At 35.1% G+C, this 144,179-nt stretch overlaps 5 protein-coding genes across 8 annotated transcripts; 4 read left to right on the top strand and 1 right to left on the bottom strand.

Annotated features, from left to right (window-relative positions):
- Positions 1-23,680: 23,680 nt before the first annotated feature.
- On the top strand, positions 23,681-30,202 carry LOC127850197 (trophoblast glycoprotein-like). Its single transcript, XM_052383039.1, has one exon. The coding sequence runs from the start codon at positions 23,851-23,853 to the stop codon at positions 25,057-25,059; it is 1,209 nt and encodes a 402-aa protein (XP_052238999.1). The 5' UTR covers positions 23,681-23,850; the 3' UTR covers positions 25,060-30,202.
- A 6,229-nt stretch (positions 30,203-36,431) lies between these two features.
- LOC127850196 (uncharacterized) lies at positions 36,432-78,075 on the top strand. Of its 3 annotated transcripts, none has more exons than XM_052383036.1 (24): positions 36,432-36,573; positions 38,316-38,406; positions 39,386-39,476; positions 40,650-40,913; positions 43,058-43,169; positions 45,778-46,531; positions 47,021-47,407; positions 50,290-50,464; positions 52,618-52,734; positions 54,567-54,686; positions 55,496-55,588; positions 57,423-57,532; positions 58,242-58,344; positions 59,170-59,240; positions 63,742-63,966; positions 64,492-64,644; positions 66,122-66,175; positions 67,043-67,150; positions 67,830-67,932; positions 68,957-69,126; positions 69,540-69,850; positions 70,689-71,302; positions 73,321-73,496; positions 76,449-78,075. In XM_052383036.1, exons 2-24 carry the CDS (start codon positions 38,332-38,334, stop codon positions 76,974-76,976), a joined length of 4,914 nt encoding a protein of 1,637 aa, XP_052238996.1. In that variant the 5' UTR covers positions 36,432-36,573; positions 38,316-38,331; the 3' UTR covers positions 76,977-78,075. The 3 variants fall into 3 exon arrangements, with proteins under 3 accessions (XP_052238996.1, XP_052238998.1, XP_052238997.1); XM_052383037.1 differs by lacking the exon at positions 36,432-36,573 and adding an exon at positions 36,660-36,762; XM_052383038.1 differs by lacking the exon at positions 64,492-64,644.
- A 3,947-nt stretch (positions 78,076-82,022) lies between these two features.
- LOC127850501 (uncharacterized) lies at positions 82,023-87,510 on the top strand. 2 transcript variants are annotated; one of them, XM_052383589.1, is made up of 6 exons: positions 82,023-82,174; positions 82,775-82,860; positions 84,325-84,523; positions 85,350-85,421; positions 85,683-85,766; positions 86,002-87,510. In XM_052383589.1, exons 3-6 carry the CDS (start codon positions 84,338-84,340, stop codon positions 87,160-87,162), a joined length of 1,503 nt encoding a protein of 500 aa, XP_052239549.1. In that variant the 5' UTR covers positions 82,023-82,174; positions 82,775-82,860; positions 84,325-84,337; the 3' UTR covers positions 87,163-87,510. The 2 variants fall into 2 exon arrangements, with proteins under 2 accessions (XP_052239549.1, XP_052239548.1); XM_052383588.1 differs by having other exon boundaries at positions 82,743-82,860.
- A 3,927-nt stretch (positions 87,511-91,437) lies between these two features.
- On the bottom strand, positions 91,438-91,977 carry LOC127849788 (trophoblast glycoprotein-like). Its single transcript, XM_052382539.1, has one exon. The coding sequence runs from the start codon at positions 91,975-91,977 to the stop codon at positions 91,438-91,440; it is 540 nt and encodes a 179-aa protein (XP_052238499.1).
- Positions 91,978-94,659: 2,682 nt separating this feature from the next.
- On the top strand, positions 94,660-106,876 carry LOC127850502 (uncharacterized). The gene is made up of 14 exons (XM_052383590.1): positions 94,660-94,804; positions 95,136-95,223; positions 95,468-95,662; positions 95,777-95,902; positions 96,167-96,362; positions 97,001-97,072; positions 97,307-97,384; positions 97,565-102,100; positions 102,951-103,053; positions 103,324-103,494; positions 104,071-104,266; positions 104,776-104,847; positions 105,176-105,253; positions 105,478-106,876. Exons 2-8 carry the CDS (start codon positions 95,138-95,140, stop codon positions 97,961-97,963), a joined length of 1,152 nt encoding a protein of 383 aa, XP_052239550.1. The 5' UTR covers positions 94,660-94,804; positions 95,136-95,137; the 3' UTR covers positions 97,964-102,100; positions 102,951-103,053; positions 103,324-103,494; positions 104,071-104,266; positions 104,776-104,847; positions 105,176-105,253; positions 105,478-106,876.
- The last annotated feature ends 37,303 nt before the right edge of the window (positions 106,877-144,179 follow it).

Genomic DNA, 144,179 nt, shown 5'->3' with positions numbered 1-144,179 from the left:
CGAAAGTATCCAAATTAAAACTTGTCATGTGACAAAGCGACAATGGCGTCAAAATTGTGAATTTCAGGCTGATGAGAGTTATTTTCATCTATTGTAAGATATACATTTAAAAAATGTGAACCTTAAAAAAATATGCCCTGATGCATTAATTTATATTCATTCACCAATATATGTAGAAATGTATCCAAGAAAATGAACTGTCTTTGATTTATAGCGTGACATAAATATGTTACGACTCTGGTTGACTTTCGATATGGGATTTGCTTCAGCGTACAGGTCTGTCAATACTATATGAACTGTACGTACTGTACTGTACGAAGTTTCTTTAGCTACGATCAATGTAACAAGGCAAGCTATGTCACAATCTGGTTAAAACTTAAGCATCACCAAAATAATGATTCAGAAAAACGAATACCTGGGATTACTCGAAATCTGCGATAACTCGAGCATCCACGTCAGACCTGTATGACCTGGAGTAATCGCAGTTTTACTGTATATCCATAAACAGCTACCAATTCACACGTAAAATTTCAAATTAATGATGTTTAGAAACTTATCACACCTTTAAACTGGAATCCGGGTTCTTTCGCCCTAATTTTAGTTCGCCCTTATTCCCATTCACCCTAAATCCTGTTCGCCCTAATTAAATTTTATTATCAAAGCAGGGAAGCAATAAATAAAACGAAACTTGCTTTATTTCAACAGTTTATTGTTATACTACCGGTAACCATTTATTTATGTAAAAATATAGATACATGACACAAATACACGTACTGCACCAGAAAAAAAGCACTGAACAAATTTAACATGTGTTTAAGCGATCGGCTACTGAGTCACTAACGTTTTGTATTTCAATATTAATAAACAACAAAATTTATGAAAGTAACTTACCATCCATGTAAACTTTAGGCGTTCTAATTTTTCTTTTATCCATTCTGACAAATGAAAAATCGAAATCTACGTTGACCAGCAAATCACGAAAAATAAGGCTGCGATATATTTCTCAAGTCGATTTAACCGCCAATAAGTTTGTTGACAAAATTATTTTAAACGAAAATCTTTCAGATACAATGTCTATGTCGTATGCTGCAAGTTCATAGGAAAATGTTCAACTAAAATATACAACGCTAAAATGTAACTCATAGCTATTTTTTGATATTTTATTTGCGCGTGTTTGTGTAAAATAAATCCTTGTAAATGCATAAAAGCAATACTAACATTTTCGTCTGTTTGAATTCTAATAATTGGCTGAGCCGACCTTCAATCAGCGAGGTGTAACCGCTGGTACCCGGTTATTTCATGACTCTGCTTGCCGAAACCAGCAAATCAAAGAACCATTCGCATGTAACAACAACAATAACGATCGAGTTATCATTCAGACAAAACTAGTTGTGTGGGTGAAGAAAAATACATATATTTAGTACTATTAGCCAGTTATCAAACATAAGATGGATTGTGGAAACGAATTGGGCAAAGGTAAGATCTTGGAGTAATTATTGTTTTCGGATAAATATTTTCGGACATCGATCTCGGCATGGATTTGCACATTATTAAAATGGCATAAGGAAATTCGATATTTCTGTATTGTCGAATGAGAAAATTAACATGGTTACAAAAGCTATGTGTAGCTTTTGACCGATGGCATTCAACCTGTAAATCTAATTTAATTTCAGTATAAGTTTGAATTTTGATGAGATAATTAATCATTATATCTATATAAGCATTGTTCCATGCATGGCATGCAATAATAATGCATAACTTTTTGTTATGTGTGTGCATGACACTGCCTGATTGCTTAAAATATTGGTTTGAAATATAGGTTAAATTTTAAATTGACATGACATCCTAATTGATGGTAATTTAAGAAGTCATAGTACAATGGGAACTTATCAGTTTGTGCTAGGAGTTGTCGTACCGTAGTGGAGACTTCTTACCACAACTGAATATACTGCATACATTCTGTTAGCATGCTCGATATATTTGCCTGGTGTTTATTATGTATATACATTTCCATTTTGCAGAGGAAAAGATCATGCATGTCAACATAAGAAATCAAGTTCGTCCCAAGTCTTACAAAAGAAGAGTGAAAAAAGCTCAAGGGTCCAATGTGGATGAGAAAACATATGATCACATTTCTCACAACACAGAAAAAACATTAGACCAACAAGCAAAATTTACTACATTTTCTGTGAACACTGATTCTAAAATGCACACAGAAATTGACATTGCTGGAACTGCAGCCTCTTGTACTTCATCAGACTTAAATGTCAATCTTAAAGTGAAAACAGAGTCTTCAATCAATACTCATAATCTTTTTATTGAAACAGAAGCTGATGAATTTCAAAATTCAGTGAACAACCATTCAGATGATGATGGAAATAAGAAGTTAGGAGATAACACTTCAGAAACTGATGGTGTGATGAATAGTCCTGATGACAGTCTTGTTAATAGATTGATCGATGAATTACATCACGCAACTGAAAGTTTAGATTCCGAAGTAAATAGTGATGTCGAAACTGAGGAAACCGAATTACTAAATCAACCTCTGGGTCCCGGACACACACTGACACTAAAATCAAGCATTCTCATTATATGGATGTATACCATTGCTCATTGTTTAACATCAAGTCAGTTAGATGATCTACTGACACTTATTAATTTGCATTTAACGGTTTCCCATCCAGTATTCAAAAGTGTTCATAGATTCAAAAAGGCTTTAAACAAAGACTTTTCAACAGCTGGATTAAAAAAACATTTTTATTGTTTAGGATGTGACCAGACATGTAATGAAAATGAAAATGTTTGTTCGAATCCCTTATGCAATCAAAATTTAACTATGAAAAACAGAGCTCATTTTATTGAACTAGACATCATCACTCAACTGAAAAACTTGTGTCAGAGAAATGACTTTCTGGATGGGATCAAAAACCCCTCAAGGAGAAAGAAAAAGAAAGCTGGAAATATTGAGGATATATATGATGGTGATCAGTATAGGAAACTTTTTCCTGACAGTACCCAGTCATTTACAAATTTGTCATTTGTATTTAATACAGATGGAGTGCCGATTTTCAAATCTTCAAACACTTCTATTTGGCCAATTTTCCTGATGGTTAATGAGTTGCCCTTTAGAATGAGAACAAACCGAGAGTTCATGCTGCTAGCTGGTTTGTGGTGTGGTCCAACCAAACCAATTATGAATTCCTTTTTAACTCCAATGATGGATTCATTGAATATCCTAAAAGATGGTGTTCAATTTCACAATCTGCACATTAGAGGATTTCTGCACTGTATGTCTTGTGATCTTCCTGCAATGAGTGCAGTGCTAAATATGATGTCACATACTGGAGAATATTCATGTGCTACCAGTCAGGAGTCAATCACAGAACAGCAAAAGGAGGTAATGTCAGAATATTTCCCTACAGCCAAGAAAACCCCACTGGACCAGAAAGGAAACATGAAGAGGTTTTTTCTGATTCTAGACGAGCTATGAATGCAACTGTCAAGCATGTAAATGGAATAAAGGGACCATCTGTGTTAATGTTTTGTCCACTATTTGATTGTGTTACAAGTGTGGCAAAGGATTATATGCACCTTATCAATTAAGGACTTAATAAAATGTTCATGAAACTATGGTTTAGTTCTGGAAACTCACAGGAGACTTTTTCTATTCATAAAGATGTTAAGATAGTTGATGACAGGTTGTCTAAAATCAAAGTGCCTCATTTTATAACTAGGACGCCTAGAGCAATTTCTGAACATATAAAATTTTGGAAAGCATCAGAACATAGGGCATGGTTTTTTATTATTCAATTCCATGTTTACAAGGTGTTTTGCAAATGAAATACCTTTATCACTACTATGCACTAGTACAAGGTATTTTTCTTTTAAACCAATCAAGTATTTCACTTAAGGATATAGAACAGGCAGAAAGATTATTACAGTATTTTGTTTTCATGCTACCATATTTATATAGTGAAAAATGTTTGACCCTTAATGCTCATTCTTTGCTTCATCTGCCTGCAATGGTTAAAGAACTTGGTCCATTATGGACATATGTCGGACCGTATTTGGTACAAAAACGAATATGTACAAGTTTGTACCATATTCGGCCGAATATGGTACAACTGTCTAATTGTACCATATACGTATCTGCAGTTTTGGGGTAAAATGCCTGACCGAATATGGTACAAACTTGTACCATATTCGGATGAAAAATGTACCACATTCGTTCCGAATATGATACACACTCATCATCGTAATCATCATCATCATCATCATCGTTATCTCATCATCATCATCATCATCATCATCATCGTTATCTCATCATCATCATCATCATCATCATCATCATCATCACATCAATTTTCAACACCCCAATGATCATCATCGTTGTTATCTTTACCAACACCACCATCATCATCACCATCAAAACCAACATCATCATATCCATTATCATGATCGTAATGGTGATCACAAAAGTTTTTTTTGTGATGATAATGACAGCGATGTTTTCGGTCGATAATGAGGATGTTGTGATGATGATGACGACGATGAGAATATCATCATCATCATCGGCCAATAAACATCGCCATCATCATCATCACAAATATTTTGTTATCATCATCATCATTATCATCATCGTCGGCCGATAAACATCGCCGTCATCATCATCTAAAAACTTATCATCATCATTATAACCATCATCATCGTCCGATAAACATCGCTGTCATCATCATCCCAAAACGTTTGTTATCATCATCATCATCATCATTATCATCATCATCATCATCATCACCACAATCATCAAACCCCAATCATCATAACCACTGTCATCATCATCACCACCACCATCATCATCACAATTTTTTTACCATCATCATCATCACAAATGTTTTGTCATCATCATCATCACATATTCATTTTACATTTTGTATTTTATAATTTGTTTCATTCAAGAGATTCAACAAACTTGTACTTTTTTCATTTATTGGTATACTGACAGGATTTTTCAAAGTAATATTGAAGAACATAGAACAGCATTTAAATTTTAATCCAACTGTAGCATTTTGACAAGACATAATACACATATATACATTCATTTTAGTAGCAGCCAAAATATCCCAAATGTGCTTCGTAAAAAGTTACCAGTAAATGAGCAAATGACAACAAATTTCCGGTAGAAGAACATAATCATCAATCACAAAAATAACATAACAGGTTTCCAAACACCGATATACATGTATATTTCACCTGTAATGTCTGTACATGACATCTATGATATCATACCAACCGATTCCACTAACACGCAAACGCAGCCATGCGTTTGCCCATTTTGGCCCCTTGATGATTTCTTTTATTGCCGAAATAAGACCGCTGTTTCTGCCCGCTCTTGTTAATAGGAAACGAACGCTAACAGGATTTCTGTTACTAGTATCTAGTCCAATATCCGGCCGAATGTAAATTCTAGGTGTTTGCAAACTCATTGACCTTATTAAATCTCTAAAGGGTTTGCCGACCTTCGCCAACACAAACTGGATTGACGGGTTTGATTGTATGCAGAACTTAAAAATTTCAACTTGAATGTGAAGTGGTAACATCAGAAATGGAAAAGTCGTTCGCTTCTGTGCCCTCCTATTGTTTATCATATCTTGAAGCTCTTTCAGGGCTGAACACACAGAGACGTCACCGTTGTCGCCAGAGTCACCGTTGTCGCCGGAGTCACCGTTGTCGCCAGACGCAGCGTTGTCGCCGGAGTCACCGTTGTCGCCGGAGTCACCGTTGTCGCTGGAGTCACCGTTGTCGCCGGAGTCACCGTTGTCGCAAGAGTCACCGTTGTCGCCAGACGCAGCGTTGTCGCCAGATGCAGTGTTGTCGCCAGACGCAGCGTTGTCGCCGGAGTCACCGTTGTCGCCAGACGCAGCGTTGTCGCCGGAGTCACCGTTGTCGCCGGAGTCACCGTTGTCGCTGGAGTCACCGTTGTCGCCGGAGTCACCGTTGTCGCAAGAGTCACCGTTGTCGCCAGACGCAGCGTTGTCGCCAGATGCAGTGTTGTCGCCAGACGCAGCGGTGTCGCCGGAGTCACCGTTGTCGCCAGAGTCACCGTTGTCGCTGGAGTCACCGTTGTCGCCGGAGTCACCGTTGTCGCAAGAGTCACCGTTGTCGCCAGACGCAGCGTTGTCGCCAGATGCAGTGTTGTCGCCAGACGCAGCGGTGTCGCCGGAGTCACCGTTGTCGCCAGAGTCACCGTTGTCGCCAGACGCAGCGTTGTCGCCTGACGCAGCGTTGTCGCCAGACGCAGCGCTGTCGCCAGAGTCACCGTTGTCATACGACTGTTCTAAGCGTGATATTATGTCCTTGTACACGCGTTGATTGATACGGATACTAACGTAATGCATGCCAAATCCTTCTGGGAAATACCCCAATGCAATTGTTCCAACATCACCATCGAACTTTCCATCTGCTGACACAATTGATGAGTGTTCTAGTCCTCGGGTAGAAACTACCAGGCACTGCAAATTATATTCTCTCATAAGTGCAATGAGCGTGAGGTTGTCGCCGTATGTCCCATTCTTAGACATATTCTTAACGTATTCATCAAATGTTTCATCATAGACAAAAGTTTCATAGAAATATCTGTTTTCTACAATGTGATGGACTGCTTCCTTACGTAAAGCATCTACGTCTTTGTATATACCAATTTTACCAAGTTGATGCGATATAGCAGCAAATTGACAATTTCCATCCGGATTTGGGTCCATGGCAATATTCACCCCATCCAACAACTGCAGATTTTCATGGTGTGTTAAAACATGATAGTACTTAGTTCTGTGACTTTGTTTCTCTGAGCGGTTCTGTTTTAATGAATGTTTTTTAATTTTTCGTTGTTTTTCTAACGCAACAGTTAGGCTAGTCATGTTTTCGACCCCAACCGATTTGCTTACGAATCCAAGTTCGGGTTTGTTCGGTACTTGAAATGACACGATATAAACACCATTTCGTTTTACTTTTTCTACCTTGCCTTCGATAACATATCTTTTGGTTGGCACCCTGGATTTTCGAAAGGGATAGCGAATTAATACTGTCTCTCCTACTTTGTACTTGCTTGGGGAAGTTGCGTTTTTCAACAGCGACCTGTAAGTCTTTTTATTTGCTCGCCGTATGGTTTTCTTTATTTCACGAGAACTATGACGTTCTTTGGTAAAAACATGACTTCTTCCGTAGTAGGCTTCAAAGGGCGTGAGACCCCCAAGAACTCGTTTGAAACTTGTGTTTATGGCATAGGCTAAATCTTGAAGCCCTTCGACCCAGTTAAATCCACGTTTACTTTTTGTTGCAAATAGAATCTTGGCCTTTATAACACTGTTTGACCTTTCACACTTGCCCTGTGATTGAGGATGATACGGCCTACTATTGATCATTTTGATGTTGTACTTGTTCAACAAAAGTTTCATACTAGGGCCTTTAAATTCCAGTCCGTTGTCACATTGGATGATGTCAGGGGCAAGGTTAACCATCAACACGTCCTCTAATGCCTTTGCAACTTCACGCGAACTCTTCGTTTTCAGGGGTTTTGGCATAACGTACCTAGAATAAACGTCCACGACTTGTAGAATATAACTGTATGTGGACCCCTTGTAGCTAACACTTTGATTTTTCATGTTAATTATGTCAATCTGCCATCTTTTGCCTGGTTCCTCTTCTGTAATTGTCTTTGGCTTTGGCTTGTTTGTAAATCTCGGATACTTCTCATGGTAATACTTGCTATTGTACAGTATTTCAAGGATAGCTTGTTCCGAGAACCCCGTGTAATTTACTTTCAGTTTGTTGTAAATAACCCTTGCTCCACATCCTTTGTTTTCCATGAACATCTTCTCAACAAATCTAGGAAGATCTTCTTTCACAAGGACTTGCTTTCCGCCACACAATAAAGAACCCCGGTCACCAAGCTCGAAGTCCTTACGTTTTCTAATCATGGCCAAACAATTATTCTCTTCAGGTGTCCGTTTCTTCACAGGGACATCGAACGATCCGTTTAAACATCTGACAATAATGTCGTACTTCGACCTGGGCAAGCACCCTAATTGCTTCCTTTTTCTCCTAATTGCTTCCTTCATCTGAAATAATATAATAAGTTATTATACATTTATACGTCATTAGTTAATAGAGCTTGTATTGAACACCGCGTGTCGAAAACGAATGTCTCACGACATGAGCTGAGCTAAAATCACTCGTCTGATAGCTCCGCTAAAATTTACAATCCGAACTTCCGGGCAATATGCGCAATGAAAGTAGCAAGTACTTCATGTAAAGTTTCATTGAAATCCAACCGAATTCAAATTCAGGGGAAAAATAGCGGGCAAACTTATGGCGGTCAACGGACAAACGGTCTGTAGAAACCAATGCTACGTGGATGGAAGGGATATAAAGAAGGGGCCCTGGGGGCCTAGGTCGCTCACCAGAAGTCACGACTAGGCAGGGTTCGAAGGTCAAAGACCTATAAACTCCATAAAATTTAAAATGTTCAAATCTACAGATTACAGGAGCTCGATCTGATTTTGGTGGAAAATACACTTTCGAAAAAATGACTGTAGCTTAAATATTTTAGCAGTTTAGGAGTTACGCACCCGGAAGGAATGCCACGGACAATTGGATAGACGGACGGACAACTGCAAATGCACTCTGAGGGGGGGGGGGGGGGCATAAAACATAAAAATCAATGCATGTTAAAACATCAATGCATATTAAGACAACTGAAAATTAAAATTATGTACAGTACTTACTGTCAAGAATTCTTATGAAGTTTGAAGAAAGTTTGGATTTCAATTCTTTCTAGTCGAAAATCACAACTTTTCTTGCCGACCGCCAAGTCAAATATGGTTACTGACTTCTGAGTAAGACTCGTGTGCAAAATTCCCGCCTTTTTAAAGCGGCACGTTATCAAAGAAAAAATCGGAAACTTCAAAGCTTTGTCGGCTTCTCAGCAATATGACGTCGGAACGACAAATCAACTTTACAAAGTAATGTTTAGGAATACAGTCACACCTGTCTAAAGCAGCCAGTCAAACATCCTTATTTTTGGAGAGATATATTCATTTAAAAGAGCTCAAAATCTCTTAAATCGGATTTTGGTGAAAATACACTTTCGAAAAAAAAGTTTTAAAAATTTGAAAATTGCTATTAATGATCTCCACGAAAGTATCTGGCCCGCCCGGGAATCGAACCCAGGCCGCCTGCGTGCCAATCTGACGCGCAACCGACTGAGCTAGCCGGCGAAACAATTACACAACCAGCAAAATCCATGTAAAGTGTGGTTAGGTTAGCTGTTTCTGTTACTGCTAGTTACGACGACGACGACGACGACGACGACGATGATGATGATGATGATGATGATGATGATGATGATGATGATGATGATGATGATGATACTTTTGTCACTTCCAATATTAGGTTAATACAATGTATTTGAGTTTGAAAAAAAGTTTACACATCGGCAGACTATTTCATTTATTAAGAAATACATAATTTATGTACCATATACGTAGGCCATTTTCATTTTTATGAGTTTTTTTGGTATGTACCAAATACGTTTTGGCGAGCATAGAAAAACTTATTCCAACCGAATATGGTACAATGTTTGTACCATATTCGGTCGAAAATTGTACCATCTTCGGTCCGAGTATGGTACATTTGTACCATATTCGGCCGAATATGGTACAAATGTACCATATTCGTTTTTGTACCAAATACGGTCCGACAGAGCCCTATTCGAGGTTACACACCAAATATTAAACCCTTGACCCGTGCGGTTTCATAGAAAATGTTTTAATTTTGATGCGGACCGGAACGACTTGAGCCACGTTAAAAGGTTCACCCGAAGATCTTTCATGTAAAGTTTCGTTAAAGACTGCATTTCTGTTTAGGGGGAGATCTCATGTGGATGAAACGTTCACGCACGATTTACGTCTGAAGACTGTCGACGCACGAAGAACGACTGACAAAAGGCGGCCCTAAGAGCTCACACTCTGCATTGCATCTTTAATGGTGTCCGTTAATCGTTGGGACCAGTTCTGTTTAAAAGATATTCCACATTAATATTCGCGCCAATACTACCGTTTTTTTTCCGCGGTAGCGCTTATGACCTCACGCTTTAGCAAATGTATCATACATTTATTAAGTGAGTAGGTTTAATATGTTTTGTTGTTGTTTTTTATATACTATTTCTGCATGTTTATAAAAATCTGACAATGTAGTGCGATTTAGTCTTGATTAATTTTCCAAAAGGTACAAAAACATACCATTGAAGCAGATTTCATAAGGATAGGTAAAGTTATAGAATCGTAAAATTTCAAACACCCTATTGATTATTTTTCCTGTGTTAAAAGCAAAATAAACTCTTATATATGCGAAATTAAAAAAATAGTTGCTTGCAGAATATATCAGTCAGAAAACAATTGGTTGTGGTCTATAAAGGTGCCTCTGAGTGAAGTATCACAGTTACATCAACATATGGCTATTTAACTTCACATATTTTATTATTTGTACGTGAAATGTTATCAAACAATGTGCACAATTTACATACTTTCCACTCATCAACGCACACGTAATTATGAAATTAAAACACTATACCCATTCAATTAAAAAAATTCAGAAACCGCAATTAGGCATTATTAAAGAATGTTTAACACAGGTATGCATAACTAAGAACGTTTAACTAATTTATGTATAACTAAGGTATGAGTAACAAAGAAATATATTATAACTCATGTATGTATAACTAATGTATGTAAAAATAAGTGATGTTAACCTAAGGTATATATAATGGAGGTGTGTATAGCTAAGGTGTGTATAACTAAGGTATATATACCTAAGGTATATATAACTAAGGTATGTGTAACTAAGGTATGTATAGCTAAGGTATGTATAACTTAGGTATGTATAGCAAATGTATGTATGACTAAGGTATGTATAGCAAATGTATGTATGACTAAGGTATGTATAGCAAATGTATGTATAACTAAGGTATGTATAGCTGAGGTATGTATGACTAAGGTATGTATAGCAAATGTATGTATAACTAAGGTATGTATAGCTGAGGTATGTATAACTAAGGTATGTATAGCAAATTAATGTATGTATGACTAAGGTATGTATTGCAAATGTATGTATGGCTATGGTATGTATAGCTGAGGTATGTTTAACTAAGGTATGTATAGCAAATGTATGTATGACTTAGGTATGTATAGCTGAGGTATGTATAACTTAGGTATGTATAGCAAATGTATGTATTACTAAGGTATGTATAGCTGAGGTATGTATAACTTAGGTTTGTATAGCAAATGTATGTATGACTAAGGTATGTATAGCAAATGTATGTATGACTTAGGTATGTATAGCAAATGTATGTATAACTAAGGTATGTATAGCAAATGTATGTATAACTTAGGTATGTATAGCAAATGTATGTATGCCTAAGGTATGTATAGCAAATGTATGTTTAACTTAGGTATGTATAGCAAATGTATGTATAACTTAGGTATGTATAGCAAATGTATGTATGACTAAGGTATGTATAGCTGAGGTATGTATTACTTAGGTATGTATAGCAAATGTATGTATGGCTAAGGTATGTATAGCTGAGATATGTATGACTAAGGTATGTATAGCAAATGTATGTATGACTAAGGTATGTATAGCAAATGTATATATGACTAAGGTATGTATAGCAAATGTATGTATGACTAAGGTATGTATAGCAAATGTATGTATGACTAAGGTATGTATAGCAAATGTATGTATAACTTAGGTATGTATAGCAAATGTATGTATAACTAAGGTATGTATAGCTGAGGTATGTATAACTTAGGTATGTATAGGAAATGTATGTATGACTAAGGTATGTATAGCTGAGGTATGTATAACTTAGGTATGTATAGCTAATGTATGTATGACTAAGGTATGTATAGCAAATGTATGTATAACTAAGGTACGTATAGCAAATGTATGTATAACTTAGGTATGTATAGCAAATGTATGTTTAACTAAGGTGTGTATAGCTGAGGTATGTATGACTAAGGTATGTATAGCTGAGGTATGTATAACTTAGGTATGTATAGCTGAGGTATGTATAACTTAGGTATGTATAGCAAATGTATGTATAACTTAGGTATGTATAGCAAATGTATGTATGACTAAGGTATGTATAGCTTAGGTATGTATGACTAAGGTATGTATAGCTAAGGTATGTATGACTAAGGTATGTATAGCTGAGGTATGTATAACTTAGGTATGTATAGCAAATGTATGTATAACTAAGGTATGTATAGCTGAGGTATGTATAACTAAGGTATGTATAGCTGAGGTATGTATAACTTAGGTATGTATAGCAAATGTATGTATAACTAAGGTATGTATAGCTTAGGTATGTATAACTAAGGTATGTATAGCTGAGGTATGTATAACTAAGGTATGTATAGCAAATGTATGTATGACTAAGGTATGTATAGCTGAGGTATGTATAACTAAGGTATGTATAACTAAGGTATGTATAGCTGAGGTATGTATAACTTAGGTATGTATAGCAAATGTATGTATAACTAAGGTATGTATAGCTGAGGTATGTATAACTAAGGTATGTATAGCTGAGGTATGTATAACTTTGGTATGTATAGCAAATGTATGTATGACTAAGGTATGTAAAGCAAATGTATGTATAACTAAGGTATGTATAGCAAAGGTATGTATAACTAAGGTATGTATAGCAAATGTATGTATAACTAAGGTATGTATAGCTGAGGTATGTATGATTAAGGTATGTATAGCTGAGGTATGTATAACTTAGGTATGTATAGCTGAGGTATGTATAACTAAGGTATGTATAGCTGAGGTATGTATAACTTAGGTATTTATAGCAAATGTATGAATAACTAAGGTATGTATAGCAAATGTATGTATGACTAAGGTATGTATAGCAAATGTATGTATGACTAAGGTATGTATAGCAAATGTATGTATAACTTAGGTATGTATAGCAAATGTATGTATGACTAAGGTATGTATAGCTGAGGTATGTATAACTTAGGTATGTATAGCAAATGTATGTATGACTAAGGTATGTATAGCAAATGTATGTATAACTAAGGTATGTATAGCAAATGTATGTATAACTTAGGTATGTATAGCAAATGTATATATGACTAAGGTATGTATAGCTGAGGTATGTATAACTTAGGTATGTATAGCTGAGGTATGTATAACTTAGGTATGTATAGCAAATGTATGTATAACTAAGGTATGTATAGCAAATGTATGTATAACTAAGGTATGCATAGCAAATGTATGTATAACTAAGGTATGTATAGCAAATGTATGTATAACTAAGGTATGTATAGCTGATAGAGCTGTAACGATTCGGTTCGATACATCGAGAAACCGGTTCAACGCCGCCGATTCGATTTCGATACCAAAACGGCCAATTTCTATTCGATTCACTGCAATCCCGATTTATCCGCATTTTAAACCTTACTTTTCAAATCTGTCGTCTAAACTTTCTTGTCATTTATATTACGTCTTGTGATTGGTCAGTAGCAGATATGGCATCCAATGAATAAATGAATAACATGATGAGCATTACATCAGCCGGTAAAATGGCTTCTTCAATCGCGCTGAAAGACGCACCGTCGAAATTAAAATCAAAAGTATGGGAACATTTCGGGTTTCGCGAAGGTTCTGATGAAAAGGCAACTGTCAAAACGTGTTTTTGGCGTAAGCTTCACTATAAGCACTACAAATTTGAGGCAACATTTAAAGAGAAAACACCCGGTTGATATTTCAGATGTGATACATTGTGCATTTTATGTTATTTAAGAATAACTCAACAGGAAGTTTTGTTCAATAAATTTTCTTCTTATAAAACAGTGTTGCGTTTCTAAATTTTAAATTGTATTTAAACAAATTAAACACTTTAAATGTACAACATAATAAGTTAATAACAAATACCAAACATATTAATTCTTGCCCTGGACGAAACCAAAAATGAAATAGTTAGCAAATTAGCAGCAAATAGTTTAATTTGAATCGAATCGAAAATAATCCAATCGGACCATTTGGTATCGAAATCGAATCAAATCGAATGATGGATGAATCGTTACAGCGATTATAAATTAATGTAAATTTTGTAAATTGACTACTTCATCACATTTGAGTGCGTTTTTAATTTAAAAAAAGTTGTCTAATAGTGTCTTGATGGATTTCACCGTTCGTCTTTGTAACATAAGAACACTTAACATGTATTATACAAAAAAAGTAAACGGAAAAAGACCGAGCTATCTTCATGTTTTGGAGTTGATAGTGGGGAAAAACAACATATATGAGCCTGATTAAGATTCGTTGACCTTAACCTTTTAGTAAATTAAGCATTTGAATTAAAGAACACAAATCATCGTTTCAAGAAAAAGTATTATCTTATATTTATTTTGTGAATGATCATAATGTATGCAAATATTGCTGTCAATGGATTATTTTGATAATGTTGAACATTAATTTATTGGTTTTATTGAGTATTAAACATTTTTGGTATATATCGTACAATATGGTCTATTCATTTTGGTGACTTCTTAATTGAGTTGATCACTTATATATATATAAACAAACTACATCTTATTTCTTGTAAAATGTGTTTATATTCTGTAGATTTTGGCCTTCGTATGTTCGATGAAAAATAAATTAAATATTACAAATAACATTATCTATCAAATGTACGTCATGTGATAATGTCATTGCGGTACGACTGTTAATTTATACATCCTCCATTGGCACCACCCCCTAAGCAATGGCTCCATCTTTTTTTGGAAAAATGCAAAATTATCCACTACGTCGGCAAGAAGACAATATTTTTGTGCATGAAGCATCTAATGTATGCTGTACGCAATCGTTTGATGCCGTTAGCGATTTAATTTGGTGGACATTTTCATACAGGAAAAACTAATCGAAATGCTTTTTAAAAATCCACCATGCCACAACTTATAAAGATTCTCACGTTTTTAAATGGGTTGAGAATGTATGTTTATGTTCATTTTAGGATGAATTTATCTTCGCTGAATCGCACTACATTGTCCGATTAAAAAAATACTGCGATATATGTTGAAAAAACACACATATATAACCAAATCTCCATGTAAAACTATCCATGAAATGTAAAAACATCCTGGCCTGAGCGCCACCTCGGAAGTTGTATTGGCTCATTTATTAATGCATCTCAAAAAGAGGTGGCGCGCTTGATTAACGGCCGTGGTAACGCTTCATCAATTTAAAGCGTTTCCATTACGGAAACGAATGTTTTCATCGTAAATGGTATTTTAATGTATTACATTATTACTATATTTGCCAGGTTAGCATTGGCGAGCTATAACCTTCTCATGTAAGCGTGAGGTCAAATCCAAATTGAGGCACAATCATAACAATCCTTTCTGTCAGTCAATACATGTTTTCTCAATAATTAACTGAAAAGAGACAATGAGCAGTGTCGGACCGTATTTGGTACAAAAACGAATATGGTACATTTGTACCATATTCGACCGAATATGGTACAAATGTACCATACTCGGACCGAAGATGGTACAATTTTCGACCGAATATGGTACAAACATTGTACCATATTCGGTTGGAATAAGTTTTTCTATGCTCGCCAAAACGTATTTGGTACATACCAAAAAAACTCATAAAAATGAAAATGGCCTACGTATATGGTACATAAATTATGTATTTCTTAATAAATGAAATAGTCTGCCGATGTGTAAACTTTTTTTCAAACTCAAATACATTGTATTAACCTAATATTGGAAGTGACAAAAGTATCATCATCATCATCATCATCATCATCATCATCATCATCATCGTCGTCGTCGTCGTCGTCGTCGTCGTCGTAACTAGCAGTAACAGAAACAGCTAACCACACTTTACATGGATTTTGCTGGTTGTGTAACTGTTTCGCCGGCTAGCTCAGTCGGTTGCGCGTCAGATTGGCACGCAGGCGGCCTGGGTTCGATTCCCGGGCGGGCCAGATACTTTCGTGGAGATCATTAATAGCAATTTTCAAATTTTTAAAACTTTTTTTTTCGAAAGTGTATTTTCACCAAAATCCGATTTAAGAGATTTTGAGCTCTTTTAAATGAATATATCTCTCCAAAAATAAGGATGTTTGACTGGCTGCTTTAGACAGGTGTGACTGTATTCCTAAACATTACTTTGTAAAGTTGATTTGTCGTTCCGACGTCATATTGCTGAGAAGCCGACAAAGCTTTGAAGTTTCCGATTTTTTCTTTGATAACGTGCCGCTTTAAAAAGGCGGGAATTTTGCACACGAGTCTTACTCAGAAGTCAGTAACCATATTTGACTTGGCGGTCGGCAAGAAAAGTTGTGATTTTCGACTAGAAAGAATTGAAATCCAAACTTTCTTCCAACTTCAAAAGAATTCTTGACAGTAAGTACTGTACATTATTTTAATTTTCAGTTGTCTTAATATGCATTGATGTTTTATCATGCATTGATTTTTATGTTTTATGCCCCCCCCCCCTCAGAGTGCATTTGCAGTTGTCCGTCCGTCTATCCAATTGTCCGTGGCATTCCTTCCGGGTGCGTAACTCCTAAACTGCTAAAATATTTAAGCTACAGTCATTTTTTCGAAAGTGTATTTTCCACCAAAATCAGATCGAGCTCCTGTAATCTGTAGATTTGAACATTTTAAATTTTATGGAGTTTATAGGTCTTTGACCTTCGAACCCTGCCTAGTCGTGACTTCCGGTGAGCGACCTAGGCCCCCAGGGCCCCTTCTTTATATCCCTTCCATCCACGTAGCATTGGTTTCTACAGACCGTTTGTCCGTTGACCGCCATAAGTTTGCCCGCTATTTTTCCCCTGAATTTGAATTCGGTTGGATTTCAATGAAACTTTACATGAAGTACTTGCTACTTTCATTGCGCATATTGCCCGGAAGTTCGGATTGTAAATTTTAGCGGAGCTATCAGACGAGTGATTTTAGCTCAGCTCATGTCGTGAGACATTCGTTTTCGACACGCGGTGTTCAATACAAGCTCTATTAACTAATGAAGTATAAATGTATAATAACTTATTATATTATTTCAGATGAAGGAAGCAATTAGGAGAAAAAGGAAGCAATTAGGGTGCTTGCCCAGGTCGAAGTACGACATTATTGTCAGATGTTTAAACGGATCGTTCGATGTCCCTGTGAAGAAACGGACACCTGAAGAGAATAATTGTTTGGCCATGATTAGAAAACGTAAGGACTTCGAGCTTGGTGACCGGGGTTCTTTATTGTGTGGCGGAAAGCAAGTCCTTGTGAAAGAAGATCTTCCTAGATTTGTTGAGAAGATGTTCACGGAAAACAAAGGATGTGGAGCAAGGGTTATTTACAACAAACTGAAAGTAAATTACACGGGGTTCTCGGAACAAGCTATCCTTGAAATACTGTACAATAGCAAGTATTACCATGAGAAGTATCCGAGATTTACAAACAAGCCAAAGCCAAAGACAATTACAGAAGAGGAACCAGGCAAAAGATGGCAGATTGACATAATTAACATGAAAAATCAAAGTGTTAGCTACAAGGGGTCCACATACAGTTATATTCTACAAGTCGTGGACGTTTATTCTAGGTACGTTATGCCAAAACCCCTGAAAACGAAGAGTTCGCGTGAAGTTGCAAAGGCATTAGAGGACGTGTTGATGGTTAACCTTGCCCCTGACATCATCCAATGTGACAACGGACTGGAATTTAAAGGCCCTAGTATGAAACTTTTGTTGAACAAGTACAACATCAAAATGATCAATAGTAGGCCGTATCATCCTCAATCACAGGGCAAGTGTGAAAGGTCAAACAGTGTTATAAAGGCCAAGATTCTATTTGCAACAAAAAGTAAACGTGGATTTAACTGGGTCGAAGGGCTTCAAGATTTAGCCTATGCCATAAACACAAGTTTCAAACGAGTTCTTGGGGGTCTCACGCCCTTTGAAGCCTACTACGGAAGAAGTCATGTTTTTACCAAAGAACGTCATAGTTCTCGTGAAATAAAGAAAACCATACGGCGAGCAAATAAAAAGGCTTACAGGTCGCTGTTGAAAAACGCAACTTCCCCAAGCAAGTACAAAGTAGGAGAGACAGTATTAATTCGCTATCCCTTTCGAAAATCCAGGGTGCCAACCAAAAGATATGTTATCGAAGGCAAGGTAGAAAAAGTAAAACGAAATGGTGTTTATATCGTGTCATTTTAAGTACCGAACAAACCCGAACTTGGATTCGTAAGCAAATCGGTTGGGGTCGAAAACATGACTAGCCTAACTGTTGCGTTAGAGAAACAACGAAAAATTAAAAAACATTCATTAAAACAGAACCGCTCAGAGAAACAAAATCACAGAACTAAGTACTATCATGTTTTAACACACCATGAAAATCTGCAGTTGTTGGATGGGGTGAATATTGCCATGGACCCAAATCCGGATGGAAATTGTCAATTTGCTGCTATATCGCATCAACTTGGTAAAATTGGTATATACAAAGACGTAGATGCTTTACGTAAGGAAGCAGTCCATCACATTGTAGAAAACAGATATTTCTATGAAACTTTTGTCTATGATGAAACATTTGATGAATACGTTAAGAATATGTCTAAGAATGGGACATACGGCGACAACCTCACGCTCATTGCACTTATGAGAGAATATAATTTGCAGTGCCTGGTAGTTTCTACCCGAGGACTAGAACACTCATCAATTGTGTCAGCAGATGGAAAGTTCGATGGTGATGTTGGAACAATTGCATTGGGGTATTTCCCAGAAGGATTTGGCATGCATTACGTTAGTATCCGTATCAATCAACGCGTGTACAAGGACATAATATCACGCTTAGAACAGTCGTATGACAACGGTGACTCTGGCGACAGCGCTGCGTCTGGCGACAACGCTGCGTCAGGCGACAACGCTGCGTCTGGCGACAACGGTGACTCTGGCGACAACGGTGACTCCAGCGACACCGCTGCGTCTGGCGACAACACTGCATCTGGCGACAACGCTGCGTCTGGCGACAACGGTGACTCTTGCGACAACGGTGACTCCGGCGACAACGGTGACTCCAGCGACAACGGTGACTCTGGCGACAACGGTGACTCCGGCGACACCGCTGCGTCTGGCGACAACACTGCATCTGGCGACAACGCTGCGTCTGGCGACAACGGTGACTCTTGCGACAACGGTGACTCCGGCGACAACGGTGACTCCAGCGACAACGGTGACTCCGGCGACAACGGTGACTCCGGCGACAACGCTGCGTCTGGCGACAACGGTGACTCCGGCGACAACGCTGCGTCTGGCGACAACACTGCATCTGGCGACAACGCTGCGTCTGGCGACAACGGTGACTCTTGCGACAACGGTGACTCCGGCGACAACGGTGACTCCAGCGACAACGGTGACTCCGGCGACAACGGTGACTCCGGCGACAACGCTGCGTCTGGCGACAACGGTGACTCCGGCGACAACGGTGACTCTGGCGACAACGGTGACGTCTCTGTGTGTTCAGCCCTGAAAGAGCTTCAAGATATGATAAACAATAGGAGGGCACAGAAGCGAACGACTTTTCCATTTCTGATGTTACCACTTCACATTCAAGTTGAAATTTTTAAGTTCTGCATACAATCAAACCCGTCAATCCAGTTTGTGTTGGCGAAGGTCGGCAAACCCTTTAGAGATTTAATAAGGTCAATGAGTTTGCAAACACCTAGAATTTACATTCGGCCGGATATTGGACTAGATACTAGTAACAGAAATCCTGTTAGCGTTCGTTTCCTATTAACAAGAGCGGGCAGAAACAGCGGTCTTATTTCGGCAATAAAAGAAATCATCAAGGGGCCAAAATGGGCAAACGCATGGCTGCGTTTGCGTGTTAGTGGAATCGGTTGGTATGATATCATAGATGTCATGTACAGACATTACAGGTGAAATATACATGTATATCGGTGTTTGGAAACCTGTTATGTTATTTTTGTGATTGATGATTATGTTCTTCTACCGGAAATTTGTTGTCATTTGCTCATTTACTGGTAACTTTTTACGAAGCACATTTGGGATATTTTGGCTGCTACTAAAATGAATGTATATATGTATATTATGTCTTGTCAAAATGCTACAGTTGGATTAAAATTTAAATGCTGTTCTATGTTCTTCAATATTACTTTGAAAAATCCTGTCCCTATACCAATAAATGAAAAAAGTACAAGTTTGTTGAATCTCTTGAATGAAACAAATTATAAAATACAAAATGTAAAATGAATATGTGATGATGATGATGACAAAACATTTGTGATGATGATGATGGTAAAAAAATTGTGATGATGATGGTGGTGGTGATGATGATGACAGTGGTTATGATGATTGGGGTTTGATGATTGTGGTGATGATGATGATGATGATGATAATGATGATGATGATGATGATAACAAACGTTTTGGGATGATGATGACAGCGATGTTTATCGGACGATGATGATGGTTATAATGATGATGATAAGTTTTTAGATGATGATGACGGCGATGTTTATCGGCCGACGATGATGATAATGATGATGATGATAACAAAATATTTGTGATGATGATGATGGCGATGTTTATTGGCCGATGATGATGATGATATTCTCATCGTCGTCATCATCATCACAACATCCTCATTATCGACCGAAAACATCGCTGTCATTATCATCACAAAAAAAACTTTTGTGATCACCATTACGATCATGATAATGGATATGATGATGTTGGTTTTGATGGTGATGATGATGGTGGTGTTGGTAAAGATAACAACGATGATGATCATTGGGGTGTTGATAATTGATGTGATGATGATGATGATGATGATGATGATGATGATGATGATGATGATGAGATAACGATGATGATGATGATGATGATGATGATGAGATAACGATGATGATGATGATGATGATTACGATGATGAGTGTGTATCATATTCGGAACGAATGTGGTACATTTTTCATCCGAATATGGTACAAGTTTGTACCATATTCGGTCAGGCATTTTACCCCAAAACTGCAGATACGTATATGGTACAATTAGACAGTTGTACCATATTCGGCCGAATATGGTACAAACTTGTACATATTCGTTTTTGTACCAAATACGGTCCGACAGGGCTCGTATACTAAATTTGTTCAAATCGTGAACATCGGGCTAAAACTGGCCCCGCATGGTTAACAGTATATCGACTCATATTGTAAATAACTAAAAAATCTTCTTGTCTGAAACAACAAGGGTGGTGCGGTGGTCGAGTGGTAACACTCTGGTCTACCATTCCAGATGTCCCCGGTTCAATTCCCGGCCAGGGCACTGGACATTTCAAAAATGCTTCATGTGTTTCCCACCCAACTAGAGATGTACTGGTATGAAACCCAGGTAATTCTCGCGTGTATCGGTGCTATACACTGAGCACGTAAAAGAACCAAGGGATCTATTCGCAAAGAGCTAGGTTATCGCACTGATTCCTTGTATCCCAATACTGTCTCTTCTGCTTGCTGTCTCTTCAGCAAAAACCAAAGGACCCCATTAAAAATAAGTGCTTGCACTTTCATGGGTTATCCTTGACTGCAAGGTCAAAAGAAATACATACATACAAGGAACAGGGGTCCTCTCCTAAGTTTGTTCAAATTTTGCCTCTAAGGTCAAATAAACACCCGCTCCAGCGGTCACATGATTGTTAAAGAATTGAATGTTAATAAATTTTGAAATCCCTTTCTCTTAAACAAACATTCCCAAAGCGTTGATATTTGTTATGCAACATCAAATAAAGGCCATGTACAAAGTGTATTCGAATCATGCCCCATGGGATCAAACCTGTCCACTCCCAATTACACAGATGGGCGATCTAGGACAATTTTAGCAATATTGAATGTGAATGGGCTGTGCTCTGTGAAAAAGGGGTTTGATGCACGTGCGTAAAGTGTCGTCCCAGAGTAGCCTGTGCAGTCTGCATAGGCTAATCAGGGACGACACTTTCCGCGTTTATTATATTTTCTGTTTAAAGAAAGTCTCTTTTTAGCTAAAATCCAGTTTATGCGGAAAGTGTCGTCCCAGATTAGCCTGTGCGGACTGCACAGGCTAATCTGGGACGACACTTAACGCACATGCATTAAACCCCCTTTTCACAGAGCACGGCTCAGATGTATATCAATTTTTAATATATTACAATGCTATAATATGTCTTGTCATGTGGTTGTTGTTGTAAAGTGTTGTAAGCATGGGTTTTGGGGTCTAATTAACATTTAGAAATAAAGCTACACTATTGACACTTTCAACATATGTGATATAATTAATTTATTATATGTGATAAAACGAGTTTTGTTTAAATATCTGTATAGTTCATCAGCTACTAGATTATATCATCTCTGCAAAATCCACTTATTTCAGCCCCGTATACAGGGTTTTGAAAAGAGGGGTGCGAATTTTCCCATCAACGATTGTTATTGAGCAACAAAGTGGCGAAGGGGGTAGGTGCGGGAGAGGCTGTTCCCCTCCAGCAATCGGGGGGTTTGGAGGTCCTCCCCCTAGAAAATGTGGAAAATGAAACGTAAAATCCTGGTGACTTTTTATCTGTATTTAGAGACTGAAGTTATTGAGCATTTTAACTGAAATTGCACTTTCATTGAACATACTCGGTGACTGCGAACGCACCCAACGCACCCGCCCCCTGGCTACGGGTATGTATTTAAAGGGGCCTTTTCACAGATTTTTGCATGTTTTGAAGTTTGTCATTAAATGCTTTATATTGATAAATGTAAACATTGGATATAAAAAGCTCCAGTAAACATCAAGAATAAAATTAAAAATAGAAAAAAGGTAACCTTCCGCAGGACTCGAACCACTGACCCCTGGAGTCCTGAAGTAAAAAGTCTACGACGTAGACCACTCGGATATCCTTCCGAATGCTTTGCAAGATGTATTTTATACTTTATATAAGCAATCCTCGTAGTTTCACAAAATATAACGACAACAACAGAACTCTCCAACGTATTAATTCGTTTCGCGTTGCAACGCTTTATAATTTTCGGGTTTTTAAATCGTAAAAAGATGCATATAATGGCTATTTTAGAGCCTGGTAAATGTTCAGTATTACTGTTTCCTATCAAATATCAGAACTAAAACGACAATGTGCGAATCTGAAACAACTTTTTTCAATTTTGTCAATTTACCCAAACGTGAAAAGGCCCCTTTAATTTTTATGTATTGTGTATTATTTTTTGTTTCACACTAGTAACTGTAAAGTTTATGTGTTCTAAAACTTTGATCTGTTCTGTCCACATTCAGTGGAGTATTTAACGTATTCAGCACAGCGTAAATACGAGAACAAGGTGCATCGTTCTGCATTCTAGTCCTCAGTTATGAATTTCATGATAATACGTTGACAGTGGTTAACATGGGAGATTAGTGTGATGAATAAGCAAAATAATTAGACTTAAGTTACTTCCCTTGGGGTCGTTAAAGCGGTTAGTCATTACAAGTATGATTTAAAGAAAAAAAATGGTACAAAGATGAGCTATGTCAGCACTTTAAATATCAGAACAAATACATAGTCCGTGTATGTTCGTCTTTAAAGGATAATTTATTGTTGTTGTTTGTATATAAACACTGTTCTTTAATCGTTAAATTACAGTGCGTTCTAAAAATAACTTACCTGTTTGTCTTCGCAGTCATTCAAGCGTGAATTCACTAGTTCGTACACTGTGTCTACTTGATATTGAACAAACAATGCATAGCCCATAAACATCAGGTAAAATGGCGAGTGTCAGTGGATTTACGTTCAGTAAAACTTGGATGTTGTCTGTGATTTATTTGTTGTGTATTTGGTTCACGAGAGTTCGATTGGAATCATTTACTTGTAAAGGTCATTTTGACAAGTGCCTTTGTTCAACTACGACTGTTGAATGTCATGGAGAAACTCAGTTGAAAGGAGATAACATTATAGATCTGTATAAAGACATCAGCGATGACTGTGAACGTATCGTCATTACCGGGTCAAATCTGACTGAAATGCAGCCCAACTTCTTTGGATCATGTGCGGGTGCTCCAGATTTGATTCTAAAAAAACTTACGTACGTGGATCTGTCACACAATAATATACAGAGGGTCAACGGAAAAGCGTTTCACTGCGTCCCCAATCTGGACACGCTGATTATGAGCGATAATCAATGGCAGATCGACAAGCATGACAATGAAATCGGGTACTTCAACAAGTTACCCTACTTAAAACACCTTGACTTGCGTAATTCTTTTGAAGATGGCACAGATGGGTCAATTTATTTCTATAAGCTGGCTCATATTTTTAATGACACAGACATGTTTGAGTTGGACACATTAGATCTTTCGTACAATGAATTCATCGTTCTTTCGGAAGACTCTGCGAACACGCTGTGTGAGCTTACGAAACTAAAGACGTTGAATTTCTCCCATAACCTATTCAACGAGCCCGCCATGCCAACAAAACCAGACTGCTTCCATGAACTGGAGACCCTCGATCTCTCTCACAATAGCATCCAGTACCTGACTCCAGAGTTCATGAAAGAGGTGGACGATGTACATAAACTTAACGGGAAACTGAAGAACGTTTTCATCCACGAAAATCCATTCGAATGCGATTGTGGCCTGCAAGGAACATGGCAGTGGTTGAAGGACACCAAAGCCCCTGTCAACAAGGAACAGCTATTCTGTTCGTCTTCATACCAATCTATGTACAACGGAAAGCGTGTGATAGATCTGGAGCTCGGTGATCTAGTTTGCCAGAAGGCGGTTGTTCAGTCCTATGTCGCAGTTAAGGTTGTTACTACCATTATCTTCCTGGTGTTGGGTGTGAGTGTGCTCGCATTCGCATTTGTACACCGCGACAAGATTCGACTCATCGCACGACGCTGGAAAAAAAGAATCCCTGCTATGAGATTTCGGTCCCATATACGATATAGTTCCGTACAGGAAGTTGCAACGATATAACGGTATATAACATTGAAAGCCGAGGTAGTTATTGAATCCTGTAGATGTGTACTTTTTTTATAAAAGTTTACGCTTTCAAATGCTGTAATAAAAAAACGGACTATATGTAAAAACGAAACACTCAAATCAGATTATTTGCGTGTCCCGTTCTATTGTCCAAATTAATAAAGAAAATTGTCCGTAACATAAACGACAAACCTTTACGGACGGCACTTTAAAAGTTTGTTCGAATATGTGACTTTCAACGTCAAATTTATTTGATTTCACATGGAGAAAGTATAACTTTAACACGCTGAAGTTGTTAACATTCTGACTGCATGTTAGTTGATAATATTTATTTTGATCGTTCAATTAACTTAAAGGCTCAAAACATCTGTTGCACTGCTACTAAAAGTTGACATTCGGTTGTCATAACAACTAGTTGATATAGTGCAGCCTTTAGCGCTGTTTTAGCATTCAGTGTGATATATGTGATGGCGGTATAGTTGACTACACTTAGAATAGTAATTATATGGTGTAGATTTTTGGCTTCATCTAAAGGTCTTCTGAAATTTAATTTAAACATGATCATTCAAAAACGGAACTTACAAATTAAAATTTTGCCATGTATTAACGTGTACACGTATGTACAATCTTTAAGGAAAATGTGCAACTCGGTAAATTAAATTCGGCATCCTTGAACATAATCCACAGTCATTTAAATAAGATATTTGTGGAAACGATATTGGTCATTAAAAAGGTCGCCCAATACGAGCGCCCACCTATTGCATAGAAATGCTACATCCTTGATACGCAGATATATGTATCAATTAAACGTTACGGCCACGTTATGGTACAGTTTAAACTTTCAGATGGAACAGTATCGCTTACTGCTAATCGCAATCCTGCTGCCATGTTATTGTAAGCTACGTGTATAAGTTACACTTATTCATCGCGATTTCCATTTCCAAATCAACAATTATCCACAATGGTCTTTTCGGTTGACATCGATCCAACAGCAAATTAAAAAAAAAAACCCAGATCGATCCGATATAACATTAATTTAAATTGGATTTATACCTGAAATTTAAAGTGTGTTCACAAAGTAATATAATTACGTGTTGAGAAGGAAAACACGCACCGTCTATTAGTGAGAATGTTCAACCAGTAATAAACGTGTCGTTTTCGCTGCATGACAAACAATTGCTTTTAATAATTTTCATACGTTACGATTTTATTATCTGGAAAAGTAAATAACACCAGGCACCAATAGTCACCAAATGGTTTGTATATTATGATATATTATGAATTCACCAACACACACATTTTCGTATTGTAGTCGTGGTTTAGTGTGTTGAAACATCAACGAAATTGGTTACTATTTGTATAGATTCTCCCCACAACGGTTTTACGAAAAGTCTCATTTACATTGAATTAACAAGTTTCATGCATACGCTTCAATGACTCTGTATAGGTCTGTTGTAATCTCCGAGTTGTGCAGTATTACGCAGCATCATTTAAACGAACAGCAAGATGTGTTTATTAAGCTTTGAACAGGTCGGTTTCACTAAAATTAATTTTAACGTAAGCATACGCAGAGCTAGATCCTACATTTTGTATGTTAGAGTATGTACGCGTACACATTAGAACATTTAATCGTTATTTTTTCATTTTTGTGGACAGTTTAACATAGAGAAATTTAACATGTAAAGTAAACCATCAAACCGACATTGCTTAAGGTGTATTCCCACACAAAGTTTGTGTTGTGTCAGGTTTTATTTTGTTGACTTTGGAGGTCAATAAAAAGTCGTTGGCTATCTAAACGAAATTCGAAACCCGTTCGCAAATAGGAGTATTAAAGCGCTGCAGCGTTGAATTTGTACTCTAAAATCAACGTATAACTGCATTTGGCCATCGACGGTATTCCCCTTTACCCCCTAGTTGTAAACGTGTGTCAGAAAATGCATATCCAATCTTTTCGATGAAATGCTTATACATGTATTTGGTTTATTGATAAAATCGTTCAGACCTAAACCTTTTAAATAGCTTTCATAAAAACTTGACACACGTTTTACGTTTCAAATAACCACTTTTTAATACATGTAGTTTTTTTTTAAATAGAATAATGAGAATACTGTTTGAATGTTCAGTTGGCCTACTGTATCTTGTAAGTGTATGTTGGCGATTTATGTCTTATTGAAGCATTTAACAAATAGATTGTATGCTGTTCTGAAATGCAATATATTTATACACATCTTCAGACAAGTTACTGTATATGTAAATGACATTTAATATGTACGACTATGTCACGAAAAACCACATTATATTTCTTAGATGTAAATCAAATTAATTTCTACAATATATTTTATTTTATGCGTTTATGCAAAAGATTTTTGTTTATCTTTAGACGTGTTCTTTGTGTGTGTTTTAAGTTAGTTCATGTGTTGTAATTACTTATTTGTTATATAATTTTATATTGTTAATATGTTATATATGCTTTATTTTTTGTAAATACTGCATTCTTTTAGACGTTTTCATTTAAATGAGTATTTTCATGGATAAAGTAAGATGAGTTTTGTAGTATAAAAACCTAGGTAAGTACCATATTCTTGCATTTTATGGCTCTTTGTAAAGAAATGTATTCGGAAATGATTTCATAAATATTTGTTTATTTAAATTGGTGCTAAACATCTTAGCAACTTTTGTATTTAAATGCAACCGCTACATACGGATGTTTTGTTGTATTGGTTACGTAATGACTTAACAATGTCGCCAAATTCGTATATATTAGTATCTCTAATATTGTTATGCACACTCATTATTTTTCATTCCTGAATGTTAGTGTTCAATTTAATGTATTTACAGAAACATCTGAAAAATACAAGTTAAAAATATGTTTTTGTCTTCACTCCATATAATAGACATGTAGAAATTTCATTGGAATGCACATTTATCTGTCGTTTACACAATTATTGTTCATGGGTTGTTCATGCTTGTTTAAAGGTTAAACATTTGCAAAAGAGCTCTCAGTAATTCGTGTGATATTTGATAAATTTAAACAAGTCATTGGAGAACGCTATAGCGTGAGAATTTATAAACTGTTTGAAGTGACTTGCTTGTTTCCCTGCTAAGTCTATATACACATGCATGCTTATGCAATTGCATTAACACCTTTGTAAACTATTAATGGAAACTATTACATCGATTTTTATTACTAATCATAAAATGATCGTGTTTTAAAGAGAAGTTAAGTTCATTAAAATGCCAGTAATTCAATCATGAATTTGTTTTCTGCATAATACAAAGCAAATTAAAATGAATCGCGCCTTGCGAAAATGGGTCTTATACCTTATGGGCAGCGTAGCCCCAGATTATCCTGTGCTATCGCGCCGTCTGCTCAAGAGCAGGGTAGCTCCTGGCTCGACTGTGCTTATTCGTAGGCTGGTCTGGCGCACCGCTGGTCGCATATGGTATAAGACACATTTTCGCATGACACGGTTCAAATCATTTGAAATTGGACCCAATTAATAGATCGTTAAGGGTTTATATACGTGTATGAATTAAGTGCCTTATGTATAAAATCTGTATATAAAAGTGTATGCACTACTATATCTTTGTAGCTTTAATTTGTTTACACATTATACACATGCATATGCGTTGAATTTGTATTGCTTTTGTAACATCAGTTGTTGTTTTTTAACAAGAAGTATACCATAACATAAATGTAACTGCAATTCAAGTATGCATTATTTGCATCCCATTCACATTTTACGGTCCATCAAAAAAGTCAACAATTGCCACGATGTGTGCGACTAACCTCACAGTTGCATCAACTGACGCCAGACGGTCTAAGACAACCGGCTCTGACATCATTTTGTAATTATATATTTGACAATTTCAGTTACACTGGTTTCGTGGTAGAAAATACAACTTTTCTTACTTATTGATTTTATATCTATTACATTACGATACTTCTTGTATGAGCACTTGCATGTGAACATAATACGCTTTATTCTATAATCTTTTCGGAAATGAGTCACCTGCATGTTAACTCTTTCAGCGCTGAAACCGAATTTTGAAGGCCTTTGCAAACAGTTTGGATCCAGATGAGATGCCACAAAACGTGGCGTCTCATCAGGATCCAAACTGTTTACTTTTCGGATAGTATTCTTTGACAAAAATCGAAGAAAATGATAATTAAGAAATTTAGCAGACGACATTTTAGCAGACGACACATTTCCCAGCATGCAAAGGGTTAACTCAGTATAAACGAATCTGTATTTCTAGACGCACTCGCATGAAATAAATGTGTAAATAATTAAGGCGGTTGTGGTGTTTATTTAAATTAGCCTTACTTGAAGATGATACATCTCTCAGTGGTAGACGGATATGTTAGATTATGTGCCCTTTTGCATTACAAACAATTTGTGTTGAGACTGTATAGGTGGTTTGTAGTCATACAATTAGATCGCACAAAACAAGTTATTCACATAGTGAAAACTTGTATACCTTACTATTACAAATGTTCCAGCACTTAATTAGATCATACATTCTTCAATTACCTTTTAGTTAAGATTATGCGTTCTACTAATATTACTTTTCAGTTGTAAGTAGTATATTAATATTATAGCGGTGCAATCGATTTTACATCTGACATTTTTTTTATTAAATTTTCCAATTAGATGTTTTATAAGTAAAAAATTGATTCGTTCTATTACAGAACCGAACTAATGCACATTTTTTCTGCATTATACCAAACGTATGTTAAGTTGTCGTTACATGTATATGAATCAGTTGTGCTATTTAATCTCATAATTTTGAAGTTCATATATATTGACCTCCTCAAAAAGCTTTACAGTGAAATTTACCTGTCGTCTTTCAGGAGGCTGTTTAATCGAAATATTGTGTTTGTAAGGAAAACTTTGTATTCTTTGATGAAATATGAGTAAAATATGTGTTCTATGGAAAAAGGGACGTTAATAACGTAAGTGTATATTTTAATTTTCTTAAATGTTCATTGACTGTCATATAGTGTCTTTGCTATAACACACTTTTCATTCCATTAAATCTAAACATGTTATGCCGTTTTACCAAATACATATTCTCACGCGATACATTATAATGTATATTGCTAGAATATCTTGAATAAAGTTTTAGCTTGAAACTATTCTTGTCATTTTATGCAGCGGACAATATTGTGTAAAAAAATCCTGCTTGTGAACATTTACATTGGTCACTAAACTTGTTTTAAATACGGATACAAATAGTTGTCAACTTGAACTTCCGCTCATAAATACGAGGTACGATTTCAAAACATCTGAAACGACCTAAGTCCACGCGGTTATGTATTGTTGTCACCTTAAGTTTCGTTAATCATGTCGTCAGTATACGGGCATTCATGTCCAACACGTGCACACAAGTAAAAAGTTGGTTGTACCTCGGAATAAGTTGAGTTTCCAAAAAGGACAATAGTAATACAATCTCCGAAAATTCACTTTCGTATTACTTTTAGTAAAGCTCATATATACGTGAACAAGACAATCCAAACATTACGTTGAGAGCATTTAGTGAATATTGTAAATTGGAGTTCTAAACAACGTGTGTTTATCCATTTTGTAAACCGTTGGCGTTATTTAATGTGTTAAATTAATGTTATGTCTTTCAACCTAGTCATGGTTTGACTTAGAGTCAGCAAAGAGTCAGCGGAGAAGCGGTTCACAAACCGCATTGTGAAGCACGCTTATCGCTTCTGATTTTCCTAGAACTACAACTAACCCATCATGCCATCGTCATCGCCGCTTTAGGAAAATGATGTGCGATTTTACTTACTTATTCAGGCCCATGTGATAAATGAAAAAAAATGCAACTATTTGTAGCCTTACACACCTGTGAATTACAATTGATCTTTTAGCGCATCCCACATGCAAGGGAAATTCATATTCACCAGTAATTAAACAATTATTTTGAACGCCTTAATTAAAATGCAACTTTGATAAAAAAAAATATCAGACAATTAAAACTACATAGGGATTTAGTTTGTGCGAGCATCATTTATCAAGAGACGATTCTGGTGAGGAGCATCTGGATCATATGGGCCGTGCTCTGTGACAAAGGGGTTTAATGAACGTGCGTAAAATATCATCTCAGATTAGCATGTGCAGTCCGCACAGGCTAATTAGGGTCGACACTTTCCGCTTTTATGATATTTTTCGTTTCAAGAAAGTCTCTTCTTAGTAAAAATCAAGTTTATGCGGAAAGTATCGTCCCTGATTAGCCTGTGTGGATTACACAAGCTAATCTAGGACGACACTTTACGAACATGCATTAAACCCCTTTCTCACAGAGCACGGCTCAATATCTGGTATACATAATGAACTGCAATTGGGTTTAACACGTCGTGCTTGTTAGCAGGTAAGGTGAAATGTGAGATCGGCCAGCAATCGCTGTATTGTGAATGCATCTCTTAATCACGAAAATGCCACTAAATGCATACATGTGTTTATAGACAGCTAGACAGTTTATAAACATGGATGTTTATAAACAGCTAGATTGAGAGGTTGCGGTAAGGTATAGACGATATACTAACAGCCATGCCGTCGGGGCGTTTCGGGCTCGATTCCTCTCTGGTAGCGTTCTCAGGATACTCGTACGATTTCATCTGTGGAAACAGCCTCAATTTATTATATGCTTTCCGGTGGTTTATAGAGAAATATCAGTGAATTAAAACTGATAAATTCACTGTTTCAAACAATGAAAATCATCTGTGAAATGACGTCATTTTTTGACGAAATGACGTCATTTTCCCAGCGAAATTGTTTAGTAAAACGCTTTAACAATGTATATAAACTGTGAAAAAAAGAATAAAATAAAAAAAAAAAGTTGGATCCGGTGGAATATCGATTTTAATTCACTCGTGATCATAGAAAATATATATTTTCACTCGTGGCTGCGCCACTCGTGAAAATGCGCCACTCGTGAAAAAATATATTTTCTATGATCACTCGTGAATTAAAACCGATAATCCACAGAATCCAGCAACTATCCTCTATATAGTCGAAATATGCGTAATGGCCTCGATTCAATCAAGCTATAATAAGTATGGTTTACTTAGCAGCTATATGTAGGCTTGAGATCTATACTCAAATGCACTTTCAACGGAACACTTATATGTTAATAGTTTATCAATTACCGGTTTTATCAACTGACTTCGTCAACAATTGGAAAATGAACAAAAGTGCATATATATTTTGAAATAAAGGTATTAAATATAAGTTTCTAAGATATAAAATTAAAAACTAGTTTTACATTTAATAGTCGCAAATCCACCGCATGAAATGTTTGAAATGCACGTATAATAAACCGCATAATAGTTATCGTATCTACAAATTTTATTACGTGAGAGCATATTATTTGTGTCCGTACTTGGAGTATTATGAATTTATTTCTTCGTCATCGAAACATATGGTATGTTCATATTTGATTAAGACACACTTTTCTTTCCGCACATTCAAAAAGCACTGCTACATCCGCATCATGCAAAAATTGGTCTTATGGTATATGCGGCCAGCATAGCTCAAGCCCAGCCTGCGCACTTGCACATTCATGTCAAGGGCGCTTTCCGCTATAAACAATCCACGCAAGGTGTCGTGGTATCTCCTGGACTGGAGCTACGCTGACAGCAAATTGCATAAGACCCCTTTTCGCACGACAATGATCTCAAAACCTCTTGTATATGGGACATAAAACAACGATACTTTCCGATACAAAATTGAAGCAACAAGCAAATTTGTTGAATTGATATCCCCCGCCATAATACTTCTGGACACAAAAGTATTCTGGACGGATGGACAAGGCCAATGTGCATCATCCTCTTATCAATATGTATACTCATACCAAGTTTCAATGAAATCCGTCAAAGCACTTCCAATATATGGCTTCGGACACAAAAAAGCATTCTTTCAAGATACAAAGGGCCATAACTCCCTTATTATCCGATGGTGTACAATGCCATTTGGCGTGCATCATTCTCTTATCCATATATATACTCATACCAAGTTCGATGAAATCCGCCAAAGCACTTCCAAGATATAGCTGCGGACACAAAAGTGCCGGACGGACGGACGAAAAGACGGACAACGCCAAACAATATCCCACCGCCTATGGCGGGGGATAATAAAGTGTCATTTATCGCCTAGTCTGGCTTGCAGGAAAAAATTTCATACAGACTGGCCGCGTAAGGCACACGTATGTGGCTAGATAATTAAACGATTATCCTTCTATCATGGACATTCCTTCTTCATCTGACTATAAATTGACCAAGCACTGAACCTCAAAGTCTTGGGGTGGAATTAACCGGTACTGTGTAATTGTAACCGGGCCGAATTGTGTGTCTATGTTTCGCATGATCATGCAGAGAGTAGTCCGCATGTGCCTACTCTGAACAGTTCTACATCAAAAACTACAACGACGCGATGCCAATGTTCCGAGGGATTATGCTCAAATCAGCCTATGGAAATAGTCGAATGTATTCATTCGGGTCCGCTGGCGATATGAAAATGTCATTTAAGGTCAAAAGCAGGTTTAAGCAACTACGCAGAAAAAAGATTGCCTTAGAATAGCATTTTAGTGTATCGTAAATACAGGAAGTTAACAGTACAAGAAAATGGAGGACCGCATGCCGTAAATTAGTGTAAATGAAACTGATACTTGTAAATTTGCGCTTTGGTGTTGGGTTGTTAAAAGTGTATTTTACAATCTTGTTTAAATTGTACTTCGTTTAAAACTGTAAATGCGAAACATCGCGATATCAGTTGTGTTTGTATACATCATATTGCAAAACACAAAAGCATTATATTACATCGCAAAATGCACACGAATTCAAATCGCACATATTCCTGAAGCAATCATAAACGCGATGGTGACTGGTTAAGAAATTGTTAACGTAATTATAACTCAATTATGACGTTTATTATTTATATTTTGATTTTGTATCAAAAGAGTATCGCGACACATATTTATTTTGTAATACAGCGTGTACAAAGTGGCGTAGCCAAAGATATACTTGAGCCGAGGTAGCCTAGTCATGGCCTTTTTCTTAAAGCCTCCCCTGTCACCCCATGGAAATGTTTACCTTGAACGTCTGAGGTGCGTTTATGAGGCCACACTGTAAGGTTTTACACGTAAGTACCTGATTCAGGTATTTAAGTATCATCAATAATTGTTTCAATCCGCTCTATCGTAATAGACTGGGAATCTTCCCATGTGGCGATCTATCCTGCACACATGTCAAGTAAGATAACGGGGAAACGTGTACGACAGAAGAAACGACAATGGGATTTTTTCAGTGACCACTGTTAATCCCATAACAAACTGACAAGGGGTTTAAATCTAATGCGAAGAATGATAAGTTGGTTTAGTTAAGTAGGTATCAAAACTGTGATCCCAATTGTTAAGTGCGTTACTACCAGACAAGGGTAGAAACACATTGGCGAGCCCTTGTTATAATCCCATCAAACTGACTGTATTATAAAGTTGACTGCTGACGCTGTATCATAACTATGCTAATACGTCGATAATTTTGTCAGAGCTCGTTGCCATTGTTTTAAAAAATTATTTTAAGTTAATATATTTTTAGGGGTTCGATTACGATCAATACTTAATTAATTAATGTTAAGCAAGTTTATTCATAAGGTTTATGCTCCTTCGGAGGTCAATGTAATGTTTTATCGTGGCATAATTTGACGTTTGTTTAATTTAGTTTAACCATATAATGTGGCTCGATTGCATCGAAAGCCTCAGGCTTATTGACACGCTCTCGAGTCCGTTTACCAGTAATTGGTGTTTTTTAGGGAGATCTAAAGAATGAACCCGTGACCTCCCGATCGTTAGGCGGACACCATAGTCACTGCGCCACATCTTCTTCTTCTTCTTTTATAATAATGGCTATGTTCAATACTGATACATTATGGCCATGCGTGTGGGGTTAAGAAGAAATAGATTGATAGGTTTCCCGAGTTACTCAATCCACTCAGGAAAATCCTATCAACAGTGATAAAAAAGGTGCAAAACCTAACACCTTAAGCCCTTAAGACTTAAATATATACATATACAACTGTGCATGTGGTGAGAATATTAGTCGAATTAAAAACAGGATAAAAGCAGAATCATGTGATCTAAGGAAGGAACACTGATGTAGACAGCACTGATTTAAATCCAGGGATCGTATCAGCGCGGACTACATAAGGAGTGTGTTCCATTGTACAACTGTTCTTGGAAAGAAAGAAAATTTGTGGTAATCAGCTGTACTTGGTGGTATTTGGTATGCCATATGATGGTGATGGCGTGAGTGTCTTATGTATTGAGTGAGATAGTGATGGGGATTGACATCAACATGATTATATACTATTTTATAGAACAAAATAAGTCTAGCTTGTTGTCTTCTTGATTGCAAGGTATTCCAATTCAAATCCTTAATTATATTTGTGACCGTGCCCGTTGTCTTGCTGTAATTATTCGTTACAAATCTGGCGGCTTGACGCTGAACATTTTCAATTTTATCAATATCTTTCTGGTGGTAAGGGTCCCACACACTAGAGCAATATTCCAATGATGGTCTAACAATGCTGTTATATGCCGCTGCCTTAGTTTCCATTTTAGAAGAATGAATGTTTCGTTTTAAGAATCCTAAGCTCTGGCTTGCTTTACTACTAATTTTATTTACGTGAGGTGACCAGTTTAAAGTTGAGCTTACTTCAACACCAAGATAAGTGGCTTGGTTTACAACAGACAGAGGTTGATTGTGAAGAGTGTAGGCTGTTTTTAATGGTTTACGGTTTCTCGTAACATGCATGATATGACATTTTTCTATGTTAAAAGACATCTTCCATTTCAGCTCCTACAATGATAGACTATCTAGATCTCTCTGAAACTGAATAGTGTCAGCCAAAGTTTTTTTATGGATCTGTACATGACACAGTCATCCGAAAATAGACGGACGTTTTACTCAGTCGTTTTATTTAATACAAAATGGCTCGAAAGAGATCAATATTTGTAATACACGGAACTTATTATTCATGTTGTTTGTGTGTTTTCAGATCAATTGTTGAAAACAGGAAGTGTCATCAGCAAAAAGGTGTATTTCACTTGTTATTACAGCAAATTTCAATAACCTCAAGTTCCTCAATTACATTCATGTTCTTCTTAAATCAACGTGTGCAATTTTAGCCGATGCATAAGAAATGAAATCATGTAGATACATCCATTAGTGAATTATCAGCATTAAACCAATATCAGCTTTGCCATTAAACGAGTGAAATGTTCTGTGAATGCGTATAGAAAATATTTAATTTCAAGTGAGAAGTGTTCAAGTTACAAAGTTTTCCAATTGGTGCAGGGTAACCACGAAAATAAAACCATTCGTAATCGTAACGCCGTTCTAAAAATAGAATGAAAATTTGTCGCCATTTTAGCAATTGAAGAAATGCGCTTTTTTGTGCCTTCATTCACTTAAAACTTAATTATCATCTTCAACACTTGGTATGTATATTTGAAAATGGCCAATGTGTTTCAAAAAACTAAACTAATGAATGCATGTTTTCTTTCAATCTTCAAAACTGAAGATACAAAAATCGAACGTGTATTTTGACCTTCATTAGGGAGAATATTTAAGAAGCTCTTCAAAAGAAGAGCGTCTGCCAATTCAAACGTTTATTATGAAGTTCCAAAGTATATATCTGAATTTTCTCATAAATCGTTGTAATTGATATGTCTGGGTCGTAAATTTAATGATAAATGTATTTGGGTGTGGCCGTAAATTCTGAATTTTTCAGTCGTAAACAAAGCTAGGCTACACTGCACTTATCAATAATTTCCGTTATGACAACATAAGAAGTGCATGCACAAACGTTAACGTTTTTGGAGAGAGAATCAGAGATATGGGGCCTTTGGGGGGTTATAATGTTACCCAGCCAGAAAAATCCCAGACCGCCATGGGGATCGAACCCGGGACCTCCCGGTTCCAAATCAGGCAGACACTCTACCGCGTCGCTAGAAAAAGCTAGCTCATATAGCAAGGCAGTATAAGTTCTCCTTATACCGAACCCTGCTACATACACCCCCTCCAATTCTGAAATTCTTCCACGAATTTCCTATTGCCATGACATCTGTGGGACGTCTGACACACATGGTGGGTTTTTTACGTTGGGCGCTAATGTAACCCAGCCAGAAAAATCCCCGACCGCCATGGGGATCGAACCCGGGACCTCCCGGTTCCAAATCAGGCAGACACTCTACCGCGTCGCTATAAAAGCTAGCTCATAGAGCAAGGCAGTATAAGTTCTCCTTATACCGAACCTTGCTACATACACCCCCTCTAATTATGAAATTCTTCCACGAATTTCATATTGCCATGACATCTGTGGGACGTCTGACACACATGGTGGGTTTTTTACGTTGGGCGCCAATGTAACCCAGCCAGAAAAATCCCCGACCGCCATGGGGATCGAACCCGGGACCTCCCGGTTCCAAATCAGGCAGACACTCTACCGCGTCGCTATAAAAGCTAGCACATATAGCAAGGCAGTATAAGTTCTCCTTATACCGAACCCTGCTACAATAATACAAAAATAACTATTCCGACGTCAACTTGGGTAGTTGCAATAATCCAACTCCCAGCTATTGACCATCCGGGTCCTATGAGCTGTACGTATGTACTCTTAAAAGCTCAGAGCGTTCAAGAGACAAGAAGAACTATCAACTGGGGTAGACAAATGTGTCCAGTGCTGAACTCAAACCCATGAACAATGCCAAGGACGGTGGTGTATAAGTCTCAGTGGTGTTGTGGATGAGGTGTCCGCCTAGGGATCAGTTCATGGGTTCGCTCCCTACTGGGGAAGTGTTCTCATTATCTCCACCATAGACACCAAACAAAGTACTGGTTCTTCCCAGGCAATGGAGTGGACAGTGTCCATATCTGTATGTAATAGAACAACCACCATGATTCTGGTTAACGTCCAAAAACTAAGTCTAAATTTTAATAAGGGTGTATGAAATTAATGAATGCAACTTGATTAAATAATATACCAATGTTATTTAATCACATAATTCAATGTTAAACCCTGCACAAATTGAATAAAACAAATGAAATGTATACATCTGTCCAGAGTTTGTTTTAACGTGATTGATAGGATGTTGACCTCCTTCTATGCCTGTCCAGAAAATCTTCACCATTCAATGGCAATAAGCCGGTTTTCTATCTCCCATCCTACTTTGTATTTCAGGCACTGACAATTTATCATGCCACCAAAGGGCAGTGCAAGAAAGAAGGTGGCTGAGACCAGGTCCTCTGTTCAGGAAACTGCCTCTACCAAGGTGAGTTCCTCAAATTGGTCAATTTAGATTAAACACAGACACACTAATTTGGTGCTTACACTCAAAAATTAATTTTTTCCAGCAAGGTCCTGAAATACATGTAGCTATTTAATTGCAAAAAATGAAATGTGGGGCAAAAATTTGTCCTTTAACGTTTTATTTTGCAGATAAGGATGAACTTATCAATAAGATTATAATTATACATGTATATGAGGTTTTTACTCCATTTTTAAGCGTTATTACTTTGTTTTCCACAAATGGGATGTCTACTTCTCAAAATTTTGAGGTTGCAAAGTGATTTGATAATAATCACAAACTCACAGTGTCACAAAGTTGATTGAAGCTGAACAAGAATTTCCAATATGTAGAATTTATCATTAAATTCATTATTAGATTGCATTCAATCATCAACTGTATACGTATATATGTATGCTGTTTCTTATTTCCACAAGAGTAATAATTTTAGTATGAAAACAATGAATTTTAAGTAAAATAGTTTGTGTCTCAAAAAATAAGAAAACGTCCCAAAATTGTCATGAGCTTTGAGACATTTGTACATTTTGATACCTCGCCAGGAAACTGCACTCAGAAAACAATTTTCTGGCATACATTTTTTTCCATTCAAAGTTTTGTGCCAGAATAGCCTGTGTAGTAATCACAGGCTAAATAGGAACTTTTTTTTCTTTAAAGAAAGTCTCTTTTAAACAAAAATCTATTTAAGGTGTAAATTTAACTGTGTAAAGTGTTGTCTCTGAAAAGGCCTGATAAGCCTGTGAGGACTGCACTTTACGCTAATGCATTTAGCCCCGTTTTCTCAGAATGAGAATCATATGTGCACAGAAGGCTGGTTGTTATCTAATTGAGTTATTTCTCCAAGACTTACACGGTCATAACAAGAGTGTGTTCATGTTGTTCATTGTGTAAAATATCTGCCAGTTCTTATTAGTCAAATAAGTGATATATCTCATGTCAAATCCAGATTTCTAGATCCCTTGGGACAAAAGCTAGCAGTTCTGCAGTAGAAGGAGAAATAAGAGATGTTATGCAGAATGAAGAAGTCCAAGGCACAGGTGCATATGAACTAACAAATTATTGTATCGTTTTATGATACACAGCATCAGGATTTACTTCAAAACTAGTTATTGTGTCAGAATTTTAAAACAGACACAAATAAAAACAGTTCAGAGCAGTTTTTTTCTTGAAGATACTCTTTTTATTCTGTGTTTCGATTATCAGAAAACAATGAAGTGTCATATATCTTGTAATATAGTAAGTTAACTATTTTCTTTTTTATTTTTAATGACATTTTTGTTGAATTCAATATGAAGTCATAATATGAACAGGGAAAATTTAATACACTACATTTGTAATTCAAGGCAATATGAGCAAATAACTTTTAGCCAAAACAATGTTTGCAATAAGAACCAAGCTCTGAACAAATAGATCCTGATGCACGTCCTTAGGGTGTCTAATAGATCCTTATTCACTTCCTTAGGGTGTCTAATAGATCCTAATGCACTTCCTTAGGGTGTCTTCCCAGATTAGCCTTTGTAGTCTACTAGTCTGATTGCAGGATAATTTCTGCACATGCATGAAGCCCAGTATATTTAAAGCGCAGCTTTTATGCATATTTTATTCATAATCCAAAAATAATACTACCTTTTTCAAATGATCAATATGTGGAGGGTATGGTACTTAAGAATGTTAGTGTTGTGATCCATTCTGAACTAATATACATTGTAACTTCAGAAGCACTTAAAAATAGCATGTATATATTGTCCTCTTAGAAAGTGATGTAGAGAGATTTTTATGCCCTTGTATTGAACGATCAGGGTATATTGTTTTTGGCCTGTCTGTCATTGTATGTGTGTGTCTGTCCCAAAACTTTAACCTTGGTCATAACTTTTGCAATATTGAAGATAGCAACTTGATATTTGGCATGCATGTGCATCTCATGGAGCTGCACATTTTGCGTGGTGAAAGGTCAAGGTCATCCTTCAAGGTCAAAGGTAAAATGTATGGCTTCAAAGCAGGGCAGTAGGGGGCATTGTGTTTTACAAACACAGCTCTTGTTTCTTTAAAATTTAATTACAGCAAATTGTTTCATTCATGCTGTATAATTCTGTTACAGTTTATAGCTTACAAATATGTTTTGATATTTATATACATGTACCATGAAAAGTAACTAATTTACTGACAGATAAATTAAACTAAGTGAACTGAAAACATTGTTTCCAATTCAGAAAACGTAATTTCAAGCCCTAAGAATTCCAACAAACGACAGTCAACTAGCATTTCAGAGACTCGGGTCATTAAAATGCCACGAATATTGAAATCTCCGCCAACTGTTGGGGAAACTCGTTTGTCCATGTCTAAGAAACTTGCTGAAGAAGTAAGTAAGGAAGACGTCACATCACCCAGACGCAGTGCAAGAGCAGTGGTTCCAAACAGCCGTTACAAGGATATGGTGGACCCTACAACAAAGGCAGTTGGAAAACAGATGCCAGGTATTGAAATTAAGGTGGAAACGATGTACTGGTATATGATGACAGAAGAGTTTTGAGTAGTATATCGTAATATACAGTATTTAAGTATATTCGGTATGAGATCACATTCTTAAAGGGACTGTCAACCACGACGACGAAGAAAAACATAGTTGTAAAATACCGTATTATAATACAATTATTAGTTTATTTTGATTACAATATAACGACTGGTATATTACATTACTTGAAAAAACATTCATATTTTCAGTATATTCGGTAATAAAATTTTGCGATGTGAAATCAAAAGTACATCGCGAAAATAGTTGACATAACGATATACACACTATAAATAACGCAAGAAGATTGATAATTTTATATATAAAATATATACAATTCACTATGCATGCACAATTTGCATTCCTGGGTTTACCACGTGACGATGATGATCAATATACTGGCGTTATTTATAGTTAACTGGTAGTTACCTGGTAGACATACCCAGTAAAACTTATTACCGAATATACTGAAAATACGACAACTTAACAACCTTTTTCAAGCAATGTAATATACCAGTCGTGATATTTAATCAAATATAAATTAATAATTGTAAAAAATACGGTATTTTACAACTTTTCTTTTCTTCATCATCGTGGTTGACAGTCCCTTTAAAAGTGCAACTTTGTATTTGTTTAACAAAAAAAACAACTATTAAGAAAAAAAAATATGTATAAAACAAATTATAAATGATTACATTTAATTTGAAAGTGCACATATTTTAACACAAATACATGTACAAATTTAAATAAACTACACATGTAATTAGACCAGTTATGGAAACTTCCAAGTATTGAATTGTCAAAGCACTGAATACATCATATAGTCCAACCCCTCTCTTAATAATGTCACTTTAATAAGCACTTTTTAATTTGCAATTGAAAATGAAAATCCAATTACTGGCAATAGTTTAATTGGTTTTATTCTATTTATTTAAGCCCGATTGCATTGAAAGCGCAGGTTATTAAAACACTCAAGTATTTTTCCTGGGCTAAGATCAAGTACTTTGTGTCTTTTTGGATTTTTGGACACAATGGGGATGGAACCTGTGACCTCTTGGTTGCTAGGCAGACACCTTATCCATAAAAACACGCCAACCTTAATATATGACAATAAACTTAAGCTTGTTATGTGATTCACAACCTGTTCACATACCTTGTATTGGCAAAGATCTCTGCGGAAGGAAATTGAAGAAAAAACAACCTCTTTATGTGTATAATAAACAGTTACATTATAACAAGTTGTATAAAGTTAAAGTTATTGCAATTGCCTGTTATTCGGAAACCATATGTCAGGTTGCAAAGAAATGCTGTAAAAGGAAAATATTGTTTGAGGGAGATGACTTTTGTTTGGGGTTCTGTACTGGAGTGTTTGTGCTTATTTGTACATAAGTGCTCTGTTAGACTGCAACAATAATGTGCAAATCGTATAAATTGATTAATAACTGTCAGATTAAGTTAACACCTCTGTATGTATTTTCTAGAGGATCAGTCAACTTTGGTCTCTTGAACATCAAGATCTCCATTCACTTTTACATTTATGTCAATGTTAGTAATTCTATAACCATTAATTTACTTTTTTTATTAATTGCCCGCATCTAGATTATGATAGACAGGTTGCAAAAAACCTGTATGAATTTATGTCCGTGTAAATCCAATATGCTTCATTTAAATGTGGTTTCAATAAAAAGGGGATTGGTTTTGGCTCTCATTTTTTCTCTAAACCATTTCTCACATGTTTAACGGAAAAACAAAAATGGTGGCGCCCATCACACTGCTTGTTTATTTTTGATTGTAAGGCATTATTGAATATAGATGTACACAAGAAACTCAGTTTGTATCCAGGTATTGATAGGAAGGGTTTATATATTCTTGTATTGGTAAATGACGTAATGTCAACACAACATAACAATATAACATATGAGCACTGAAGTATAACAGGTCTGTTAATAACACTGCTTTGTGACATGGACCTTGTCATCCGCTTTATAGTGGACTTACAGTAGCAATGATACAATTGCCAGAAATAAAATGAAATAAATTGTTGAATATTGTTTACAATTTGACTTATTCATACAAAACAAGTGTTATATTTATAAATATTTCATCCAGGATCCAAGAAGCGAAATGGTGTACAGCACATGAAAGGATTGGGGTCTGTTATGTACACAGCCAGCAAGATACAGGGGCCTGACAGTCACATACTGGAAACTGTCAATCAGAAGTAAGGCATTAAAAACGGACATTTACTGATGCAGAAGCTGTAATCTCAAAGTAAAATCACAAAAGTATTGTTTTTCCCCTATTACTGAGGGTGTCACAGGAGTGGAATAATCTTGGCACACATGTTAACCATCTCCCACTCAGAAGTAGGGCTGTAACGATACATTCCAATATTCGAATTGCTCGAATACGGCTGTGGACGAATCGTATTTATTATTGGCCACCTCCTGAAAGGAATATTTGACGAATAGAAACAACGTGGTTTCGAATTTGAAAGTTTGATCATCTCATCTTACCTTACAAATGAAGGTTCATACAATAAACCCCTATATTTAAATATTCCTCTCCTTATTCCGGCGTTTTTCATCATGTTTATCCCACCCACTATGTTGTACAGTGAGATTATCAACAAAAAAGGAGGGCACCGGTGGAATATTTGAGTTGTGGTCAGTATTTATGGAGTAATGAAAACTATTTCTTATTCAATACTTTTTCTATTGTCTCACTGTTTTTATTCAATATATCAAATATATATATGTCTGATAGGTGACATTGAAATATCATCACACCACCTATCTGGCATATGCTCATTAAAAAAATGTGAATGGATACTGTCACTCATGTGTCAACTGTTGACTCTTAATTGTTCAACTCAAGGATTTTATTAGTACTAGTCATGTTTTCAAAACTGTGTTCAAAGTTTAAGCAGTTCTAGTCAGTGTTTTGTGATTTCAAAGTGTTATATTTCATATTTTCTGTATGCACTTATACTCAATTAATCAAATTGACAAATACTCATAGTTTCATACTATATAATGTCATGTCAAGTTGTCAATATAACTTTTGTTCATTGAAATTCATATTCGCGAATAAATATTCGTATTCGCCACCCTGTATTCGTGATACATATTGTATTCGTCACCTAGTGTATTCATTACAGCCCTACTCAGAAGCAAAGTAAAAATGAATGTGTGCAATCAGCATAGAACCAGAATAGCCTCCGAGTAGCTCGCAGTCTGGTCAGGTTTTATGCTGTTTGCTGCTCATCAGTATCTAAGGGTTGGAATTGAAGCCTTTAAAACTTGAATCTAGTAAGAAAGGTGTTTAATTTAATTAATTTTTTTAAGGGACTACAAATTCGTAAAAATTCATACATGTGCATCAAAGTGGTAAAGGGTTAACCCAGGGGCACCTTGTATATGAGCATTACTCTGTAAAAATGGGGCTTAATGCATGTGTCCATAGTGTGATCCCAGATTAGCCTGTTCAGTCTGCACAGGCTCATCAGGACGACTCTTTGAAGATAAGAGACTTCCTTTAAAACAAAAAATACAGTAAAAGCATTTATTTTATGCTTTCCGGTGGTTTAAAGAGAAATATCAGTGAATAAAACTGATAATTTCACTGTTTCAAACAGTGAAAATTATCAGTGAAAATTATCGATAATTTTCACTGTTTACTGTTAAATGACGTCATTTTTTAACGAAATGACGTAATTATCCCAGCGAAATTCTTTAGTTAAACTCTTTAACAATGTATATAAACGGTGACATAAAGCATAAAATAAAAAGAAAATTTGTTGGTTTCGGTGGAATATCGATTTTAATTCACTCGTGATCATAGAAAATATTTTTTTTCACTCGTAACTTTCTATGATCACTCGTGAATTAAAATCGATAATCCACCGAATCCAACAAATATCCTCTATATCATCCATTTCTAACTCTTTTGTGAATATTTATTTTGATTGTTATGTAAACAAATGGTGTATGCTGTTCATATGGATTCGGCTGTTAGGTTTTAAGTTTCAAGCTCATGTTGGGCAAGAAGTGCTCAAGGGTAAAATGAGCTATTTTGATCAGTCTGTGTCCGGCAATGTGTGTTGTGTGTCATCAACTTATAGTTTCTTACCTCCATAGAGGCAACATGTTTCACTTAATATTGATGAAACTTGGTCAGAATTTTCACCTTGACAATATCTGGGCTATGTATGAATCTGGGATAGTTGTGTCCAAAGAATAGGTCACCATGTGAAATCTAAAAAAAAAATCTTGTTACCGCTGGAGCATCCACATTAAGGTCTCTATCTAAATGAAACTTTAATATAATCAAAATAATTGTGTTGCAAATATTTGAGCAGTGAAGTGAAGGTCACCAAGTCATGTCTAAAATAATTAGTGTAAGTGAATCTCAGGTGAGCCCTTTAGGGCTTATCATTCTCTTCATAATGCAAAATATGACATTTTTTGTACTACATGTATGCTGGACAACTGCTCGGTTTTCTTATCAAAGTTTATTACAAGAACAATTATTTATTTATGCATCTATATATTTAATTACCTCAAATACCTTTTTTACCGGTACATTTGAGCCTAGGTCAGGGAAAACTTGGGTAAATGCATGTGTTGAGAGTGTCATCTTAGATAAGCCTGTGCAGTTTGCACAGGCAGTGCTTACTCTACCAGTTGCCAAATTAGCCAATGCCTACAAATTCACCTACTTGACTTAAGAAACTGTCAGGCTATCAGGGACAACAATGTACGCACATGCATTAAGTCCAGCTTTCCCTGAACAAGGCTCATCTGTAGTTGTTTTTCTCTCAATTTAAGGTCGCCAGTCTGTGAGATACTTGAAGAAGTAGTTACTGAGGAAACAAATATTGATCAAGATGCTCAGACACAGCTCATGGAACAATCAGAAAATATGGTGCAATTTAACCCCTCGGAATCCGAGCAATTACAAACAGATTTTGTACTAAAAGGAACACGTTCTGCTCTAGTTCAGCCTAAGAAAATCATAGAGAGCATTGAATCTGGGCAGTTTGATGGTCAGGGGCGAACAACAAGAAAAGGGTTACAACACACTATAACTGTGAAACAAGTAGCTTCTCTGGAATCCATGAAACCCATTCCGTCAAGAAGTGCTGCAACTGATAGTGCTGAGGACTTTGTTATGCCATCTGAGGAGAATGAGGATCTTCTAAAAGTTAGCAAACATGCAGGTAAAGAAATAGTATATCAGCAAGTTAACAAGAAAGGCACGACCATCATTACCATTTCAAAAGATGAGAAACTTGTTCAGAAAAGAGTAGCACCTGTTTTACATTCTTCATTAGATAAAAGAGCTGAAAGTAAAATTTTCATTGGAAGGTGTCAGGAAGAGTTTGTTCCTAAACCATCAATTGTTTCTGAGAAAACTTTGGTTGTTTCACCATCCCAATCCCCCACAGTCCCTATTAAGCAGGACACAGTTGTCAATGCAGCTGTCAGGAGGAAAACCCCAGCTATTTTGTCTGCAAAGATCATAACCAGGGGCAAGCCAGCTGATTGCAGTGTCAGCAACTCAAACCACAGGGCCATTCAGGTATGTGTTAATAAAAAGAGTCATCCCAGATTAGCATATGCAGTCATCACAACACATTTTTCGTTTAAAGCCTGCGAAACATTAATTACAAAACCTCTCATACAATTGTAAATAAAATTAATATTAAGCCTTTTGTTTGCTAGTTGACCAAAAGATAGTACTTCAATTTTTTTTTATTGTTTTCATATTTCAACTTAAGTAAACCATTGCATTTTAAAGTGGCTATACATTCCAAACATGAATTGAACTAATTGTTTGATAGCTGTTTAAAAATTTTACAATTAATTCTGAGCTAACTCCACAATTATCTTGTGTGCCATTGAATAATTTCTTACATGTTACAGCTTTTTGTGATTTAATCTATTATAAAGCCACCTAAAGTAGCTTAACCAATTAAAACACCTGCTGCAAAATCAGATCACTTGTTTCTAGTCTCAAAAAGCATTTGTTGCTTTGCAATAGTATAAGAAGTATGTTTTCTGTTAAAAGGTTATACGAGTTGAAAACATAAAGAAAGATGAGACATTAAAGAAGTCAGTGGGACTTCACAAAGACCAAGAAGCTGCCATACCAAACAGTGATGCAGTTCATTTTGTGAATTCCTCGAAATCTGTCACAAATCCTGCCGCAAGCACTGGACAAATTACAGAATCTGAACAAACCGCAACCACACCAAGTGAATTAGCATGTAACGAAACGCAATTGCAGGAGTCCACGGAACAAGCACCACCATTACCAAGCGAATCAGAGCCAGACCAAGTCCAAATGCTAGATTCCAGCGTATCCAAGGTGGGAGTGGAAGATGGAGATGCTGTCATTCCGGAGTCTCAGACTCGCCTCCAGCCCATACAGACTGACGTGAGCTCTCTCTGTGAGGTATGTTGAAGCCTAGCTCTGGGAAAATAGGATGTAATGCTTTTGGTAAAGTAATCCCAGATTATCGCGCAGTCCACACATGCTCATTAGTGATGACACTTTCCAGTTTTGTAGAATATTTCGTTTAAATGAAGGCTCTTCTAAGAAAAAATCAAGTTTAAGCAGAAATTTGGTCATTTGTATATTTAAAATAGTTTTGTTATACCTGATATGATTTAATCTTACTTGACCTAAAATGATATAATGTCCACCATATTATTCAACTTTGTAAGAAGTTTTGACAGACCATTCCTAAGGCACCCATTCAGCGATTTTTTTTCCCATTTGGGAAAAGTACTGGTACCAGCCCAATCGGGAAATAGTGCATGAAAAAACCCTGAAATTGGGAAAATTTGCGTCATGAAATCTTCATATTGGGTAATTGGTGTATTTGATTTTTTGCTCCCAAATACTTTGAAATTTAAATTGATCACTACATGTTGTCAAGTTGTCAATATTATATTTACTTAGGTTGAAGCCATAGAGCTGCATTGGGAAACTTACTAGATTGGGAATTTTTTTGACAGCTATTGGGAAATTTGTAGTTTTTTTCCTTATTGGGAAAGTGCCATTTACTGGTACTTTATAAAGAAGGAAAATAAACGCTACCATTACATATAATATGACTTGAGCATGACCTATTATAATAATATTTGGATGAATTTTAATTAGCAATACTGCATTAAGAGGTGATTAAGTGTTTATCAAATACAAAGTTTTGTCTTATTTATTTTCATTGTGACCTTGATGTTTACATATACCGGTAATCACGAATGACTAACAAACCCTCATTAAAAGTAATGATGACAAGCAAATTCGTTGAATTGATATCCCCCGCCAATATGCTTTTGGACACAAAAGTGTTATATTTGACACTCAAAAAAGCATTTTTTTCAAGATACAAAGGGCCATAACTCCGTAATTAACAGATGGTGTACAATGCCATTTGGCGTGCATCATCCTGTTATCCATATATATACTCATACCAAGTTTTAATGAAATCAGCTAAAGCACTTCCAAGATATGGCTCCAGACACACACAGAAAGCATTTTTTCAAGATAAAAAGGGCCATAACTCCGTGATTAACAGATGGTGTACAATGCCATTTGGCGTGCATCATCCTGTTATCCATATATATACTCATACCAAGTTTGAATGAAATCCACGAAAGCACTTCCAAGATATGGCTCCGGACAGAAAAACGGAAGGACGGACAACGCCAAAACAATATCCCTCCGCCTATGGCAGGGGATAACAAGCCAGGGATAAAAATAAGAGGTTGCCTGTCGGCCAGGGGCAAATAGAGCTAGACCTGGGCAAAGCAATTTCAAAATTTGGTAGTCCCATCAGGCAACTAATTTTTAGCTCGGCTGTTTTCGGAGAAAACCCGAGGTATTGTCATAGCCAGCTCGCCGTCCGCGTTGTGCTAAAACCATAACATTTTGTTAAGGTTTTGAACATTGGCTCTTAAATCAAAGTGCTTCAACCTAAAACTTTGAAACTTCATATGTAGCTGCACCTTGATGAGTTCTACATGCCACACCCATTTTTGGGTCTCTAGGTCAAAGGTCAAGGTCACTGTGACCTCTAAAAAAAAAGTTCTGACAAGCTTTCTTTTATTCATTATTCAAAACTGCACCCACAGCCGAGCGTGGCACCCATTATGCAGTGCTCTTGTTTTAGAGAAGTGTTAAATATGTCACACGTTTTATCTGTTAAAAAACAACAATCAAGCTCATAAAAGGGGCACACTGCTAGGAGACATGCCCGCAACGCTATATTGTTGTCTTAATTTGTTTTCTTAAAAGTGAGTTTTATGTAAATTTAAAGTGTACTTGGTTCTTGGCATTGTTTTATTTTCACGAGCAACCAAAATTCCAAAGAAAGTTACACATCTGGGCAATCTACTGTGAAAAGTGATAAACCCTTTCTCCATCAGAAGTGAAAATGGCTATGTGCAAACAGCATTAAACCAGAACAGCCTGCGAGTAATTTACATTCTGTTTAGGTTTTGATGCTATTTGCTGTTATCAGTATCTAAAGGCTGGAAATAAAGCCTTTAAATCTTGAATCTAGTAAGAAAGGTCTTTAATCAAATTTAACTTTCCAAGAATCTTCTAATGCATCAAAATACGTAATTACTCAAAGTTTTCGGACACTTTAGTTTTGGGACACCCCCGTTTTAGCAAAAATAATTATTTTTCTTGACTCTATATTTTGGACATACGGGTTTTCGCCCATAATTAATGATTCCAATTTTTTGTGCAGTATATATAACAGCGTTCTTTAACAAGATTACTGCCCTGTTTTCGCTTGTCTGGGACCCGTCAATCATGGTGTTTTACAACCGGATTAAGGTCATAAAACCTGACAAAGAATGCCCTGAGGGCGATAGACCATAACAATTGCATTATTGGGTAAATTACCACGTATACTGGTAATAAAAAATGGTTTCACCCAATAGCAATTGAAATGATATCGTATTTTGGGAGCAGTATGGTTGGTTTTGTGTAATGTTTTATATACCATTTCAAGTGAGAGATAGCAAATAAGTGAAGTTGTTTTTTATTTAAAGCAGAGAAAGGAGATTACAACACAATACAATTATTTCACATTAATTAATTGGTTTTATTTCAATGTAATAATTGACAAACAAGCATAACATATATGTCTCTTAATTTTTGGACACTCATACTTTTTGAATATTTTTTGTAAATTTTCGGACACAAATTTTATTTTTTATTTTTAAGTGTTCGAAAACTTAGAGTCATTACGGTATCTTAGTTGTAAAGGGTTAATATCACATCAAGCCCTGAGTTACAGTTCTTGGTATATCTTTCAGGTCGTGGAGTTCAAGGGTAAGCTGACCTCTAGGATGACCCCCAAGCCATCCAAGTCAGTGGTGGAGTTTGTGATGCTGAATGACCAGATCATCCGTATCAGCAAGCCAGCTGTGAACAAGTTTGGACGTATTGACCACTCACAGAAGACCGGGGCTGGGGACGGGGCAGTCACTTGTATGTATGGTTGGGGTCTTTTCCATAACTCTTTACAACTCAGATGCCGTTTTTGACGCATTTGTACTCAATTAAAAATTCAAATAAAATTAAACACCTTTTTTTAATAGATTCAAGTTCTAAATACTTCATTTTTATCTTAAAGATACTTTTAGTAGCAAACTGCATATAACCTGAACAGAGTGTGAGTTGTATAAAGCAATTTTACTTTCTTGTGAGCAGGAAAGAGTTTACTTATGCATGTTGCTTTGTTTACAACTTTTGAAAGAGTTTTTGTGTTTGTTTTTCAGAAACACATCCAAAAATGTTAGAAGAAGACCATTATTGCTATTGAATTGTCTTATTTAAATTAAAAAGTCACATGTTGTTTTATTTCACAATGAAAACAATCTCTAAAAAATTTAGACATATGGTATTTTGATTTATTAAGGTAGCGCACCTCTAATGGGCACATATCCAAATATAATTTAATTAATTATTTTCCTAATCAGCATCATTTCACTGAACTACATGCAAATTTGTAGGTAGGCTTTCCATGCTTTAAAAAAAAAAAAAAAACGATTTTTTCAAAACCATTATCCAGTTTATTTTCTCCCCTGGGGTATATAAAAGTTCCATAATTCATTCAAATTTCTAAATATGGGCATGCAGTTGGTGTGTACAGATGCAGTAAAGGTGTTTAAAGTTTAAACAAGATGAGATAAGTATTCTTTTACAAACATTTATTTTTTACAAATTTTTATCTATGGAATATCGCAATTAAATGTAAGTGATTTCAGCCAAGTAAAAATTGGGTCGGTTAAAAACAAAGTGTCATAAAATTCAAAATACAATGTAGTATCATTTAAGTTATATTTTAAACTTAGTTTTTATAGAAACACTATTTACAGTAAAAATACCAAGAAATAGACAGATTTACCGTTTACATTTTGAAATAAAAATAAAAATTCAACAGGCATCATTCGTATTTTCAGCAGTAAATTACCCAATTTAGCCATAACGTTGTTTTAATTTTAAAAATTGAAGGATGTGCATACAATTTTCAACATATTTAACAATAAACATAGCTTATATGCTATATTAAATCAAATTATGTTAAAAAAGAAATAAAACGCGTCGCAAAAAGTATGCGATGTCAGCAGGATTCGAACCTGCACGGAAAGATCCCAAAAGATTTCTAGTCCATCGCCTTAACCATGGCCACGACAACTTCACATCAGTACAACCTTAAATTAGATATCCATAAGTAAACAGGTAAAAAGGCTCGTAGATCTTTGAAGAAATGGCGAAATCGTATTTTTCAGATGATAATTGGATCAAAGTCAATATTTATAGTGAAAATAATGTATTCTAAATGAATTAGGTAAACATATATCAAAATTCGAAGTTTGAAAAAAATAAAATGCATCTCCCGAAAATAACCGATCATTGAAGATCGGCAACGATCGTAAAATAAATCGCGGGAAATCATAAGAGGTGTGCTACCTTAAGTGAGTCCTTATAAAAATAATGAAAATGCAGATATGATGTAGGACACCATTTGGGAAAGGGGCCCGGACCTTCGGTATTCGAAAAAATCACGGTGATTTTACTAACATTGGGAAATTAGTGTTGTTGTTGTGCTTACAAATTCTTCTTTATTGAAAATGAAAGTGTTTTCAATATTGTATTTACTAATTTTCAACTTATAGAAGTGGAATGGGAGATGATTTAAATATTTAGATCTATAAAACTTTGTATATATTTTTTTGTGAAACTTCAATTGAAAATTTTTTGGTCCCACTTAGGAAAAATATTTTAAAAAATAATAAATTTGGAACAATGCAGAATACTGGCCCCTAATTTAAACAAAAAATCCATTGCTGTGTTGGCTATAAAGTCAAAGTTTTGCAGTCTCATAAGTGGATAGCTTAGTTCATGACCAGTCTGTGCAAATGCACAGGATAGTCTGGAACTACGCTGGCCCCATATACCATAAGACCCATTTATGCATGATGAGGGCCATATTCTTACATGTCAAGGTGTAATAGCAGGTCTAGTATGTGTATTTAGTCCAGGGACAAACACTCAGACGCCAGTAAGCAGCCCTTATGCTGGGGCAATGGTTGAGCCGGACTGTTAGATCCATACTGTTACATATTGTATATTTTCAGGTCCAGGTGACATTGGTACAATTATAGCTGGTCTGGATGATGTTCTTACTCCAGTGTCTAAGGTTCAGGACCCAGAGAGCAGCAATCCAGAGGGCAAGGACATGAATAAGGCTGCCAGTAGGAGTCTTTTTGGTATCTTTTGATGAAATATGTCTTGTTTTGGAAAACATGGGTATGTTGCATGTGGGTAAATTGTCTGTCCAGATTAGCCTGTCAGGGCTCGAAATTAACACTCGCACACTCGCAAAATGTGAGTGAAAAATACCGATTGCGAGTTTAGATTTAAGCCACTAGTAATTTTTTGCGAGTAAGGAAATAGTGAAAAAAAAACACAGTAATATTGCTAAATGCGTTTGACGTCCTAAAGCTAAACCGTAGGTCATAGAACGTCCTAATACCCGTATGCGGAAGCGCGCACCTTGTATGTAGACGGGTATACTTATAGTACAGATACGAGGATGGTATTGGTACAAAGAACGTGAAACAGTCGACTAATTCACACGTGTTCATTGAACTTGAACAGACATGGCGTCGAAGAGAAAAATAACTAGTTTCTTTTTGCCCACAGACGGAAATAACAATACGAAAGATAAAGCAAAGTTAACTGTTGAATTAAAAAAACGATATTTAATTATGTTTCCAGCAAAATTTGCGAGAATGTTTTTGATTTTGCGAGTTGGAATTAAAGCTGCTTGCAATGTTTTGCAAGTAGAAAAAAAAGTTAAATTCGAGCCCTGCCTGTGCAGCCAGCAAATGATCCAATATTATCACTAGAATGGTCTGACTGGTACCTTTTCAGATCTTAGAATTTTTTTAAAGGAACTATCTTTTTTAAAGAAAATACATTATAGATTGTAAAAAAACACACAAGAAAACAAGGGCAGTGTTAACAATCTTTATTTTACAGATATTTGTAAATGGACTTTCACAGATTTAGACATTTTTATGCCCCTGGATCGAAAGATCGGGGGTATATTGTTTTTGGCCGGTCTGTCTGTCATTCATTCATTGTGTGTGTCCCAAAACTTTAACCTTGGTTCAAGTTTTGCATTAACTTTTGCATTATTAAAATAAGCAACTTGATATTTCATTATTTGGCATGCATGTGTATCTCATGGAGCTGCACATTTTGAGTGGTGAAAGGTAAAGGTCAATGTCATCCTTTAAGGTCAAAGGTCAAATATATGGCTTCAAAGCGGCGTAATAGAGGGTATTGTGTTTCTGACAATTACATCTCTTGTTTGAAGTATGTTAATAAATAACTTAAATTTATCTATTATAATATCAAGAAAAGAATATAAGAGAGAAAAACAATCCAGGGTGGGGCTAGCACCTACACCACACTGCAATTCAGATTGTTTTATAGTTGCATGCATTTTTTACTTGATATCAGTAGGGCAAGTGTTCCAACTAATTCAACACAAACAGCATAATTTTTTTTAATTATTTTTTTTTATAGTTTCCGCAATTTAAAATTACAATTTGTTAATGTCTAAACTGTATTTTCAGTATCAATCTACCACATTAATGTTATTTTGCTCCCTGATTGACATTGTTTGTTTATTATTTAAATCTGTGACCAAAGTGGTCTTATATTGTATCCTTCTATCATGCCAAGTGTTAGACTAAGAAATTCTGTACATTTAGTAAATGACCTGATAATATCATAAGAAAGGTCTAACAATTACATCCTGTCCCTTATGAGGAGCATCACTTGTATCTTTTGGGATTCCACATTTTTACTTGCATAATCCATATTTTACTATTGTCTGCTTAGGCAGTTGGAAACCTCTTTTTGCATAGTTTTATTGTTTTTAAGGAATGTTAATAATAATACTGATACATTAGTTTAATTTTTTATTTTAATTAAAATATCAGCAAAAAAATGAGTTGATTCAATTAAAAGATATGTGTCGCTGTTTGTTACACTGCATTATGATTTCCTTCAGGTTTCCATGGTTACGTAACACATACTGGTAAGTCTGGCAGCCAAGAACTGGTGGAGATTTCCCATGATGCCTTCACAAAGGAAGTCTATGGAGATGGATACACACTAGACCCAGAGACAGGTGAAAGTTTGTTCAGTTTGTTTTGCTGCATTTAAACACTCTTTTGAATGGAGGTCCCTTGGTGTGAGGTCAAGGTCATGATTGTAGGTCAGAGGTTGAAAATAATAAACAGAAATTAATTTTTCCTTTTTGCTTAACAATAGTGGCCTTAATTTTGGTAAACATGAATAAAATATTTAAGTATATACCAAAGAAATGGCACCCTTTCATTTCTGAAAAGTAATGCAAGAACCCTGGTAAATACAATGCTTTCTGCAGCTCCTGTTTGGTTTCTTTTAAAGACTGATAAACAAAGAAATTCTTCATAATTATGAATTGTCCACCTGAATTATACACATAAGAAAATATTTTTATTATTTTTTTAAAAATAATTTACTTTTCTATGCTTGCGTGGCAGGTATTAAGGATTGCAATTGTTTGTCCGTATGCACGTCCTTCTGTACATACTAATGTATGTCTTGAAGCTTGTGTTTTGAACTCCTCTTTAACCACTGGGTGGATCTCGCTTAAACTTACGCATTTGAATGACCTTAAGATGTAGATGATCGTAACAAAAGGTGTCCACTGGCAGCACATATGTTTACACTGCATCTTTAATCAGTAACATATTTCACACGAAATTACATGCTACAGGAAATTGGCATATACTGCTGTGACCTATTAAGGATAGTGTGCCATGTACAATACAAAAGATATCTGACAATCCATCAATAACATCAAAACTGATTTGCACTTGAGTTCACTAATACTTTTTCCAAGTTGAGAACCAGTAAATGTTATTAAATGATAATTTCTTCTTACATTTTCAGGCACTGTCGTAGCGGTTGATGCCAGTTCAAATATAGAGGCCGATACTGTTGACACAGGAACAGACATTGGGGCTAGTGGAAAGTTGCAAAGAGGTATACTTAAAACTTTTTCTTGGAAAACTGGGCTTAATGCATGTGCATAAAGTGTTGTCCCATTTTTAGCTCGACTATTATATATGAAATATATATAGTGGAGCTATCCTACTCACCCCGGTTTCGGCGTTAGCGTTTACGGTAGCGTTAGCGTGCAAATGTTAAAGTTTTCGTACTACCCCAAATATTTTCTTTGTCCCTTGACATATTGCTTTCATATTTTGCATACTTGTTAACCAACATGACCCCAACCTATAATCAAGAGCAGACAACTCTATCAAGCATTATGTCATAATTATGGCCCCTGTTCCACTAAGAATATGCAGCAAATGTTAAAGTTTTCGTACTACCCCATTTATTTTTATTATCCCTTTACATATTGCTTTTATATTTTGCATACTTGTTAACCAACATCACCCCAACCTATAAACAAGAGCAGACAACTCTATCAAGCATTTTGTCATAATTATTGCCCCTTTTATACTTAGAATATGCATATTATTGATAAATTTATGTTAAAGTTTGCGTACTACCCCAAATATTTCCTATATCCTTTGACATATTGCTTTTATATGTTGCATACTTGTTTACCAACATGACCCCAACCTATAAAGCATTTTGACATAATTATGGCCCCTTTTACACTTAGATAACTGAACATTTTGCTTAAATTGCCATAACTTCTTTATTTATGATCACATTTTATTATTACTTTTACAAAACAACACTTACCTGAATACCACAATGGATTCCACCCAAACAATACCCCACGCCTCTACCAGAATCCCTTCCCCCCCCAACCTCACCCCCCATCATCTTATAAATTACCACACCCAACATGACACCCCCCTCTCAACCCCCCACCCCCCCTACCCCCCCCCCCCAACCCCCCCCCAATTTTTTTAACCAGGTTTTCCGAAGGAAAAAACTGGTTATTAGATTGGCGAATGCGGGCGGGCTGGCTGGCTGGCGGGCGGGCGGAACGAGCTTGTCCGGGCCATAACTATGTCGTTCATTGTCATATTTTAAAATCATTTGGCACATTTGTTCACCATCATCGGACAGTGTGTCGCGCGAAATAATTACGTCGATATCTCCAAGGTCAAGGTCACACTTTGAGTTCAAAGGTCAAAATTGGCAATAAATGAGCTTGTCTGGGCCATAACTATGTCATTCATTGTGAGATTTTACAATTATTTGGCACATTTGTTCACCATCATGGGACGGTGTGTCGCACGAAAGAATCACGTCAATATCTCCAATGTCAAGGTCACCACAACTTAAAATAGATTTATTTTGAAACAAACTTACAAAGGGGGTTAATTTTGTTTGTTCATTTCAAAAGTTCAGTTTGAGTTGTCTCCCTTAATCAGATTTTTTTTCACAATGAAAACCTGGTTTTGTGACAATTTTGTCCCTTGTTTAAACATCATCTTATAAATTACCACACCCCACATTATACCCCCCTCTCACCCCCACCCCCCCTACCACCCCCCACAATTTTTTTTTTAAACATCATCTAATAATGCAACAAAGTAAAGGGGGAAACACTGAATTCACATGGCATGTCTTTCTGTTTCCCTGTCTGTATCCCTCAGTTTTTCTCTCAGCCTGTTACACATTTTCTGACAAAGTTTTCCAACACTTTAAATATACAACTATGCATTTCTAAAAGAAAATTATACAGTATTATTAAAATTTGCAACATATAACAATATAACGAAATGCAGGTGGTTGTTCTTCACTTCTGTGACAAGCTCTAGTAAAGAGCTGCTTAACAAAGAAAATGTGAGACCATATACGGCATCTGAGTTGCTTTATTATTCTTTACCAGATGCAAGTAACCAGGGCAGCCATTCTGCAGAAACTATTGGCATCAGTGCAGGGGACTTGGACCCACAGATGACTGAGGACTGCTCTGTCAATGAGAGACCTTCGTTCCAGGTGAAATACATAGGAGGAACCCTCTGGGAAAACAGGGCCTAATGCATGTCTGTGAAGTGGGAAAACAGGGCCTAATGCATGTCTGTGAAGTGGGAAAACAGGGCCTAATGCATGTCTGTAAAGTGTTGTCTCAGATTGGCCTGTGCAGGGTTCACATGCTAATCAGAGACAATATATTTGCCTAAACTGGATTTTACCTACGAAGAAACTTCCTTTAGAAAAAACATAGCAGCAAAGGGGAAAGTATTTTTCCTGATCAGCCCATGAAGACTGCACAGTCTAATCTTGGAGGACACTGTACGCACATGCATTAAGCCCCATTTTTGTAGAGAGAGACCCAACTTTGCAGTTTTCTATGCATTAAAAACAGTAAAAAGGTCTAATAATGATTTGTTCATATCAACAATAATTTGAAACAATTATTACAGTGCTTTGGAAGGGTTATTAAAATTGAGTACACTGATGGTTGACACAATGATCACTTTCATAAAATCTATAATAGCTAATAATCAGATATATAAATCACATTAGCAAATTGATGGCAATTAGTCATGTTGGATAAAAAAAAGTTCATCCTAACTCTTTCAATTTTTGTTTAATATACATGCAATTTCTCTGAAAACTGAAGAATAAAAAAACTTTGTCTTTCGCATGGAAGATCACATTGCTTGACATTACATTCAGTGAAAGCTCTTGCTCTCTTCTACAGGAGCCCATTATTATGGATACAGACGGTTTTTATGTCTGCTTAGACTGCAACTTCAAATCGATGGAGATGGATGACTGGATTCAGCACAGAAGGAAACATCAAGGTATTCAGTGGCAAACAAGCCGTACTCTGGTAAGACTGGGCTTCTTGCATGTACATAAAGTGTCGTCCAAGGTAAACTGTGGAGTCTACACTGGTCAATAAGAACAACACTTTCTGCTTCTATGCTATTTTTTGTTCAAATAAAGTCTCTTTAAAGCAAAAAACCAGTTTTGGCAGAAAGTGCCGTCCATGTGTAGACTGCACAGGCTTACATGTATCTGTGACAACACTTTCCGCAAATGCATTAAGATCAGTTTTCCAAGAATGCATAGCAACTGCTATTATTTGTTACATAACTGGTTAGTTATTGTAAAAACCTGCGGTTTGCCATAAATGTACATTCCGTTTTAATTGTGTAATATTACATAGGATGTGGAATGTGTTGTTTTTTCCACAAAATTTTGTGTAAAGGCATACCCACATCATTTACTGAGAACTGAAAAATTGGAAGTTGATCATTAAACATTATAACTTGAATTGAAACGCATAGTTCAGCTTGAATCAAAGATTTTACTTTCAGTTATATATGAGGAATGAAATTGTACATAGGTTCAACATGTTTACCTTATTGCCCAGAAGCAAAGTGGAAGTTTGCTAAAAGCAACCAGCATAAAACTAGAACAGGCTGTGAGTAACTTGAAGGCTGTTCAGGTTTTATGCTGTTTGCTGCTCATCTTTATCTCAGGGTTGTGAATGAATCCTTTAAAACTTGAATTTATTTTATTTAGAAAGGTGTTTAATTTCATAAAAACTTCTAAGGTACTACAAACATATAAACATGGTTACCTGAGCATGTAAGTCACATTTTAATGCCATTTGTTTGCAGAAGGTGCAGATACTGTGGTCACATCAAGTAGGGAAAGTACTACAGTTGGGTCAAGTGTCATCAGGAGTGAGGTAGGGTGGCATTTTAGCATAGTTCTGGAAAAACTGGGCTTAATGCATGTATGAAGTGTCAATCTGGATTAGTCTGTGCAGTCAACGCACGCTAATAAGGAATGACACTATAGGCTTAAACAAGTTTTTCATTAAGAAGAGACTTTCTTTTAACAAAAAATTCCATAAAAGCGGATTTAATTGAAACTTGGTATGAGTATATATATGGATGAGAGGATGATGCACGCCAAATGGCATTGTACACTATCTGTTAATAACAGAGTTATGGCCCTATGTATCTTGAAAAAAAGCCTTTTTAATATAAGCTTAGAGCTTTATTTCCATTTACACATGAGCCAGAGCCATGAAACTTGCCATATTTGTTCTCAATCATCTGGGGGTGCTTCACATTCAACACCCATAATCCTAGGGGCTAAGGTCAAGGTCACACATTGAGGTCAAAGGTCACAAATTTAATGAATTATTCATTATTTAGTCGTTCCTTTACTATGCATCTAGGGATTCTGTAATAACTGTCCACAATTGTTCTCTATTATCTAGCTGAGTGTCAAATATAAGATCCAGGTTGCTAGGGACATGGTCATAGTGAAACACAAATGTTCAAAATCACACATTTTGATTAAATATGACTTATTTGGTAAGGATTCCACCATAATAAAAGGGATTCTCAAAATGTCCTGATGTAATTGTTCTCAATTATCAGGCAGTGCAAGACCTATGTGTTTTTGACCAAAGACAAGGTCACACATCAAAGGTCACACATGTTTATATATATTTATCATTTAGCCATTATTTCACTATGTTTCAGTGGATTCTGTAATAACCTTCAATAATTCTGCTCCATCTTTCTCCTTGCTGTGTGTCATATGTAAGATTCATGTCAAGGGTTAAGGTCAAGGTTCATGCCCGGGTTAAGGTCAATATCACACATAATACTTCATTTAAGGTCATATGATCCACATCAAGGGTCAAGGTTACACAAATGCTTCATGTAAGGTTGTACGCTAAACCCCTAAACTGATCAGCATTTTTTCCAGCATTATGTATACATCTTTGTTATTAGAAATTACAGGTAAAAGATTTTATGCTTCAACACGGGAGAGCATATAGTCGCTGACGTGTCTGTCCTTCCTTCTCTCATAATTTTATCTGGAAGAGGATATCGTTTTGGCGTTGTCCATCTGTCCTTTTATCTGAATGAGATTGTTTTGGCGTTGTGCATCTGTCCAGAAAACTTTTGTGTCCAGAAGCATATTGTAGAACTGCTTTTGTGCATTTGAATGAAACTTGTTTGTAAATTTCATTTATAAATAAAATATATGCATAAAATGTTATGTTTTAAGTTTTTGATTTTCCCAGATTCTAATGATACACACATTAAGCCTTGTTTCCCCAGATCCAGGCTCATACTTAAACTGTTCACTGGTGCATTTTCAGGGAGTGGAAGTTCTGTGGGTCCATGTTCACCAATCATTCTTAATTTCTTGTTCATTTAGACTAATTACTCCCCCCATCTCGCCAAAGGCGGAGGTATATAGAATTGGCGTTGTCTGTCAGTCCGTTTGTCAGTCCGTCACAATTTTTGCGGGGGATATCAATTCAATGAATTGCTTGTTACACTTAAATTAAAAGGAAATAAAAATACCTAGTTTAAACATTTTATTTAATAAATATTTTTAGTGTTGGTGTTTGCTTATTTTTTACTTTATACTACGCAAAATCTAATTTTAATGGAGGTGTAATTTAAGTGCACTTCCTATTCCCTGCTTATAGGCAGATTTATGACAACCACAAATATTGTCTTATTTTACCCTTTATCAAGTTCTCTGCAGGATTCACATTGGTCAAACAATCAAACATTAAATGATGCCTGTAATAATGTTCAGCTTTTTCATTTAATTAACTTAAAAATTGTATTATATACATATTTAAAGTATTCTGTTTTTAGTTTTCAAGCAGAAAAAGATCTTTATGGGTTATTTTATTTTCGGTAAATTTTATATTTCTAATTAATGAAATCAACATTGGAAATGCTTTTTCAAATATATATTTTTATGTATTTTGACAATTTATTGTTATTCTTTTTGAGATCGCAAACATTGGAAACAAATGTTAACTTATATTATATCACTTATTCCTCATGGAAAGCGTTGGAGTTTTAAGATTTAATTCTATAAACAAAATCTGAATTTATTACCCTCATGTGGAGCGGTAGTTTTAAGACAGTATTCAATGAACAAAAAGATGTCAGTTTGACAGGATGTGATAACAAAATTCAGTACCTACTTCGTATTATTCAACTCGCATTACATGATGACCCTTTAGAATAAGGAGCCTTATCCAATATCAAGAGGTGTACATGTTTATTGAAATAAACAAACAGTGATAATAATGCATTCCATTGGCATTTTCGCCAAATTTGGCGTTTTATTAAAAAATCAATGCATATTAGGATCAATTTCTTTTTCTGAATTTCCTTTGGGGAAATTTAAGACAGTGGTTATGTCTCCAACTGAAAGTCCTTGAACTTTGTTCTGTGCAAATTTTAAACATGAGTTCACAGTGACTAGAAATACAAATAACATACATAAGTGTCTCTAGGTATTTAGAAATTTATTGTGTTTTAAATCCACTTAGCACAACATGGTCATGCTGAGCTTTTGTGATCGCCTTTTGTCTGTCGTGTGTGGTTAAAATTTATCTTGTTAAGACTTGAGAGGCCACTCATCAAACTTGGTCAGAACAAGTGCCCTAATGATACCTTGGATGAGTTCGAAAACGGTTCCAGTTGTTGAAAAACATGAATACCATGGGGCATGGCAATTTTTTCACATTTATTGTCAAAACTTCTTTAAACTTAGTCAGAACATTTGTTCTAATGTTAAGTTCTAATGATATCTTGGAGTTAATTGCTGCCAGTGGGGGGGGGTCATTTTACTTAAATTGCTTTGGTAATACATGAAACTTGGTCAGATAATTTGTTCTAATGATATCCGGGATTAGTTTGAAAATGGTGCAGGTACATTGAAAAACATGGCCATCCGAGGGCAGGGTATTTTTCCCTTAAATAAACTCTCTAGCGGTCACTTTCTAAGTCCAGTATTCATGAATCAACTCACACTTTCAGAATAGTTTAGTTCCTTTGGAAATTGGGTCTCAGGGCCCATGACCCTTTTGTTAGTCCATACGTGTCCACATGTGTGGTATTGGTTGCAGATTCCCTGATATGTCTAAAGACTGATGTTTAGTTTTCACACAGTCCTTAATAATACATAACTTGTTTTATTCCTTGACATAACAGTGAAGTACAATATCAAAAGACACACTAGGATATATTTAATATCCACAGATTAAAGAACTTGATAATTTTAAAATACATACTTTTATTTTAAGGTTTCCGGTGGTTTATAGAGAAATATCAATAAATTAAAACTGATAATTTCACTGTTTCAAACAGTGAAAATTATCGATAATTTTCACTGTTTACTGTGAGATGACATCATTTTTTGACAAAATGACGTTATTATCCCAGCGAAATTCTTTAGTTAAACTCTTAAACAATGTATATAAACGGTGAAAAAAACATAAAATAAAAGAAAATTTGTTGAAATCAATGGAATATCAATTTTAATTCACTCGTGATCATAGAAAAAATATATTTTATATTATCACTTGTGAATTAAAATCGATAATCCACTGAATCCAACAAATATCCTTTTATATATAAAAATATAAGTACTCTTAAAAAATACTTTTCCAGAGATAATCATGGCTCTAAAAATTATTAACCATATTAGCTGTTATCTGCTTCCTTGAAGGTTTCCCGCAAGCAGTTTCATAAACATGGCTCATTATTTGAGTCTCACTGTGGGAAAATGAGGCTGAATTCATGTTCATAAAGCTTCAACCAAGATTAGCCTGTACAGTCAGCACTACAATCAGAGATGATACTTTCACTTGTTGGATTTTCGTTTGAAGGAAGTTTCTTCTAAAGAAAAATCCAGTCTAGGCAGGCAAAGTTACGAGCAAACATCATTAAGCCCGATTTTCCCAGGGTGCATCTCATTCTGTGATCTGTACAGGGTATGGATCAATGTGGCAACATGACTGGCACACAAGGGGTGGATATGAAGCCTTTAACACTTTATTCTATTAAGAAGAGTCTTTAATTTAATTGCATTTTGGACTAAAAAAAGGCCAAAATTCAAATCTTAGAGTAAAGGCTTACCCTAAGGGTTTTTGTGATCTGTACATTGTATCACTAGTTCTGTGATCTGTAAAGGGTATTGCTCATTCTGTGATCTGCACAGGGTATTGCTCATTTATCTATTCTGGTATGGCTCATTCTGTGATCTGTTTAGGGTATGGTTCATTCTGTGATCTGTACATTGCATGGCTCATTCTTTGATCTGTTCAGGATATTGTTTATTCTTTAATCTTGACATTGCATAGTTGATTTTTTGATCTGTTCAGGATATTGTTCATTCTTTGATCTGTACAGGGTATGGATGACAGTGATAACGTGATCTGCATACAAGGCCTGGACCCCAGCCAGCTGGGAGACAATGCACGCATAACTGTGGAGAAGATGGCAAGTGGGGGCGAGGCCTTCATCCTACATATTGACCCCTCAGGGGAGACCACTCATGTGCAAGCTGGTATGCAGGCAGGGGAGAGCACTGGGCCTGGGATTTCTACTGTACATGAAGTGGTGAAAGTCATGCCTGTACGTGTTGTAGGGTAGTTGTACTTGTATATTTATATATGACACACTCTTGGGGAAAACAGGGCTTAATGCAAGTGTGTTAAGTGTCGTCTCAGATTAGACATCTGCACGGGCTACTCAGGGACAACACTTCCTGCCTGGACTGGATTTAAAAAAAACCACTTCCATTAAACAAAAAAGTCCATAAAAGTGTAAAGTGTCTTCCCTGATTAGCCTGTGTACATGCATTAAACCCTAATTTCCCTGAGTGCGGCTCATATTGGTGTAACATATTTGTGGTCATACACGATCATAATACATGGTCTTTTAGGTAGATGAAAACTAAAATATCAGATTATGCAGAATTCAGTAGCTTCAATCTTTTAGATAGATGTAAATTAGCTCAAGAAGTCATATTGTGGTATTACTTTGTTTGGGTACTGGCCAGTGTTACTGGCTAACTGCCGCTAACAAAACATTAGATGAAACCTTGTTAACATAACAAAAGATAAAAGGTTGAAGTAATTCATAGCTTTGCTTTTTTAGTCCAGGGTATCAGTTCCCCCTGTGCGTACCCTGTCCAATGTGAAGATCACCCCTGTGCAGGCCTACAAGAGGAACGAGACTGAGGTTACCAAGGCAACAAGCACAACAACACAGACAGAGGACAGTGATACTGACAGTGAGGATCCTATAGAGGTTTGTTAGTGGGGGTACTCGGTTGTTACCTATATTTGCTCTAAGCCTGCAATTAACATTGTATAGTGTTTTATCCAGGGCATAACGGCACTGTGCGGAGTCTGTTTTTGTCTGCTACCGTGCCCATTGAAAGGCCATTTAGTTCCTCCTTACTTTTACAAATTGCTAATATTGTTCTTTCTTCATGGGCGCCTTTGTGTTTACTTTTGATTGGATACCATTTTGTGACAAACTGATAAGATCAGTTGCCTTTTCATAGCAAATCGGCGCCATTTCCTTTTGTATGAACAAATTTGTCTTCTATCAGGTGTTTTTATTGCCCTTATAAGCCTTTACTGGGTCCTTTTTTTCTCATTTTGTGTCGCCAGATCGTCAGTTCATCAGTATGTCTGTGCGTCAGTCACAAACACTTTGGGGCTATTATCTCAGAAACTTTATAAGATTTCAACATGAAACTTCATCAGGGATTAGATATAATTTAGGGGAAGTTGGGGGATATCAGTTATACGAACTTGCTTGTTGTCAATTTCTCTCGTGTTCTGAGAAAACTGGGCATTTGCGTAAAGTGTCCTCCCACATTAGCTTGTGCAGTCTGCACTGGCTTATCAGGGACGACACTTTCCGCTTTTATGGTATTTTTTGTTTAAAGGAAGTCCCTTTTTACCAAAAATCTATTTTAAGCGGAAAGTGTCGTCCCTGATTAGCCTGTGCGGACTGCACAGGCTAATCTGAGACGAGGCTTTACACACATGCATTATGCCCAGTTTTCTCAGAATAACTCCACACATATATTGGACAGATAAGTACATATGGTGGGGCAGTATGAGATCCACAGGAATGAGAATCTTTATGTGGGTTTCCATGTGTAGGTGTCCCCAAAATACTAAGAATACTGTCAAACTCTTATTTACGTAAAATGCAAGATATTTAAGCCTACCAGTAAAAACCTGGCTTTAAGTTATGATAGCCAGTGACTTACATTTATTATAAACAAATAACTTCTTCGAACATTTCTGTATCATAATAATCATTTGACATTCTTGTCGTTCTTTTTAACATCATATCCATGTCATATTTGGATATCTTTTAGACTAAATGTGCATATCAAGATGCATACTGCATTATTCAGTGAAATTACTTTACCAACTGAATCTTCAGTCAGCAAAATAAGTCTGTATTTCATTGCATGTGAGTGGAGCCTCGCTGTGGGACAATGAGGCTTTATTCATTTGCATAAAGTGTTTTACAATATTACTCTGTGCAGTCTTCAACGGCTACTCAGGGATGACACTTTCCGTTTGTATGGTATATTTCATTAACAAAGTATCTTGTAAAACAAAATCCAGTCTAGGTGGAAAGTTATGTCCATGGTAAGCCTGTGTAGATTGCAGAGGCTTATATTGGATAACACTTAAGGCATATGCATTAAACCTTGTTTTCCCAGAACCAGTTTGTGTGTACTGTTTGCTTTGTATAGGTTGACCTGTCTGAAGCAGCAGATGATTTTCCAACCGTCAAACGTGGCAGACAGGTCAGTCAGAAGTTGTTATTTTAGGGACTGTACTACCAAAATAACTTGTATTACTGCCAACGTTTGTTGTTGAACATTTATGAAACTACATTTACATGTGATATTTTCTTTCGAAGATAGTGTATAAGTTATTCATGATGAAAATGTTTTAGTTATTCATTAAGATGCTGTATAAGTTATTCATGAAGATGCTGTATAAGTTTTTTATGAAGAAAGTGAAACAAGAAGTTATTCATTTGAAATATGTGCCATCTTTTAAAATTTGAATGAAAAATCTTAAAAGACAATTATTTATACTCGAAATGCACATGGATTTACTCTGAAAGTCTTCAAATTCAACTATTACTATTTTTCTCTCTAAATCACCCTACCCTCTGTAATATGTTTACATATCCATTATTGAGAAGAAGTCTTATCTGATAAGGCTATTGGTTACATAATTATCCCCCGCCATAGGCCGAGGGATATTGTTTTGGTGTTGTCCGTCCGTCTGTCCTTCCGTCCGTCTTTTCATCCGTCTGTCTCTCCATCGGTCCGAAGCCATATCTTTGAAGTGCTTTGGCGGATTTCATTGAAACTTGGTATGAGTATATATATGGATAAGAGGATGATGCTCGTCAAATGGCATTGTACACCGTCTGTTAATAACGGAGTAATGGCCCTTTATATCTTGAAAAAATGCTTTTTTGAGTGTCAAATATAACACTTTTGTGTCCAGAAGCATATTGGCGGGGGATATGAATTCGCTTGTTTTCTTAAATAAGTCAAGTGGGCAGGTGAGCTGGCTGGCAGAGGGTGAAAAATATTTTTCCCACAACAAGACTCATTTATCCTATGACACGTTGGAAATATGTTGCTTTATTTCAGAGTCTCGACCCTCACTGCCAGGAGTTCGTGATAGTGCACCTGCCAGAGGGCTCCAGCATCAAGCAGTACCAGGCGAGACCCCTGCTGAAAATGAGGAATCCAGTGGATGTGAGTACACTCACCTGTTGTAGGTTTGAATATAAACTGTGCTCTGGGAAAACGGGCTTAATGCATGTGTATAAATTGTCGGCCCAGATTGGCTTGTACACTCCACAAAGGCTAATTAGGGATGACACTTTCTGATTTAATGGAATTTTTGTATTAAACAAAGTTTTTTCTAAATGGAAGCCCAAATAAGTAGAAAGTTTATTTCCTTGATTAACCTGTGCAGACTGCACATGCTAATCTGGGATGACACTTTTCACACATGAATTAAGCCTGTTTTTTCCAGAAAGAGCTCAATTTTTCAGATATGTGGAGTCCTTCCGGTTATGGAAAGGGCTTATCCACAATTGTCATTGGTGTCTGTTACAAACAAAACAATATTTTCTTGGAAAAGACAAGTTTTGGGATGTTATATTTCTGCATTTATAAATATCCAGAACAAAAAAAGGCAAAGATATTTATTTTGTAAATATTTAGGCCCTTTAGTGTTGCTCTATAATCCATGATTGGACACAAAACAACAAAATTGTTTTGAAAGCCATGTTGACCATCTTTATTTCTTTATATGTTGTGCAATCTTAATAAAACATGGACATTCATTTAAAAGGTGTGCACAATGAAGCAACTCAGTCCAAAACTCTTCAATATAATCATTATTAGAGACTGGTTTAAATGTTTGTAGGATGCAGTCACCATGGATGCAGATGGTTTCTACATGTGTGTAGACTGTGATCACAAGACTGACAAGAGAAGTAACTGGTACAAACACCGCAGAAAGCATTTAGGTAAAATATCATAGTACTGTTCAAGTCACGTTCCAGGAAAACTGCGCTTCATGCATGTGCATACCAGGTCATCCAAGGCTAGCCTTTGCAGTCTGCACAGGCTTATCAGGGACAACATTTTCCTCCAAGACTGGATTTTTGTTTACAAGAGACTTCCTGTAAATGAAAAATTCCATTAAAGCGGAATGTGTCTGCCCTGATAAGCCTGTACGGACGCTGGAAACACTGAGCACAAAGCATTTGATATTTGGTATGTGACATCAGATTGTGACCTTCACAAAGGTTGTCATATAATGCCAAAGGGTTTGAAACTGGACATGTTTCAGTACACAGCAGAGCAATATAGGGACAAGTTAGCCCTTTTGTCTTTGTTCAGATTTTTCATCACTTTATGGTTGCAGATGATGAACTTTCACTACTCACCACTCTTGTACTTGTAAAATTGTGAAACTATTAAACTAATGTTTTTTGTTCAACTGTAGATGAAATCTTTTTCAAACAATTTGTAAAAATATAACAGATATTTTAATATTATAAAATAGTGTCATTATGTTTGCTTTAGAGGGCAGCGGTGTTGATATTCCAGTTTATGCCTGAAATTTGGACTAAAGCTGTCGAGGGTCAATTTTTAATTTTTTTTCCAAAGAGGAAAGGGACAAATTATGAAATGAGTTTCAGTGCAAGATCATTTTAATACAAATATAGGTAAAGCTTCTTTGGCATTCGGGAAATTTGAGCTTGTTTCTGATTTGACATGGTCTTTTGTGAATTAACTTCTGATTGGCTAGCAGCTGGCACAGACATGAACTCTAATTGACCAAATCTCTTGCCAAATTCAGGAAATCTGATCAAGTCTATGAAAATTTGCAAATGTTAGCCATCTGGAGATTTTAAGTAAACAGTTGGCAAAGTAAGGCACTGCAATAGGATGTTGTAAAGCAGGTGTGTTAACCAAATCAAATATTTATTACGTATTGTTTAAGTTACTGGTTTCAATTTTCTTTACATCCATGTTTTTGTACAGGAATACGCCCCCATGCCTGCACAAGGTGCTCCTACAGGGCAGCCACCAGTAGCAATCTGAAACGCCACATGCAGATCCATGACGATATCCGTAACTTTGAGTGTCACCTCTGTGGGTTACACTTCAGACAGAAAATACACCTGGAGAGGCATCTGAAATACAAACATGAGGTGGGTGGGGTAGAGTCTGGTGGCATTTGGTATGGTTTTGTTGTAAGTGATTTTTAGCTCGGACAAGATATCCCTTGATAATATCATCTCCATGGAGGAGATAGGCAGCTATGTGGCCACACAGGTGAAGGGGTGGTGCCATTGTTGGACAGGTTTTATTTATTTTGTGTAGTACTAATGAATTATTTTAGTGTATGGTAAAAATAATAAAAAATAGTTTTAATCCATTAAATAGAATTGGTGTAATGCTATTATGTTTCAGTATTTAACAGGCAACAAATCTGTATCAGGAATTAACTGGACATGCCAAGATGTATTCAAAAGATAAATATTGATTCATTCAAATATCTCTTTAAGTATAAGGCCATTAAAACAATGTAATTTTTACTAAAAACCTATCCCACTTATTGCAGGAAAAGAAGATAGTGTGCCCCCTGTGTGACTACCAGTGCGCCAGCGCAAACCCCGACCTAAAGATGCACATCCGCAAACGACACATGCCCCTGGAGGGCAGCATGGACGCGTTCACGTGTGACATCTGCGGCCTAATGACCGTAAGCAAGAAGGATCTCAAACAGCACATGAAGTTCCACAAGAAGGGGCCAGAGTTGAAGCTGTTCTGCGAGTACTGCAGCTTTGTCACTGACTGCCTGAGTAGGCTTAGGCGTCATCTGCTTGTGCATACCAAGGAGAGGCCGTTTCAGTGTGGGCTGTGTCAATATAGGTACTTAATTGTTCAAATAAATTGGCTGTAAGAAAACTAGACATGTTTAGTTTAGAATACTTAAATATGAGAGAAAACATTATGTATTTGTTTAAAAAAGGGATTAGAAAACTAGCCATTTTTTGTTTAAAGTGATTTTAAATGAGGGAAAATGTCATATGTATATGAAGTATAAAATAATATTTAAAAAAAAAGTAACAGAATAATAATATTATTGTTGTACATTAAACTACACACTTGTGTGGTCACTATATATAAACATCATCGATGTGACATTCTAACAAAACATGTTTATCGATCCCTACCGGTGAAACCGGAGGGGACTTATGGTTTGCGCTCTCTCCGTCAGTCATCTGTCACACTTTTCTGGATCCTGCGATGCCTTTAAAAGTTCTTCATATTTTTTCATGAAACTTGAAACATGGATAGATGGCAATATGGAGATTATGCATGTCATTTCATTTTGTTCCGACATCAAGAATGGTGGAGTTTCACTGGTAGGGGACAATATTGGCAATCTCTTGTTTCCTCTCTATTTAAATTGATTTTTTTTTTAAGCTATACATTTTATATTTATTTGCAGAAAGCATCCCAGATTAGTCTGTGAAAGGCCTGCACAGGCAAATTAAGGACAACTCTTTCCGCCTAGACTGGATTTTCTTTTGAAAGAGATTTCCTTTAAAAAAATATTCCACAAATGTGGAAAATGTTATCACTGATTTGCCTGTGTGTTCTGCACAGGATAATCTGGGACGACAATATACACAAACGCATTCTGCCATTTAAAGTAACAGAATAGTTAGTTTTTACATTACTTTGACTTCAATGTTCAATGCAGGGCGTCCCAGAAGGAGCATGTGTTGAGGCATATGAGATCACAGCACAACGTTGAGGTGGAGACGAGACAGAAGAAAACCTTGCTCGATATTCAGACAATCATGAAAGACGACAATGTTATCATCCCTAAAAACAGCGATGGAGGACAGGCAACAATGTCGTCTAAATACAAGGTGTTCAATATAGAAAAGACTGACAATGTGGTGAAGTCTGATGGTGTTGGGCATTTTGAGAAATCTGATTTCTCCAGTCAGGAGAAGATCTTTGCCTGCAATCATTGCTCAATGAAGTTTGCGAGGTTGATTAACCTGTACAAGCATCTGTACGCTCAGCATGAATCGGTGATGCCTAATTCGTCCTGTAGTGGTCACCAGTGTGTCGTGTGTGATTTCGTGACCAATTCCAAGAAGAATCTACTGGTGCATATGCGGAAGCACAACATGCAGGATCATTCCCCGCCCACTCACGTGTACTCGTGCGTCTTGTGTCGCTATATGAATCCCAAGCGGAGGAACCTGTTCCAGCACATGAAGAAGAAGCATGGTATTGAGATCGTCATGAAGGAAGATGGGCTCAACTGCTATGTGACCATGGAAGCTGAAAACTTTTTGCATGGTATGGTTTCCTTAAGAATAATTGAGCCTTGTTCTGAGATATCGGGGCTTAATGCATGTGTGCATAGTGGCTTCCCATAGTAGCCTTTGCAAAGGGCACAGGCTAATCAGGGATGACATTTTTTATTTTATGGAACCTTTTATTGTGAGTCTCTTCCAACCAAAAATCCCTGTAAGGCAGAAAGTGTTTACCTGATTGGCCTGTGCGGATTGCAATCTGGGAAGACACTTTTCACAAATGCATGAAGTTTTTTCTGAACAAGGCTTAATTGTTGTTTTATTTGCCCCAACTTTCATGTATTCTGGGCAAATAGATTTCCCGATGTATATCCATCTGATGGTATTTTAAAGAGTATTGCTGCTAAATTGATACAACTATACACAACATTTTAAAAAGCTAAGGAACTTGCAACACTTGGTAGTTTGTTGAGTTTTTTGTTTGCAGCAGAGTTATGGTCCTTTGGTAGCAAAAATGGCGTTTATATAAAGCTCCTGAAAACAACTTATGGAAACTTCTTAATACCACACAAATATTATTGCTATTTCCATGCTAGTTAAATCATATTGATGTATTTTAATGAAATGTTTTAAGCAAGTAAATATTGACAATATTATTAATAAAGAATACTTTTGAAAGAAGAAATAAATGACTTTTACACAGAAACTTTCATCTAAATTTGACATTAAAGAATATGTTAGGCTCATAATGCCTTAAGAATCCTTCTTCAAGTGATGCCTCGCTCTGGGAACAGGGATCTTAAAGCATGAGCCTAAAGTATCATGTCAGATTAGCCTGTGCAGTCAACACAGGCTTATCAGGGACAATAATTTCTGCTTTTGTGGAATTTTTTGTTGTAAGTTGGTTCTAAATTAAAACCCAATGTGAGCATAAAATGTTGTCCCTGATTAGCCTGTGCAGACACTTTAGGCACATACATTAACTCCTGTGCAGACACTTTAGGCACATACATTAACTCCTGTGCAGACACTTTAGGCACATACATTAACTCATGTGCAGACACTTTAGGCACATACATTAACTCCTGTGCAGACACTTTAGGCACATACATTAACTCCTGTGCAGACACTTTAGGCACATACATTAACTCCTGTGCAGACACTTTAGGCACATACATTAACTCCTGTGCAGACACTTTAGGCACATACATTAACTCCTGTGCAGACACTTTAGGCCAGGGATCATACATTAACTCATGTGCAGACACTTTAGGCACATACATTAACTCATGTGCAGACACTTTAGGCACATACATTAACTCCTGTGCAGACACTTTAGGCACATACATTAACTCATGTGCAGACACTTTAGGCACATACATTAACTTCTGTGCAGACACTTTAGGCACATACATTAACTCATGTGCAGACACTTTAGGCACATACATTAACTCCTGTGCAGACACTTTAGGCACATACATTAACTCCTGTGCAGACACTTTAGGCACATACATTAACTCCTGTGCAGACACTTTAGGCACATACATTAACTCCTGTGCAGACACTTTAGGCACATACATTAACTCCTGTGCAGACACTTTAGGCACATACATTAACTCCTGTGCAGACACTTTAGGCACATACATTAACTTCTGTGCGGACACTTTAGGCACATACATTAACTCATGTGCAGACACTTTAGGCACATACATTAACTCCTGTGCAGACACTTTAGGCACATACATTAACTCCTGTGCAGACACTTTAGGCACATACATTAACTCCTGTGCAGACACTTTAGGCACATACATTAACTCATGTGCAGACACTTTAGGCACATACATTAACTCATGTGCAGACACTTTAGGCACATACATTAACTTCTGTGCAGACACTTTAGGCACATACATTAACTCATGTGCAGACACTTTAGGCACATACATTAACTCCTGTTTTTCCAGAGTGAGGCTCAGTTATCTGATTTAGGCAGGTAAAGATTACCATGAAAAGCCTTGTTCAAATTATTGCAATAAATTTAAAATGTTAAACTGTCTGATTCAGGCACCACATCTACGGCGAATGAGATGCCACTCTCTGAGATCGTGACGACAGAACCAATCAGCCGTGACACGGCCCTCCAGGTGATATCCGACTACAATGCCTCCCTTGGCGCAGACAGGATCTCCCTGGATAACATCATCTCTATGGAGGAGATAGGCAGCTATGTGGCCACACAGGTGAGGAGGTGGTGCCATTGTTGGAAAGGTTTTATTTATTTTGTGGAGTATTAATGAATTATTCTATTATAGCAAATGACGTTTTAGAGGGGGTATATTGGAGTAACATTTCGGTCCGGTTAATTGGAAGGTAACACAGGTAAGGGTGGTCTTGTGGGACTGGTTCATTGACATTGATGTTTTTTGTAGCTCCTGGACATTCAGTAGAGTATTAATGTATCATTTTATCAGACAGCAATTGAAGTTTTATTGGAGTCACTTGTTTGGTCCGGTTAGTCTGTTTGTAGGTAAATGAAATGTAATAGGTATGTTTAGCAAACTATGTCCACATTTCTCAAGCTATTCTCTTGAAACTTCAAATATTTCATTACCATTACTATTTGCTGAAGAGAATTTAATCTACAGTGATTCACACTTTTCTGTTTTATTTTCCCTTGAACATTGCTGACAAAGTGCTGTAGAGGTATTAGAAGTTTCTGTGAGGAAGCTCTAGGTTGGAGTCCCCCTGGAGAATTAAATGTTTCTTTTTCCAGAATGACTTCCTTTTTTGACTTACTTTAAATCTCAGAAATTTTTGTTATTTTTGTTTTGACATAACTGACTTTATTATATACCTGTTTAATGCTTTTTACAAAATGCAGGTTGTATCAATCGTTGAAATAAAAAAAAACGTATTACGCTACTCGCTGTTTCCAATTCCGTTTTACCATACTAGCTGGACTACTTCGACCTATTAAATGACGTCATATTCAGGGGATGGAAACTAACTTTTTACAATTGGTTGCCCACACGGGCAACCATCTTTAGTATTTTGGTTGCCCAGCTAAAGTGTAACAAGCCCAGAATTATGTACATTTCGTGTCAGGTGTATCTTATACTTTCTTACTATAAAATAATAGATAATTTAACAACAAAATTGCTGACATGACACATGTTTTATGCATTATTTCTTAGTATGAGTCTGATTGAATCATTTGCTAGGCCTAAATACATGAATATTATTAAACTGATAATTGACCCATGGTTTTTAAACATAATTGCAGTAAATGTTTTTAATATTTAAAAAAGGCAAGTTGCCTGGCCGGACTACCAACATTTAAAATCAAGTTGCCCAGGTCAAAATGTAGTTGCCCCGGGCTCACGGGCAACCACTAATTTCCATCCCTGACATTACTCGCACCGAAAATAGAAATATTTTATATTACGAAATATATTACGTAGTACATCATGTGATGTCATTTCTGTGACAAAATACAATGGTTTTATCTAAAATCTCTGGAATTTAAGACCATGTTGGACGTGGTGTTTTTTTAACAGTAAACTATTTGTTAAAAACATAGAACGAATTCAAAACGTATTTTGGAATGTGTGTGTATAAATGTATATTTCGATAGGAATACAATAAAATAGTGTTTTAAACTAAGTTTCGATCAAGACATGGAAGATCGAAGTGGAAGTGCATATCGTTTCAACGTTTTTGTTATAAACATCCGATTAAAATTTAAAGTTGTCAACTTAATTGTTATAAACATTGGATTAACGATGGCATTAAGGTAAGCATTTCAGAAACCTGTGTTTTCCCGGTTCGAATGTTTACACGTTAATTAACATAAACTGTATTCATACGCGTGTAAAATAATCTATGGCGTACAGAACTTTTAGTCATTATTTTGTCAGTTTTGTTAAAGTAAAAATATTATTGTTAACAATTTTTGCTAGTTGTATATTATAAAGGAATATTAAGCTAGTCAATTGTTCCAAGAGTTTGTATCACTCTCGTGGCTTGTGCTATTTCGCATCACACTCGAGGCTCCGCCTCTCGCTTGGAAATGTTTTTGGTGCATCTACTTGAGGTCAGTTATCAAGGTGAAGGTCTCTGTTGCTCAATATCTTGAGTTTGGATGGAGATATTGCATAGAAATGTTGTGTGTAGGTTGCCTACATAAATACCTGGCTTGGGATGGCTTTTGGGGCGAGGCAGTTACAGTCAAGGTCACTGTTACCATAAAAAAGACAGAAGATAGATGACTTTCAGTGAATAACTTAAGTTTTTAATTCAATTACACAAGTTGTGATGGAGATATTTTGATAAATAATTGTATATAAATAGCTTACCTTACTGAAGAATCTATTTGGGACCTTTTGGTGGTTCATGAAATGGTTCAATTTTTCTATAAAAAAAAGAAAATCTTTGTATGCTCAATACCTTGGGTATTATGTGGCTTGTGTTCTGAAATTATGTTTTATTCTTTCAAAACCGGGCTTTGTTGGGTGTCCAAGTTTATTATCCCCCCCCAAAGGCGAAGGGATATTGTTTTGGCGTTGTTCGTCCGTCTTTCCGTCCGTCATTCCGTCCGTCAGGCACTTTTGTGTCCGAGGCCATATCTTGGAAGTGCTTTGGCAGATTTCATTGAAACTTGGTACGAGTATATATATGGATAAGAGGATAATGCACGCCAAATGGCATTGTACACCATCTGTTAATAACGGAGTTATGGCCCTTTGTATCTTGAAAAAATGCTTTTTTCTGTGACAAAGCTCTATTTTGGCGGGGGATATCAATTCAACGAATTTGCTTGTTGTTCTTCATTTGTACCATAGACAACTAAGCAAAGTTGTGATTCCTTTTCCTTTTTGACGATACCCTCCATTTGAATGCCAAGGTTTCTTTTCCAAGGGTTCTTCAAAGGGTATTTTTTCCACTTAGTTTTTGTGTGTGAGTCCTTCCTCTATCATTTTTAACACAATAAAGTCTTGTTTAGGTGAAAGTTCATGACCTTTGATCCCCATAGAGCGCCTATCCAAGCATAAAGAGTTCCATTCAGACTTAAATTGAAAATAGCTATTTGCAAACAGCAGCTCATTGTCATGTTCAGGGTTTATGCTGTTTGCTGCTCATCAGTATCTCATAAAGCAGTATGGTAATGATCAGTTTTCATGTACTATCTCTAGGTTGACGTCCATGAACAGAGCAGCTTTGCAGGGATACAGACACATGAGGCAGCAGAGGCTATTGAGGGACTCCAGGCACTAGCAGAGCAGCCTGGTATTCTGGACACACAGGGCCTCGACAATGAACTCACCACCGAGGTCATCACCACGGAGATACTTAACGATGGAGAAATCACCTTGGATACTGGTTCTGTGACAGAAGGGAACCACGAGGGGTCTTGTGGGGGGTCTGCTGGGTTTGAGAGGAGTTTTGGTGGTGGGGAGGATGGAGGTATGGTTGGTGGAATTGTTCAGCATGATCACATTCAGGGATTAGGGATGGGACAGTATGTTGAAGGCAGGAATGGAAATGAAGGGTTTCAGAGTATTGGACAGTTGGCAAGGGACGTTATTCGAGATGAAGGACAGGAGAGTTCACAAGGGGAGGGAATTGAGCTGTCGGCTGAAGAACTGAACCAGTTGTCGACTGGAGATTATGTGGAGATAAATGGCGAGGTGTATAAAGTGGAAATTGCTTCTGGGAATTGAGCCACTGTGAAAGTATTCATATCTTTGCATAATATTAATTTCTTAAACATGCAAGATCTGAGTGTGAACAAGAATAATTAAAACTCATCCGCAGCTAAAAGTTAAAAGCCCATAAACACTCAAAATCAACAAATATTTCTACAATATTTTGAAAAACTTAGTTAACACATAAAAAATCAATGTTCCTTAAAGCAATAGCCAAAATTTCAACACTAGATGTGGCCTGATAACATGTATTTAACGCAATACAAAATGCTTGTTTTTATTTTTTGTGTCACAATATATTACATGTGAATTTTCGGCTACGATATTCAAGATTAGCTTCAATCAGCTTCAGAAGCACAATGTAGTTTTTATTAAATCGTTGTTCTTCCGACCCTGCACATAGCCAGTCTTGCGTTCGCTCTTAAATGTTTGGATATTATGGCGAGAAATTAGCATGGAGTATATTGTCACACATAAAATAAAAATGAGCATTTTGTATTTCATTAAAGCTATGTAAATATACCAGGTATAGCGTTGAAATTTCGCTTTTGCTTTAAGGAACACTAATTGTTTATGGTATAATTTTATTTTACAAAATATTTTGTGAAATATTCGTAGTTTTTTAGTATTTATGTTACTTTAATGGATTATTGCATCAGCATACACAAACTTGGTCATATGTTCCTTGGAAAAGTGTCATGAGCTTGTATAAGTAATAGTCTTGTCAACAATAGTTAAATGGCTTAACCGACAAGTGTTTTGTTGATAAGATCACAATTTAATTTCGAAAGGTTTGACTATTTTAGAAGCTCAAATGTTAACTTGCTGAAAATTAATTATACTTTAAGCACGTTCAACCATTTTTCTGTTATTGTTTGTAAAACATACATTGATCAAGGTATAATAAAAGAACTGTTTCTAACAATCTTAGATACAACTTTTCTATTTGGGCGTATTTATTGACCACTCCTAGCCTTTGATGCTAACTGTGTATCCTTTTAATTGATTGGTAGTTTCTGTTTAAAAATGTTGATTTGACAGGTACGTGCATTCATTGTGAACTTCCAATTTTTTACTGTAAAATTGTGTTTGCATTAAATGTTTGCCATTTGTACCAACTAGGTTTTAAGTATGATAAAATGCTCTGTTATGTTATGCAAATTATTAAAAAAGTATATTTCTCGAATAGTAATAAACTAAACCTTTAACTTGAAATAATTCTATAACATTTCTTCAACAAATGACATTCACCCCATGGCAGTATTGAAGTTGCTGTCTTAGCTAGTTTCCGCTACATGTCTCCTTGAGACAATGTGCAGAAGGCATGAGTCAGTCATTAGGGCTAATCTCTGATTAGCCTGTACATCAGGCCAATCTGGGACGATGCTTTCCGCCTAAACTAGATTTTCGCTAAGAAGAGACTTTCTGTTAACGAAATATACCATAAAAACGAAAAGTTTCGTCCCGGATCAGCCTACGCTTAATGCACAGGCTTATCTGGGACGACCCCACGCACATGCATTTAGCCCACTTTTCCCACAATTCGGCTCGTTTCAATTTGTACTTTTTACGACATGCTGCATTGGAGGTATTTGTCACTTCCGCGACAAGCACTAGCTGTATTGGTATAAGACTAGTTTATAGTCTGGACGAATATGATAACTTTTCAAGAACTGTGCGTCTTACAGTTACACTTCAAACTGTGTTTGTGAGTTTTTCAAGGTTTTGAGGCCTGATACCGAATTATTACCTTTATTGTTTCACAGCACTTACAACGAATACATTTACTAGTTTCGTGCACATTTTGGCACACTTTAACTGAAAGTTGAAGTTTATTGCAATATGCTCTCGATCGCATTAATTTGTAGCTCGGCTGTTTTCGGAGAAACCCGAGGTATTGTCATAGCCAGCTCGTCGTCCGACGTCTGACGTCCGCGTCGTGCTAAAACCTGGACATTTTGCTCTAAAATCAAAGTGCTTCCACATACAACTTTTAAACTTCATATGTAGATGCACCTTGATGAGCTCTACACGCCACAGCCATTTTGGGGTCACTAGGTCAAAGGTCAAGGTCACTGTGACCTCTAAAAAAAATAAAAAAATCTGACAAGCTTTCTTTTATTCAAAAATGCACCCGCAGCCGAGCGTGGCACCCGTTATGCGGTGCTCTTGTTGTATGTGGTATTGTGCTTTTGCTTGACACACTAGTAAACCCGAAGGAAACTCCTCATGTCTGGAATGGTGACCACCTACTAAACCTTAAGTGCAACCAGGTATGTGTATAAGTAAATACACATACCTGGTGCAACTGTAACACGAGTCGCAGCTGTCGTTCTTTATATTAAAGAGATTTATACAGATATTGACGTGGATTGCAAGTAAGATTTTTTTCCAACTCATTACTGTGAGCAAATAATCCTGTTACAGTTATATATGTTCTAAATCGCATATCACAAATTAGAAAGCGCATCATTAAACGCTTTACATGTATTAACTGAAAGATATATACTTTCGTATTTCCTATTGGCGATCAAGAATAGTTTTGCCAGAATGAGGCTCAATTGATAGAGCGCAGGCCAATCTTCAGGCTCACACGTTTGACTACTAGGCCAGTCGCATTATGCAACTTGTGAAAGGGCATGCAAATGAACCTTTTTCCACTAAGAGGCAAAGTGAAAAAGGCTATTTGCAAACAGTATAAAACCAAAACTGCCTGCTGATAACTGCAGTCTGTTCAGGTTTTATGCTGTTTGCTGCTCATCAGTATCTAATAGTTGGAAATGAGGCCTTTAAACAAACTAGTAAGAAAGGTCTTTAATTAAATATAACTTTCTAAGGGACTAAACACGTCAAATACGTATCTACGTGGTACAGAGTTAATCAACCTATAGCAGTTGGATGTAACTGGCATTATGGGTTTCGTCTTTGATGGATTATTATAAACCAGGCCCGTAGCCAGGGTTTTGAAAAGGGGGATGCGAATTGTCCTATCAACGATTGTTATTGTGCAACGAAGTGGCGAATGGGGTGGGTGCCTCCTGCAATCGGGGGATTTGGAGGTCTTTCCTGAGAATTTTTTTAAAATGAAACATAAAACCCTGCATTCTGGTGACTTGTTATCTGTATGAAAAGACGGAAGTTTTATATGAAATTTCACTTTCATTGACCATACTCAGTGACTGATCGACATGAATATGATATAACATACATGTATTCCCGACTAACGTTTTTCAATAACCACCTTTTTCGATCAGTCACGGAAATACATTTTTGTATACGGTGTTAAACCTGACACTAGTATGCGCGCACACATTTTGTTTACATATGCAACAACACATTTATAGAATGTAAAATCAACTGTAAGAACGGTATAAAATACCATTATATATTGGAATCCTGGAATCTTGATAAAATTAGTGTATTTTACCATTCCAAAATCCTACCATTCATAAATCAAGTAAAAAAAGGAAATATTTAACTTTTTTTAAACAACAATTGTTTGTCTGCTCTTTTAGATAGTACCAAATGCCTAACATTGCTCTTAACGTGCTTATATTGTATTGTACTACAACAAACACTGATTAACAAAACTGGGTCTTCTCTAATCTGCATCACTACTTAACAAAAATCAAAATGGTATAAGTGGTTACTTTTAATTATTAAAACTTTTTTTAACAAATAAGTTATCTATTTCTAAACGAATTTCAGAAACGTATAACAATTAAGGCTTCATAAAGACTCTATAACCATAACTTACTGGCCCTATGGTCTCAAAGTAGTTAACAATGTATACAAGGACGTTGAAGAAAAAAAGATGGACTTATTTGCCCATTCTACTCACGATCCGTCACCGTTAATGAACATTAAACGTTAACATCCACCTGATCATATGTTATAACGTTTTAAATTCATTATAACAACTGTTTAAGAGTAGGACATATTTCCTAGTGTCAAGTCTTACATAGTTAAAACATTGTGGAAAGTAAAGTAAAGAAAGTAAAGAAAGCAGAACAGCTGCCATTGAGTGTTGGTAACCTACAAACCGGCTACATTGCTTTGTTTAAATGATTTGTTTTCTTGCCATATAACAAATAAATTATCCTTCTTGAGCACGACTGATAATTGTTTTGCTGGAAAACCCTTCAGGTGATCCGAAAATGGTTGTAAGGGGATATTCCAAAAGACAACACAGTCTGTCGAAAATGCTGTGCACAATGTGGACTTGTTATAAATCGTGGTATAATGCAAAATTATTAGCCAGTGACTCATTAGTCTTCTGCAATAGTCGGATAGGATGTCCTTTGATTTCAGTCATTTTCGGAAGCTGGCATACCATTCCGTAAATAATCATCTAAAATGTACTTTCTTTTTTATAAGATTATTTATTCAATTTAATCAAATTGTTTGTCCAGCCATTTAGATGATTGTCGAAAAAAATTATTGGACTTGGACATCAACCCACAATAAGTAGGCTTCATCATTACGTTATGATATCTATTATAGTTATAGCTTTAACAGACATTAATGACGATCACAAAAGTTACAAAACAATCATTTAGTATCCAATTTCTACAAATAAATATCGATTTGATACGGATTAGAGTGCCAGATTTATAATTTTGCATGAAACAGAAAACAAATATCTATTTATAGCAATCCATAGTAGATGTTTACGATCGCCAATGAAGACATGCAACTATTTGCCATAGACGCACGCTGGTAGTGGTGCAGACGCCTCAGTGTGCTAGCAGCCCGTTCACACTCTGCACTTGTGACCGGTGATTCCGGGAAAATATAAATAACCGTTTTTGCGTCGGATAAAGTTGGGTGCAACTTATAATACATTTTTTTACTCGTCAAAAAAGATTGGGTGCGAACGCACCCAACGCACACCCGCTGGCTACGGGTATGTAAACGTGCCTTCTAGGCGTCATATTAGGCTAATTGGCGGCCTAAATATCAATTCAGGTGAGCATTCCGACAAGAAAATTCACCGTGAATAACAGCTTGTAAAATCTTAACAGTGGTTTCCCCTTGTTGAACAAAACCAGTCCCGGAAGATAAAGGTGCGGCTTATGTCGCATCATATGATTCGTGTACCTGCAACTTTCGGTTTCAATCATTATAAGGTAGCTTTTATTATGTGATTATGTAATATATAGGGACCATGGGTCAGACTGAAGGAAAGGGTAAAGAGACAAGCGTGGACAGAAGTACGTAGAAATATCAATCGTATTACCGTATTTAGTAGTGATGTGAATTTAGGTCGAAGTGATTCGATTTAGATGAAAATAAATGTGTAGAGAAAGCTACATGTGTATATACAAGTGTACCTTCGTCTAGCTGTTTCCGTCCCCGTATTTTCTTACTAAAAATAAACAGCGCCATTCAATTCAATTGATTTTGGGAAATATGTTTGTTAAACGATTGTTATAAAGAGTAATAAAGGTAGGACGGGCATGATCTGTTTGAATGTATAAGGTTCAAGGTAAAACAATAAAATTATATGATCCTCGTTCTGGGAAAACCGGGCTTAATGAATATGCGTAAAGTTGTGTCCAAGATAAGCACAGTCTAATCAGGGACGACACAGTCCGCTTTAATGAATTATTTTTTGTTTCAAGTAAGTCTCTTATTCTTAGCTAAAATCCAGTTAAAGCAGAGTGTGTCGCCCGTGACCGCAAATGATAGTCTGGAACGACATCATTCGCACATGCATTAAGCCCAGTTTTCACAGAGCGAGGCTCATGTTATAATATTGTATTCTTTTCGAACATACAGATGATCATGACCAAACACTTGAATACCAACAGATCAACCGCAGACTCACAGAACAGTATAGATGTATTGATGACGAACGAAAAAGGCTACAGAAGGAGAAGGATGAAGCGGAACGACGGTAATTTGACGCCAAAGTGCATTTGAATAAATGCTTTTAAAGATAAACACAATCAATTCGACTGCCTGGAGATTAATTTCCAACGCCCACAAACAACAAAGCGTTTATTTAATCTAACGAAAATATCAGCAGATCCATCCACGCAATCAAAGATGATTATTTTCTGCCGTTGTTGATCTAATTAACAAAGGTTTTAATCTACTTCGCTCTATTTAGAATACTTGTTATCTTCAAATTACTACTTATAGAACATCAAGTAAGTATTATTTTACAAAATCCGTCGTACGGTAAATATAAATAATTGTTTCGTCCACTTATTCAGATGGAGTGTCAAATAAGGTTATATGCTATGGAGTATTTACTTATCGGCTTTTTTTTGGAAAACGTCTGTAGGAGAATTATCACGTTTGCATGGATAAGTCACGATAGGTAAACAACTCATTTAATAATCGCCGACAAGCATACCTTTGGCTGACCAGCTAGCAATGCAGATAATACAATCGCTTCTCATCTATGCGAACTGGGTTTGCTGCCCAATCCAGGTGCATTCGAGTTTAGTTTGTGGTCACCGGGCAGTCCGCGTTTCTATAGAGTACTTACTCGTCAACCACAATACACGACCATGCGGAAAATATACACACACGCACGCACACACCCAATAACATATTTTTATACGCAGGCCGTTTAAATGTTTGTATTGAAAGTTTTGGAGCGTCATCAATAGATTGATACAACAACATAAAATGTATTCATCCAGAACAATGCATAGAAAGTGCCCCGTTTCATAAGTAAACCGTTTCGTAATTGGAATAACTGGTAAAATACCATAATGAAATATAAGGACCGGGACTTAAGTGTTCACTAGTTGTATAAGTCAACACGGAATAGCTTTAGACATAATCTATTTAACCGCATTTCAAGAAAAATGTGTGATTAAAATCGCAATTGACATGTTTCCTCCTATATTTGTAGTGAGGCTTGATTAATTATGTTTTAATGAAAACCTCTGTACGTAGACTCGGCTATTGCAGGCTGCATCTCGCATCACATTCATTCATGTTGTAAACAAACTATGTCATGCGATAGCCGGCAGGCCGGGATGTTTAGTCGAAACAATTTCACAGAGGCTGTTTCATGTTTTATTACACGTGGATGTACTGAAGAACAAAATCCTTACCGTGAATCAATCATACTATCCTTCTACGTTTGTTTATTTATTTTTAAAACAATGTAGTTATTTTTTAATAGATTGCTGAATTATATTTATTCGTAAACCATAAATAAGACAAACATTAACAACGTGTCACAAATAAATTAAAGGCAGTTAACATAAATTCATAAATAACATATTTTCTTGAGCGTGTGCATCTTTCCTGACATTACCTTAAATTCAGTAAATGTGGCAGCACTCTTGGGTCGATCAACGCTTCGATGTTATTGTACATGTATATTATCTCAATACAGATTGGGTAAACTGATGTCAGCAAAAATATATGACAACAACCCCGCCATTGCTGACCTCAGCGACCCCTACCGACCAACTAAACTGGCCGATCAGTTCTCGAGTCTTTATGACAACGAGTGGACCGACGCGTTCGATGTGCTTCAGAATCTCAACTGTTCAGAGCAACAAACTGTTCAAATCCTTCTTGACCTTGTGATGGTATGTTTTACGTATATGATTGGTATGTTTGTTGTTATTCCCCCCGATGCGAAGTAAATGGGAAAGAGGTTATACCTGAATCACCATGGACGTCTGTCTGTCTGTCTGTGTGTGCCTGTCTGTGTGTCTGTCTGTCTGTCTGTCTGTCTGTGTGTCTGTCTGTGTCTGTCTGTCTGTGTGTCTGTCTCTGTGTATGTGTGTGTGTCTGTCTGTCTGTCTGTGTCTGTCTGTCTGTCTGTCTTTCTGTCCGTCCGTCCGTCTGTCCGTCCGTCTGTCCGTCCGTCTGTCCGTCCGTCTGTCCGTCCGTCTTTAAACACAAATTTGACCGGAAAAGTTCTACTTCACTTTTCAAATTGGAAATTACTTCAAAATGAAACAATCAAACTTGCATGGATTGTTTCAAATGAACGACAATCCGGATTGCTAAACCTTAATTTGTCTTGTAAAGTGACACAAACGGATGTTTATGCCGTACTGTATTATTGTGAACCCTTCATACTGATCATAACTCAAGGTTTGAATACCGCATTTATAACTTGTCGAAAGTTTAACATATGACGACTATGTGGTATATTTCAAGAACAATGTTTTACCCAGTAGACATACCCCAGATTTTGTTGGAAATAAACGTACTAATATAAACATAATTGTTTTCCTCTATGTACAACACAACATACGTTATTAAATATGTTATTATACTATACACATATTCCGTTTGATTTATAGCCTCACACAATAAAATTATCCCTTTGGAAAATATTTTTTTTTGCATGTAGTAACCCTTAAAATATAAATGAAACCTTTTTACCCTGCTTTGCTTGTTTAGGAGTCGTACGAGTTTTGTCGCGGCAAGATAGACGCGACATGGGCATTCGTTCAAAAATGGTTTCTTGTGAAGGTATATATAATCGAATAACAGCTCATTACAATACCATCTATGTTAATATTTGTTTTATTCATACCATTATTCATATTCATATTCAAACAATTATTTGTGTACAGTTTTATAGTGCATTTGTTTACAGTAAAAATAATAAAATGATTTTTTAATGAAATTGTTTTGCATGCAATTATTGTATTTAATGTAGTTTCATGCATATATTTAAGGTAGTTATTTGTATACACATCGCATGTTTCAAAGAGCAAAACATTCTTCCAGGATATTTCTTCTGTTGAAACTATCAAGGCATTTAAAGATGGAAGAAAACAGAAATCCGTTGATAATATACCGGAAATACAAGAGGTAAAGCACCAAGTGGTATTTGAAACTAAACACGAACATAATCTTTTTCTATAGACGCTGTATCCAAACAATAATACAATAATGTTAATACATAGCGTCTACTATTTGCTACATACATACTAAATAAACCAAGACTGTTTGTAACTGTTTTTGAAGTCATTATGCAAAAGCATTCAATTGAATATAAATTTCTATACAGGATAATTTCCAAACATATGATTTTATTTTATTTTAGGAATTTTACCTGCACGTATGTGAACTATTTAAGAGCGAGGATATGATGAACGAACTGGTGAATTCCAAACCATTAAAGAAATACATCAACGAGTGTATAAGGTTGTGCCTTATGATGAACGCTTGCGATCCGCCTGTATTTATTGAAATACCCGGATGGAAACCGTTCAAAGAACGTTCGGGTAAGGTTGCATCAAGTACAGAGAGAGGGCATACTTATTCAGTTGATAAGGTAGAGGATGGATCGTGGAGGTGTAATGAACACGCCAATATAGAGCCCGAGCAGATCACTCGTAAAGAACACACGGTAGGGCCAGATGATGATGAACAAACAAGAACTTACCAAACTGTGTCTATGACTTGTGATGAGAAACTTACACAAACACTTACGACCGATAATGCTTTCGAATGTGGTCAAAATAAGATAGAAAATAGTGGAGCTTCACATATTGAGTTGATAGGTACAAATGTTGTAAAGAGAAGCACTGGTGGAGTTGCAAGAGATGGACGAGATAGCACAGAAAGCAAAGTCGAAATATTAAACAGCAACACTGGCGACAGTTCAGGCAAAGGGCAAGAGGACACAGGAATCAAAGTCGATAAAGTAGAAAGTAACACCAGAAGGATCGCAAATGGTAGGCAAGAAATCATAGAGACCAAAGTTGATGAAGTAGATACTAACGCAAGAGACATCACCTGTGATCGACAAGAAAGCGCTAGGATTAAAGTCGTTTACATAGAAAGTGCTCCGCAACATATAACGAATGAAGCGACTAATATAGTCGAAACGATGAATGGTTCAAATTCAAATGCGAGTACCAGCTTATTAAATAAGACGCGAGGAGATGTTAATTCTTTAATTGAAACGAGCGTTAAAGGACGCAACGATGGAGAACCCGTTTTTGAGGCGAAATCAGACAAGCACGATAGCAGTATTGTAGAGTCATCTGATATCGACGAATGTTTTGAAGCTCGGGAACACAACGTGGATATGGATGTAAACATAAGACCAGAATTTGACACAAATAAGTACAGAGAATACACGCATAGAGGAAAGTATGTTGAGTACTATGTTTGGCCTGTTGTTTATTTGCATCAAAATGGAGCAGCGCTTAGCAGGGGTATTGCTCAATGCACGAATTATCCAAGCCCCTGTCTTTAAAAGACGAATGACATTTTGATGGCATTGCAGCTCCTAAATAAAAAAGCAAGAGTTTATGTTTTACAGAAAGTACATTTTTCTGAAACACATATTTTCATATAAAACAAATAATTTGTAGCTATTGTATTGTGAGTCAGTCTTTCATGGCACCATTGGTTGTATAATTACTTTACGGTTTAAACCCGTGCATGTAGACTTTCCCATTCTGAACAATAAGTACTGCATCTGCTACTTTATTTACTTGGCCTGATGGGGTTTCATTGATGTGTATGTTATAAATACAGCAGTTCTTTGTGTTTTGCAATCGTATATGCTTAATATATTCCGGAAAAGAATATGCATAATTCACCACTCATTGTTGTGAAGTTCTTAAGTTTTAGCGATCCTTAGAATTTTTTAATCGCTTGTAGATTTCCTTCGAATTCTTGAAAATTTACATAAACGCCAAGATTTTGTTCAAATTCCGTTCTAGGTATTAATGTTCCATTGTAATTCCTGTAATTCGTGATATTTCAAACAAATCTATTACTTGGTTAAACCAACTGAAGATTGAAGTTGGGTTTACACCAAACTCGGTGCTACAACACCCACTGTATACACAAAAGCGAACAACTATAATGCCTTCTGCGCTTTGATTATGATTAAGATATTACGCAATGCGGTCTCACATTACACACTACGTGCTTCATCCCTTTATGTGCACGTCGTTTTAAAGCAAACTATCATTGAATCACGCATGCATAAATTGGCATGTCTGTGTGGATAAAATAGCAAGTTTTTGCTTGTTTGTTTGTTTGGCAATATTTGCATTTAAATTCAGGCGTTTGTTTGATTTCTGCATTAAAGGAATTTCCGGTGCGTGTTAATGGGATAGAATCCCGATGCGCTCGATAATTTCTACTAATAAAAGATATACACAAATATCATACTGTAACAGCCAGTGGTATTGTATTTTCAACTTTCACCAGGGCGTAACGCGACGACAATGATGGCATGATCGGTTGGTCGTGCGTTGAGACAGCTCGGAAAGAAAAAACAGCTGTACCATATGGCCTTTGAAACTACCCATTCTCTCCTGATTCTTTGGCAACCAATGAATAGTTTGAAAGAAACCAAATATACACGCACTGATTCCACGCTAGAAAAGAAAAAAAAAACACAATTTTATCATAACTCCCATTTACATGTATCACAAACGCTCACAGCGTACGTTATATAAAAAGAACTTTCTGAGATGTAATTGTATGACTTTATACCTTTTTTGGAAGTCAACCTATGCCGAGGCAAAACCACCTGTTAACTGTTATGTACTTGCATCACATGAGTGTTCGTATATTGACAACTTGTTTCATTCCACTGAATTAAATTTACATGAACATACATTACTCCGCGGATTTAGGTCATTCTTATATACAAGAACATTGTACCATGTTTATTATAGGAATCCCATTTTCTGCTCAGTATTTGTTTTATTTTGTAAAGCAAGTGTGATCACAAGTTTTATAACCAAGATAACTGTTTATTAGAAAAAAGCACTTATAAAATAAAAAATAGTTTTACTGTGCGGACTGCACAGGCTAATCTGGGACAACACTTAACGCATATTCATGAAACCCTCTTTTCACGGAGCACGGCTCAATAAATCAAATATCACACGCATGGCTGGGAGCTCTTGTGTGTGCTTTTGTTAAACCATTAAACACGAACAACACAAGAACAATAGTTGTATTAATGACAGATAATGTGCATTCCAATGCCTCTTTTGTAGAGGTCTATCTTATGGAGTGTATACAATTAATAATATTATTGTGTATTTTTCACACGCGTCTGTGAATACATTCCACCATACCAAGTTATATTCATGACAAACAATAAATGCATATATCAAGATTAGAGATACTAGTATACATAATTTTGGCCTCATTATTGAGTCATAACGTTACCAATACAACATTTTACTTAAAAAAATACAAAAAATTCCAAAATAAAAGTAACTTTGCGCACATAACAACAAAAGTAGTTGCAATTTTAAGCTGTTATTTAAATAACCAAATATTCATGAAACATCTCCCTTGAAATTGTCTTTATCGAGATCCATAGAATATGCACATAGGGTTCATACCTAGTTGTTTGATATACACTCATATACTTTAATAACAAAAAATTACTTATTTATATGGAAAAGTCTGAAATACCTGTTAAGCGTTATTAAATTTGTACATGTCAAACTTCATTTCATGAAGAACAATGCATATAAGTTTAAATAGTGTACATTGAAAAGTGTAAGAGCACTTTATCGGACAAGTCTGATTCTACGAGAGACTGACAGACACACAGACAGACAGACAGACTTCCATGGTAAATCCAGTATTGATTACGAAGAGTACTTAATTTTAAACTGTGCAGTAGTATTGTATGTACAAGAGTACAGCTACATCAATATAATTATAATGATATATCAAATATTTATGTACAATACAAACACGTTCTTAAAAACAACCCAATTTTACGTCTAAAGATTAAAACTCAACCTTATAAATACATCACACGAAAACTAATGTAGGAAATCAATTTGATTGACATCTAAGCAAAGTAACACAATGTGGTATTTCGTTACTAACAGTTTTACATATTAAATGTCATGTGCTTCTATCGAGGTCGGAAGTCGGTAGTATGTGGTAATGAAGGAAATGTACGAGGCATGGCCAGAGACATGCGCACTATTGATGATAGGACTAGAGTTTATCTAAATTATCGTGATTTCGAGTTCTATTTAAAGGCGAGTAGCGACATGATATTTCAGGCATTGTATTTATATTTCCTTTACGATTTTATCAATTTAACAAGAGAAACCTCTGCTTGTATGAAGGAAATAATAATTGTTATAACACATGTTTATATTTAGGGGTACATACCGTCGATATGCCCCTTAAAGTAATGTCCGTTGTTTGGAGTAAGAACTCTGAGGCGCTTGAATACGCTTATTGGCGAACGGGTTTCGACTGTCGTTGGATAGCCCACGACTTTTGGGGACCTCGAAAAGGAAGTGCATTTAAACCTCGCACAACAAAGCCTTTGTATGGGAATACAACTTTAGCAATCTTGATTGATTTTTACTAAAAAGATTTATCTCTCAGTTAAACAGTGTACAACCCTGACACAACGGTTAAGATTGTATTTCCGACATCCTGTATGAGCACCTTCTCTTATACACGTTGTACTAGGATGTGGTTGTGCTTACGTTTACATGTATGTAAATTTCAATGCTACCGAATATTCAAAACTGATTACACAATGTTTTGCTTTTCATTTCAATGTTGCTGGGTAATAATGTTCAACTCGGAGATTACAACTGGCTAATACAGAGTCTTTGAAGCGAATGCGATTTACTTGTTGATGTAATTTATTAGACTTTTCATAAAAACGTTTTGAAAAGAAACTTTAATTTATTATTTTTTACCGTTATGATTACTGTTTAAACCGCAAAGTAGTTAAAGCTACACCATATTTGGCTTAAACATCGACTGTATAGTATTACTTGCATTTACGTTTCAAGAGTGTAACATTAATAAATGGGCGCTTATATTTTTTAATGGGCAATAGTGCCCCTAAAATGTATTATTTATAAGCCTTTCCAACAGGTTTAAGGATGTTGAATTTAATGTATCTAGTTGCCTAGTTTGCCCGAGGGATTGAAAGAGCAAGCCAATGCATGGACAAATCATAATTTATTCATTACTTCATTTACCATGTTTAAATTTAATTTCCAGAGACCATGAGATGGAGCCAAACGTTTTAAGGTCAAATACTATACACCATACAATTACTTTTGACAGTTTGTTTAACTATTCTGTGTTATATATCCCCTAAACCGCATTGAATAGTGAAGAAAAGCGCTAAAGGCAGCAACCCTTTAGATGTAATGACAATCTAATGGCAATATTTTATTACACTTCATTTATGCGATGATGAGCCTATGAACCTTTTATAAGGTGAACATCACTATTGTCAACTTACATGCACAGACACATTAATTGAAATCAATCAAGTTTTATGTAAAAAGTAACATATTCGAACAATCTTCGAAAGTGCCGTCCGTAAAGTTTTTTCATTTACACTGTTTTTCATTAATATAGAAAGCAGTACAAAGCGAGACAATCCGGTATTATGAACATTGTGTTTTTGTGTTCATACCGTCGGTTTTACTAATCTATCTTATATCCATATAACATAGAAACACACGTACATGATACAAGTTTTGCCAAGCTGTTAATGTTATATTGTTATATCCTTGCCCTTTTCTGAAGGGAGTAATATCGTATATGGGACCAAAACCTCACGGCCGGGATTCTTGTTTTGCCAGCGTCGAGCGACGAGGCCAAGCTTATCGCGGTGCACAAAAGCAAATGCGATAATACTCATGACCAACACGAGGAGCATAATGGTAACAACAAGAACAACCTCAACTTCAACGGATGATTGAATGTTCGACTGAACAACCGCCTTCTGGCAAACTAGATCACCGAGCTCCAGATCTATTACACGCTTTCCGTTGTACATAGATTGGTATGAAGACGCGCAGAGTAGCTGTTCCTTGTTGACAGGGGCTTTGGTGTCCTTCAACCACTGCCATGTTCCTTGCAGGCCACAATCGCATTCGAATGGATTTTCGTGCATGAAAACGTTCTTCAGTTTCCCGTTAAGTTTATGTACATCGTCCACCTCTTTCATGAACTCTGGAGTCAGGTACTGGATGCTATTGTAAGAGAGATCGAGGGTCTCCAATGCATGGAAGCAGTCACTTTTGGTTGGCATTGCGGGCTCGTTGAATAAGTTATGGGAGAAATTCAACGTCTTTATATTCGTAAGCTCACACAGCGTGTTCGCAGAGTCTTCCGAAAGAACAATGAATTCATTGTACGAAAGATCTAATGTCTCCAACTCAAACATGTCTGTATCATTAAAAATATGAGCCAGCTTATAGAAATAAATTGACCCATCTGTGCCATCTTCAAAAGAATTACGCAAGTCAAGGTGTTTTAAGTAGGGAAACTTGCTGAAGTACCCGATTTCATTGTCATGCTTGTCAATCTGCCATTGATTATCGCTCATAATCAGCGTGTCCAGATTGGGGACGCAGTGAAACGCTTTTCTGTTGACCCTCCGTATATTATTGTGTGACAGATCCACGTACGTAAGTTTTTTTAGAATCAAATCTGGAGCACCCGCACAGGATCCAAAGAAGTTGGGCTGCATTTCAGTCAGATTTGACCCGGTAATGACGATACGTTCACATTCATCGCTGATGTCTTTATACAGATCTATAATGTTATCTCCTTTCAACTGAGTTTCTCCATGACATTCAACAGTCGTAGTTGAACAAAGGCACTTGTCAAAATGACCTTTACAAGTAAATGATTCCAATCGAACACTCGTCAACCAAATACACAACAAATAAATCACAGACAACATCCAAGTTTTACTGAACGTAAATCCACTGACACTCGCCATTTTGTCGGATGTTTATGTGCTATGCGCTGTTCGTGCAATACCCAATAGACGCAGTGTACGCACGTAGTCCATTAACGCTTGACTGACTGCGAACACACGCACTACGATATAACGATGGTAAGGCAGCGGTTATTTACAAAATGTAACAATAATTGTCATTTTAAAGACGTACACTAATTACATATTTATTTAAGAAGGCGCGGGAAAAACAATAGTAGTATTTAAACAAATATGAATTATCTGTTCATAAAGTAACGTTTTACGAATGCGCACTATCGATTACGGGACCATAAGGTAGTAAGTTTCTTACGTAAGGCGGTTATTTTTGTTGGCGTGAGTTCAAAACCGCGGCCCAGTATGATAAAAAGTGTTTGACATTCTATAAGTATTTTGTTAATAATTCACTAGTATACAATTGTTTATAGTTTAACCGCCAACGGAAAAGGGACAATGCTTAAAGTTGCAATAACTGGTTAAACAGGAACTTATTGCGCATGTTGTAAAATTGTGAAGGAAATCATATAAGCAGTTTAGAGTTATACCTTGGTGAAATCTATTTTACAAGGTAAGACTAGAGAAATTGCAAAATAAAAAAATATATAATGTAGGATATTAACCCATTTATGCCTAGCGTCTAGAAAAAGGCCTTGGCAAACAGCGTAGACCCAGATGAGACGCCGCACGATGCGTTTACTTAAAGGAATTTCTGTAAGAAATATTCTAAATATAGAAATAAATATACTTGACATCCCTAATTTTGGAACTAAATTGATCCAATTTAGAAGGATAGGAGTCCACTAGGCATAAATGGGTTCAGTAAAAAATGTTAAAAAAATAAAGTATGTGTCAACAGAAGGAGATGATCACAATAGAAATACAAATACGAGGCCAGCTGTCCAGAATTCTCACAAAAAATGACAACTTATGAGTCGTTTTCTGAGAAAACTTGACATAAACCTTGTGCGTAAAGTATCGTCCCAGATTAGCCTGTGCAGTCCCCACAGGCTAATCAGGGACGACACTTTAAGCCGAAACTAAATGTTTGCTAAAAACAGACTTTTTTAAACAAAAAATATCATAAAAGCGGAAAGTGTTGTCACTGATTAGCCTGTGCGGACTGCACAGGCTAATCTGGGACGACACTTTACGCACAAGCATTATGCCCAGTTTTCTCACAACAAGGCTCTAGTAATTGCCTGTTTGAAATTCAGATTAGAGCGCAAGATAAATCGAATGAATTCGGAGGTTAGAACTTAAAAGGATGGAAGACATTAAGGACATATACAAACTTCAGAGAGGGGATCTAAAATGCGACCCTTGTTTGGCCTGTGAAGAATGAAACTCAAATTAAACGTGTTGTTACAAATCTACCCAATTATTACAAAAATGTCATTAATTTTAAAATGAACGGGTGGATCAATCTATGGAAAGGATTAAACTATATGTATTTTGTACAGCATACGAATAACAAACACCTGCAACATGTCGGAATATGGTACGATCTCCAGACAATGGACAAGCGATCTGAAGACACACGGCCTCAGTGTGTTTCAATGTTATTTAAGTTCACCGACTGAAGAATTGTATCTGCGTGAGTCAAGTGCCCGTATTTTTATACAATACAGTTATATATATATATATATATAATTAGTAATTATATATGGAGACTTTCTCAATTGTCGAGCTTCATATTTGAATGTGAACGCTCTATGTTGGATTGTGGATGAAAGCTGGTATGATTCAAGAGTGAATGTTGATGTCAGAACAGATACATTAATAGTACTTCATATTTGAATTTTAACGACAGAGCAGGCTTGATATTTATGTTTATCTGCATGTCTTATTCAATGCATACTTAAGCCTCGGTTAAAATGTTTATGTCGATTCCCGCGCAGGTTATAGGTGTCTATGAACTACGGTATTTACTACCTTGTGATGCGAAACTCCGCGTTCTTCTCGTTAAAATAATACCTGACTGATAAAGAATTAACCCACTACAGTTATCTCCAGATAACTTATTGCCTCCGTTTAAATGGGAACAGCGTTCATGTTCGTATGCTTTCGAATTAATATCTTAATGTTATCTTAAACACAAAAGTTTCATCAACCATAATACACGAACACTAATCAGGTACGATTAAATGTATTTTTACAACTTAAAATATGCTGTAGAGTTATATGCCAGACATAAATTTCAAGCAATACTAAATTTATAAACATTGTTTATTACAAAAAACTAACCCGTTATATAAATACTGTTTATCATTGCAACCTTTTCGTATGCATTTCTAAATTAACATTCTTATTATAAGTTATTGTTTTTGTAAGAAAACTACTTGCGTTCGTTTTAAGTATTTGTTTTGTTTGTTTAATTGTTTTACAGCATTTTCGTTATGAACTAATTAGCGTAATGAGTTCATATTCTATGTGTGCATACAAGCTCTCTGTAATACTTTTTACAGATATGGGCGAGTACATGGACTTTGGACTGTTGTATTTACTCACACAACGGTTTTATTTGATCTGCTATCGGTATTGCTTACATTTGTGGTAAGTGTTTATCTAAAAATTAAAGTCATATTTTTTTCCAAATCGTAAAACACATTGATGTATGTTAATAAGATTTGCCGTTAAAACATAACAAATCAAACATTTTCAGTATGTTTATGTTTATCCAATCAAGATAGCAGTCTGTGTTCTTTTAAATATAATATTTTGTTCAGAATGTGCCGATCTTTCTTGACACCATATACCAAATACATATCTTTATGTTAGCAATGATTTATTTTTGAAGTTTGAATATATTGTGTTGGAAGTATCCAAACATTGTCGAGAACAAAGTACCTACTAGAAAAAATAGCAGCGATGAACGTCAGGCAAGAAATCAACAAAATTGTGAACAATTGCTGAAAAAAGCTCAGTCAGAAATCGATATACTTCGTAGTGAAAAACAGGTGTTGGAAAGTGAAAAACAAGATGCCTTAAGCAGGTACATAATTTTACAAATATTAAATATATGTTTGATATTTGTTGTTATTTACATATCAATAATGACGGTTTAAATGTTATTCACACTTAATTGTTTTGTAAATACATTTCGAAGAGATCAAAACCATGCAAGAGTTCAACAGCAATTGGAAGATTTGCTGAAAAAAGCTCAGTCGGAAATCGATAGATTGCATGCTGAAAAACAGGTGTTGGAAAGTGAAAAACAAGATGCCTTCAACAGGTACTATGTTTACAGCTGCTAAATATATGTTTAACTAAATTGGTATTTACACTAAATTGTTGTGTGAAAGTAATATTTTATGACGGATGGAAAGGAGATGGCGTCAACTTAAAATTACAAATGAAAGAAGCTTACATTCGTTCAGAATATTAACCCTTGTAGACTAATTATATATTTATTCAGATAGATAATGCATTCATACAGATTATTCAATATTAGCCTGCCTTATATCAAATATACATGACGTTTAATGGCTTATACCAGACTAAGCACATTGATGTCTTCCAAACTGAGGGACAATAACCCAAACATTGCCGACCTCAGCGACCAGTTTAGGCCCACCAAAATTGGCGAGCAGTTCACTGAGCTCTATGACAATGAATGGACAGATGCTTTCTCTGTGCTGGAACAACAATATACGGAAAAGCAGGGAATAACCTTTCTCTTAGATATCATTATGGTAATCAATTATTATTGTGTTACCTGTTATGCGTGCTGTTAACCACACGACTTTGCATGATTGTGGCAGGCAGCCCCTCGTTTTAAACTTTAATCCTAGTATTGTCAGCAGTAAAATGTCTCCGAAACGTTATATAAATATTGTGCTTCTTTGTTAATAACCTGGTATTATTTGCTTTTAAGAAGGTCACTCGCGCCAATTATATACGTATGGATTGAATGTATCATATGGTTAAAATTTTGTAAACACCTTACAATGTTATAACCAACTTCACATCGACAAAAAAAGTTGAACTTGCGGCTTAATGTCTTAATCATTGAATAAAAATCACAAAATATATTGAATTTCGATATGCCCATATGTTCGATGATGTAATGGCAAAAACAGTTTCAATAATCTATAGGTACAGATTTCCTTTGACCAAAAGGAAAGAAATGGATAACTACTACATGTCAATATAATATGGTTTTAATATGTTTACGTATTCACTGTTATTTAATTAAATATGATAGCACATACATTACTTTCACATTTAGTTAACGCATAAACTTTAACTATAAAATGTTTGCAATAATATCTTGATTTTATTGAGCTGCATGGTAAAATATTGAACACATGGTTGATATTCTATAATCTAGGAAGCCTACGTATTCTGCGAACATGAACTCACTGCGTCTTGGAACTATGTTGAAAAAATCTTTCTAACCGAGGTAATAGTAAATGAATACTACATTAATAAAATTAATAATAATAATAATATAATAAGAATATAATAAATAAATATTAATATTAATAATAAAATAATAATTACAAAATAATAATGAGGATGATAACAGTAATTTTATATATACTCAAGTTGCCAAAATACCCAAATACAGCACCACATAACGATCTATATTGTCAAAAGTAACCGGATTAACTCGTTATAGTTAAATGTATTTTAGGGCGATACTGTGACAGCAAAGTGTTTGAAAGATGCGCGAAAAAAGAAGATTCTGGATGACATTTCTGAAAAGAAACGGGTAAACATAACTTAAATCTGACAACGTTGTAAAACATAAATACAATGCCAAACACATACACACACATTCAATTCTAAGCATTAACACATCAAACTTATCTAACAACTTTTACGTACAACGTTCGTGTATTAAGTAATCCTATTACTTATTAAACAAACATTAAATGGTGTTATTTTTTAGGAATTTTCAACTGATCTGTCAACTCATTACACTAAGTACCCATCGTTTGCCAACAACGACGCGATCCAGAAATATATAAGTAAATGCGTACAGTTATGTCTGCTCATGAATGCAAATGACCCGCCAGTGGTTATTGAATGTCCAGGATGGCATTCGCATATTTGGACACAAGGTCACACCCGAATGCCAATGGTCAATGGCAAACCGACGTCAAGGAAAGCATGGGTAGTAATAGAAATAGACGAACAGCCCATGCCTAGACAAGATTTTGACAAGGCTGTTTTTAAGGAGTATACATGCCGTGGACCATACGTAGAGTATTTTGTTTGGCCCATCATGTACCTTCATCGAAATGGACCGATGCTTGCCAAGGGAATAGCTCAAGGAAACCATATGTAGAACAGCCCGCCCCAAAACGCTGAAGTACTGAGTGGTTTGGATGTTCGTATGTACTGCAAACAATCTATTTCATAAGAATATAATGTATAGGTTCGTTTTATAGTATAATGTATTTGACTGCAACGCTCATAAATATTAATGAATTAATTAATATTATCATAAATTTACATGGTCTACTTATTACTAATCGGAATATAAAATGTGAAAATAAAACTGTTTTATTTCATTTATAAATCAACATTGTCCATCTTAATTTAGTAACATATTCATAGCTCATCAAGGGGAATAAAATTTATTTGTTTTTAGTCTCATACAAACTCAATGTCGCTGCTTTATCTTGAGTGTTTATTGTAAATAGCATTTAAGATGTTGAATCAAAAAGCACCAGTACGATGATAGTTATCATAATGGTCATTTTTGATTCAACGTCGCTTTTGCTATTGAAAAAAATGAAAATGTTGTGTTAAAGTAGATCCAAAGTAGTGTAGATTTTTATTTAAAATATGTACAAAACATAAAACGCGCAATGGGCTCCTACCCTTCCGCATCAACCCTCTTCTTCGCCGGCTTGGCGCTGAACCTGAACACAATTCTGGGGAAACGCATGCATATGTACCTGCAAATGTTTGCAGTGATACGAGTTTTGAAGATATACACTGGACAATAAATCCGACGTCCGGACATGTGAGAAAATTATTAACCTTCAGCACAACTGTTCCCGGATAAATTGTTTGGACTTGAGCATTGATGTGGCCTATGCCAGTTTATCTAGATTAAATTAAAATAAATGATCATATGCAAACTATTATTTGCCAACTTAGCAAGAATATATGAAACCTAATCGGTAAAATCTTCAAAACTGTATTTCAATGGGCCTAATCGATTACCTTATTGGGCATTGGATGGTTTTATGTAATTTAATATATTTCATATGCTACATATTTATACAGGTTCAATGTGGGCTTGGGCAAGAGTCTGTTTGTTTCGGGAACCCGTATATCGCTGTTGAAAAAGCGTCTTATGACGCTTGGGCAATTGGGTAACAAGAATGCGTTGAAATGATTCATTCAATGAGTTGTTTTAACTACAATAATGTGTCAACAATTACTTTAAACAGTCTATGTGATAGCATCTTGTCTACATTATGTGTTTGTGTCACCTGTATAATATTTATAATATAATGTATTTGTTGACTATGCTAATTAAAGTTAACCGCTTCTTGTTCTTTATCAACGAATCTTATCTGTTATGTATTCATGGTATGTTACTTTCTAAAAGTTTTACAAAAACACAAATAATTCAAAAGGCGACTGAACAAAACGAACGTTTGTCTGCATCAGTGCGCGGTTACACAAACTTGCAGCATGTCTTTATGATTTTAATATAAAGAAGTGAAACTCCAACTGCTCCAGCAGTATTGCATTCTTATTATACGCAATTTCGTGGTCCTTTATTTTTGGCAAGTGAGCGATTGCCCAAACAGGAAGGCACAATACGAAACAACATACACACATAGAAGAATATAGGCACTGGGGGATAAAACCTGTTTTAGACAGCTCAACCTCATACTTGGCCCAGCAATATTCATGATACACATATGTGTAAATAAAATTTAAGCTCATAGCATTGCAACTCAAATTAAACAATAACAAAAGGGAATTTAAACTCATTCAGTTTCATTACCATTTAATTACTTGATGTAAGGAAGGAGACCAGAGCAACATAATTACAACTGTAAAAGGGAATTACGGCACATGATATCACATCATACTATACATAGATGGTGACGTCACTACGTTATTGTCACCTCTATGCTTAGACGCATCACATTCCCCTGGTTTGGGGAATTATGCTTTCGCCAAAGTAGTTCTGCGTAGGAATGAAAATGTTAAAATTGAAAGAAAAATCGTTTTTATTGTGTTTTTAAAACGGAATGTTGTTTAAAGAAATGTTATTTAATCATGTTTAAATGTGATTTTGAATCTCTATTAAGCCTGATAGCGATTATCAGAAGCATGATTACCAGACCTTCTTTCGCTTTCACTTTTCATTTGTAAAAGAAGTGCTACCCACAATTCCTTTCGCGTTAGTACACAGGTCAGAAAGACCGGTGTGTACACAATGATATCACATAACATAAACTGATCACAGCCGGTGTAACATCAATCAGATGTCGTATGCAAAGAATATAAGGTTTAGACCGGTTTTTAGGTATTTTGTACCTCACGCATGTCCCATTTGTAATCATAATGGCATACTTGAAGTGTAAATTCAAAGATATATTCAAGGCATCGCAATTCAAAATTAAATGTTATACATAACGTGTTAATCCCACCTAGTGTGTCACACGAGCACCGTGTCACTGCAACCCATATTTCTTTATCAAACATCTTATCAAAATAGTGCTTAATGACACGGAAAACTCGTTGATAACACTGACGGTTAAAGGGTTGTTCTGAAACTAAGATGGGTTTACCATTAGGATAATGTCTACAGATAACCGTACATCTATCACAACATACTTTTGGTTTATATACGTTTGTGCATATCTGAACTATATATTATGTTCTTCATTGTGATGCAAAACATAAATTCTAATAAAATTGAAACCATATTAAACTGCATTGTTTTATGGCAATATAATACACATATTTTGGTAAAATGATGCATGGATCAATAGTGTCAGGCATTTTGTAGTTCCCTCTGACGGTAATAATTGTATAAATGATAGTATATGATGGCAAGTACCTGCGTCTCTCCAGAGCAGAATAAATCAATGAAATGTGTAAGGTCTCAAAACCATATTTATTATACCAAGAGTTTTTGTACAATAAAAATAACCACCACGGTAAAATAAAACTGCCCTACATAATCATGAACAATTTCAACAATTCAATGCATTGAGGTTATTCAGATGCAACGTTTGTCAAGTTAGGAACTTAAAGCGTATGTTTCACGCCGTAACGAGCGGGGCGTTCTGAAGGTAGGGTATATCGCGTAAATCAGTGCCATATCTGTACGACCTACAGTCATACGAAAAAATGTCCTTAAATATGAATGACGGGAAGTTCCGTAAAAGAGATTCAAACAAAATATATTCACCAAATTATATTTCTGTCTTAGTGTTATATATGTATAACTAACAGGACAAAGTTTAAGTTTATTTGTGGCGTATGTATCATTCGGCAACATAACGTGTTTTATGAAATACAAACGTGTTTACCAAAATATTATACTTGATTTATATTAAGATGTATTAAACGTGATTTTTGTTTTTTATTTTGCCTTCCTGTGATAATACAGAAAATGTATTTCTGTTTTTAATATATGAATAGTTTGGGTTAATTATTACTCTCGATCAAGAAAGAATGAGTACAATAGCTTTTTATTAAATGTGTTTCCACAATAGCTAGTTTAAGGATCCGTATTTCTGCGAGTTAAGACCAAACTTATCTTGCTATCTTTAATACATGGGATGAAATGTTGTTAATAACGGGTCATTTGAAGTTTGCAGAACCTTTTTTTTTGTATAATTCAGAACATTAATTGGTATTTTACGTGCCAATTTTCCTAATGTACTTCATGTAAGTTATAGTAAACCTGTTGTGAATTTATTACTTTGAAAAGAAAAAAGTGTTTGTTAGACAAAAAGTTATGTTCTTTCATTTTTATGATGATTACATTGTTATTGCTTAAGCAATAACGTCTATTCGTGTTGTTTATTGCAGGTTTGTCATACTTTTAGTTTATAATCCATTTTGTTTAACGATTCGATCAAAAGGGTAATTTTCTTGTAAATCCGATAGTAAACGTATGTTCATAAAAGGGTATACACATTAACTCTTTTTTTAAACATATGCACTTTTTAGTGCAAATGTTTCGAGTAGAGATTTCTTTAAATATCAACTAATAAAATAAAACTAACCATATCTTCTTGGTGATATAAAAACGTGTTTTGATATGCCCATCGCCCAGGTAAACTAGGGCTTAGTCGATAACGTATATTCATATCAATCATGAGGTTGCATATTGAGACCGATAACAGTGCAATATTTATGTACTACAACCTTTTGTTTAATATGTTTATTTTATAAGCAAACGCTCGAGGATAATCAGTCCATTTAGACAATTTACCAGGTATGCGAATGTTTGTATTAACAGTTACTTGATAGATGTATTAACCATATTTGTCCTAAAATTCTGCAATTTTATTTAAACTGATAATAGCCATTAAACCGCGAAATTACAAGGGCTTTAGATATGTTGGAGGTGTTCATATATTTTCTACATTATACTCGCCAGTGTGTATTAGTTGCACATGTACTCTATTTTGATGTGCGCATACTAGTGATTGTCTGTTGTAAAAACTTCATGCATTTCATAAAGAACACAAAACTTGGGATGTTTTTCCTAAATGAAATAAGTGGATTACATTTTGCAAATCCTTGTAATATTTGTATGTCCCCATTATATACTGGGGAACATATTGTTTTTGCCCTGTCTGTTGGTTTGTTTGTTGGTTTGCGTCAAACTTTAACATTTGCCATAACTTTTGCAATATTGAAGATAGCAACTTCATATTTGGCATGCATGTGTATCTTACAAAGCTGCACATTTTGAGTTGTAAAAGGTCAAGGTCGAGGTCATCCTTCAAGGTCATATGTCTAATATATGGGTCAAAATCGCTCATGAAATATACACTATAACTTCGTAACAACTGCTCTTATTAATATCTATCTCATATGGCTGAACATTTGGAATAGTTAATTGGTGTGAAAAGTCAAAGGTCAAATATATGGGGTATCACATCTTGTTTTGTCTATATTTTTCTTTTTGGACATACGGACTGCGATGCTTGTTTTTGTTTTTAAACATATTAATATATTCTTGTTTTGTAAAACACATATAGTTGTGTAAAACTAGATATGTTTAAGATAACGCATAACATAGTTAGTTGTTGATAGTTTGCTTGTATACATTTTTGCAGATATGGATTTTGGTATGCAATTTACGTTATCTGAAACCCTGTATGGTTTCGTCGCCAGATTAATGTTCGTTCGCACACTGTGTGATTTCATCGCCAGATTATGGTAAGATCGCACGTGAAAATTTAAGTCAATGATTTTTAAAGTGATTCAAGTATCATTAACACATCTTAAAATGAAGCATAATATCATCATCATAAAAATTAAGAACTAATGTTTTGTTTATTGTCAATGCTTTTCGTTTAAAACATAACACAAATCTGCGTTCCACACTCTCTGACATAATTATATGAATGGCATGTCTGTTATATTCATTACCATATATTCAATACGTATGTCTTAATGTGGGCTACGTATTACATTTGTAAATCATAGTTACGGGTGTTCTACAAGAATTTCCATAAACGAAGCAACTTATAGAACTGACATCAGCGACGAAACTCTTCCAACTTGGGAACAATTGCTGAAAAACGCCAAGTTAGAAATCAAACGACTTCGTCAGGAAAAACAGTTGTTGGAAACTGAAAAACAAGATGCCTTAACCAGGTATCTTATTTTAATTTTCTAATAATTATTACATTTACTTTTATATTTGTTTTACCTTGTGATGATCATATGTTAAATTATCATTACTTGAAATAACATTAATAATAATGACCTGCGTCGATCAGTCCAAGACGGAGACCAAATTTTATTGTCTGTTTTTTTGTGCTTTGACGAATCAACCAGTTAACATAAATATATATCCAAGCTTTTCAGTATTCGAACAGAGGAGTTAAATAAAATCTATTCTATGAAATCACAATATGATGTTTTATGCTCTTATAATATCACATAATGAAAGATGGACATGTGTCTTCTAATCATTGTTGGACGATTTTTCTCTTACCATAAATAAACGACCGCCTTACTGATCAAATTTCAATTTCTTACCGGATGGTTCAACAACAGTTTAACTTTTTCAATTCAGCATAAAATAATGATAAGCTAATAATTTTATACATTTGCCTAGTAAATTCAGCTGAAATATTACCGATTGTCTTTACAACAACATCGTTACATTAAACAAACCCTATACTTACACACTAAAAGAATGCACATGACGTAGTTTGGTTATTTAAGGCTTAGCCAACTGATGTCGTCCAAACTGAGGGACAACAATCCCAATATTGCCGACCTCAGTGACACATTCAGACCGACCAAAATTGCAGAGCTTCTCACCGAACTCTATGACAATGAGTGGACGGATGCTTTTTCCGTGCTGGACCAACAATATACGGAAAAACAAGGGATTACCTTCCTCTTAGATATCATCATGGTAATCAGTTTTTAGCGTGTATTTAATCAATTTTTATCGTGTGTCCTGTCATATGTGTCCTTTTACTCATTATCATCGCATTAAGCATGCGAAACAATCCCGTTTACCATATACATGTGTATGATTATCCACGAGGTTAGATGGCAATGAATCAATAATAACTAGCATTAATAATGCTTCTGATCGGAAGAGAAATTAGCACAAATGTCGAAAAAATTAATTGAGTACCCCATTCAGTGACTTTAATTATCATATGATAAATAATTAATTAATTCATTAATTAAACTAAATCAGCAAGTGTTTAGACGTGATCATTTGTTTACAGTGAATGCAAAGCACACATTAAAAGAGGATTTTATACCGATTTAATAGGCGTTATTTTATCACTTGTACCTACGATCTATTACAGTCACACATATATGTATTAAACTTTAAGTTAAATATTTATTTTATCCACGCACATGATTTAGAATGTTCATGCCCTTGTGACATATTTTCAAATATTCAAGGAAGCATACGTTTTTTGCGAAAAGGAACTCACAGAATCTTGGAGCCACGTCCAAAATCACTATCTTATAGAGGTAAATAACTTCTATTTTGAAACACGAATGATCTACTTGGTTCTTCAATATATTCAGTAAACTAAGGCAAAGATTGTAAACTTTTATAAAATAAACTTTTTATACACACACGACCAAATAATGCAAGCTTGCAACGACTGTATCATATTTATCATAATTAAATGAAGTCGCTCTATGACCGTTTCACTTTATGATACTTTTCATTGGTTTGTTTTCAAAATTATGCCAATCGAAAAAAATATACAAATGCAATACATTTCACAAATACACATGTTCTTTGGAAGGAGTTATAATTATCATGTTAAAGTAATGGTCGGTTGTAATATAGAACGATACTGTGACAGCGAAGAGTTTGAAAGATGCACGAAAAAAGAAGGTTCTGCGACACATTGACGAAACGGAACGGGTAATTACACATCCAGCTTTAATCTGACAATAATTGTTGCAAAAGATCTTCAGACTGTTTACTCAATTGGTTGTTATTGTGTGTGTCTATGCTTTTTACGTTTTGCTTTTATTGTGTCTTGGTTGTTATGAAACACATTCATATATTAAATATATCCCTAAATAATAAAATTACCATTTTTAAGTTAAGCTATTGTAAAACTTATTTGTTTTAAAATATTTTAGCATTTTTCAACTCATCTATCAACTCATTTCAACGAATACCCATCGTTTTCCAACAACGACGCGATCAAAAAATATATAATGGAATGCGTACGGTTATGTCTGCTCATGAATGCCAATGACCCGCCGGTGGTTATTGAATGTCCAGGATGGCATCCGCGTATTTGGAAACAAGCTCACACCCGAATGCCAATGGTCAATGGCAAACCGACGTCAGGGAAAGCAGTTGTTGGAATAGGAATAGACGAACAGCCAATGCCTAGACAAGTTTTTGAAAAGGCTGTTTTCAAGGAATATACATGCCGTGGACCATACATCGAGTACATCGTTTGGCCAATCACGTACCTTCATCGGAATGGACCGATGCTTGCCAAAGGAATAGCTCAAGGAAACAATATGCAGAACAGTCCACACCAAAACACTGAATTACTTTGTGTTGTTGATGTTCAAAAGTGACACTAACTACCTATAAAATGAAGGCATAATTCATATGATCTTATTATAATGTGGTAAATATGACACAGACGCGCATAATAAATAAACGTTTATATGTATTTCGAATGGCTAGCATTAATTATTAACGTATACATCGAAAACAATGCTGTTCAATTTCATTTATTTGAGGTGTGTCATAAAATATTATCTAAATTACATCAATATAATTACCTCGTCGCTACATGCTGTTTTTTGTGTATTTGCAATGTGTATATAAAAAAAATTACTGACGAGATTAACAAGAAAGCACCTTTCAATAACCACTCGTGATGTTTGAAGTTGATACCTCTGATATTTTCAATATAAGCCCTGTTAATAAATCCGACGTCCGTATATGTTACAGAAGACTCAATCTCCGCAATTATTCATACACATAATTATGCAATGTTTTTTTAAAGCTTTCCAGTGGTTTATAAAGACATATCAGCGATTTAAAACTGAGAATTCATTGTTGCAAAATGTGAAAATTAAAAAATGACAATTATCGATAATTATAGTGTCATTATGTGAAATGACGTCTTTTTCATGAAGATACGACGTCAGAAAAAAATCAACACAAAAATAATCGTTTGTAAGCATAAAATAAAAACAATATTTGGTGATTAGTGGAATATCGATTTTTATTCACTCGTGATAATAGAAAAGGTATATTTTCTGTGATAACTCGTGAGTCAAAATAATTATTTCACCAAATCAAATAAATATCTTCTATGTTATTTCCCCAGTGTACAATTATATATGGGACCGATATGAAAATATTTTCCGTGTAAGCAACTAGCTGTTGGCAACTCTGATGTGGAAACGATATTTCTATTGTTCCATAATTGGCTACCATATCGGCTTTATGTTTGCTTGATTTTATTTAAATGTGTTTCTTATATTGAATTTTAATAAAGGTTATAGCTTTGCTTGTTCGTCATGATTGTTTTGAAATAACATATTTCTTGGTTGTGGAAAATTGTATTTTGCGAACGATTTTTGCATGGGTCCACTGTGAACTGCTCTTTTTTGCCATTTGGTCTTTCGTCTATTACATATTACCGATACTGTTTTTGTAATACAACAGTTTGGATTCGGCTGTGTGCGTGCCATAGTTTGATATGTGTTATAATTATACCACTATGATATAATATTTTGTAATATCACGTCAAAGGGTCTATATCAGTCAATGTTTTATGGTGGGTTATATAACTCGGAATCGACCGTTTGGTTAAATAGCATTAGATTTAACAAAGCAAACGATTCATATCAAACTGTAATATATTTTTAACCTACAACGAAATACAAAATCAGCAAAAAAACATACTTAACAAATATCGCACGGCTAAGAATATAAGGATGGTGATGCTTGCCGTTGCGCGAGTCTGATATTTATATTATATTTTATATTATTTCACACAACGATATGTTAGTAGCTTATTTTTCTATGTATCATATCTTTATTTTCCAATTTTAAAAGAAATAATGAAATTTAATTTATATTACGCTGAATTTTCAGCTGGAATGAATATAATGCTTGACGTGTTGATAACGACGCCGTGAGCACTTGTGTTAACTATTTGAACAAAGTGTTTTGGGTTGCTTTGTTGTTTTTCATTTTCTCTTTTCGTGTATAAATATATAACTTATGTGTTTAAAATCACTTGTTGTGTTATTGATGTTTCTATCTCAACACAAAAAAAGACTGTATGGTATTTTCCGAGTAATGTGACATAGCTCTACCTCCAAATGTTGACTGGTATAACAACTTGCTAATGACGTTACATAAACATATATCAGGAAGCGTTACACTATGTAGATATTAATGTCGTGCTAGGAACGAATCAACAAATCATTGTTGTTATCAACATATCTTGAGCATTTTATATTCAATATATGTTAGCCTATTGGCATCATCAACGGCTGCACACAACACTGTTTTATAGCAGCAGCAAATACACAGGAAAGTACGATACTCTCAATTACATATCAAACCGAAGAATCCTACAAAGTCGTACTTATAGAGAATACTAGATTAGCGTTGAATACAGAGAATAATGTTGCGAGGCTTAGAACGCCGGGAGCGCGAGCCTTGGCGAGCGCTTTCGGTGTTCGAGCTGAGCAACATACACTTCTCTGTATTCAACGCTAATCCTAGTATTCTATTTATAAATCCCATATGATTTTTTTCAACGCGACATTTATCATAAATAGATCTAATAACCTTTACAATAATTTTAATTCATTCTTAAAAGCGCTTAAAATCTAACGAATGTAACCATGCGTAGTGATATAAATGCATTTGTTCTGGTACGCAAAATAGTCTTTAAAAAATCCCACACAAACTGTAAAACGAGTAAAAATATCACCATATGCCTCGATTCAATTTTACGCAGCATGCGAATTGTAACACATTACGACCGCGAAAAGATTTTACTTTACTATAATTCATTTTATTTTCGAAAGAAAATGATCAAAATCCAATATGGCGGCGATTGCTCCTCACAAAATGATGTCGATGTCAACATAGATGTACACCATCGACGACCTTGACAATTTCGACGAGTAAACAGAAAATTGCAGCGACTGACACTTTATTTGACTTAATATACAGGGCAATACGTTTTACGACTTCGGACGACGATTTTAAGGACGCGAAGAACGTGTTTTTTCTATAATGTTATGGGTATGCCGTGTGTGATCCGATGCATCAATGGCACCCATGAAAAAATCATTTCCCCGAGAACAGGGAACGCCAAAAGTACAAACAAAAACCAAAACACGTTCGAACTAGTATCTTACCTTTAATTATCCTTTAAAATCCATCCAATAATCCATTAAACTCAATAATAGACGATTTGCATCTAGGGTCTTTAATAATCATTTTAGCATAGTTAAATAAAGACCCTTATGCCATCCTAGCACTATTTTCAAATGAATTCGTTAAACTTTCTTATTTGTCACACGCTACGTCATGTACTCTATGTACATTACTGCTGTTAAAATGAACCGGAGCAGTTTATCAAATAATAGCCGTTGTTAAACTCGGATGCATTTGCAGATTTCTGCATACAAACATAATTATGTTTAAACTTGCACAATGTTATTTGTCTATGATAACTTCCCTTATTGTGAACAAGAAAATAATTTAATATATAAATACACAAAGAAGGGAAAACATTCCATTAAACAATTGATAAATCAGTAGATAATACCCGTGTTCAAAATGGGACGTTCCGAATTCCAGTGTGGGGCTATTTTTACCATCTTATACTTTACACAGCTCTATGCTTAACGTGAATTAAATCGGATAGCAAATATTGCAGATTATTTATGAATTGTGCAATATTTGTATGGCTTGTTGTACATTCTTAAATGTCAAAAGTATATGCATGGATTATAAACAATGCACATTACACGAAGTAAGGAAAATGTGATTCATTGACAATTCAAATACCGTATGTCGATATACAGTACATGTACATGTGAAATAAGTCGCGTTTATAATAAATCGGCAATTATTTTTGGGAAAATGACGCAATAAGTGTCATTTTATGACGCCATTAATCAGCTGATTCATTATACGGATGGCTAAAAAATTATGTCATATGACTAAATTTAATGTTGAAGGTCGTATAATTTTGAAGCTAAAGTTTTCTCGACTTTATTAATTATGAAAAATCCTTCAGTGGTTATTTTCGGCTTGTGTCATATTTCAAAACGGATGGAACAAGCGTAACACTTTATTAACAGCTATTTGAAAGCTATAAGTAATCAAGTATTTAAAACGGTATTACCTCAAAGCAGAGGTACGTAACAATATTTATACCACAAAGTAGCTTAATCGTCATATCAATATTATTGAAATACACTAGTAGATAAAAACATACAGCTGATAAATTGCCTCAACACCTTTACACCTTTACAACAAAGTCTTATAATATAAAGGAGTGAAACAATTACAGTTATAAACTATTTAAACCGGTACATAATATACAGGACTTTCGTTATTAAAGATTGTCAAACCTGATGTCGTCCAAACTGAGGTGACAACAATCCCAATATTGCCGACCTCAGCGACAAGTTCAGACCGACCAAAATTGCAGAGCTTCTCACCGAACTCTTTGACAACGAGTGGACGGATGCTTTATCTGCCATGGAGCAACAATATACGGAAAAGCAGGGAGTTACCTTCCTCTTAGATAGTTTGAAGTCAATATCACTTATATTTTCAAAATATGCCTTGGTAAATAAATCCGACATCCGGACATGTGATAGAAGTCTCACTTTCGCACTTATGCCGGACATTATTATTGGGATAAACACTATGTTACGCTTTAAAGTGTATGTAAAGCTTATATATGTAAATTATATGTTTAAAACTATTATTTCCCCATTACAAATTTTATATATGCGCCCTATAAAAGTATCTTGTCCGTGTGAGCAACTAATATTTAGCAAAAATCGAATTGTAGAAACTGGATTTTATGGGCCCATAATTAGTTACCATACAGCGCATAGGTTGATTTCATGTATATTATAAGGTTTTTCCTACACTGAGTTGTTGTACATGTTTTATTAGGGCTTGTTGATGGGGCACTATGGGCATTCATCGTGTCGCAATAGAAAAAAATGTATTTTGTAAAATTGCAATAGATTCAAGTTTGGCCATAATTAAATGTAAAATAAAGTTTCTTTAAAATCAGTGTTCAGTGTTAACCACTTAAAGTTATGCAAGTGACAGAATAACCAACACCTACTCTGCAGACAACCTGCACAATACTCAGTTAATATGTATATCGAACATAATAATATAACACCAAATTCATTTAGTAGTTGGGAACAAATCAAAGCATCGAGGACCAACGGCGTAAATGTCAATTTGAGATGTTTTAGATGAAAAAGTCAATAACTCAAGACCACATGGTCCAACACGTATTGTAATGGTTAGACACTATATATACACTATTTGTCAAGTTAAAAAAAACACTCAACAATATGAATATCGAATCCACACAACCACGTGTGGACAGCGAATATAATTTTATGGTCTCCTGCTGAAACTAATACATACCGACAAAATTACATATACCTACTGTGCGATTAGCTTGCAAAACATTCGATAAAATGTAATTTTGAAACACAACAAAACATGATCCACAAATGATTCATGACGTTGGTAGCAAAGACCGTAATAGTCATCGAAAGAATTGTCACATTTGCCTTTTAACATAGCATTCAGGTACATATCGCAAGTGAATATGGTCTAAACGTCAAGCATGAACAATTATTTTGTTATTAACGATTTTAAGATTATACAATTAGATGCACGTATGATTCGATATTGTATACAAATAATGTATCTTTTAAATCAAACCGTCCAAGTTCTGATGCATATTGTGCGCTAATAAATTTTGGCTTAAACCTTATAACAACAATAACCTACACAATAACCAACACCTTCTGTGCAGCCAATCTTCAAAATACTCGATACAGTAGTGGTTGTGTTAAACGAAATAGTAAAACGTTAACGTCGGGAAAAGAGGAGCAAAGACAGATTTAGCAAGCGTCCAATGGTGACACTAATATTAGCCACATAAGCTTGCAGAGAAGGACCATATAAAGTTTTTAAGCATTTACTGAATCTAACGGGAGACGATAGTTTTAAAATTTCCCTTAATGTATTTCGCCATTCATTCGACATTGTTAGTAATTAAAAAACGTGTTAAAAAAGGATATGAATGACAACTTTAATTCCGTTAAGTAACCAACAATAACACATAATCTTGTTGAGTTTCGCATTGTGATTATGATTTTTAAGCAGTTTGAAGCTGTTGTTCATCGTTTAAAGTCGGTTTCTTTGATCACTGTAGAACGGTCGACGCGTTGGTTGGCACGCCGATATGTAGTATAGTAACGTCCTTTCGCTTGTAACGCACGATATCTACAAAATCACTTGACATATAACCGTAAACAAGTATGATATTTTACTCCAAATAAAAGAAAGACCACTGTAGATTTTGTGAACAGGTAAAAGGTCAAGGTCACAGAAGCCATAGTAGCCCCTATCATGAATTTAAGGATAGCACTTTTCATGTCCAGTAGTAACTATAGTACACGTAATACTCATACGAAACATATCTTAAGACGACATAAACATGATTTGATTCCCCTTATTTTTAGATCAATAATGGCACCAACAACTGTAATTGCCTTCAAGCCTTTAACAATAAAACCTTTTCAATCAAGTTTTGTTATTCATATACATTATTATTTTGGCTATGGTATATGTGGGCGACTGAAATCATCAAACAGTCATTACTTAAGTTCGAGGGTATTTTCATACAAGCATTTATTTTTTAATTGTTGTTTCTTTTTCAAATTATGTTTAAAATATAATAGTAATACAATTAAAATAATAATTCATTTGCACTCAATCGTCGTCTTTTAGTAGTGCTCTTCTAGCACAATATGCACGGTTATTATAATGCATAAATTGGTTTTCAACGCGTGTATAAAATCAATCTTTCAATCCATTCAAATGATTTAAGCAGATAAAGCCACTCGACCTTGAAAAAAATGTTACTGATATGAGCTTTCGATTAAGGACGATTTTGTCCTATCCGAACGTGATATAACATATTCAAAAATTGGTATATAACATGTACACAATTTATCATATAAATCTAGAAATTAAGAATCAGCGTCGATTTTCAACGGATTTAAACGGAATCTTCACAAGAGATATGTAAAATTTATCGCAAAATATGTGAAAACTAACAACAATATAATTATATATCATTATTGGTGTCTTATTTTAAGGCTGAAATATTTCTTCCTCATTCCTATTAAGAGGTATCTATTAACTTACAAAATCATTGATAACAGGACGCAGCAATGCTCTGCGTACGCGTGTTTATCGATTGTTTAACTTGTCACCAACACATTAAAGACGTAGATACCGATTTATGATTGCCACCAAAAATCATGTTGGCTTGCGCCAAAGGTCTAAAGCTTTATTCGAATCTTATATGACCTAACATGAACTATTTATTCAATATCATTGTAATTTTAAATTTACATTTTGGATGTTTTATTTTAGTCTATGTAAAACTAAGATAATATAATATTTGAGCGACCTTTTCATGTTTGTGTTTATTTTGCATAGTGTTTTTTAAATAAATGAAATTAAGATAATGGTTGGTATGTTATCTTTATTTGTAACCCAACTGTGTCCACACTGTCAGCTATATCATATCGGATTGGGTCATTTGTTGATAAGATTATTAAAGCACGTCATTTGTGCAATACATATCGTGAGTAGTGCATATTTAGCATGTGTTAGTTTGCTGACAGTTAAGCTGGTTTACAACCGCCAACAATACATAGAAAACGTACAATAATAATATCAAAGGCAAATCTATGAACACACGAAGAGACGTATTAAATCGTACTAAACCATACTGCTATTTTAGACATGTGACAACTCGTATTGAACATTCAATCTAGAACAAGGCACACGACATCTAATTACAATACAAATAATCAAAGCGCTGAAGGCACTGAAGATGTTCGCTATTGCATAATTTAACACGCAATTCATTTTTCAAAATCAATCGCAAGTTTTGTGTGCACTTTTTATCATCCTTATTATTTCATAGAAATAACTAAGACAAAATAAACACAACATGCTTTTTAGAAGTTCTGAAAGCATAGAAAGTATAATGAAAATGGTTATGAGACTTAATATAAAGAAAATTTGCAGTCACCATCATATAAAAGGAATATTTTTTCTAATATCAAATGACTATCTCACCAAGAATATAAATTCATTATGAAAGTTCCGTGTACAAAACTTTTGATTTTTGACACCATATACAAATTCAAAATATACAATAATCTTCGTATCTTGTATATGGAGGAATAAACGTATATAAACATTGCTGTTTATGCTTTACTTGTTACCCGAGCAGTTCACACGGTGTCAACAACGCTGACATAAACATAGGTATAGAGCACTAATGCGCTTTTAGGCGTAGCTGTTTTACTCAGTTTTCGTTATAGTGACTTTTACATAACGCCAACAGACACGCATGAATATTTGCGAATATTTAATAAGCTGATTCGAGATACAACCTCTGAATTTTGGCTACATCACTGCGTATGTGCTCAATTCAAAGGATGTCGCACTGTTCAGTGTAAGGAATTCCGGACTACTCTCTGTATGCTCAAACGACACAAATTGTGGCCCTGTTACAATTACGCGTTACAATCTATCTCGCAGAATTTCACTTTCGCCTCCAAGATGAGAAAACAATCATTAGCGAAATGGTATAGTGTCACGATAAGAGAAAATCGTTTAATTATCATACCACAATGTTTGCCGTACTTGGTCAGCACGTCTAGAATTCATCCTTAATGTGTGGAAAGGCTGCCATTATTAACAAGTTTGCTATTTTGAATTCAATTTTGTATAAAAAAGCATTGTTCTTAAATGTGGCATTTTCAATTCGCAATGAGATTTGTAATGGCCCTCGTCATGCGAAAATGGGTCTTATTCCATATGCGCCCATCATATAAATAGCCTACTCAGCTATCTCTCCTTCTGGTAAGGAGAAACATAACATATTGAGTGATTTTAAAGCGAACCGCATCGCCTATGGCCTGAATGCGCAAAAGCACATGTTGGGTTTAACAAACAATAGCCGAAACGCATAAGACCCATGTTCGCATGACGGCGCTATTGACGAGTGATTTAAATGTGTCGAAAGAAAACTGCGTTTAAATCAAATTTAAACATACGGTATATTTCGATATAAAGAAGGATACTCATAACAAGGCAAATGAGGACACATATGAAGTGCTCTCCCGTAGTATATTTTTTATCTACTCACACTAATGTGTGGTTTGACAATGCTAACACACATTTCATGCGGTTAATATGCAGCTTACAAGTGAAAAACACAACACAATAGTTTAACCTTTTATAAATTGTATTTATTTATTTAGAAAAGTAAATTGCTAACTTTATTTTAAAGTCAGCGTTTACGCCGAATACATTTTTAAAAGATATTTATTGCTATAAATATATTTAATATAATATATTTAGTTGTTTTCGGTTTTAGCGATTATAAAGCATTTTCGAGGTTGCGTATAGTATGCCTGTAGTAATTGAAGAACTCGTATCCAACTGTCTATGTATTGAGAGCTGTGAATATAAACAAGCTAAACCTTCTATTTACCTTTTACTATTGCGTTGCTAGCACCCGTATATACAAAAGATCGCCGCTATCTGTTGAGAACCAAAGAACGTTTTCCAGAAATACCCGCTGTAGTAGCATGAACGAGGTTACGAAACAGGTCATTCGTATTATTATTATAAATTGTTTGTTATGTTCGGGTTTAGCAATTATGAAACATTTTTTTGTTTTTGTCTATTGTATCGCTGATGTTATTGTTGAACTTATGTTCAACGTTTTATGAATTGAGAATATAAATAAGCGTCAACTTTTCCCCGAATCTATTAACAGCCTCAATTTACGACCTGTACTACGTCATTGAGTTGTATGTGAGAGCATTACCTATTGCTTTGTTATCGCCCGTGGACTTTCCTTTGTTTATCAACAGGCCCATCTATTAATATCCTCATATCATGAATGCCAAAACACCCGCGAAAAAGAACCACGTGACGAAATAGGACGCTAAACGCAAATACATTTTATTATGTAAGAACGGTCCGCAATTCCTTTGAAGCCGGGGCCTTGTGATTGCTATTACGTAAAGAATTGACCTCTAACTGAAGTAAGCAAAGGAAACGCAGCACCTCATTGACCCATTACTTCAATGTGCGAAGGCAGATTGAATTTTACTTAAGTATGGTTTGCCTATTATAACACACATTATAATGCGGTAAATATGCGACTAACAAGTAAAAAATACTATAATTAAACTTTTGTTTTGAATTAAGTTATTAAGAAACCAAAATTCCAAACCTTATTTCAAAACAGCAAGACTACATTTTTTAGAGAATATTATTGTTATATTGAAATGTTTTTTAATATTCAGTTTCAGCGATAATGAAACATTTTCTTATGTTGTCTATCGTATCCCTGTAATAAGTGTTGAACTCGTGGTCAACGTATTATTAATTGAGACCTGTGAATATAAACAAGCGTAACCTTATACTAGTGCGTTATTCTCACCCGGACTCCCCTTTGTTTATCGACAGCCTCAGATTTATGAATGAGATGAGCGAAAATACTACGTCACGCAGACGCAGCAGAAAGTGGACTTTTTGAATCATTCATAAACAATCTCCTCCGCGACACGTACAATACGATCATTGTTTTTTTATTATTTTCTATAAAACACAATTCGAAACTATTGCATTTAACACGATATTAATATAATGTTTCCATTTGTGAATAAACATAATTGGAGAACTCAAACCTCTTGCATAACTTATACAACTCGTTCTTGCGCGGATACGCGTAGTAAGCGGGAATTGGGCTACTCGTACCTAGGCCGTACCGACCTGAATTTTACACTAAGCACTTTAGACGGTCGCTAAAGCGACCATCTAATAACCGGTTTTAACATGTCTTTTAACGGGCAAGGAAATCTCCTTAGAATTCAACCCAGCTTAGGGACAATTCAAAATACACGCATTCAAAATACGAAAAATAAATTTGACAACAATGCACCACAATTCAACATAAACTGAAATATCAGGTTGTGTATGTACCGTCTTACATGCATCTTTTTTTTGAAAACTCATATAACGTCTTATTCCAGACATCTGATACACGTAACAAAAGAGAAAGGGCAAGTTTGAATACAAACTCGATCGTTGCAAGAGAACTAAGGTCGATTAGCAATTTAAAACGGCCTTATGACATTTGGTTGATGAAAATGCGAATATAATACTTTATTTATTACGACATACGAAACGTCGTATGTGCTTGAATTGCATTATTCTATGTCTAAATTTAGTTGCTTAATTTATTTATCATAAAACCATGATTCACTGATAACAAATATTCTCATTTATCTTTAGATTCTGTATCAGTCCGTTTTCATGGTTTTCAATTGCGGCTACTTTAATATTTTAATTCGAATAATATGCCCTTAACCATTTAAGTGCAATTGCATATCAACTGATAAAAGCGTGCTGTCCATACATGTACATAGCCTTTAAATAGTTTAACCAATTAACATGGACAAACAAGGGAGGAAACTCTTGACGTCACTTTATGGGTAGTAAACAACGAGTCGCTCTATATTACCTCGCTTAACTTGGGTCTAAATGACGCTTTCGAACTATTTTCTGATTTGATTAAGCAGTCCGAAATCGCCCAATCAAGAAAGTCGGAACAATAATCTGCCAGAACATACAATTTCATGCTGCATGCACACTATCTAGAACACAAAAATTGTAAACCAAAAAGTTTGGAATTCTTCTTTTAGCGGTTAGATCTATAGGCAGTGCTCCTAACTGCGTATAACGTTAGTGTGCTATTACTATTCTAATGTGTTATTACTTGAAAATTATTTTTGTACGGGTATATACCAAGAGAGTGGTAGAAAATTGCGTAAAAAAAAAAAAATGATCGAATTATATGTCTGCTAAAATTTTCCGAGTGTTTACGGAAATTACTGATCATACATATATATTGACAGACGTAGGAAAAAGGACATATTAGCTTTCGAGTGTATCGGCCTTGTAATCGCCTTTTTATCAAATGAGAAGCAACGTCATACATTTATCAAACAGTTATAGTCAGTTACATTTTAATCTTTGGGTGCATTCATCTTGTGTTTCGGAAACCGCGACATGCCGTCTTTCGGAAACCGACGATCCGTAATTTCCGTGACCTCTCGGAAATTTTCAGCTTACACGTTTTCGTCAAAATTATTTTTCCGCAAATATTCTTCAATTGTTTGTGTATAAATTTCCGAAAATGATTTCTTAGTAATATTACCTTGACTTTTGTCAGGAACTCTTTACACTATTGTTAACAAGACACCTAAAATTTAGCGCATACAATATTGAAAAAATCGTATTTCAGCTTATCCTTCTTTTCGATAGTTTCATCAATTCCTATAACTCCGACCACTAAATAACTTTGAAAATTATGACACATATCGGATAACTCTTGAGGTATTTCCTTTCATTGAACAAAATGTAAATAGAGTTTTAATTTTATAAATATTTAGAAAACAATACGCCTTGGGTAAAGATAAAACTAAGTGTTTTACATATGTAAATCTTAGGAAGTCTATGACAATAAACATTATTTTAAATTATTAAAAATATATATGTTTTAATAGAAAAATTATGACAACATATTGAAAGGAAGATATGAACTCATCACAGGGTTGTTAGGGGTCATTCCTAGTATCGTCATGTTACTTAGAATGTACATGATATTTAAACAACGTTGCTAGTAATGTGTTGTTACCACATGAAATGTTTAATTTAATGTCTAAGTTTCGCTGAATATGATTTCATTCAAAATTAATAGTCAATAAACTCTTGAGTGGATGAATATCCTGAAAATAGGCTATATGCGTATTGAAATAAATAGACAAAGAAGGAAATCAAGTGTGGGTTATTCTGCAATAATTATGGACGGAGCTTAATGTTTCAAAAATAGTTCTTTCGCACTCGTGATTTTATTCCTACGCATCTATACTCCTTACTGTGGGTTTTTTGACAACAAACCATGAAAGAAAAATATTATTTCTCAAGCAAAGAAGATACATTTTCACTAATAAACATCAGATTATGATTGTTTTTTGTGTAGAATTAGAGCATCTAGTCAAGTATTCTCATAATACCGGTTTTGAATAGAAAACCAATAACAAAATATTCAAGTTCACAACATCTTGTTCCGATAAAAAAAAACATAAAAAATAATTTTTTCAGAGTAATTCATTAAATCAAATAGAAAATGCTTTCTTAAATTATACATTTTGTTCCTGCAATCATTTGTCATCCGTAACTTTTGTTTAAAAAAATTCATTGGGAAACAAGTAGGGCTGTAACGGGTACCCGAGATATCGTATCCAACTTCAGATTCGCAGGTACGGATCCACCCCTGTAAATTTCGGTTCCGAATATTTATTTTCATAGTTGTATGTAACATAGCGCTGTTTTCACAAGTGGTGTTTTTTATACATACTGGTTCTGTTTAAAATATAAAAGGTACGTATAATAGTCGATTGTTATGGACATATGACAGTAAAGTCGCAGATCATTCCAGATCCTTCGCGTTTACCGATCCTTCAGGTTTTATTGTATAAGGTACCGATTTTCGCGAACATGTCGGTGCAGAAAATTTACGCCTCTGGTTTGTCCTCCCCTGTATGGGAGTATTTCAGCTTTAACATGAAAGGAGAAAACCGCAAAGAAGCCCTGGATAAATCAAGTGCCATTTGTAAGATATGCAAAGTCCCCCTTTTGTACAGAACAGGTACAACGTCAAATCTAAAATACACATCGAATCATGCCATACCCATATTAAGTTAAAGCCTACAGGAAGTGTTGAAACGCCCAGTCCAACTCACTGAAGTCCCTGTCATACAACTAACTTGCATTTAAGTGTAAACCTGCGTTTGACAAATTACATCCATGTAGTAGTGCTTTAGCACAGGCAAATTTCATTTCTTCTGTAACCGGTTCTTAAGAAAAAAAAACAAAAAACGAGAGCTTTGTTATGTTTTTTGTAATAAATGTTTTTAGTCAAATTATACTTTTTAAACATTGATTTCATCAATTTCGACAGAAAATTCTCATTTGCTCTTATCTGAGGGATCCGGATCCGAAAATCTGTTTAGGAACATATCGTGCATTAAATCGAGTTAGACAACTAGTCGAACTACCAGAGTTCAACGATGAGTGTGAGCAATTGTACGACAATGATTCAGGAAGCCTATGTGGATTGTTCGAAAGATTTCATTGAGTCTTGTCCACATATATTATTATATATCGTATTTATGGCAAATGACAGTAAATGCTTTTACTATCAAAACTTTTTTATTTGGAATTAAACACAAATATTATAGCGAGAAAAAACAAGCGATAACAAAGTTTCCAATATTGGACCTTAATAGTAAAATCTATTGCTTCCACTGCTCCTATCAAAATTTTAAATTATATAAAAGGTATATTTAAAGTGTTATATATTGTTGTTATTTTACTTGAATATCATGTATAAGTTTTGTAAGAATCACTTTGACAAATTATAATTTAAAGGGATCTGTTCACGGTTGGTAAATTGAAAAAATTGAAAAAGGTGTTTCAGAATCGCAAATTTTCGGTTTATTTATGATATTTGTGAGAATTACTTTACATTTGCCATGGTCTAATATAGCCATTATATGCATCTTTTGACGATTTAAAAACCTAAATATTATAAAGCGTTGCAACGCGAAACGATTGAATAATTTGGAGAGTTCTGTTGTTGTCGTTTAAATTTGTTAAACTACGAAGATTGCTTATATAACGTATAAAATACGCAACCTATGTATGCTTGGCAGGATAACTCAGTTGGCTTATGCGTTTTTACTTCAGGATTCCGGGGGTAACTGGTTCGAGCCCTGTTGCGGGCTACTATTTTTTCCTTTTTTAAATTTTATTTTTGATTTTTTACTGGAGCTTTTAAAATGTAATGTTTACATTTATCAATATAGAGCATTAAATGACAAACTTCAAAATATACCAAAATGTGTGGAAAGGCCCCTTTAATATCCAGATATTTAAATGAAATCAAATCAAAAATTTATAATTTATAATTTGATATATTTGGTAATATGAAGTAGAAGTCTAAAAAAGACATAAATATATTGCGAATTATTGTGGAAACGATATTTGAAATAATTAATCTAGTAGCAAAATGCCGACTGGAAGCATAATTAAAAGATAAGAGTTGCTGGATTCCCACAGTGGTGTCGTAAATGGGCGATAAACATGTGCTTGTTGCCAACAGCACAATTGCAATGTTTAAGTGACCCCAAGGATCCACTGACATTAGTACCCTAAATTGCCCGCCTTGATCGTGCGCTTCTTACGATAATGATGTGGACAAGTTAATAAGCGTGCCCCCTCCCTTCCAAACATCTTTATCGTTTCGTTACGGTGGTGGTTTTGGGTAGGCAAGACTGAACAAACTACCGTAAAAAAAACCTGTATACAATATATTTTCCTAGTAAAATTTTAAACTAAATGTATATATGTATATATATTGCAAAAGCTTGTTTGTCATCTGGGAAGGGGGCATTTCCCCCAACGGTAGGTAAACACGTATATGTGCTCATTCTAAAGAGGCTTAATTAATTGAGGAGAACGTTGTAGTTTACATATTTGCATGGTTAACTAGCATATGTATACATGCATTTATTATATAGCTTAGTAAATTTATTATATATTATAACTTTAACTAAACATCTGTGTCCCTAAAGACGGGTTATAATAAAAGCTTTTAAGTAAGTTAATAGGCGAAGATCTTTTTCACGACATACTCAATTAAGTTGTCGAATGTGTTGCTGACATATAGTAATCAATTATTGGAAAAGATGAAAGCAATCGACCAAAATAAAACATACGCTTAATATTAACACATTAAACGATTGCATTTGAATACATGATCTCAGTTTCATACATTAATACAGGCAAATAGTAAAGCGTATGAGCAGTTTTCTTTAAGGATAAAACGTCAATTGACAACGACTTTGATTATAGTGCTTATAATGTACACCTGTCAGTTCCTGGCGATGATACCCAGACTTCTCCTGGCGCATTTGAATTTACAGAAAGACCTACTTTTGACAAAAATACATTTGGTATATACACATCTCATGGACCATATGTTGACTTCATCGTTTGGCCAATTATTTACCTATATCGAGATGGCCCGGTGCTCAGTAAAAAGATTGCCTACGGAGCGGAAGAGGAAGGTAATCAGGTCAGCAACAACATCATCGTTTGGTGAAAACCTTTCAATGAGAATACTCAGGATCCAATTGTTATGGCTCTTAGTCCACAATACCAACAAGGCTGTTTACCGTTCTGTATGAAAATGAATGGCAATTCAACTCAATTCAAATATTTTATTTAAGTCTAAATCACATTGCATGTTCATACTACAATTTACACATACAATATAACACATTGATATATGAATGTAACGTAACCAGTCATAAATGACTTATTAGAGACTGTACATTTTAAAATCTAAGTATTTAACATGACTACAACATTTATAAAAACCAAGTTTTCATTCTACTTAAAATCATTTTTACCATTAAAACATACTAAAAGATATTCTAACTAAGACTCTGTATATACATATATACAGTTAAAGTATGGTAATGTCCTAAAGTATAAACATTGTTTGCGTTCATATAAAATCTTAAAGCGGGTTTTGGCAACAACATGCGTTTCTATCATTTTTTAAAATTCTAAAGTATTGTTTCATAATCTGACAAATTTTCATAACTAACACTTGGCATATAATTTATTACAGAAATACGTTCTGTTCTACACTCATTGTACAATGGGCAATGATATAGTACGTGCTTATCATCTTCTACAACATTCTAGCAATAAAGACAACATCTATTTTCTAGTGCTAAATTCTCATATCTTCCCGTCTCAATTCGTAATGGTGCAACACCGCATCTAAAGTTTTGTAAAAGCTGAACGGTAATTTAACGGTTTATGGATTTTCAAATAATTATCAGCACAAAAATAAAAAATTCTGTAAGTTCTCAGCTTGTTTCCATCATTTCCTCTGATAGAGGTATTTCCTATCTAACAACGCTTTCCATTTCAACTTTTCAACATCAAACAATTTATCTTCTATGTAGTTTATTGCAGGTTTAGAGTAACATATTTGTTAACAGAAGGTTTCACTCTTTAATGGCTCGGAAATTTCATCGCTCGCTCGTCTGTCAACATGGCAACAACATTCGGCGACTTCAGCGAAGGTTAGGCAAATGTCATAATACGAACGTCATGTCTTCGTCGTGTACACTTGCAGTAGAACTCATACACTAGTCTGCTTCGTGGAGCTTTTTGCTTGCATTCCGTAGCAGACATGAATCCGCTCGGAGATGGATTTGACATAAAGATTTTGTTAATTCAAAACTCTTTATACAAAGTGATTATTCGATACAAGATGCATAACTTACATGCTGTAAGCGCCGCATAAATTGAACCTTTATATGATAGGCCGCGTTTAACGTCACACAAATGTAAACAGTCACCAAGAAGAAACGGGTGTCAGTGGAAAATATTACGTGCTATTGGTATTATAAATGTAGAATGCCGTTGACCCGAAACGAACTATTGGTTTCATTAACCCGTTCTATTAAAGGATTGTGCGACTTCACAGGTGACGTGCATTTATGACTATAAAATCGTGAAATCACTAGATACTCACGTGTTCAACATTTAATAGAGCAACCAATGACACTCTAGAAACTTTCATAGGAGATAAATTATTGTTTTTAAACAATGCTTTTCTAACAGGGCAACCAGCAATTACATCTAAGTAATATGCTCCAACCTTCCCACCTCTGTCAGCTGTTACGTATAGTTCTACGGTCAAAGCTACCTAAACCTCTGATATACTCGTAGATACATTCGCTGTGTATATTGTTTGCAACCGATATTTTATTATTTTATATATCTATATTATGTAAAGATATACAACCTTTGCGCAGAGAGCAATATAACATTTAGTTTTATTTGGATTTGGTATAATTCAACTCATCTAAACAAAACTGAATTTGAACAAATGTGTTTTAATGATTACTTTACATTCAACATTTTGTAACAGAAAAACGTTTGGTTATATGTTCCCCCAGGCGTAGTAGTATATGTTTTCTAGGTGATAAAAGTAGTTGTATTGTAGAGCTGATGAGTTGTGTATATTGTCTTTGATTTCTTATGCATATAAACTAAATCGAATATACGATGCGACTCGCCACTTGATCCGATTTGATAGAACCGTCGCTCAATAAAACCTTGATCTCTTTATATGTGTGTACATTTGAATGTCGGAAATATATTTGCTTCCTTCTTTGCAACATAAAGTGTTTTCGAATAATCAAACACACTGAAAACTTATTTTGTTTATAGTATAATGGATATTTCTAATGTTCGCTTTAAACTAATAAACTATGAAAACAAAAAAAGTGTTTTCGATTTATATTCCAAAATGTTGGATGCCCAGTGTCACATGGATTTTCTGGAATTTTAAAACTTAAGGTAGATTAAACACAATGTTTAATTGAGTGACACATGTCCAATCGTCATTTTATACAGATAACTCATTAATAATACCCCGTAATGTTCAGCTTTAAGTATTGGCGAATGTTGATTGCAAAACATTTTGTTCTCATGCTTTATTTGTTGTTCGCGCGGCTTTAAATAAAGTTCAAAGTTTCATCTTTCAAAATGGAACAAATAAAGCATAACACATTGCCGTTTCTTTAATGAATGCGCCGCATAGATTATCCTTCCAGAAGAGGATACAGCACGTTAGGTATTTTTGGATTATAAAGCAATAAAATATAAACTCGCATGATTACATATCTTCCATAAAACGGATAATTATGCAACCACATATTACCCATTGAACATGTATAATGAGGCACCAAAAGGGACAAAAACACAAATTGCACAGTCATTGAATATATTGGCGCTGCCCAGATGTGTGATGTCTTTGTACATCCATTCGTGTCCTATGTCCTCATAACACACTCGGATTATGTAATTGCCGTCGCTATTTCGTAGTCGCCGAAATTTGCCATTCCCGAGTGTTATATTTACATTTTTCAAATAAACATGATACTCGAAATATAGGTATTCTCCTTCGAAGTAATCAACCTGATTGCAAAAATATGACTTCGTTATGATTAGAGCTGGTGAACGCATCGTATGTACTTCAGATAACATTATCATCTTTTCAACAAACATGTAGTTTTCTACTTCATCTTGGTATAAAACAGAGAAATATGTCGTATTGTTGTACGGCCCACTGACTGTGATGAAGTCATTAAATGATGGTATGAGGTTTATAATTACATTACCAACCTTTAACTGCCAGATATTGTCTAGAGCTTGTCGTACTGATGCAATTATATGCCCAAGGTATTCCTCATGTGTAGTTTTGTACAAACGTGCGACAAAATACTTGATATCGGTTGTGCCTGCATTGTTCAATACTTTGAAAAACTCAAGTGTCCATTCCTTTAATCCGTGTCGCCAAAGTTCGTGTCCCTTTACATTTTCCAATGAGCCAATCATGTCCTTAGATATTCCGATGTTATTTGGTTCCAGTTTAATTAAAACTGAACATGTTTCTCCGACGAAAGTAGTAGGGAAATGACATTTGTTGTTCATACTTAGCTGACCTTCGGGGCACACAAGTGGGCGACAGTCATCCTGTCAAAAAGTCGTCGTTCAAGATAAAATAATAGTTTGCAAGTTAATACAATAATGTATAAACTATAAAACACTTTCGTGCACGATATTGCTCAGAATTTAAATACTATTACTTTTATTATTATATACCAAACTATGGCTTAACAAAATAGTTGATTGTGCCATTCTCATCACCTGTTCATAGTTTAAAACGTTTATATAATATAACAACATACCAAGTTCATCTTGAAATGAGAACAATTAAATTACGTTATTGCTTTGGTAAGGTATAGATCAAGCATTTGTTAGAAAAAAGAAAACGTTTGGTTCTTACCTTTCGAATTCTGTCACATACCATTTCTTCTCCCTTCTCTCCACTTACTGAATAATCTGAGACGTATGATCGAAGAAGTGTCACGAGAGTTCCCGGATAAACCCGGCCTGTACCGTCGTAATTATGGGAAAAGCATATATCAGTTAAGTTGGTAATTTTGTAGATGAGTCCTTCGCTACAAAGGAAACAGTACACGTTTCGAAAGACAGAGCGGAACTGAAAAGAATAACGGGCAAAGGTTGCATTAAAGCTATGACACTGTTCCTCAAGTTTTTTAAAGGTATCAATTTCCGTTGAAGGATATAGATCCGTGCATTCTTGAATTTCTTCCGAGTTGCAAAATGCAGATGCCAAATCAATACCTTCAGGTTCTCGAAAAGTAAGAATACATTTGCTGGTTTGACCTGCAAGAAGTTTTTCAATTTCAAATGGTTTAGTATCCGCACGTATAAGCGGGTGGCAATTCACAGCAAGTGTCCACGGAACGACGTGAAGTTCATTATGGCAGAGGGCACAAAATTGGTTATAATAAATAACGCCTGTGTTGTAAGACAAATGTGGGAACAGATTACCCCACCTGGCTGCTTTTATGCTGCGACAAGTATCATTGGCTCCTGGACATTTGTCTATCATAAAATATCTCCCGATTTGTATATTGGAAGAATCTTTAATGTTGATAGGCGCAACACAAGATGTTTCACCCTTTTCTTCTATTCTGTAATGATCGTCCTCGTAGAAACAGCAATTCCTTTTAAGACCACAGTCCGCATCGCACGAGCACGACCGGCAACAAGGTTCAAAGCCTTGGGAAACGTTGGTAGTCTTCTTGTTAGGACCACAGAAAGAACTGTATGGACACAATTTAATAAGGCTTGAGGGAAAATCATAGGATACAGTGACCCCAATGATGCAGATAAACTGCAATAGAGCTGATACTTCTTTTATCCTCATGCTTCTCATAAATGGTAAACACCCTGAAACAGTAGGGAACGTATATAAGTTTATAGATATTACGCAATTTTTTAAACGTAAAGCAAAAAACAACAGCTTAAAATGGTTCTCAACGACGCAGAATCGGTCTACAGATACACATGTACCAATTGAAAAGGTTATTTTCCATAAGTGAGTGTCGGTCTTTTTAAATAAGGAACTACTATACATAATTCTCATTATTCAGTCTCACTAAAATCTAAAAAATGGATTTTTGTATATACTTAGAGCAATTATATCTATTCAAAATAGTGTTTTAATTGTATTATTAAGTTTCCGAAAAACAATGCTGAATATTTCAGCCCATATCGTGAGGATGATTTAACCATCGCATACACCATTACTGAAATACTGGTGAATATCAAGTTTTCGAAAATCGCTCTGAAAATTTTGTATGACATGCTTATTTAACCAGATTAAAGGTTGAAGGTTTCTCTGACCAACAGGAGTTAGAAATACATAGCAAACCGTATGCATATGTACACCGATGTATTGTCAATATGATTTACATTATAATGTAAATTGCTCATGATGTTACAGGGATCCTTTTACAAAATACAATTATTTCAGTTTTCAATAGCATGATCATCAATAGTGTACATAACATAGAATATAAGTTTATATATCTCATGTTTCAATAAACTAATATAATTAAGAATTCGGACTAGCCGCCAAAATGGTTAAACGATACTTTAATGACTTAATTAAGATTTTAATTACCTGGAAAAAACGAAATGTATAAAAACATAATCAATATAATCAAGATAAATGTGTCTTTATATCAAAAACGAAAATTGATTGTATGTTATGTAATTATTATTGACTTCGCTGAGATTTAACAAAAATAAACAATTCAATATGCATGATAAAAACAAAGTAACACATCACATAAGAGTAACACATAAATATTATTTACCTGAACTCTTGGACGCCAATCAAACGTAAGTACCTATGACAGTCGGCGACTTTTTTGCAATATGAACTTTTTTCTATTGTGCATCAACAACGTCTTTGGTACGAAAAATATACATTTTAATTTAGTATACAGCCAATAACAATATAAATAATTTCAAAATCGTTAATTTATGACGATACGAAGCTTCATATATTACTGACGTAAGAAAAGTTTGTTTTTAGTTATTTCTTGAACATATTATATGGAAAACTGATTATTATTTATGACATTGTAGAGATTATTAAGTAAATGCTACATTTCTTTTCTGCATAGCATTTCAAACACATTAAACAAATCCCTGTTTGTTTATAAACAACGATTTGGTTCCATTTGGTAATTTGGTGTGGAAGGCCAGTGTTAAATTATTCATGGAGATTGATAATTAAATTTTGCATATAGCCTGTAAACAATTCAACATGTGCTAAATAATTTGTACTTCTTTTCAATTCTTTATATTGTAACGTCGTCATATAAATTTTTCGAATGCACTCAGTATGTATATATTCGCTACGATGTTTTAACACTAAATCCGTTTATTCCGTCCCCTGCATTGACACTATTGTAGAAAAACACAACAATCGTGACTACTTACCCAATACTTAAATAGTTTATGCAGTTCACAAATGTATAATTATTTCTAATCGATTTCGTTTCGTTGTGTGCTTGAAGCGACTCTCAACCCTTTTTGTTCCTTTTGCACTGATACATTTCATAAGTTCTTTTATTTGTTACCAAAGCTCTGTCACTTTCTCTCTCTCTCTATCTCCTTCACCTTTCTAATGAAATGTTAACCTTTTACTTGTTTTTCGCAAATATAACACCATACTCGGAGTTTCTCTTTTTCCATATGGTATCATTTAAAATTCCACTATGATCTTATTACATGTAATTGTATTTGTATAGGGAGGAGAATTTTATACGACACTGTTTTTTGTTCTTATCAAATTTTATCATTTTTCAAAAACGCTTAAACGAAAGCCACCTGCTTTTTCAATAGCTTATTTATAATAGATAATTCAATAAAGAAAAGTATCCATAATATCAGATATATTATAAATTTCATTGAATAATAAAAATACGTTGGTGTTTGTTAAATTGTTATTGGTAAACTATTTCGCTTACATTTAATTGTAAACTGAACCAAATAATTGAAACGTGTTCTTATCTTAACAAATACCCTAAAATGTAAAATGTATTGCTCTGAAATGATCTGCAATTGATTTAAGAGTAATCTTTGATTTGTTGTCCAGCATTTTAGCTAACAATCTAAACAGTTTGAACACTCATAAACTAACATAAAGCCTACATACGGGGAATACCTGTTAAGAGGAAAGTCGTGTTGTAAAGTTTATAGTTATTTAATTTACTTTTTTTAAATTAAATATGTTCAATTACATTAATAACCATCAGGCAATAATGTGTTTAATAAGATATGTTCAATTACATTAATAACCATCAGGCAATAATGTGTTTAATTAGATATGTTCAATTACATTAATAACCATCAGGCAATAATGTGTCTAATAAGATATGTTCAATAACATTAATAACCATCAGGCAATAATGTGTTTAATTAGATATTTTTTTTAGGCTCAAGTGCACATCAGGAATTATCTCTGGTCAAAGGAAATAAGCGCCTGCAGATTGCTATCCGATGGTTGACACCAACGTAACAGACTTTGGTTTGCTGCCTTTTCGGTCTTAAAGTGTAAATTTTTCATCTGCAGCAATTATGTAGAGGTATGAACTGTGATATTTAAAGTATCGTAATTACAAAAAAATCCAGCAACAATTCTGTTTTTATTCAACGTTAACTAACGTTATCATTTCAAAAAATCATGAATCTTTTAATTTAATGGTACAAACGAATGTGGATTTATCGTTGTCCAAAGATCAATAAATAGATATTAAGATGTATGAATTGAACTTGTTACTAATAGCACGGGGTTCGTAAGATTAAAGTGTTGTTTATTGATATGTTTTGACATTATTTATTGATAAATATGTGTTCAAATTAAAAAAGTACTACACTTTTGTTTCTATATACTGACTGTTACTGACAGCTCTTAATTCATATCAGCGAACTTGAATTACGTGCTTCCATAATACACTTACATTAGTTGTGAAAATTGTTTCTAAGTTCGTATTTGTGACAGACAATAGTGAGAGGTGCATAAATATGAAATGATAGTGTATGTGTTCTTTTTTTATTTATTTAGATTTTATCAAGGTACTCTGCATCGAATTGTTAATGCACACAGATAAAACACAGATGCGAATAAGGGTACAAAACATAGCATTTATGCTGCATTGTGTTATCGTGCGATTAGTTCATAACAAATAGATAAGTGAGTTTAATACGTTGTTAAACATATTAATTGTCATATGGTTTGATATAGTTTTGGTATAAAATTGTCATGTACAAACCTTTATTTAAACATGTTATGTTATTTTTTGTGTGTGTAAGTATTGCTTCATAAAATAATTTGCATTAGTCATTCTGATACTTCGACTCTAAGACAATGAAGTTGTACTTCCAGATTGTGCTTGTAATGCTCGTATAGCTATTTCTTCCAGTTTGCTAAAACTTGCTATGGTAGACAGTGTTATGACTGTTGTAATTTATATAAAGTATGATAAATCTTCCCTTTTTATCAACGTTTCGGCTTACGCATTCATCAGTATAACACAAATAATAACAGAAAGCGGATGTTACGACATTGACTGAACGTACATTAACTTGCGGGAAACTGTACGTTAATAAAATGCACATCTATTAAATTATTGTAAATTTCAAACATGTTTAGACGTCATTGTCTTAGAGTCGAAGTATCATAATGCCTCACAAAAATTAGTTTATGAAGCAACACTTACAAAACAAACAAACAATAAATAACAAAATCATTGTATTATTTTTTGTAATTTATATTAAAAATTCCTTATCAATTTGTTGAAATACAAACAAAGTGTTGTGGAAGCGATTTCAATACTTTCGTAAGTTTTAATTTGAACTGATTCATGTTTGTTATAGTATAATTTAATCACGCGCATCGAATATTCAAAACAATTAAAGTAATAGGACATACAAAATGATGATTTTATCACACACACTACTTACCAAAAAACAACAAAACTTGAGTTACTCTTAGTTAAAAGTGAATAACAACAAAAACTCGACCAATTCATCATAATAAATACAAAATATTACTTAGCGACCACATCGTATTTTAAAACAAATGTTCGTGTCAGAATATAAGCAAAAAACAATGGAACGACATATTTTCGATAATTCAGTTTTTAAAGAGGTGACACGTTTTATTAAATATTATACATATAAAATCAACATTAAACATGTTGACGACGTCGTTGAAGTGTGAATGTTGAACGTTTTTTATATTAATTTGTTTATTGCAAAAACGATCATTTTATGAACATATTAATATAATTTCGATAACTGTAATAATTAAATCATAATGCTATTATAATTAATGTAACGCTGCCCTGTTTGTGTTGCTATAAAAAGGACGATATATTTTGCAAGGTTCGGGAAATGGATACGATCATTGTTACAATATTTCTTGAATGACACTATATGCTTTAAAAATAAAGGCATAATACATTTAGTTGTTTTACACAAAGACCTATATTATGCACATTGGTTTATTCGCAGTCGACTTCATAAGATATCATCAATTCAAACACCAATTTCGTTGCTTTTTCTTTCATACAATATAATATAATGCCAGCAGTGGTTTTTTTCGGATGATACTGGTATTTTCGTATAGCAAAAACGCTTGTTTATAAGAAAGATTTTAAATCTGAGTAGCACTTGCATTAAGTTGATTTTAGAAGCCTTATAAACTGTCTCAGATCAATCAGCCATCATTAAACGCGCTTTTATGAACCATAAAGATATTGTATGTCACTGTGGCGGGTGTGCGCATTCTTTAACTTAAAAACTGAAAGGTCGCAGATGTTAAATGCAAAACTTCGTATGTATAAATACACGTTTTATGTTTTGAGGCACTTTGTTTATAAAAGAAATCGCCATAATATTTTTTATACAATATCGAATCGTCGCGATGTTGGTATCCTCTTTATTAAAGAAACGTTTTATGCCCTTTTACCGTGCACAAATAAGGTTTAATATGAATTCTCGTCTCACCGTCGCGTTCACCGAATGCGTTCACGCGTTCACCAGATTACGTACACCCCGAAACATGGCTTACTTGTTATGTGTATGTACATATTGTAGAGGTGAACCAATCTTACACTCACGACTATAGACACTTAAATTGTTTTATATATGAAAATAAATGTGAGTGTGTCGGTCACCGACCCATTAAACCAGAAACGCATGTACATTACGAAAATCGCCCAACACTTACGGAAACACATAATGATTACTTACAAAACCAGTTTAACTCTTACTGAAGCGCTATTTCGGTAACATGAAATGTTTGGCTCTCCGAATATGCTACGCATACAATGATATAAATTACAAGTATGTTGAAGTGCAATACATCAGACTGACTTTCCATAATGTTTATGTTGATACACAATTTAAATAACATCAACCATATTTCACAAAACAAGCTTAATCGATTGCACATTAAGTTCAAACAGAAGTGCAATTTTTACCGTATTTTTAACAACAGGTTGCATCGGAAGCTAGAACAGGTGTTTTTGTGGTTGTTATATTGGTTTTAAACTATCGGAAACAATTTCCTTGATATTGAATGTAGCCGGTTTTCTTCGTTACAGCTGTCATTTTTTGTCACTGATCATTTGTTAATATATTCTTGTGCGTTTTTCTTAGCACAATTATATTATATACAAGTAAGGGTTTGCGAATGATAGACAGAAATATCATAACATTCGTCGTCTTCATCGTAATCTTTATATTAATATTTACCGTCCGCCTATGAATATGTGATTTAAATAAGATTCTTAATTAAAAATATACACCGTTTATTACGTGTCCGATTACGTGCTTCCAATAATAATATTCTCAAAAAGATAAAGGCCACATTTCACATAGACATATAGGCATATTCTTGCGTAGTGTGCATGTTACCATAACCGGAGCATAAATCATGACTGGGTGGTTTTCAAGGTTGCCTCGTAGTTTGGTAAATTCGAATTTCTGCTTGTTTCCTAATGGTGTACCAACGTAGTGCGGCTAAATTAAAAAAAATGTGCTGGTGTGTAATAAATATTAGAAAAGATATAATGGTCATTAAAAAATCTTAATTTATGTTACAGATCTTAATTTAGTTTTGTGTTAAAGATGCATCACTTTAAAGGCAATGAGTCATGAGGACAATAACGAATCTATCATGCTATATTTACATTAAAATGGGATTGTATCAAACGTTTTAAAACCACCCATTTTTTGTAAATTGTAATAACAGGCCGTTAGCGAATTGCTAATGTATGGTAGCTTTGAGACATTTAGATACGGAAAAAAAATATTTAAAATTGCCAGGTGTCCGAACATTTAAAGACACAAATTAAATGTCCGAACATTATAATTATATTTAAATGAAGCAATAAATCAATGCACAAAAGTGTTTCTTTTTTAAAATGAAAACAAATTCACAGATTTGCTTACTCTTGCCTATGATAAAAAAGTAAAAACATTAAACATACTGCTTCCGTAATAGGAAGATATCATAAAAAAAAGATATCATTTAAAAATGCCGATTGTTTTCTACCGAGATACATGTTTTTTTACCCAAATACGCACATGTTATGGTCTATTGCCCTCAGGCATTCGTCTCCCAGTTTTATGACCTTAATCCGTTTGTAAAACCCTTTGATCAAAGTGTCACAAGATATGCGAATACAGTGCCAAAATCTTGTCAAATAGCGCTGTAAAAAAGTCTGTTAGAAGATTAAGAGTCGTTTATGATAGAAGAAAAATAATTATTTTGGCCAAAAGAGAGGGTGTCCGAAAACTAAGAGTTATAACGGTATACACTTTTATTAAATATGCATTTAATATACACTTTTAACTGTGAACATTGATCCAGATTCAAACATGGTCCTGATATTGTCAAAATTTACTTTCAAACTAAGTTTTATAAAATTCAGTCATGACTGTGGCTTTTGTGGCGTCAACTAATGTCTTAGGTTTGACCTGATGACCTAGTGATTTGACTTACATACTTATTACACCAAGCTTATATATTGTACAGATATACATTCTGGGTAAGTCTCACCAAGATTCAGTCAAACATGTTGTAAAAAGCTTTGTTGGTTTTTTAATTTGGTGACCATTTTGAACGCAAATGGCCCAGATTTTTTCTTGACCTAAATAAACATTATACAAACTTAAAAAAATCCTCCTAAAGTGGTAATACTGTTTTTAAATAATTAAACTTCTCACCTTATATTTGGAAACTTTTGACCGAGACCTGAACTCGTAAATATAAATAATAATGTATTGGTAATATATACAGGCTTGTTGATAGGTTAAGCAAAAGGTTTACAGCGCCCGTCACCCGCACACCGCACAGTTGTTGGCAATGAGGAAAGTTTGAATTGAGCACTTCGTAATTAGGTATCAAAAAGGCCAAAACAAATTGTGACTTTTATTCAAAGATGCATAGAAACTATAATGAATAAGAACATAATATGAATATCGTTCAATTACTTGAGTATTATCAATAAAAAAGATAGCGTGTTATATTTACCTCCGGAATAACTTGTATTACTAATATTGGGTTAAAATACACAATTGAGTTAACTACACGATTGGCCGAGTCATGGCCCGCAATAAAACAACCGTTGAATGCTTAACAAATATTGAATATAAATATTGTTTTTAGAATGTGTCACATATCAATGGTTTCTTATGAAACACAATACAATATAAGTGTTAACTTTTAAAATACAAAAATATTTTAGCAATCATTCAATGAATTTCTGCTAAGTACTCGTTCAAAAATATCTGTATGCTCTTTTATAATGTGTTTGTCTCCTCGCGATATGTTATAAGTTTATGCTTAAGTGGTGTACCTGGAATATTGAAGAAGAAATGAATTTATTGTTTGCAAATAATAAAAAAGTTTACCTAACCGTTGCTGTTTTCTTTTCCAATTTATGATTGGAAACAAATATACAAGGACGGATGCAAGAATGAGTTCCGTGTTACCCATGTGTAATTTGAGATGAGCATTATTCTTTATTAATTGACAATTTGGAAAGATTCATAATAGAACGATACTTTTATACAAGAAAATAGTGTTCACAAGCGTTTCAGTAAGAAAACGATTTATTGCTTAATATAAAGACACTAGACAGAACAATCGCTGTTACTAAAACAAAAAATAGACTTCACATTGTCCATAATTTTTAATACTGCATAACCTTACAAGATAGTCTGGGAACATAAGGTTTTAGCGAAATCTTCTTTTTCTTTATTACCTCTTTTGCGGGTAATGTCGCCTGGTGTCGTTTTTCGTTCTTTCTTAATGGTCTGTAATACCGTGGCTGTATTTAGGTTTAAAGTGCTCAAAACCCACACCACACACTCACACTAGAGCGGCAAGTACATGGTGTCCACAGGTGGCGCTTCTCAACTAACCTGTCTGCTTATTTGTGTTGTAGGATGGGTTATATTATTTCCATTTAGCGCGAACATGAGACTGAGACGCTAAATGTTGCATCTGTATATTGATTGAACGTAACTATGTTTATACACTCACTCTAGCATCATTTAAATCTGTTATCAAAAGCATACCCACTGGATTTGATAAATACACAAAAGTTTTAACTTAAATAAATATGCGTCAATGCATATTCGTAATAAATTACATGACAACGCAAAACACACTTTTTGTTTGACGTACATGTATATCAACTTTATTAATGTTATCACTTTAAAACCTGACTGAAGCAATGCAGGAAAGTATGCTTGTTTAGAAACGATATCATTCGTCGTCTGCATGCTATACCTAAGGTTTTGCAGATGGAGACATGTATGTAAGCATTCGTATAAAGTTGACGGAAACGAAAGACGTGAGACGCATGTACACAATTCGACATATAGGACCCGCTTTACGTTTACATTTGTAACGTAATGGTTACCAAAAAAAGCACTGTCATGTAATTTTTGCTTCATTGTACACCTGTCACATGCATAAACAAATTTATCCGCAACAATGTACACTTTTTTAAGCAATCTATAATATTTGCCATTATATAATATGAACAAACTAACTTACGCTTATAGAGCTGTAATGAACTTCGTGTAGTAATGCCTTATTTCGTACATGTTTGTTAATTCGAACGGTCTCCGATTATTTGAGTAAAACTACGATAATTTAGTCAAATTGAAAAAATATAGTTGTAATATTCACATGTTAATTGTCTTTATGGTGTAGAGCCAATGTTAACGTCTTTGCACCGAAGACGCGGGAAGGATACTATATTTATCAACGTTGTGGTTTGCTCTTATACTTTCTGTAGACTATTGCTATTAGTATGGTGTTGTAAGTTTTTAAAAAGCGACATCAAATAGTTTGAAAAACTCCATTTAAACCCAAAGTCAATTAAACAAATGTATTGTTTTGTTCCGACACGTTTTATTACAATAATGGAAACATATACTTATATAAATACATATGCAACACAATATGCCAAATAATTAAAGACGATGACATACAACGAAATACATATGCAACACATTTAAAGCCATAGGTTATCTGTATAATTGTAGACAGTGATATACATAGACAAAGCAATAAGCATAGAAGGTGGAAACAAAACCCTATTGTTTATACACATTCTTAGTTAGAAACAGTTTTTTAATTTCTACGGTTATGGTGAGTAATACCTACCCGATCTGTGTGATTCAATTGATTGTAACAATGTGATTCGATTATAGACTATCCATTATTTCCACATATTTAAACATGCATTTGTACAACTTAATTTTTTGGAAACTACGTTTTTTTTCTGAATATCGATGCAATTGTGAGTGATATTCACTACTCAATTTGAACTCGTTCAGGCCCGATTGCTTTCCTTTGCAAATGATGTTCGGCTTATTACAATACATATGCTTATTATATATACGTTATTCCACATGTTGCACTTCATTTGCTATAATGAATCCATATATAAGGTAGTCCTGTACAGATATATACCAAATAAGTCTTGCTTTATCATAATTTAGGTTCATAAATGTTAATTTTGTTAATTAAAATCTGAAAAGTGAGGACGATTTAAGGTTTTCATCTTGGAATGTCTGAGAATCCTTAATTTGAAGGTTTTCAACTTTGAATGCATTGCAATGTAAATACATATATAAAGCTGTAGATTGATGTTGGATGCAAAATACCATGATGTACGTTATTAAGAATTATTCAAAGAAAGAAAAAAACATAAAAGTGCCGTATAAGAGTGCTCAAACTTTAAGTAAAATTCATGATTTCTTATTATAAGAATTCCACACCCTTAAACGACTTTCTTAACATTCGCTAGATATATAGTAATCGTCAATGTTATCAAGTATTTTCCTTTGTTTTTTAGCAAAATACTTTCTCCTAGGGAACATGAAACACATGTCTACAAATACCAGGCTCAAAATACAAGTTAAGTTATTATGTGCAATGTACGAGGGAGTAACTGTTTGACAAGAATGGCTGAACTTAAGCCAATTGGTCACACGCATTAAATAAAAGATTGTGAGTAGGTATATCCTCTTTCCTGGTAATGCTTCCTGAGTTTCCGTATTCAAATGCAATGATATAAACGATTACAGCAGTCATTATTATCGATAAATACATATGGTGTACTCTTTATTATTTTTGTCAAGTTCTGCAATACGTAAAAAGTGTTCCATTACAGACGTTTATGCAACATATTATTTCAATATATGACGATACGTAAAAAATGTTAAAAAGAGTAAATTAAACTGATTACTGCCTTTACTTCATTTCATCCTGCCTCATTATCAATTACGGTGTATTTTAAGTTATTCATAAATAACATAGTAATGAAATGAATTTAATTAATATTTTAATCACCCCTATATCATATAATTTCTACACAGTAGTTGAAATACTAGTTAAATTATCACACTTTTGGAAGTCACATTTATGACTTAATTTTGACGAAGCTTGTTAAGATATTTACAATATCTTTGCCAATGTTGGATCTTGGTTTTGTGTATTTAAAAGAAGATCAACAGGTCAAATCATTTAACCATTAGAGAAGTCACATATATGAATAAATGGTGATGAGAAATGGTCTGCATGGTATATTGACAATAGTACACATATGTTGTAAATGGTGCTCAAAGTAACAACGGACAGCTTGCTTAAATTATTCTTAATTGAGATTTTGCTACCCTGTTAGCAGGACAAATTTTTAAATTTATCTTTTTGTGTAAACCTACTGAGTGTCATTATATTTTTTCTGATGGATTGATATCCTCGACTTACAGGAAATTGTAACAGTATGCGCAAAACGCTGCTAAAACTAACAATGCGAATCAAAAAGTAATTTTAAGACAGAGATAGATACGTTTTAAGAATTTTCCGCTAGACGGCGATGCTTAAAATTTTCATAACACATACCAATATAAATATATTATTTCAGTTATTACTTAAATTGATAATATAAATATTTAACGCGAGACCGACGTACCATGGTGGTCATCAAGTGCATTGCTATGTGTGTGGCCTCACAATAATTCTTAAGGACCCCTCTCCTAAAAATATTTTTTTAAATATTGTAGTAATGTCGTATTTCTATCATATTGTATGTAAACAAACATGTACACATCATTAATTTGCCGTTCAATTATATGCTGTATATAGCCTTATTTAAATTTGTGTATAATAATTAAAACACAATACTGTGAACATGATATAATTTCTCATTTCAGTTGTGATATATATTTTATTTTAGTGGCTTTTTTTGCAGTTGCCTTTTTGATAGTTTTATGTGTTTTATTCCTACCGTCTCGGATAGTCCCGTTAATAATTTGGCCTGAGCGTGTTTTAGTCGTCCTCAGCATTCTATAGCTGTTTTTGTTTTCGATGACTTTAATTGAATTGGTTAATTAATGGTTCAACAGCTGTTAATTATCGGTTGATGCTTAAGATAAAGTTGCAATCTGAATTAAGTGATCTCAAAACAATATTTCGCTCAATTATTGCATTAGGGCTTATATTGATACCTTTCCCGAAAGAACTGGAATTATTGACATCTAAAGACTTAGACAATACGCACTTATCCCTAACAATTATATTTTCTGTGTTTTATCACAATCTTGTTAATGTTACACTTATATTTATATTTATTAATTGCTTTAAAACAAGAAACACTCACGTTTTGCTTATGATCATTATACATTTATTTATAAACAATATATAAACAGCATATTATGTCATTGTATACCGTATACCTATTATGTTAAGATAACAGTTCTTTTGATAATCATACCTGTTGAGCACCGAGATAATTATTCGTTAGTTTATTTGTTGAACATTTTTAAGAATTACAATTAATAATTTATACCACTAGTGTCAAAACATTTCTAAAACATACTGTTACATTAAGTTTACGAGCTCAAATATTATAAAAGATACAAGAAGTCGAGCCTATGTACAGCATTTATACATTAACAAAAATAATTAAAACTTTTAGAGTAATATTTTCCTATTTAATTTTTTTTAAATCTGAAGCCACATTGTTTACACGTGATTAAATATAAACAATTAATAGCATATCTAGGAAAATAATCAATAGCAACAATTATTGAACGTTTATAGCACTGAACAAACTCCAATAATTACATAACGTGAAACACGGTTCAACGTGTATGTAATTACATACATCAACCCTATCACAACACATTCAGGATATTTATAGAACAGAACAGATTAATTTACGACTTAAGCATATACAGCTTATCGTCAAAATAACAATAAATAAAGCAATAATAAATACACATTCGTCAAAATAACAACAATTATGTTTATGAATTTTACTAGTTTATGGTTTTTGTCAGAATGCTATATGTAAGAGAAGGCTCTTAACTATTTCTTTTTAATAAAGTTAAGCGGATGTTCAAAATCCGTAAAAAAAATATGCAGTTCGATATCATATATTTTCGGCTCTGAGTTTAAATACTTTAATACAGAAATTACAAAATTTACAAATTCTTTCATTTTGTGGAATGTTGTGGTGCCTATCAGTTTCATAAAGTTTACAATATACTAAATCTTTTTGGAGGGCAATGCTATACCCTCTAAAAAATGGAACGTCATTTATTTGAAGGCACAATTCTAAGTATGGGAACTTTAATGACTTTATTTTTGAATATTTCTGTGTGCATGTGGTAGGGAAAACATTGTTGTATACTACAAATTCAGTGTTTTGCTTTTAGATTGGAGACTACATGAGACTTTGACAGATGGCGGGAAACCCACATCCACTGGTACGAAGCCGGTAAATAGATGGCCGTAAAACAGTGACCGCTGATTCGCGTCGAGTTCTATCTTGCATAACGCATGACCTATCTTTTTTATTGTTTTAATCATTGCGGCTTGAAATGCTCTTTAAGAAACGGTATGGTTATGGGGGTCTCTATGCGCAAAAGTTTGACTTTATTTTTTGTTAAAGTTATTGCTTTTACATTGAATTTGTGTAGGAAATCTTTTGGAATATTGTGACCTAAACTAACTTTAGGTAAAAATGAAATAGCATCTGCAAGTGCAAAATATGACAGGAAAAGCTGATTTTTGGTCATTTCTAAGCAAAAGAGAAGAAAACAAGTGCATTAAATGCATGAATTCATATTATTTGACCTTGAATAGTTGTTTTTCAAGTTGACCCCCCACCCTTATATAGCTGAATAGGGCTTTCAGACTTATATTCGAAGGCATATTGGTTGACCGTGTAGCGTTAATGTGCTACATAAAGTCAGAATTCAACGCCAGGGACTCCGTGATCCAGTTACGCAACAATAGCTTGTGCGTAAAGCATGAACATTCAAACAGAGCCCCATTTCACAGACATGGAATGGCGGACATTTTTACAGTTTGGACAGTGCAGCAGATGCTTAACTGAGCCAGCCTTCATATTTAGTACAATCAAGAATATAACAAGCTTTATCACTTCATATTATTCATAGAAATACTCTTAAAATACATAAATGCATGTGTTTTTTCATTTTATATCTATTTCTATTGGATATTTTGACTTTTCCAGGTAGAGGAATGTCTGCGACTAAGCCGAGGGCCACTGGATAAGGGTTGTTGATGGCAAAACAGGTAATAATACTAAATTACTATCATGTACACAAGCAAACACGCATATTTATGATGTTTTAGGTGTGAAATACTGTCAAAGTCAGGTTTGTGGTCACTCAAACCCTTGCCGTCGTGCAACTGCCCGTGCAGTTTGTATCGATAGTTCCGCGTCCTGACACGTAAAGCTCGTGCTTTGTTGGCAGCGGAAAATGGCACTCAACGGGTTTATCCTTGGTCCTGAGCATGTATGCAGTGCAGCTGAGTTGATTTGCTACTTGTAACCCTACAATTAGCTTGTGTTTGGTATTTTGTTCTCACAATATGCTTACAGGCATGGTTCCGGCTTGAAAGGATGTTGTGGCTGACTTTTAAGCATAGGATTGTTGTAGCAAGTGTCCCCTTCATCATTTACCTTAGAGGGATCTTTTTTGCCAAAATTTGGCACTTCCAGCAACCACTTTTGTTTTTTATTTGGTACATGCTTCTCTCATTCAGTGATTTAAAGGAAGTATTTACCTTATTCGCTTGTCTTTGCATACAAAGGTGACATGGATCAATGATATTTGTTGTGTTGAGAATTCTACGGGAAGCTGTGTCCCCAGAAGAAGTACTAGAAACCCCTTTCAGGAAGCCTGCATTGATCTGAGCTGCCTCTCTGTCCCTGTTACTACATGGAGCCTCATTTCTAAGCTTCTAATGCTTGCCTACATATATGTATCTTGTTCATTTTAACCTTTTCTTCCAGTCTAAACCCCCAAAATGAGCATTTTTTTCTTTCGATCGATTATGAACCCTTCTTTTGACCAGATTTTCACCATAAAAATAGTTAAAAGTACTTATTTTGTGCCCAAAATATGAAATTTTGTATTCTCTTGAACCTCTTAATGAGAGCTGGCAGTGCATATTGACCATCTGCTGCCGTTTAAAAGCACCCATGACATTATATGCTAGAACATATCATTGGCGTCTGGTAAACAAATCGGCTCCGAGCGACAAGGCGCTTTCAAGATTTCACACTTTTATTGGTGCGAAACAACACGTTATTGGAAGCTTATTGATTTCTACACTTCAAAGTATCTTTGATCTCTCATTTTTACTGATTTGTTTATTGTCTTGGATGAAATTGGATTTTTTTTGCTTTGAAATTGACATTTTGGGGTAATTTAAAAAAAAAGAAAAAAAAGACATTATCAAAATTGCTTAGAGTGAAAATATCTAACAAATTCATTCTTTCCCCACCCCGCATAAGTCCCACGTGCCTGTCCATTTGGTTTGTTTTGGTACTTTGTTGCAAATATTGAACACAACAGCTTTAAATCTTAAAGGGACATTTAAGCTTAAACAGGCCTAAAATTGCCTTCTTCGGACCGAAAACACCCGCGTGTGAAAATATGATATAAAATGACCAAATGGACAGATAATCCAGCCAAACTTAATATATTGGTGCAATATGAATAGGAAGATAATAATATGCAAGAAAAACACATTTTAATCAGAATATATTTCTCATTTAGGTTTTAAATATACTAAATCTTTTTCGAGTGCAATGTTATACCGTCTAAAAAATAGAACGTATCTTATTTGAAGGCACAATTCTCAGTATTGTCACTTGCAATGACTTTATTTTTGAATATTTCTGTGTGCATGTGGTAGGGAAAACATTGTTGTATACTACAAATTCAGTGTTTTGCTTTTAGATTGGAGACTACATGAGACTTTGCCAGATGGCGGGAAACCCTCATCCACTGGTACGAAGCCGGTAAATAGATGGCCGTAAAACAGTGACCGCTGATTCGCGTCGAGTTCTTTCTTGCATAACGCATGACCTATCTTTTTTATTGTTTTAATAATTGCGGCTTGAAATGCTCTTTAAGAAACGGTATGGTTATGGGGGTCTCTATGCGCAAAATGTTGACTTTATTTTTTGTTAAAGTTATTGCTTTTACATTGAATATGTGTAGGAAATCTGTTGGTATATTGTGACCCAAATAGGACATGATAAGTTAATCTTAATTTTGCTATTACGTTCCTAAATTTAGAATTTTCTATTTTGTCAAAGTAGATGGATCTATCAAAAATGGGATTCAATAATATAAACAAATCCTGTAATATATTGCGAAACAATACAATAAAGCTGTTAACACTAACAGATTCTGGATATATCAACACGTCATTTAAACCGGACTCTTGCACATGTTTTCGAACATTTGATGCCCATGACTTGTTGTGAGGGTAATCGCATGCATCTTTACATTGTCTACAAATGATATTGCTTAAAATACAGTAGGGCGATTGTAATTGTTCAATATCGATATATATACATCGGGTATCTACCTACTTAGGCATACAAAGCATTTGAATTTGTAGAAGCATTTAATAGCCACTTGCAGAATGCAACTCACTCGGGGTTGAACTCGTGAGAATCTTGACAAAGTCGTAGCTGATTCGTAGACAGATCACGTGATCATCGATTTCCCGATTGAGTCACGAATTACCTACGATTTCATTACGACGCCCAAGAACGCACTACGACGCTGTTACGAGTCAACTGCGATTAAATCAGTCTTGGAGGTCTTGGCCAAATGTGAAACACGTTTAAAATCTGGCCACGATTTTTCGGGAGCTCACGAGTTGCAGAAATCACTAACGACCGGCCCACGACTAGCTACGAATGAGTGAGGACCTTCGCCGATTGAGCTACGAACGTCCCCGACCTCAAAATATTGCAAATCGGGACAAATCGTTGGGAATCGGGTCGTAGTGGAATACCCCTAATAACTATTGCTAGATAATTGAAATTGTTCACGATTTCAAAAGAACTGTTGTTATAAACCCAATTGTATCCTTTTTAAATTGTTATCATAATTACTATCAACCACTGTTGTGTCCCGAGGTCAACAAAACAAATTCGACTCGCCTCTTATTTGTTTGAAGACAGCTTGTTTTAGAGTTTATAAGACTTTAAACATTTGACAACAATTCATGATAAAATGATTGGTTAATTATAAAATGTAAAGGGACAAACTGTTTAGAGCTGCGGTATATTAAAAAGCAGCGCTGGAGTTATATTAAGTCGTTAAGATGCTTACTTAGTCTTTATCCACGTTCACTTCGCTTGCTTGTTCAAAGATAGAAAAAGAAAATAAATATTCGGTGCGGAGACAGATAAAGTTCATCCGGTGAGGCTCAGAAAAAATGGCGAGCTTTAGCTTTTTTCTGGCCGAACCGTATAAACTTTCTCTATCTCGG

Source organism: Dreissena polymorpha, chromosome 11 (assembly GCF_020536995.1).
Source record: "Dreissena polymorpha isolate Duluth1 chromosome 11, UMN_Dpol_1.0, whole genome shotgun sequence".
Taxonomy (NCBI): Eukaryota; Metazoa; Mollusca; class Bivalvia; order Myida; family Dreissenidae; genus Dreissena; species Dreissena polymorpha.
This window is presented reverse-complemented; position numbering and strand designations above follow the sequence as displayed.

Bases quoted from the DNA above. Each gene is read 5' to 3' on its own strand.
- LOC127850502 (XM_052383590.1), top strand. From the start codon at position 95,138: ATGGGCGAGTACATGGACTTTGGACTGTTGTATTTACTCACACAACGG. The intron at 95,903-96,166 runs GTACTATGTTTA...GGCTTATACCAG, and splicing joins AAACAAGATGCCTTCAACAG to ACTAAGCACATTGATGTCTT. The intron at 97,385-97,564 runs GTAAACATAACT...GTTATTTTTTAG, and splicing joins ACATTTCTGAAAAGAAACGG to GAATTTTCAACTGATCTGTC.
- LOC127850196 (XM_052383036.1), top strand. From the start codon at position 38,332: ATGCCACCAAAGGGCAGTGCAAGAAAGAAGGTGGCTGAGACCAGGTCC. The intron at 46,532-47,020 runs GTATGTGTTAAT...TTCTGTTAAAAG, and splicing joins CAAACCACAGGGCCATTCAG to GTTATACGAGTTGAAAACAT. The intron at 71,303-73,320 runs GTATGGTTTCCT...TGTCTGATTCAG, and splicing joins AGCTGAAAACTTTTTGCATG to GCACCACATCTACGGCGAAT.
- LOC127850501 (XM_052383588.1), top strand. From the start codon at position 82,129: ATGGGTCAGACTGAAGGAAAGGGTAAAGAGACAAGCGTGGACAGAA. The intron at 84,524-85,349 runs GTATGTTTTACG...TTGCTTGTTTAG, and splicing joins TCCTTCTTGACCTTGTGATG to GAGTCGTACGAGTTTTGTCG. The intron at 85,767-86,001 runs GTAAAGCACCAA...ATTTTATTTTAG, and splicing joins ATATACCGGAAATACAAGAG to GAATTTTACCTGCACGTATG.
- LOC127849788 (XM_052382539.1), bottom strand. From the start codon at position 91,977: ATGCCAACCAAAAGTGACTGCTTCCATGCATTGGAGACCCTCGATCTC.
- LOC127850197 (XM_052383039.1), top strand. From the start codon at position 23,851: ATGGCGAGTGTCAGTGGATTTACGTTCAGTAAAACTTGGATGTTGTCT.